Genomic DNA, 144,179 nt, shown 5'->3' with positions numbered 1-144,179 from the left:
AGTTGCCCCGTTCAAGATTCATAGTGCAGTACCGGAAGCTGTCGACCGGCATTTCCCATCTTCGAACTGAAACTTAAGTTCGGACAAAATATGACGAAGGCCAAATTTTGGACCAAATCGGGTGATCAGTACGAGAGTTATCGTGCTCTCCAGCCACTACATATGGTGCCATAGGGGTTTTTACAACTTTCGGGTTGTTTTCTCAAGAAGTATGGACTTGCCCATAAAAACTTTTACTGTCGGCAAGTTGCTTCAACAAAAATCAAAGTGATTCGAGCAGGTCTTAAAGTAAATTTATCCAAGGTTTTGTAAGGGAGGTACCCGAAGGAGTGGACAAATATAGTCCATATTCGAACCTGATATATATCTGGTAGATATATTATGATGTGTATGGTACGGACCAAATCGGTCACTCCCATCAAGAGTTATCGTGCGTACACATTTTCCGACATTTCCGAACTTTTGTGGGGGAGGTACTGGAAGGAGTGGACCATATAACCCATCTTCGAACTTAAACTTAGTTTGCACAAAATATTACGAAAGTCAAATTTTGGACCGAATCGATTAATCCGTTAGAGATTCATCGTGCGCTCCAGCCAGCCAGACAGACAGTAGAGTTTTCGTGAAAAACTTAAAACTCGATTTCCGGTTAGTCGATTATTTGAGAGTGTACTAAAAGTCGAGTTTCGATTATTCGTTAACCGCGGAAAACCGATCATAATCGAATATAATCGACCATTTTCGTTGATGCAATCTGTTATGTACATATGTACAAAAAAGTACCGCCCATTACGCGGTTTTAGCACACCCAATAGTCAACTACGACTAATAGCCGTCCACGATTATTAGTCGACTACGAATAATAATAGACTACGACAATGGTCGACTACGAATAATAGTTGACTCCGAAAGTCGATTAAGAATAATCGGTTAAACGGGTTTCGCAAATTCAATAGTCGACTACGATTTTTAGAGATTTTACGGCTAATAACCGATTAATCGATTAACCGAAATCGGTTTTACGTATCCCTAACAGGCAGAGGGACGGACACGTATAAGTCAACTCCAAATTGTCTGAAACACATTTCGTCCAAACATACTTGGGGTCTAAAACCATTATTTCGATGAGGCACATGTTGCCCTTATGAAACTGTATATGAGTGAACATCAATAAAATTTAGTTTCAATGAAGCCAAGGTTTGCACTATTATAATACGCGAACTATTGCAATTTACCAATAACTATGACCATGGCTAGATCAATTCAAGTGTTTTTGAACAAAGCTCAAAAATTTGGCAAAATAATTTATTTTGCGTGGAAGTTATGACCGCGTAAATGAATAAAAAAGGAAAAAAACGTTGAAGCTAACGAGGGTTTTTACGTTACTATTGGATTGCTGATTAAACCGTTCAAATGATGGACATATGTCCAAAGTAAAAGTAGAAGAATACAAAATGAAGATTACACTTCTAATGTATCACTTTTCGAAATTTCCACTGCTTCCACCTTTTATGGATGCTGACATTTTGAAGCCGGATTTTAGGTGTTTTTCGTATTTTTAATATAACTGGAACGCGCATTCGAGTATTTCATAAAACAATTAACAGGATTAAAGTACTCGCAATTACGCATAATTTGATATGTATATTGGCTATGTAGCCCACACAGCAGCAGAGTAATCTACTGCCAAAGGCCAAAATTTAGTGCGATATTTTTCCTAAAAAACATATTTTTTGGGTACAGTATTTACAATATCCTTTTGAGTGTGCTGGTACCGCGCGATATTTTAGTTTTTCGGCGGTCCGGATCATATAAATCATAGATCGTGAAAATCCACCCCCTAGAACGGCTAAAACAGCAACTGCAAAAACCGAAAAATGTGCGAAAAATGTTTTTGAAAATATCGCGGATTTAGTCGCATTTTCTGTGGATCGCTTTCTTGTCAATGAAAAAACTGACACATCACTCGCGGTTTTGCGAAAACAGCGGTTTAAAAAAAATAGTGGCATGGGAGCTGTATCCGATTTATCCCAAAAATAGTGTGTGATGCTACATCCACGGTTCTTGATGGATTTGATCGAAATAGGATTAGATCGATGGATTTTTCCACGGTTGGCAGTGATATCGGATGCGCAAAAAAAGTGTATGCACTTTGTGCAAATTATAAGCGTTATACAGATTGTTGCACACTAAACTGCAGACGACGCTACATATTAGCGGCCATAGTAAAACCTGGCAAATGTGTACAAATTAAAAGAGAAGAATTCGCCGTATTGATAAACCGCATGCGCATCAAGCGATTTTGACGATTTCGCGATTTACACACATTTCAAATGATACAGTTTTATTTGAAGATTATACCGCATTCAAAGGAACCCAACATTTATTTGAACGTTACCTATACAGTCTGTCGCAAAAGTTAGTATACACCGTTGAAACCAAAATGTATTAGGGATAAATATCACTATAACTTATTGAAAACAACAAACCATTAGTTTTATTTGATAGACAAGAAGGTTGTCTTCCGTAATAAGAATTAAAAGTGCGCAATATTTGCATACATTAGCAAATGTGCGGTTCGAATCCCAAAAAGACCAAAATTTATGTCGCAAAAGTTAGTATACAACGGAGAATCCCCGTGGAACTGTTTAAAAAATTCTTGATATTTTTGAACAAAATGAAACTAAATCTGTACTTAAGATCATAAAGAGTATATTAATTGGTTTTAATGGCAGGTATAGTACTTATAGTGACAAGTCCAAAGTACACTGGATCGTAAAATCCACAAAAATTGGTCATCTACAAATACAACAACTGTAGCGACAAAATTCCGGGTGTTATGTCCTGTTTATGAATTTTAAAGCCATCAAATGCTCAGAAACGCTCTAAAGTTTCAATATGGGGTGATCTTGATCGAGTTTCGACTTGTCCTTTTTGAAAAAACGGGAATTTCTTGAAGGAAACCCATACTTTTGATGCCGTTGTCATTTTGAAACATGTAATAATTCTTATTCCCTACACATAATGACTTTACTTTTCGGTTCATTTTCTCACAAATTATGTCCCTTTTCACATTCCTACCAAAAATAAAGAGTAGGAGAACCTCAAGTTCTGGTGTAAGCCCTACAGTGATACTCCACCACTACAGAAGGATATGATAGCTAATTTAAAATTTTAATACAGAGGTTTCTCCGCTGTTATAACGCATGGATTGTGCAAAAACGTTCTGAAAAGCTTTGTTCGCTTCACTTAGGGCCAAAATACAACTAAATGGATCAGTTAGAAGTAGTTCATTAGACATTAGTAGTGCATTAGGCACTAGGGACACGAGAAGAATGTCCGATACTGCTAAAATGCCGGTAGGACAGTATAACTGTAGGGCTTACAACGGACCTTGAGGTTCTCCTACTATTTACTTTTGGTGGGAATATGAAAAGGGGCATTTGTGAGAAAGTTAACTCAAAAGGAAAGTCCTTATGTGTAAGGATTAAGGATTATTACATGTTTCAAAAGGACAATAGCCTCAAAAGTATGGGTTTCCTTCAAGATATTCCCGTTTTTTTTTAAACAGGACAAGTCGAAACTCGATTAAGATCACCCCATATTGAAACTTTAGAGCTTTTTTGAGCATTTCATGGCTTTAGGATTCATAAACAGGACATAACACTCGGAACAGTTGTTGTATTTGTAGATGACCAATTTTTGTGGATTTTACGATCCAGTGTACGTTGGACATGTCACTATAAGTACTATTACTGCCAATAAAACCAATTAATATACTCTTTATGATCTTAAGTACAGATTTAGTTTCATTTTGTTCAAAAATATCAAGCATTTTTTACACAGTTCCACGAGGATTCTCCGTTGTATACTAACTTTTGCGACATAAATTTTGGTCTTTTTGGGATTCGAACCGCACATTTGCTAATGTATGCAAATATTGCGCACTTTTAATTGTTATTACGGAAGACAACCTTCTTATCAATCAAATAAAACTAATTGCTTGTTGTTTTCAATAAGTTATAGTGATATTTATCCCTAATACATTTTGGTTTCAACGGTGTATACTAACTTTTGCGACAGACTGTATCTTCCGCTAGATGTTAGCGTGTACTCGAGAAGTGATTAGAATAAAAACGTTATTTTTTGCGTGAAATTTAACTGAAATAGAAGAATAACTCCGACCTAATTTTCTTAAATTTTTTTCAACTAACTCACAAAAAAATTTGAAATATATTTTCTCTTACAAAATTTTATAACTTCCCTCAATATATTTTTTTTTTTTTTTGTTTTTGCTAAAATGTGCAAACCGCTAAACAGATTTCTATATTTTTGGTTCCATTTGAATCGTCGCGATGTTTACATTGCGTACCTATTTTTAAAACATTTTTCCGATGCATAAACAGCTTAAATTTTAATAAAACAAGTTGCAAGCAAGCATTTTTTTAATTCTTTCTTAATGTAAACTAAATCTGACAGCAAAATTAAATGGAAGTGATTCCATGTGAAATCATGATTTCACTGGTTCTTTTCCATGAGTGCGAAAGGAGTCGTGAAAGATCCGATGTTTTTCATCGAATTTTTATGAGTGCAATTGAAGTCATGAAAGATCCGATCATTTTCATCGAATTTTCATGAGTAAAATTGAAATGGTGAAAAATCCGATCTTTGTCATAATATTGTCATGAATTTAAATAAATTGATAAGTACCCGCACAATAAATTATCAAATACTCATGTACCCGAATAATTGTGTACTTGCAAAAGTAATTGTTAAAATGAAAATAAAAGTCAAAAGAAAGTGTTCGATAGTGGCAAAATGTATATATTTTAATTAAAAATACAATGTAAATTGATATAAAACAAAAGAAAAATATATTTTGTGTTTGGAAACCTCTTTCGTTTTGTGGATATTAAAAAGAAGTATGAAAAAGACCCGAGCTCCACCAGCCGACCAACACCGTTATAGTAAAACATATCGAGCTGCAATTATTGGGTTGGTTGGGCCATATTAACAGGATGGATAAAGATGCCACCGGTATATGAATACGAGCCATTTGACGTTATGCGACCCGAGGGAAGAACAAAACTCCAATGGAAATGCCAAATTGAATGTGATACCACAAAACATGGCATCCGAAATAAGAGAAGTAAAGTAGAAGATCGGTGCGTTTGGAAATATATTCTTAGTTCGGCTCATGGAACAATATGATCTGTTTCGTTTTGTGTATATAACAAGAAGTATGAAAGAGACCCGGTCTATAAACCACGAGCTCCACCAGCCGAACAACACCGATTTATTAAAACATATCGAGCTGCAATTATTGGGTTGGCTGGACCATATCAACACGATGGATAAAGATGCCACCGATATATTAGTACGATCCATTTGACGTTACGCCACCCGAGGGAAGAACAAAACTCCAATGGAAAGATCAAGTTCAATATGATATCACAAAGCATGGCATCCAAAGTTAGAGAAGCAAAGTAGAAGATCGGTAAAATAAGTATAAAAGAGACCAAAACATGGTAACTATTACAGGATAAGTTTTTTCTTTTGAAATAACATAACAGAATTCAAATTTATACTAGATTTTCCAAATGATGAGCTTGGTTCATAGATTGACACATAATTTGTCGAATATTGGAAAAACGGAACCCACCAAGTTGAAAGAAATATCTTGCAGCCATCGGAAGAGATAAATATGATATTGCAGATGAATATAATATATAATTTTGAAAATTACATAAAAAAATAAAGAAAAATAACATCTGGCGATACAAATTATCTGTGCATTGTATTCTTATTAATTCAACAAATTACATAATTGTATTGCAAATTTTATTTTATTGGCGAAAATCCGGATCCAGAACTGGTGCAAGAAGCCATGACAATGAACTGGTGCAAGATGCTATGATGATGAACTGGTGCAAGATGCTATGATGATGAACTGGTGCAAGATGCTATGATGATGAACTGGTGCAAAATGCTATGACAATGAATTTGTGAAAGTGTGTTACTCCCTTGTAAATGTCATTGGTGATTCACCTAAATTTTCACCTATGACATGTCACTTGCACCCATGATTAAACTCATGATTTGTCATCGAACATTTTGCTGATTATTTAGTACTATATATTTATAAATTATTAACAATTATCTCAAAAGTGTCTCTATTTCTTGCCGCATTTAGAAGGTTTGCCGAATTATTATAATTTGTCCATTCTTCTATGTTCTTTAGCCAGGTCATATCTTTTCGGCCTCTGGTACGCCGACCTTCAACTGTTGATTTCAGGATTTTTTGCAATAACCTATATTTTACATTTCTCATGATGTGTGTAGTGAACGTTTTCCATTACAACCAAATTTTGTCTTATCAAGACAACAACAAATTACCAACGGAAACACTGAATTCATAATTCGGCGAATAAAATTGTATTCATGGTAAAAATATAATTCATAGTCTTTAAAGATATTTACCAAATACATTGCTTGAAGTCTGCATACAATTCCACAAATAATTTTGTTTGTTGGTATATCCGCATTGGCTATGTTTTGCCCTCATTCCTTGTAACTAGCCTCAATTTTTTTTGGAGAACGCTCACAATTACCCACAACGCTTGAAATAGATTCTAATACTCTGGTCATTCAAATTCCATTCAGCGTGTATCTTCTTACAGTTCATCAATATATTTATATTTTTTTCTACTAAATTTATTCCTGTTCTGCTCACATTTTACAACTTTTCTAATTTTATTAGCTTCACTTAAATTTCTTGTTTTTAACTGTGCTTTAATTGTTTACGAATGAACTAATAACATATCAATTAAAATTGACAGATAGTAAATGAGATTAACAGCTATCCCATTTTTATAAGTTTTGTTTTGATCGGATATCCTATTTATGTGGTGACTATAGCTACATCTCCAGATCGTAAGCGGTTTGTTACTTGACTAACAAATACAAGTTGTTTGACAGACATATCTGATTATTGTTTTTGGATTTCTTTTTAAGCTTAAATTGCAATTAAACGATCAGAAAAAATAATTTTCTATAATAAATTGAATATTAACTCTTATAACAAACAATAAATCTGATTAATATTCAATCGAATTCTTGTCATTGAATCGTACAATTCCATACTAATTGTTGCAACTTTGAGACAAGTTAATGAATGTGGCAACATTGAAGACTGATTTTTAAGCCCTTGTCAAAATGACAACAAATCTAAGGTATCAAGTTGCACAGGTTGTGATTTCAACTTCCTTTACAAATCTACATTGCAAGTGTTAACATCAATTTTGATTCTGCCAATAATCAGTGTTTTTAGTCAGCATCATTAGCTGCAAAGCTATATAATTTTAATATTTGAAAAGATCAAACTCTGTTTTTGAAAACTTTTGCCTAATTTATAAAAGCAATAGAAGATTACAACCAGAAAAATACTGGAGAAATTCACTTCACCTTTGTCAGAATCCGTGCTACAAAAAGTGGTCTATACCATAAAGATTCCCGCTACCCACAGGGTAGCGTGTTGACCCTTTTGTGGATTCTTCAAAAATCGCATGGAGTGTGCTACCTCTACCTTAAACATAATTTCTGTGAGTTACTTCAACTAAAGCAAAAATTGCCACCCAATCATTATTGTGAAGGGAGTGTTCAACATATGATGGGGATCTGTGTATAACTATATTGCAAATCATCATCCTCAATCAAGTGCTTGCCCGTTCGTTAATTAATCCAGATAAGTGAACATATCGATTATCATCAATATTAGCCTGTAATAGGATACATTCCAAAAATGCAAATCTTCCCATCATATTGCTTCCATACCGACAATACCCAACAAGTGATTCTATCTCCTCAATACACCGGAGATACATCATCCTAAACAACACGCAACTTCAGATACATTTTTACGTATTTGCAACAAGTGGTCAGAAGACGTAACCCCTTGCTGATAATCATTTATGAGCCGCTATGACTCAACTAACTCTGGATTCCCGATGAACTTTATTTAAGTATACGTATGGATATCAATATCACCACATAATATTTAATAATTTTTTTTGAGTAATTTAATTTTTGAGTCAAGAGCATTTAGAGTATTCTAATCAACGTAAGAGACAGCACTCGCCCCGTTTCCATCTACTTTCCTTTTTGCAGCAACAGCAACCATCAATTCGATGCAGGAGGCCTTCTTCATTCAATAGTTGGTGGTAAGTTTGGTAACAGCTGATTTTTATTTGTCCCTTATTGATATTTCATTGCGCTCTTACATTGATTTATTAAAAGAAACAAGTAATGAGAATTTATAATAAAAAATGAGCACCGTTCATAATGATTTCTCCCAATTGAGGTGAATATTGCCATAGTATAACAGTTCCAGATTAAGTACTCACTCCCATTATCGATTCTCATTACGTACGGCATAACAAAGAAATAAAAAAAAACACATATCTATACTTACATACATAGTATGTAAATTTGTAATTTGAATAATTTTTTTTTGTATCTTTGTTTTGCTAAGCGTTTTGCCTACCGTTTTTATACAGAATAGATATTTAGAATTTTAACCCCTTAAGGGCTGAACATTTTTTTGTGTTCTCATAAAACTAAATGATCAAAATGAATTGTATTATATATTTCAATTCTAAATTCCTTTTTGATTAAGCCATAAGCTGATCATTTCATTTTCTTAGTAATATATTATCTAAATTATGCATTATGTTTTGAATAAAATAGAGATTGTATGCCAAAGGATGGCCTGGTAAATTAATATCTGATGTTTTCTGCCATGTGAAGTGAAGAAGTGTAAGTATGGATGCTGGGGGTCCTGGATATACATTTTTTAGCGCCTTCAGGACGATGGATGGTGTGGGTAAAGAAGCGCAGCATTCTCACAACAACATTCGTGAGAACCGATAAACGAAAAAGACGTAGGTATTTATAATAGGTTTGTCATTATTAATGTTGCAGTGGCTAATATGGGGATTTTTAATATTTATTTAGTCTACTCCAGTCCATTTAGTTTATGCAATAGTTTAGTTTAAAATAAAAAGGGAGTCTACATTAATTCAATGTAGTGGATACAGATTTTTGTGGAAAAAGGACCGAACCACCCCACCCGACTGATCGCTGGCAAAGCAAAGGCTCCCGCAGTCCTTCCTTCACAGAAATTCTACGGTGTTAAAATTTATGTTTTTTTTTAAGAAAGGGACATCATATCCTCCTGGACACTACATGTGTCCCAGATATGAGGTTTTTCGTTTTTTGATTGTAGCTATGAGTTCTCTTCTTTGATTCATTATTGTCAATACTTCGGCATTTGTCACGTGCGCAGTCCATGGTATTTTTAAAACTCTGCGGTAGACCCAAATTTCGAAGACATGTACTAGAACGTATGAACTTTCTAGGAATGATTTAGTTATAAAGGCATGAGTACATACTCTGCCACGACGGCCTGTCTTGCTTTCCTGCTTCATTTCTGACCAGTGTTTGAATTTGCTACCAGCACAGCACTGAAATCACTAAAAATATGCTATTGCTATGCTGTGCTGTTTTCAAAAACAAAATCGAAAACTGTTGCTGTGCTATGCTGCGAACATAAAAGTAGCACAGCACATGGTCTATGCTGTGCTTCTGAAATCTTCACAGCACATAGCATAGCATAGTCATCTAAAATAAAAACGAAAACTGTTGCTGTGCTATGCTGCGAACATAAAAGTAGCATAGCACATGATCTATGCTATGCTTCTGAAATCTGCGAAGCACATAGCATAGTCATCAAAATCAAAAACGAATGCTACTGTTATGCTGTGCTGCAGACATTTTAACAGCATAGTAAACAGCTGCAGTCAAGAAAACAAAAACGAACACTATTGCTGTACTGTGCTATGAACAAAATCAACAACATTGCATCAAACATAACCCAGAAAAATGTTTGATGGCAAAGAAGTATGTATTTGAAATATAACAGAATTTGGTATTGAGCTGTGAAACCATGACTAATTGCACATTTCGATATTTTTAACACACTACTATTATTTCGACCGCAACTATTGCTCTGTTCCAGAACCTGCAACAGTCTACTATTTTTGAAATGTTGACACTTTTCCTTTATAAAGCGAATTTCGAGTTTCTAAATGCATGTTATTGCCACTTGTACCTTTTTGTACCCTACACCACCATGTGGTAAGGGGTATTATGTCTGTGTGCATTAGTTTGTAACATGCAAAAGGAAACGAGATATACCCATAGTTCCTATTAGGGATATTCTGAGTCGATTTACGCATGTCCGTCTGTCTGTCCGTCTGTACATGTATTTTTGTAAACAAAGTACATTGTCAGATTCGCATGAAAATTGGGGAAGATAGTTTTTTTGGCCAAAGGACGAACGCTATTTATTTTGGTAAAAATCGGTTCAGATTTGGATATAGCCCCCGTATATATCTTCGCCCGATTTAAGGCATTTGGTGCAAGAAACACGCTATATATGTCCAATTTCAATGACATTTGGAATATGCTACGGAATTTAGTCTAGAAATAAGTGTTCCAAATTATATAGAAATCGGTTCAGATTTGGATATAGCCCCCATATATATTTTCGCCCGATTTAAGGAATTTGGTACACGAAACATGCTATATATGTCCGATTTCAATGAAATTTGTAAGACGGTGTTTAGTCTAGAAATACTTACTTACTTAGCTGGCCTTTTACAGAACATTTGTTCCATAAGCCGAACTAAGAAAAAATCTCCAATCCTCTCTGTTTGCTGCTGTATTTTCCCAATCTGGGATATGTAGCTTTGTGATATCTCGTTTCACTTGTTCGCTCCAACGAAGCTTTGGCCTTCCAGATCTGCGAGAACCTCCATGCGGCCCGTATTTATACGCCTTTTTAGCGGGTTCATCATCACTCATTCTTATAACATGGCCTAGCCATCGCAATCGTTGTATCTCGATTCGTTCAACTATATTGATGTCATTGTATAGTTGATACAGCTCGATGTTCATACGACGCCGATATTCGCCGTCAACACAGATTGGCCCGTAGATCTTTCGAAGAATTTTTCTCTCAAACACACAAAGCACTGCCTTATCTGCTTGAGCAAGTACCCATGCTTCGGAACCATACATTAGCACGGGTAGTATCAGTGTTTTGTACAGTGTTATTTTTGTTCGACGAGAGGTGGCTTTATTCCTAAACTGCTTACTCAGCCCAAAGTAGCATCTGTTAGCCAACACTATTCTTCTTCGTATTTCACAACTGATGTTATTTGTTATGTTTATGGCGGTGCCGAGGTAGACGAAGTCCTTTACTACCTCAAAATTATAGGTACCAACATTCACAGATGGTGCGGTGTTTATGGACATATTACGCGTCGATACCATCAACTTAGAAATAAGTGTGCCAAATTATATAGAAATCGGACCTTGTGCTGTGCTGTGAAAAACTAGTAGCAAATTCAAACACTGTTTCTGACATAACAAAAATAAAAGAATAAAGAAGGCCAATTTCGAACTAGTATGCCCATTTATTTTTTATTCTTTTATCAGAAGGATGCAAGGCACGCAGGCGAGGCAGCTTATGTACCCAGGTATTAAGTAATTTTATTACTTATAAAAACAGAGTACTTTGAATACAAATTAAACTAGTTGATGGGAATTGATAAAAAAACATATCAATCCTATATAAGGGGTGCCACGGTGTTGCAATGGTATTCACACCCGCCTTGCACGTTAAATATCGTCGGTTTGATTCCCCGGCCAGTCAACATCAAACATTTTAACGGTGTCAAAATACTCCTCAGTACTGTTGGTGACATTTCCTGAGTGTTTCAGCCATGTAAAAGTTCTCAGACACGCCGTTCGGACTCAGCGATAAACAGTAGGTCCCATATGAGCTAATGTGAATTGGAGTGCATTGATATGAGAGAAGTCTCCCTTGCCCATCTAGGATGTTTGTGGAACAACTATATATGTATAAGGGTTCAAACCCGATAATTGTTGACAATCTGTATTTGTCTCCTTACTTTCAAATATTTATTCAGTAATCACTTCATAAAGATGTTCCCTCATTTTTCAAAACAGTGTTTTGCGCTGTCCACTAAAGCTCGAAAACGAATGGACCGATCATCATATATTTTTGAGGGCTTACCTATTCAAGTACCTAGTAATCTGGACTTTAAATGAGAGAAGTTAAAAAAATGGTGAACGGTCAAATTTAAATTTTCAAAAATTTAAAAAAGGGAGCTATATCAATACGCGGACCAATACCAACAATTCTCTGAAGAAATTTGTTCCAACCCTGGCGAATACATATATCTCGGTTGGATAATGTAACTAGAACCTTAGAAATATCAAAAATCAGACATTACAGTTTTTTGTCCTCGATATTTAAACTAACAATAAGTTCTTGCAAAAACAATTATCCGCCTACGAAAAGGCGGATAATTACATTTTTTTGTCCTCGATATTTAAATTAACAATAAGTTCTTGCGAAAACAATTATCCGCCTACGACAAGTCCTTCTAATTTTGGCCACCGTTAATATGAACTCGCGACAAGTGGGCTGCGAGACAGATTTCCAGTAGCTTTGTATATGCTTAACATAATCGTAACCGATTTGGTCCAAACTGTATACCCCCTTATATTTCTTTCAGACATAGATTCGGCCCAAATATGGAGTATAACGGTCCTACAGTTCCCTTCATTTTAATGCTGAGTCCGAATAGCGTGTTTATGAAACCATTTGCAGAGAAGTTCTACAAAACACAATTTTTTTTCGTAAAAGTATGGCTTAAGACCAAATATAGGATCTTTTTAATTTTTTAGCAACAGCTTGATCTTGTGGCTTCTATTACGACGGCACAAAGCTTTATATTTTATCTCAGGAAGCTCCAAAAACCTTGCATCCCGATAACTTACGAATTGATTGTCAGATTTCCGCCACAAAAGTGTAAAGTTTTTCCAGTTCAAAGTTCGACCATGCTTCCTTTCGTGCATAATGGTCCTAAGGCTTTAAAAAACCTGCAGTGACCAACTTAAATGGCTGGTGGTGATGACAGTCTAAAGGAGCGACTGCCATTGGAGGCAATACGACAGAGACTGAGGAATGAATGATTGCACAACAAGTGAAGTTGAAGGGACAATTGTTCCTGTATCAATAGTATATTCAATATACGCAGTCCGAGGTAAAGTTGCCAAGGTGCTTCTTGTTATACATAGGCCCAGACTTAGACCGCTTTTGGAAGGTCGGTCTTTGGTAATAACCAGAGGGGATAGAGCTAGCTGAGAAGATTGCTAGATCTGGCAACCCGTTATTTGACTTGGAAAATACCATCTCCCTATAGTTGTGTCCCTTCATATTTTTACTAACAAATCTATTCTACCAAAAATAAAACAGTTTTTCTCAGAGAAATAAAAGCTATAAATCATTCGCATAATGTGACGATTTTTTATTATATTTTAGTTAGTTTTTTCGTAAAAAGACTGATTTTGATATTCTTTACATAATAATAATATCATTGATATAGCATTTGTACAGTTAAAAGTTAACAAACACCTTCGATTGAATTGTTATGCAAAATTTAGAAGAAACAAATTCTAAAAACATTTTTGGAACCAATTAACAAATTCTTCACGAAAACACGTGGAAACTTATGTTTCGATTTGCGTTGTTTCGCATTGCGTTGAAGTTTGTCGGAACCAATTATTAACGCAAATCGAGGTATTAGTACTTGCCAAAAATATTTTAATTTTTTTAAAAGTTAACACCATCTATTGAATGTGTCTAACAATTGACAAAGACATATAATTGGTCTGTTCCTTTACTTTTGAAAGTGGTAAAACCGGTAAAAGTAGCAAAAGTTGTAAACTGCTCCCATATAAATTGTATGGTGTCTGAAGTAAAGGAACGCTTTTCGAGTAAAAAGTGGTAAAACTTGAAGATTCTTGCACGTAAAGGAACAGAGCTAATATTATAAGATGCGACATTTACATTGCCAAAGACGTACAATGGTAAAGATTGGACATCATGCACAATAGAGTTTAATTTGAATATAAAAGCGTAGAGGGCGTTAATGTATAATGGACAAATAACAGAATACAACAGAAACACCAATGTGAACTATGTTTAATATAACATAACACCAATGTAAACTATGTTAAATATACATAATTCCATGTCACAATATTGTAGCATCACATTATGTTAGACCACTAGCGCCATCTGCCGATATATATTAGCAATGTAAATGTCCCATCTTATAATAATTTATATCTTTGACATTGCTAATATAAATCGGCAATTGGCGCTAGTGGTCTAACACAAGCTGTGTCTTTTTACGTGATAATTTGTAATAATTATTACTAATGTTGCAAATTTTGACAGTTGTATAATGGAAAAGTTGCTGAAAAAATGTTTCAGCAACATTTAGTAAGTAAAAAGACACCCCTATAATGTGATGTTACAATATTGTGGCATGGAATTATGTTATATTTAACATCCCAGCGAAAAGTTTGCCTCCAAAGAGGCAGTTAAATGATATGTACAAGTGATTTGGAAGTGCATCAAATTATGCATTTTCACTCATGATTTTTACAAGGGAGTGACCCCGGAAAGAGGCACTCCATTGCACCGCATTTTAACTGACCCTTTGGCATTGCATTTTAACTGAACCTTTGGCACTGCATTTTAACTGACCCTTTGGCATTGCATTTTAACTGACCCTTTGGGGTAGAATAGGAGGCAGTCCAGAGCACGTGTTTTGAATAACAAAATAAAATGCATTTATTATTTGTGTAAAACAAAAATATTAATAACTTTATTAAATTAACATTATGAAAATTCTCTATTGAATTCAATAGCAAACATGTGTGTTCCTTCGCTCTTTATTTTATCCAAGCTTAAGTGCTTTTGCTTCTTCTGCTAAATGGGTTTGATATTGTCTTCCCATCACCAGTTAAGATTTCGACATGTACTCCAACAGCACCCCATTGGGAAATTTTCTTCTCGTGAGTTACCGGAAAATATTATTTAGTTTGTATTAACAAATGTTTGGAAATGTTAACGCGATTATCTCTTTTATTCCGCTGCCTGTAGAGATGTATAAACTGATTTATGTACATGTAGGGATCTCTAACAACTGCTAATAAAATGTAGTGAACGGAGTGCCTTTTTCACGACTCCGTTTGCACTGCATCCGGATGCTGTTAAATTGTGAGGAATTGGAGTGCCTTTTTCACGACTCCGTTGAACTGCCTCTGGATGTTGTTAAAATGTGACGAATGGATGTGATTCTTTGGATTGCATCCAAATGCGGTTAAAATGTGAGGAATGGAGTGCCTTTTTCACGACTCCGTTTGAACTGCATAAAAACATGCCGTGAAAGAACTAGTCTACATTGCACTACTTCCAATTTATTTTGCTGCGATAGTTCACATTGGTGTTATGTTATATTTAACATAGTTCACATTGGTGTTTCTGTTGTATTCTGTTATTTGTATGTTATACATTAGCGCCCTCTACGCTTTTATATTCAAATTAAACTCTATTGTTCATGATGTCCAATCTTTACCATCGTACGTCTTTGCAATTGATTTGTCCCATCGTTTTAGGTCTTTAATTGACAGTGTCTTGTGTATGAAGAAGTACAAGTCACAATATATAGTAAAGGTGTAATTCACAATATAGCTAGGAAAAGGTATGGTTCACAATATACATTCTAAAATTTAAAGTCTAGACACACTCGTAGCAGCGGGCTGCAGTAAAGTCACCAACCTAATACACAGGGTGGTTGCACATATCAAAGACGATTTTATTTTTTCCCTAGATGGCGGTTTTGTAAAATATTCGTTTTAAATTAATTGTAAATTTTTGTAAAGATAGTGAAAATTTAATATTTTTAAGTTTGCTTTTTTAAGACGATATTTTTAAGAGGTATTTGAAGTTTTTTGTGGAAGACGCTTCTCTGATACAGATAATCATCGCGCCGTGGTACAGAATAAAACTTTAAGGGCCTGTTTCACTATGTCGAAAGAAAATGATTGCGAACGAAAAACACCTAAACTTTGGTTTTCATTGCAACATTGACTTATCGTGCGCTGCAGCCACTACACATGGTGCCATAGGGTTTTTTACACCTTCCTAGCTATTTTACCAGGAAGTATGGACTTGCCCTTGAAAAAACATGTACCGTCGTAGTGGGGACAGCGAATACAAGTTGTTACAACAAAAATTAAAGCGATTCGAGAGTAGATGTTAAACTTTACTTTTCCGAAATTGTGTGCGGGAGGTGCATGAAGAAGTGGATCGATAGAGTAGTAGAAATTTAACTATGTGCGAAGTATGGACCATCAGACTGTTTGAGAGTTATTGTGCGCTCAGCCAGCTAGACATACGGACGGACATTGCTAAATCGACTCTAAAGGCCGCGCGATTTTTTAATTTTCTCTAGGGGCTTCTTCAATTTATTAATCATACAGGTTTTGCCCCGCTTAATTATTTCACATTAAACCAGATTTTATAAATTGTTTGAAATCGATTTTTATTTGTAATACTTGTGAAGGAGCATTGGTGAAATTGTTTTAAAAATCTCGCGAATCTCACCAATGCTCTTTCACAAGTTTGACATCAGCTGTGTTCCAGAACTAAAAAGTTTTTACAATTTTTACGACTTTTACACATTTTACTCGAAAAAGCGTACACAAAAAAGTTGTAAAATGTTCACTTCTCTTTAAACAAAAATGGCGCTGAATGACGCTCTCTTTAAAAACTTTTTACACGACAAATTTTGGCGAGTAAAAAAATAGTAACATGGTTGCCGGCGTCTGATTGGCTGATACGCCGACTATGACATTTGTTCCAGTTTTTTTGACGTATTTTCCATTTTTCTGTTCCCGAACTATTTCAAAAAACTTGTGTGTGAGAACAATTTTTTTGCAGATCTCTCTTTTACGAGTTTTACCATTAAAAAGTACGGGAACGAAGCTATCGATTTTTATTTGTAATACTTGTGAATGAGCATTGGTGAGACTGTTTTAAAAATGGCGCGATTTTTAACACTATCTCACCAATGCTCCTTCACAAGTTTGAAAAATCTCACAATTTTTAAAACAATCTTACCAATGCTCCTTCGCAAACATCGACAGAAAATAATTTTCGGACTTTTTTGCATTTTTAATGTTTGGGGTCATATTTAATTTTTATTGAAATGCAATTATAGTAAGTTTACATTTACGAAATCCACTCGATTCCAACTGCCAATTCCTTTGCTTAAACGTCAAATGAAATCCAGTCGATTTCAGACGAGTTTTCATTTAACGAATAATAATAATAATAATAATTGTTCCACAAACATCCCAGGCGGGACAGGGGAGACTTCTCTCATATCAATGTGTGCACCCCGATTCATATTAGCTCAATGATATGGGACCTACTGTTTATCGCCGAGTCCGAACGGCGTGTCTAAGACACCACTTGTAGAGAAGTTGTACAAGGCCGAAATACTCAGAAAATGTCGCCAACATTAGTCCCAATTTACATTAGGCGAGTTTACTTGCGGCAATTGTCAGTTTGTGGGTGAGAGAGGGCGTTGAGAGGCAAAGGGTTACCATATACCTCACCTCTCTCTCCATCAAACTGACAATTTCCGCAAGTAAACTCGCCTAATGTAAATTGGGACTTACTGAGGGGTATTTTGCCACCGTTGAAAAGTGTTTGATGTTGACTGGCCGGGGAATCGAACCCACGACCTTTAGCGTGCAAGGCGGGTGTGCATACCATTGCACCACGGTGGCTGAAGTATACACAAAGGAATTGACAGTTGAAATCGAGTGGATTTCGTAATGTAAACCAAGCATTACACCCCAATTTTTTGGTGCAAAAATACCCCAAACATTTGTGAAAAATTGCCCAAAATTGCGTGCTGTTGTAATGTACACAAAATTTTTGGGGTCATTTGACGGCCATTTGATGATTACCACATGGTATAATAAGGTATGGCAGAGCTCACAGCTGACTACAATTTCTTTCCGTTAGTGACAGACTTGTGTCAAACCCATTTTGATATGTTTTGATTGTTCACATTACGACATATTTCACACATACATACATAACAGAATTTTCATTTGAAACAAAAAGAATTGTAATCGAAATAAAAATAAATTTAACAGAAAAGATGATGTTAACGCACGAGAAATAATTTCAAATTATGGTCAATAATATAATTCTAATCACTCCAAGAATTCCATATAATAGCGCAAAAGGAATATATTAAAAGTGAAATGGAACATTTCATGAAATAAAGGACGAAAAGGCCACTAAGTCCTGTGTGACTGAAGCGCGCGATAAATCCCGAACAGATCAACCGATTCGGTAAAAAACTGGACCCTCGTAATATTTGTCCAAATTTAGATCAAGTTTAAAAATATTGGTGCACTCCCTCGGGTATCTGTCCCACAATATTTCAAAAATGTTCGCAAAAATGGTGCACATCCCTGTCACGATCTCTCAAAGAATATAACCAATTTGGTCCATCCTTTTTCTATTGTAACATTTCTACTAGAGGTAGATCAGTTTCGAATATGTGCTATATCGGTCCACCTCCCACACAAAAATTCGGAAAAGTGCAGTTTAAGATCTGCTCTCGAATCGTTTTGATTATTGTTTGAACTGATTTTTGACTGTAAAAACCTCTATGGTCATCATGTGTAGTGGCTGGTGCGCACGACAACTTTGGAACAAGATATTGCGCTGATCCAAAATTTTGTATATCATAATGTTTCTGTCAATCTTTGATGAAGTTGGAAGATGGTGCTTATCGGTCCTCTCCTTCCGGTAACTCCCCAACAAAAGTTAGATATTTTTCAAGGATCCTTGAAGAATCCAAGATTGTTCAAGGATCCTTTGCAATTTTCTTCGAAGCTACTCATTGTGCTTCTTATTATTTTATTCATGGGTAAACCCATGCTTCGGATTTACGTAGTCCTTACCGCGGTGCAATGTTAAGCACGACTGTAAGCCACATTTTTGTGTATTTTATTAGATTCAGATTCGGTGACAAGAAGGATGTGTTTTGATACTTCCGCTGATAGTATCGATACTTTTCTTGACATTGTTGACCTTTTATAAAACAATAAACCGGCCTGTGGTAAGCTATGCGCCGCCAGCGTGGTATGCAAATGTTAGTGCTACGCCGTGGAAGAATATTAAAACCTGCCAGAAGATTTTCCAGTGCATCAGCAGAACAGGATGTTGTTGTTGTATCTTTTTGGTTGCTTCCGCCGTGATCTAGTGAACAGTCTACAAGTACCCGGGCACGTCAGGAGAGATATTCATGAGGTCCGAAGGTATAAGCATTTTATACATTTTGAAAATTGAATATTATATAAAACAAACGTAAGCAAAAACAAGTTTGAAGTGTGTTACCACTGACAATTTTACAAGAAAGCGGGCATAAGTGTAGGGTTGATTTTCTGTGGTTTTTTCGAACCTGTTCTACCTTCCATATTCTACCATGGGTTACCACAACGCCATTGAATGATATTTTTGTAAATATTGGAAATGTTTAGGAAATTGGGAGAAATTGCCAGTGGTATAAATTCGAAAACGGGAAATTTGTGAACGATAGTCGTTCAGTTACCGCCTTGGCGAAATAGGCTAATTTCACTATTTTCCATTAATTAATTGGATTAATCGAGCTAACATGGCCTAAGGAGTTTTGTATTGAAAAATAAATTCTAGCGAAATACCACACACTCAACCATTACGCTACGATCGTTTCGCCTGGTGGTTTAAGGCAGGCTCATCAGGCGTATTTAAATGCTAATGGCTAGAAGACAAAGGCTGATTTTGATAACTTCTTTTTATACAAACATTTTTACAAATTTGTAATTATGAAGTATTTATTGAAGTCTTTTTCTTTATCAAGTCACCCTAGTGTCTTGTCTAGGAATCATTTTCCTTTATACCATGGTACAAATACACAGGTAGCCGCATCGGCAATTGTTGGTAACATAAGGTGTCAAAATTTGACATCAATTCAATGCAGTTGACACATTATGTTACCATCAGCTGGCATGATAATGCTACCTGTATTATTATACCATGCTTTATACCAAAATACTGTCGAAATAAAATAACAGGTGTAACGTATTTTTGTTTGTTTGCTTTATTTGAGGAACCATAAACAATTGCTCTGTTCCAGAACCTGCAAGAAGCTACTATTTTTACTACGATAACATTTTTTCCTTTATGTTGTCGAAAATACCCGACCTGTAGTGGAATTCTGTAACAAATTTTTTGAGTTACCGACAATAATCGGTAAAATAAAAATGCAAAATTATGAGTTAAAAGTCTCAATAAATCTTGACAACACTGTTGCAATCATCGACAAATTTTGGTAATTGCCGAAATTATAAGCATTTTAATTTTACGGATTTTTGTCGGTAACAGAATTCCACTACTGGCATCCAGATTCCTTCCTGTTGTGAGCAGTTATTTGTTTGTGCCCATCAGCTGTGTCACATTTTGTTTCCGTTGGGGACGCGTAGACTATTCCGTGACACCGCCAAAACTTTTGTAAGTGCAGAGAGCCTCAAGATTGTTGATTACGCCAGGCAGCGTGACTGCTGGAATATTTCAAAAAGTGTCACAAAAAGTATCATTTCTGGAAAAGTGGCACACTTATTTTATTATTAAAAACAATATAAAAACTTAACAGAAACATTTCGTATATATATGATAATAATTGTTCCACAAACATCCCAGGCGGGACAAGGGAGATCAATGAGTGCACCCCGATTCATATTAGCTCAATAATATGGGACCTACTGTTTATTGCTGAGTCCGAACGGCTTGTATTAAGACGACACTTGTAGAGAAGTTTTACATTGCTGGAATACTCAGGAAAAGTCGCCAACATTACCGAGGGGTATTTTTCCACCGTTGAAATTTTTATGTTGCCTGGCCGAAGAGTAGAACTCACGACCTTCTGCGTGCAAGGCACCACGGTGCACCACGGTAATGTACAAACAAAGATGTAAATATACTAATGGTCTGTTCCAGTACTGCAAGAATCTACTAATTTTTACTATTTTTTCGATAACATAAAGGAAAAAATGTTATCGTAGTAAAAAATAGTAGTTTCTTGCAGGTTCTGGAACAGAGCATAAGATTAGAAAAGTCAATTGTTAAAAGTTAACTGTAGGCGGAGTTAACCTCTGTTTTACGATATCATAACAACATTCTGTTAAACGAAAACTGTTACTCATTGGAATATTGACAAGAAAACCATTTAAACTCAAGTTTGACGGCATTCGATTTTGATTTTTTATTAAATAAACAATAAAAAAGTAAAGAAATTAATTTCAGCCACAAAACACGACGTTTATGTTTTCTGTCGCGAGAAATGGGAATCAAAAACGATTGGCATTGCTGTTATCAATTCCAGTAAGTTGTTTTGCCATATGTAACCAAAATCTAGTACTATTATCATATGTTTTTGAAAAATGCATTTCTTCTAGTCTTTACACCTATACGTTTTTGGTACAAAAAAATTAAAAATGCATTAAATCACATTTTCTTTGAATTTGTAAAGGCCTGCGTACATAAGCTGCCTTGCCTGATATCCTTGCTTTCCTGCTTCATTTCTGACATAATAAAAATAAAAGAATAAAGAAGGCCGAGCAAATTTCGAACTGGGTTGCCCTTTTCTTTTTTATTCTTTTACTCTTATGTTACACGCTAAAACTTTCATACGAAATTTTCCCATTATTTTGGTGTTCATAGATCGAGTTCCATACAAACATAATTTTATGAAATTACTGTAATGGGGAACTCGACCTAAGAACGCCAAAATAATGAGAAAGTTTCGTATGAAAGTTTCAGCGTGTAACATAAGAGTTATCAGAAGCATGGTACAATAATACAGGTAGCATTATCAAGCCAGCTGATGGTAACATAATGTGTCAATTGCATTGAAATGGTGTCAAATTTTGACATCTTATGTTACCAACAATTGCTGATGCGGCTACCTGTATATTTGTACCATGATCAGAAGCAAGCAGCATGGTACAAATACACAGGTAGCCGCATCAGCAATTGTTGGTAACATAAGATGTCAAAATTTGACATCAATTCAATGCAATTGACACATTATGTTACCATCAGCTGGCTTGATAATGATACCTGTATTATTGTACCATGGCAAGCAGGCAAGACAGCTTATCATGGTACAAATACACAGGTAGCCGCATCGGCAATTGTTGGTAACATAAGGTGTCAAAATTTGACATCAATTCAATGCAGTTGACACATTATGTTACCATCAGCTGGCATGATAATGCTACCTGTATTATTGTACCATGCAGCTTATGTACTCACTAGAGCTGGCAAACCATCGATATTCCCAACATTAGATATTTTCGATATAATAGTTTAAAATATCGATTACTATCGATATTATCGGTAAGCTGTCAACACCATTAATTTGAAGATGAAAATGGCGGAAATGTCAATGATTTTCTTGATATTTTGCATAAGTAGTTCACAGAAATGCAAAGGAGAATAACAAATTGCTTTTATCTTATAAAAATATTAAAAAAATACATTTTACCTTTCCGAAAAATATTGGTCTGTTCCAGAACTGCAAGTATCTACTAATTTTTACTATTTTTTCCGATAACATAAAGGGAAAAATGCTATCGTAGTAAAAAATAGTAGCTTCTTGCAGGTTCTGGAACAGAGCATATGTATGTACGTGTGACTATGGACTTATTTTCTCACACCAAACCGAAAAGCAGCGAAATTTCTATTTATTTTAATGAGTTTTGGGTTGAGGGTTTTTGTTCCGATAATATCGATAGGCAAAACTATCTATCGATATTTAATTTTTAAAAAACAATCGATTTTATCGATAGTGCCATCGATTTTTTGCCAGCTCTAGTACTCACCCCTCATGGTAGAATTATAAAAGGTAACCCCGTGCTAACAGCTGATTAAAATTGTTTTCAAAATATTTATTTTGAATACGTTCATTGTCAAATTGAATTTGACACGCAATGTTTCTGTATGTGTATACATGCAAATGTATTTATTCAAAAATTTCAATTTAATATAAAAATTTTAACTATTTTGTTTTTCAAAATAGTCAGGCTTAATCCCATAGTCGTTGTTTTAATATTTTATTAAAATGTTATGTGCTTTTTCGTCGAGAATCGACGAACGCATAGCAGTGGGAAAAATTTGGTTTTGTTTGCAAGTGAAGTTGCTAGAGTTTAGGTAGGCCAAAGAAATTCTCGATCATAGTGTTTCTTTGCGCACGTATCTATTTGAGCTAGCAATTGACACTTGGGTATAAAAAGTTTCTTGTTGAAAAACAAGAAATAAGGGAACTGATGAAGATCTGTGGCGAGATCTGAAACTATAGTATTCCCTGCCTTACCCCTTGGTAAACATCGCCAATTTTTTCCCACTTAATAAATTAAAGTTGTTTTAATAAAATATTAAAACAACGACTGTGGGATTAAGCCTGACTATTTTGAAAAACAAAATAGAAGTCGTCATCCCAAACAAAAAACGCCAACCCTCCTAAAAATTTTAACAATATTTTTGAATTTCCTTTCTTCCTAGTTCTCAAAAAGCGAAAGGAACAAATAATATATCAATAAATGACTGACAATTATGCAGATTACCCTCCGCGATGTTGATGGACCTGTAAACATTAGTCGGGGTATTCATGAAGGAACTTTCGGGAAAACGTTAAACTGTTTTACTACAAGAAGCTTATAACTGCCTTTCGTCGCGAACCATTAATCCGTGTCGATTAAATGGTGCGGTTAGTGTAAAATCAATAAAGAGAAGTTCCGTACGGTTTGCGGTTTTTCTGTTGTTCTAATCAAGGACTTACGTCATTCTGCTTACACAAAGAATAATTTTTGAAAGGACTGGATGAACTGATTTCGCAAAACAAAGAAAGTGGCTTTATGTTTTGAAACATTTTTATTAATTAATAAAATTAAAACAAAACAACTAAAAATAAAATTTTTGTATCTTTCCAAAGGCGTGGTGAGAATTTGTGTATCCTCCACAAGACAGTAAACGTTGACGGTGAGGTGATGGTAAGGACTTCGGAAACCATACAACCTTCAAAGCTTGTTATTGCCTCTGCAGTCGTTGTTGCGGCATATTTTGTTGTTGAGAGATTGAGTAGTTGGCACTTGATATGGTGGTTTATATTCAGAAATGAAATTCATCTGTGATTCTGCTTATCGTCTATCGTGGCCTCGTTGAAAAATTTTAATCCTAAGCGCATCATATTGGTTACCGTGAAGTTTTCGATTTCTTCCCTAGTTTGATTTCCGGACCAATGGTAGCTTTTGCCAACAAGCAAATTATTCTGAGCCACAAAGAATCATCATCATCATCTATCATTTTATGTCCCTTCACCCTATTACATCGGCGTCCGCGGAAATATTTAGAGGTTTTCTTTGGTTAGAAATGTTGATTAATCGACTAAAAGATTAGGCGTTAATATATCTGGCAGCAAAAATAAAAAATTTTTCACAGAAAATATCTATGCATTGCTCACAGAAAATATCTATGCATTCCAAAAAATAATCAAACTTGTTTTGTTTTTGTTATGAAATGTCATGCCGTATTATTGTTGTTCTGTATTTGACACGCTCCCGTACAGACATACAGGGTTGTATTTACCCAAAATTGACAGATGCGACTACCTTTTATCATTCTACCATGGAACAGAGGAACAGACCAAAAAATAATGTACATAATGGACAAACAAGAATAGAAAAAATAAGTAGATTCTTGCAGCTCTGGAACAGACCAAATAATCTGCAAGTATCTACAAATTTTTACTATTTTTTCCGATAACATAAAGGAAAAAATATTATCGTAGTAAAAAATAGTAGCTTCTTGCAGGTTCTGGAACAGAGCAAATTGAAATGTGTTGAAAACAAAAGAACATAAATGGTCTGTTCCAGTACTGGAACAATCTACTAAAAATAGTAGCAGTTTATGGAACAGAGCAAGAAAATAGACGATTTTCATTCAGTTGTTGGGAAGTCAACTGTCCTGGCATGTGTAAACTCAGGGTTAAGGCAAAACTTTACTCCACCTTTTAGTGCCACCATGGTGGAATAATAACATCTTTGTTCCTTTACTTTTTTAATGGTAAGAGTGGTAAAAGAGAAAAGTGTCAAAATTGCTCTCTCATTAACATTTTTACAAGAAAAGTAAAGGAACGGAAATGGTAGATCTGGCAGCAATGTCAAAAAGAAACATAAACAAGTAAAAAAGTATCAGTCGGATTTGCCGACAGAGATATACCCGCAGCCTGTGTGTGTTGTTGCGCGCAAAAGTTATGGCGGTTTCAATTCTGATAAAAAGAAAAAAATCTTTAAAAGACTGTAATCATTATATGGTTACTGAGGTCCCATAACTTTAGTGAAAAAGTTGTAAATTTTCGCGGAAATAAGGAAGCATTCAAAACAATTGGTAGTTTACAACTTGTTCTAATAAAATTCAAGCTGTTTATGCATCTGAAAAATATATAAAAAATATGTACATAATCTAAACATCGCGAAGATTCAAATGAAATCAAAACTATACAAATCCGTTTAGCGGTTTGCATATTATAGCAAAAAACAAAAAAATATATTGAGGAAATTTATAAAATTTTTGTAAGAGAAAATATTTATTAAAATTCATTTTGTGAGTTAGTTGAACAAAATGTAAGAAAAATAGGTCGGAGTTTTTCTTCTATTTTAGTTAAACTCCACGCAATAAATCACATTTTTTATTCTAATCACTTCTCGAAAACACGCTAACATCTAGCAGAAGATATGGATATCTTTCAAATAAATGTTGGGTTAATTTAAATGGGGTATAATCTTGAGATAAAATTGTATCGGGTAATGTTCATTTTGAAATGCGTGTAAATCGCGAAATCCTCAAAATCACTTGATGCGCATGCTGTTTACCAATACAGCGAATTCTTCTCTTTTAATTTGTACACATTTGCCAGGATTTACTTTGGCCCCTAAGATGTAGCATCGTCTGCAGTTTAGTGTGCAACAAACTGTATTACGCTTATATATTGCACAAAGTGCATACACTTTTTATGCGCATCCGATTTCACTATCAACCGTGAAAAAATACATCGATCTAAACATATTTCAATAAAATCCATCAAGAACCGTGGATGTAGCATCACACAGTATTTTTTGGATAAATCGGATACAGCTCCCATGCCACTAAATTTTTCAAACCGCTGTTTTCGCACAAACGCGAGTGATGATTCACTTTCTTCATTGATATGGAAACGATCCACATAAAACGCGAATTAGTCAGCGATATTTTGAAAAACATTTTTCGCAAATTTTTCAATTTTTGCAGTAGCCATTTCCGCCGTTCTAGTAGATAGATTTTTACGATCTGTGATTCATATGATCCGGATCGTCGAAAAACTAAAATATCGCGGGGTACCAGCACACTCAAAACGAAATTGTAAATACTGTACCCAAAAAATGGGTTTTTTTAGAAAAAATATCGCACTAAATGTTTGCCTTTGGCATTAGATTACTCTGCTGCTGTGTGGGCTACATACTTAATATACATATCAGATTATGCGAAATCGCGAGTTCTTTAGTCCTATAATACAAAAAACACCTCAAATCCGGCTTCAAAATGTCAGCATCCATAAAAGGTGGATGCAGTGGAAATTTTGGAAAGTGATACATTAGAAGTGTAATCTTCATTTTGTATTCTCCAACTTTTACTTTGGACAGATGTCCGTCATTTGAATGGTTTAATCAGAAATCGAATAGCAATGTAAAAAACCTGTTTAGATTCAACGTGTTTTTACCTATGGTTTTTCCTTTACGCGGTCGTAACTACCACGTAAATTAAATTTTTTTGCTAAATTTTTGAGCTTTGTACAAAAACATCTAAATTAATCCAGCAATAGTCATAGTTACTGGCAAACTACAATAGTTCGCGTATTATAATAGTGCAAACCTTGGCTTCATGGAAACTAAAAAAATTGACTTTTCCTCATATATATATATATATATATATATATATATATATATATATATATATATATATATATATATATTTCAGCGAATTTTTTAGAACTTCTATGGGGGAGGTACCGGAAGGAGTGGACTTATAAGCACCATCTTTGAATTTCATCTAATATTCGAAGATATATTACGATGGTTCGAGCAGTACTTGGTTCGAGCTCTCAAGCCGCTACATGTAGTGCTATAGGGGTTTTTTTACAACTTTCGGACGGTTTTCTCAAGAAGTATGGACTTGCCCCTGATGAAACTTGTACCGTCGTATGGGGGGCAAGTTGGCACAACAAAAATCAAAGCGATTCGAGAGCAGTCCCTAAACTTAACTTTTGCGAAATTTTGTGTGGGAGGTACCCGAAGGAGTGGAGCGATTGAGTCCATATTGAAACCTTATCTAAGTCTAGTACACATTTCAGGATGTGCAAAGTATGGATCGGTTACTCCCTTCAAGAGTTATCGTTCGCACAAATTTTCCGAACATTTTCGAACTTTTGTGTGGGAGGTACCGGAAGGAGTGGACCGATATAGCCCATCTTCGAACTTAAACCAAGTTCGGGCAAAATATTACGAAAGCCAAAATTTGAACCGTTCGAGAGTTATTGTGCGCTCCAGCCAGACAGACGGACGGACATTGATCAATCGACTCCAAATTGTCTGGAACACATTTCGTCCTAACATACTTGGGGTCTAAAACCATTATTTCGATGAAGCACATTTTGCCCGTATGAAAGTGTATATACCCTCGTTAGCATAAATGCTGAGGGTATAAAAAATAAATGTTCGTCTTTTATTTCACAGTTTTTAATTTAGTTTTGTCAGCGTTCGACTATTTCTACTGTTTTTCGTCCATTTTCTTCTTTATTGTGAAATAATCGTCAAACAAAAGTCGAAAAATCAGTTCTGCCATTTTTTACCTGCAGAAATTTGTCTGGTAGCCTCCTCTCTCACTCTCTTAAAAATTGCTTCCAGTTTTGCCACTTTTCGGGGTTAAGGAACGCTTTGCAGGTTAAAAATGGTAACCTCAGGTAAGTAAAGGAACACAGCTAAGGTGTTACATCGATAACAATAATCGGTGTGGTAAATGGCTCGATAATTGTTATCGATGTAACACCTTATTCCGCCATGAGTGTCACTTTTTAAATTTTCCTAAATCACATTGACTGAGACAGACCTAATGTATCAATTCCTCTTTGAGCTCGCTCTTTTCCGATTAATCGATAAAAATAATCGAACCAACTATGAGCTCATTTACACGAGGAAACAATGTTTCCTCTAAAACGTGTGTTCCGTTTTCATTCTCATTCGTAAATGCATTTTCAGGGTTGCGCTGTTTAACAAGCGTACCTTTTGAACGGTAGACGTACGTTTTTACATAAAGTTACCAAAAATGAGTATCTACCTATTGTACATAAATATTCAAAAAACAATTCTTTGGAAAATAATATAAATAACCATGAACATGTACAATCACTTCTACGTTTGTTCCCAACACTGACCAATTTTGCGAATGAGAATCAAAACGGAACACACGTTTTAGAGGAAACAAGCGAACAATGTTTCCTCGTGTAAATGAGCTCTAAGAAAGAGAGAGAAACTCAAGGAATACGCAATAAAAGTGAGGAAATCTTGAGGAATCATCACTAAAAGAGAGGAAACCTTAAGTCAATGTGTTAGTCGCTGACTTACGTTCAAACGAAAATCGTGAAAAAACAAAATGTGTTTGACCCGTGTATTATGTATGTATTAAGAAAATCAAATACACAAAAAGAAACAGAGCTGTTGCGAACGGGCGGATCGACTAAACTTGGCAAGAATTATTTTTATAGAAAATATAAATCACACAAATATCTATCGGGAGTCTCTTGTCTGTCCGGCCCTCGCGTATGGATGAAGACAGAATAGTGAAACATCTGAATGAAGATATCCACGAACGAAGTGAACGGGCGCGTCACGGATGCAAAAATCTTAAGTGATAATTTTCAAATTCACTGAAATCGTAAAAAGGTTCCATGTATTGAAATTGAATGAAGAAAGAATGAAAACAAAAGTGAGTGAGTGCGAAAAATATTAAATCCCTTCCCAACTACGAGTAACAGAAGTACAAAAAGGTTAAAAATTATTCGCTGTTTTTGCGTGTGTGTGTGTAAAAGTGTAAAATGTACTAGAAGTGAAGGCAAACACGAGATAAATAATCTCCTTTTCCCAGTGCAACTCTAACTTTTTGCTTGCTGGACATTGTTGTGCGTGTAAAAAGATACAATTACCCGAATCAACCGCCCCGCCTCCCCAGTTCACTTTCGACGAGTAATAAACATTCTCATACATATACTGGTGTGTATCTATGTAAATACGTCATGCAGGGCCATTCTTCTATCTGTATCTGTACTCAATAAGCAAAAAGTGTGCAACAATCAAACATAAATAACAAACAACCAAATAACAAACAGCAGCTATCGAGAACCGATGAAAAGCATAAATTATTCCTAAAACTACATACAATTTGCTCACGTTCGTGTCTACACTTAAACTGAGCAGCAAGCAATTGGAAGAAGGTAAAGTTTATCCATTTTTATTTTTGGTTTGTTGTTTGTGGTTGCTTTACCAAAAATAAAAGCAAGCAAACAAAACAGACAATGACGGCGAGAGCATCTCAGACGAACGGCTGGACTAAGAGGATGGAATCTTTAAAATCTTGTGCCAGAACTATGAAAATTTTCAAGAAAGTGTTTTGAGCTTATGGGAAAGGAAGCTCCTTCACCTCCGCTCTCTCCTAAAAGCTAAAATATTTTCATATGTTATTTTCAGAGTCTGGCACAAGAGAAACTTACACTATGATCAGCTGATGTACGTTCGAGTTAGAACTGAAAATACAAAACCAACAACAACAACACATTTGGCAGATACGAATTATATTATGTCATATCGTTTGTTAACAGTTCTTTCATATTGAGCTGGAAGAAAATGTTGGGGATGATTGTACATGCACAACAATACATACCCAGCAAACCAATCGTAGCGGAACCCATTTTTTGAGTTATCCACAAAAATCGCTTAAATTAAAACGAAAAATTATAAAACGCAACATTGTTGGTATCGGTATAAAACGCAACAATGTTGGTATCGGTAGGACTTAGCGACGACTATATTTGGGTTGTTAACTTACCGAAAAATTTCGTTAACTACCGAATTATAAGCATATTAATTATACCGATTTTTGTAGGTAACTGGAAAAATGAGTTACAGAATTCTACTACTGAAGAAAATCCTTGGGTAATTCGGAAAGGAAATTTCTTTCCGACATTCGCAACGAAATCGGTACAAAATCTGATTAACAGAACGATGTTGCTTCCGAAATTGTTCAGACGTGTCGGACATCCGACATTTGGTTTGCTGGGTACATACATCTTTTTATGTACATATGGTGGTGGTCGTGCTGTTGTGTGCATGTTTACCTGGGAAATTTATAGGACCGTTAAGATAAGTTTTTGGCGGGGGTGATATATAATATTTTTCCTCCATTGAGATTACTCAGAAACAGATGCTTGCATGTTTATCTGGTTATTGAGATGTGTTGTTTTCTTATTGTATTTGGGATTTTGTTGAAATGTAGTTCTTTACAAGAAGTTACTGGATTTGTAGAAATTATTGAGTAAACAACGAACAGGTGTATCTTTCATACTTGTTGGCAATTAATTTAGTGTAGTCGATAATCTATATAAGTAACAAGTAAGAAAGAATCAGTCAGCTATGCTGACGGAGATATACCCTCAGCCTCAGAAAAACAAAGCCAAACAAAATAATTATGCCGTATATAAATCGATTTTGAATCAAGAGTTTGCCAAATCACTGACATATATCAAACATTTTTAGTAACCAAACTTCTTCATAAAGGACTAGAAATATTTAATTAGTTTTAGAGTTATTTTGCACAATAGCCATTTCAGTATGTGCCGGCAGGGTTTTGGAGCTTTTGGTCCATTATCTCAGGAAGTATTGACTTCAGAAAAAATTATACTGTTGCAAATGAGGCCGCTAGAAAAACCTATTGTAACGATGCGAGAGGATCTCTTAAACTTCATTTTTCCCAAATTTTGTGTTGGAGGTACCCGGAGGAGTGGACCGATATAGCCCATGTTCCAACCTGATACTTGACTGGACGAAATAATACGATGTGCGAAGTTTATACCAAATCAATTGCTCCCTTCGAGAGCTATCGTTCACACCATTTTACGGGAAAATATTGAACTTTTGTGGAGGAGGTACCGGAAGGAGTGGACCGATATGGCCTATCTTCGAACTTAAACTAAGTTTGGAAAAAATATTACCATACCTTTGGTTCGAATCTGCTGATCCGATCGAGAGTTATCGTGCGCACCAATCAGCCAGCTAGACAGACGTACGGACATGGCTAAATCGACTCCAAATTGTCTGAAACGGATTTCGAAATTTCAAAATTCTTCCCTATGATGTAGCAAAGCAGATTCAATAGAATATGTAAATAGTATCATCCGTGGTTGTTTGAGAGGACATTTAATTAGCACACCCTTATAGCTCATTTAGACTAGCCATAAATCCTCGACTGGATTTAATAAATCCAGTACAAATCTTATTGCATTTAGATATACATTTTGAAGGATTTAAATGGCGGTCAGCTGATTTTTGTTCATAGCACAATTACCAAGGTAGATGCATCAGCCCATCTGAACGAATGTAAAACGTCAAGAGAATTTTTTGTAAATTGAATTCGTCTCAAAAAACATACGTCAAATTACAAATGTATTGTTTAATACTCAAAATGTTACCACATTATGCTACTAATGCTAACTAAAGAGCAAATAAAGAATTATTTTATCGCAGTTTGCCCATCTAAAATAAATAAACGAATTATTTTATCGTTTAGACATCATAAATCTTGGTTGATTAAAATCAACTTTGTACATCAAAACAAATTTAATTTTTCCTTGTTTACATATTTTTACATTTTAAATTATTTTTAGCGTAGCAATTCACCGATGCATCTACCTTGTTTCCTGTGCCAGCTTGCAACTTTTTGTATTTTCTAGCAACATGTTGCAAAAAACAGAGTTGTATACGAGGATTTATGCCAGATTTAAAACAAATCCACTCAATAGGAGGATTTATTATTGTATGGGAAATCTGGTAGATTTTGGCTGGATTTATAAAATAAAACCTGATAATGCGCTAAATCCGGCTAATGGTGTCATATCTAAATGGCATATTAGATTTTTTCATTTAAATCAATTAACATACATAAATGAATTTATATAGAAGTTAATTCTTATTGATGATGATTGAAAAAATCATTTTTAGAAAAAAAAAAATAATTTATCAAACTAAAATTTCAAAATATTTCTCCATAATGAGCAATAATTGGTATTGTACACTTAAACGTCAGAATGTTGACAAAACCATGGACAAAACTTTAAAAATAAAGGTACAATTGGATCTGAAATTATTGGAATTGTTAACCGATTACCGAAAATTTAATATGAAGTGCAAAAACTTTTCAAAAATGTTTAAATGTCGTTTATTTCTTTAACGAAATTCTCAACCTGGATGGTATTAATAAATACAAAATCACCCGAAATACATCCTACGAGAAGAAGGATCAATTATTAACACAGTTTGTAATTCAGAATTACACGTCTGCACAAGACCAAGACTTAACATTACATAACTACCAACAAAGCACTAGATGAACACGTAATATATGGGCGCATTTAACAGTAGAAATTTATTCTATCAATAGGGTATATTGAGGTTTTCTGAATATGGTTAGAATGTGTGAAAATAGGCATGTACTATTTAAGATAAATTATTTCTAGAGTAATGAGCTCAGCTCCGGGAAAAATTTTATCTTGCGGTCTCACTAAAATATTTCCCTTTCGCGTTATGTTTAGAAATTTATTAAAATCTGCGTAGGTCCCATAGAGATGGACATAGACTTACCGTGGCATACACCACGACATATCGGTAAAATTCAGTCCAGATGGATCAGAACTTATAAAGTCAACAGTTTAATGCATCATATTACAGTTTTTCTAATGACAATTTTTGGGTCAAACGGGCTTTACAGATGCACACAGCTGTTGGGTACACCTCACTACACGTAAATCTAATAAGATGAACAAGATTATGATGTTTTACATGGTTTTTATATGAACTGTTTGCCTCGATCAGTTTGGTTACGTGTGAAGAGATCGATAAAAATAATTAAACAAACTAAAATTTCCATCAGTCCTTGGGACCCAATGTATACCCCATATAATTCCCTTTTGACACTGAAATTTCGGTGACTGGAGGAGAGTATAACATACAGACTGGAACTTATTCCAAAACGAAAGGGATTTACCCCCTGTTTTTGTAAAAATTTTTATTGTTCTCACACGAATTGTTAAAATTTGTAGATCGATTTATTCGCCTTAGCGCAAATGCGGAACTCTGATTTTTGAATGAGGAATTCTTACCTATATATAGAGCGTGTCTACGAAGAATTAGGTCTTTACGTCATCTAGGGGCTGAGCTATGGATGGCCAAATTATTACGAATATAGACGAACGAACAGAAAATAGTTACAAAAACAGGGGGTTAAAACTGAATGTGGACGAAAATATTGAAATTGTTCACAAAATTAGTGATTTCTTTGAAGGTGTGCTAATTATGTGTCCTGCCAATCTAGGACTTTCTTCTTATTTTTGGGGGTTATTCAAAGTAACAGTTATGTTTCAGTTTCTATATTGCGTTGTGTTTCTGAGGCATACTACAGCGAATATATTAGTACAAATATTTTATTAAATACAGCTAATTTTGAATGCCTTTTCAGGTAACATAAATTATGCTAGTGAGGTGTGCTAATTATGTGACCAACACTGTATGTATGTATTTGTTTACAATTTGAATATTATCTGAAACCACCTAAAATTTTTCCGATTTCGATTGGAATTCGGTTAGAATCTCCGAACAAATTTCCGATACTGATGCAGAATTCGGTACGAAAGTTGTATGTATGTGGTCACCGAATTCGGAAAGTTTTTTAAAGAAATTCTAAAAAAATGAGTTTCGCGACGTATTCGGAGGAAAATTCGGAGAAAAATTTAAATTTGTGAAAGAAATCGGTTCGAATTCAGAAAAAATCTGGAAAATTTGGTGGAAAATTTAGATATTTTAAGAAAATCTACAAATGTAAATTATAAACTGTGCCAGCTTCTTCAGGGATAATAATTTATTGAATATTTAATGTTTCGTCAAGTTTTACATTTAATTGTATAAATTTGAAGGTTTCATTATTTTGATTATTTTTACCTTGCACGAAGAAGGTTGAGGAGCCGTCAGACATATCGGATGTGGGACGGCTTCGCTATCATCTAACTTTTACTCTTTCAAATGCATTTTTGTTTTTTACAACAACAATGGGGATTTTCCCATTTAGTTGTGCTTTCATGACAAACGCTTAGCGATGCTCTGAACGCTAACGCGCCTTGACAACACTTTTTTCCTGTGTTTTTCAAGGACGTGGGTGCAAACCCCAGCCTGGCCCAGCTGATTTTATTTTTTATTTGAAAATTAAACTTACATCTAAGGCATTCTTTTTTGTATTTTATTAAATAAAAAATACAAACAAAAGTAAAGAAAATTTTTTACGACGTTTATGTTTTTTTTTTATGTGGACAAATGGGAAACAGAAACGATTAACATTGCTGTTGTCTATACTGCTGTATTTCCAGTAAATTGGTTAGCCATCTATAACCAACATTTGGAACTCTGTTTTTGGAAAAGACATACACATTTTTCCTGTCTTTGCTACGTATTTGATTACAATTAAAATGTTTCGAAGTGTAACTGAGCAAAACATACAAATTCCTAGTTAGGGCACTCTAATGCAGATGTTAAACATAAATACCACTTCATAGAAAATTTACGTACATAAGTGGTCATAATTAGGTTGTCATTTTAGTTGTAATTTTTGAAGGTATTGATTTATATTTTTCCGTTTTACACTCATAAATTCATCTTTTTTGAATAATTTCGCCTTAAAAAGCTTGTTTACTTTGCAATAATTTGGCGCATATGCAAATGTTATTAAAAAAATAAATCGCTCTGTCTGCGTGTCAGTCTGTATGCATGTCAGAAATTCACTGAAATCCATCCCAAAATCAACAATAACCATTTTGTAGAAGAAAATTAATGTGAACGTCTGGATGCGGTGATTTCAGTAAAACAACAAAAATGCACTGCACATTCTTTGTCCAAAATAAAAAAATAATAAATAAATAAATAAAATATCCAAAAAAAAACCATTAGCCCACATGAAGACATTCGTTCAAATTATTTTCGTGTGGCTGTTGTGGGCTTTTCGAAAAATGGATTATCTACATTTTCTTCTAACATATAGGCAAGGGGGGTAAATTCGGACGAATTGTATAGTTTTTCACACATTGACTTACTATGAATTTAGCATAATTTTGATAATGTTTGGGATGTTAAGATTTTGCACGCAGTGTATAAATTGAAACTAAACCAAAGACTGAGACAGAATGGGTCATCAAGGTAATTTATTCTTTCGTCTTTGTGGATCTTTTTGTTTTCCTTTGAGTCACAGTTATCGAAATCTAATCGACACACATCATCCATATTAATTATAGTTTAATTAATTAATGGCCAGTATGTATGTGTGTATATGTTTCTAGGTAGATATTGTAAACAGCTCAGTGTTCACAAATGTATGTTTTTTATAGGTGGCATAAAGAAACGAAGAGAAGATGGGTGGGCGGTTTCTATGTATAGGTAACTATACAAACAAAAGGTAAATAGAACACATAGTACTAATGGGAGTACAATAGAAAGCACTGTGCATTCTCTTTATGTGAAATATATTCGAAAAAGCGACTCTTTTTTTGCTATCTGTTAATGGTTTATCCCAGTCGTGATACCCAAACTTGGTCGAGGGGATATTTTTTCTGGAAAGGGCATCAAAAGTTCATCTATCCTATGTATTTCATTAAGCTCTAAATTAGTGTCGACCAAAAAGAGGACATAAAAAAATGTGAATATAAGGGCGACAAAACAAAAACAAGTTTTTGTTTGTTTGGAACACCTACACACAGGAAAAATGGCCTCTCTAACATATGTCCCAAACATATAATGTAGCAAACATATATTTGTTTGCAAGCAGTCCCAAACATAACATATGTTTGGGTCCTGCAAACAAATATATGTTTGGGTGCAAACAAAAACAAAAACCCAAAAAAAAACACACACATGCACCAGCGGGCGCTTACTGAGAGCAAGGGAGCGTAAATTTCAATGTAAAACACATTGAAATGTATGCTTACTTGCTCTCAGTAAGGGCTCTATCATATACACACATTTAACAATGGTGGTTGTTTATTGAAAGGCAAAGCAACAACAGACACATAGGTACATTAAAAATTCCAAAGAAATACACAACACACTTTAATAAAAGAAAAACTGAATAAAATAATTTGTAAATAGTCACACTTTTAAAAAGAAAAAAATATATCTAGAAACATCGCTTCTCCTTAGTTGTTAAATAAAACACATTTTCTTCAAAGTTCAAAACATCAACGGGAAATCGGCATCGGGAATCAAATGATTATATAATGTGATAAATAGGTACATACATGAAAAATGTATGTATGTAATTACCAATATTAAATGCGATTTCTTCCTTGTCCAATAAAATATTTCCATTCACCTTTTTGATTCAATTATAAAATTTCCAAAAGCACCATTTCTTTAAGAAAACACAAAACACTGATTTATTAACTCTCCTTTTAAATGTGATATTCTACGAAATTGTTTGTCATAAAATGTTTCTATAGGTCTCAGAATACATAAAAAATACTATATCCTTACATCCGAATCAACAGAAATCTGTGTATATCTGCAAGACCAAATATCAAAGCTGATGAAACTAACGGGACTCACACCTATGTTTTTAACTTACGGTAATATTTGACTAGGAAAAAATCATCAATTAAAAAAATATTACCAAATAATGGGTTTTAAGAGTATTTTTTAGTAGTAATAACTGCTTACAAAACCCCCTACTAATCCATTATTTACAACTAGTTATTCTATAAGCAATAGAATAACTAGTTATTCTATGGTCACTTGAAGTTGAAAATAAGCTATAAAACATATCGCTCATTTACTCAAAGAGTGATACGAGTACATCTCAAAAAATCCAGTTTCGAGGAAAACGCTTTTTAAGTTGGCGATTGAAATTTGACTTCCCAGCTTAAAAGTATTATTACACAAGAAATAAAATAATTACTTGCACCATGTTTTGCAAACAACTAGCCAGATATCAGTGCTAAATTTCTGAGCAAGATCAAGCATGATTTCAAGTGTTTTAGTGCCTCATAAACGCACCAAAAAACTTTTTTGTTAAATTATACCAAACCCGTAGTAAATGACCTGTAACTCGATGAGTTTTAGAGATATTAGAATACAAATTTTGAACAAAAGTAATTAAATAGAACCTGCTAACTCAGAAAACGCATTTTTTGAGTTGTGCCACTCTTTGAGTAAATGAGCGATATGTTATATATGTTATAGAACATTTGAGGTAGAATTTGTTTTTAATTTCAACACACTTCATATTTTTATTTTATTTTGCATTCTGCTGCATTTGATTATACGAACTTCTGATTGGTAGCAGCGCACACTACGCACTGTGCTAGGCGTATAAACATTAAGGGTTGTTTAAACGCTTACATGTGCACCAAAAACTGTTTTTTATATTCTTAACAAAAAGTCGTCTTGGATTTGTAGTCGGACACACACGCTCTGTCCCACCGTACTCATTACTTAGTAAGTAGTGAAGTAAGTAATTTTACCTTGTTACATTATTTTGTAATGGGTTACATTATGTCTAACTGAACCGAATTTTTGCTGGATACATTTAATAACAATTATTAAAAAACCCACACTTCATTGGTGGTACTGAAAATTTTAAGCACGTTTTTATATACCTCTTATTACAATTACAGTTTTTCTTCATTCGTCTTCTTTTCAGGGCTTTGACTTTCACCCAGAGAAAAATGACACCGTTGTCGATAGTGTATCAACACCATTTGTGGTCGAAATGAGCACGCTGTTGTCAATTTGACAACGAGATGGGGTCAACGGTTTCGGGAATTAACAACGAACCGTCGTCCAAGTGAGCACGTTTGTGGTCGAAATATTCAAAATTGGGCACGCATGTGTTCATATTGACACCAATAGTGGTCAGATTCACAAAATGTCAATATCCGTGGTCAAAAAAAATGAACACGTCAGTGTTCATGTTGACACCATACGGTGTTGATTTTGATTCGACTTTTTCCCCTCTTTTCGACCAAGAGATGCCCAAAATATGACCATTCATACATTCAAATTTCGTTATCTCTTAATACCAACAATTCTATTATAAAAGTGTGGTAATTAGCTAAACAATTAAACATTTTTAGTTCATTCGAATGTTGTTATAAAAAATACAGTGCCCGGCATAATTATTTTGACAAAATTTACATTTGTCTTAAAAGGCATATAATTATTGTCAGCATTCATATAACGGGATATTAACAGCTTAGGGGTTTTCTTTGTCCTCTCAGCTAAATAAAAATTAGTGGTTCAAAAATATTCCAGCTTTATTTGTGATTAGGTAGGCGAATGTTTAAAAAGGGAGGCAAACGCAAAACGGCATAAGTATTTTTACATGCTTTAATTATGTTACTTTTGGTACTTAATCGAACTTTTTGGTAACAAAATTAATTGATTTAGCTAAATTATTAACATTTAAGAAAAAATGTTCTTGACAGTCATAGATTTTTAATTCAAATAGGGAATGTTGGTGTCAAACATTGTAGTGAAATTTAAAATTACAGTTTCGGTGATAGATGTAGCTATTGTTTAGACATTGCTGCAGTTATCTATCTATTTTGAAACGAATAAATCTCAAAATACTGAAAACGTTGTAAATATGGTCGATCTAGGCAGAAAATGTGAAATTACAGAAGTTGCTCTCCGGTAAATAGAGCAGAATTGCAAATCTAATCTTACTTAAGCACACAAATCCTCATATTCTGAATAATTTCGATGTCATAGCAAACTCTCTATTAAGACTAGAACCTCTAAACATTAGAAAAAAATCAATTTGAAGTCATTTTTTGCTATTCCACTCGATTTATAAATCATAGCCACAACAATTTTCAATTAGATTTTCAATAAAAATCACTTGCACCCCACCAATCATTGTGGTAGAGCATATTGTGGACTGATAAAAATAAATTTGGACATAATTCATCTTAAAATAACCTTTTTAGTATGCTTGAGTCAAAAAACCGCCAAAAAGTTTGATATCTTTGTGAAATAAATGTCCTTCTGATGTTATTGCCATGCCCAAATATTTCCAGGCATCAGAATATGTTGATCGACCATTTAAAATACTGTGATATTTAATTTTTATCGATAATGCTGTGGACTATAATGAATATTTTGGCATTTTAAACAATATTTCATAATAACATGGTATTAAACCGATCGAAATGTTATGTATTCATTTGCAGGACACTGCTACTATGGTAAGCCTGAATTTTGTGGAGCAAGTTTGGAGCGTATTTCGGGTTCAAACTTAAAGTAGTCTCCTTCAAATATCACATTTGTAAGAGAAAAATGTTTTTACTCTCATTAAAAAGTGGAAATGTGGAAAATAATGGGAGAAAATGATCGAAAATGTTGTTTAGTGATAAATCCATAAATCCTTGAAACATCGATCCGTAAATGGGTCCATAGCGGTACAGATGTGTGTGAAGTATATTATTTTTACCGTAACTAATAATAATCATAAGTATAAATAAAACATTTTTTATTGTTGAGGTCTAAAAATCAATAAAACAATTTTGTCAAAATACTTATGCCACGCAGTGAAATTTTATTTACATCACAAAAGTGGAAGCGTAAATTTAAATTGATAAAATTTATTACTAATTATAAGTACTCTAGTAAAGGATTAGCCAGAATATTTTTTCATATTTTTGTAGAAGACTAATCCGGTAAAAAACCAAACACATAATTTTTTCAAACTTGTCAAAATAATTATGCCGGGCACTGTAGTATCCTTAGTTTTCTGCTCACCACTGTATATGAAAGTTAATATATTATGTATGTCATATATCATTTGGATATGATATATTTCTTGTTGTTGCTTTTGTAAGTATTTTTGTTATTTCAACCTTGTCAATCAACGCGAACGAATGAAAGCGCCGAGCTATGAATTGTTCATGTTTAACTGTGCCATAAACTGTCGCATTGACTTTATACGTAATCCATCCATCCATTAGAATTACCACAAGCATTTGATAATATTTTTATTTTTTGGTTGCCATTGGCGATATAAAACTGACCCCCCTCCTCCAGCCGTTGGTTTGAAATTCTGCGAAAAATATGAAAAGTTCTCCTTCGGAATTGCTAGAGGCAGTTTAAATTTTCGTAGAAATCAGTCCGTTGGAGATTCACATCAAAACAATTTTTTTGCCAAATATTGCAAAGAGTTTATAATACAAAAATGAATTTATTTAATAATGTGTTTTAGTTTTAATTTTTTGTTTTGAAATGTGTATCTAAGTATTTGCAAATACATACAGCTATTCTAATAAAAAAAAATTTAAGAATCTTTAAAATAGATGTGTTGTCGAAACAAGGGCAATTTATAGAAAAATCTCTACAAGTATTTTACATTATTTAGCTAAACCTTTGTTTCGTGGTTTGGTGTCTTCCTGTTCAATAACATGACATGCCAAGGGGTTAGTGAAATACTTTTCTATGGTATTGGTTATGATGCCATGACAAACAAATTGTAAAGGTACCATTCTGCGGGATTAGTTAAGATGCCGCGCTAAGGATCTGAAAATTATTTGATTGTGCGGGGCATGCTTTTTTTACTAGATTTTTGGGTGAGGATGCACCCATTCTTGAATATCACCGAACATTTTGCTGGGCAATGATGAATATCCCTTCTGAACTTTAATTTTATTGGTGTTAATGATCAAATATCAATGTTATTGCAAAAGGTGCTATGGTATCCCAGCTAATCGTGAAGCCCAGCATGGCTTTAAATCAATACGAAGTATGTTTTCGACGGTGGTCAAATATCACACATTTAGCCGAAGCCATAATCTTTGCATAGTCACTTTTAAAACTGTCGCGATTGTGATCATTACATGGTCAAAGAAAATCGTTAAGTGCCAAACAATTAGAAATTAATTTTCGGGCAACTTTGCTTTCTTTACACGTTGTTTTCAGAGCATTTTCATCTTAATGCAAAAGCAAATGCTGATACGCGAACAGCTATTCACAGGCCTAATGGTGAAGGATATCACATAGTTGGCCCGAATGTAGCCATTGCCCACTTACTTGTTTTCTTTGTAAAAGGTATCCATGTAGTTACTCGTCCTTGTCCAAATTCGGCTGGGAGAAAAAATAGTTTTGCCTGTCCGTATTCATTCTATTTATTTTGTAATAACAGTGTTGCGTGATTTTCCCTCAAATTTCAAAATATTTTCCAAGGTTTGTGATGACTTAAAGTTTGTCATGTTCTATTCGATTAAAGAGTACATGCCATGCTACATATTGATGGGTATGTCGTCGTTGTCTTGTTCCGAGTTGGAATTATTTCTGCAAACGCGTCTAAGGTTTGGTATTACTAAGTCTGCGCATTTTATGTCATCTATGTAGTAAAAATGCACTTAAAAAACTCAATTGTTAACACAGAGTAGCCTACAATATTTAAGGAGTAAAACTATGTATATACATGTGTACATAATTTCGAAAACTATAAACTAAGTGTGGTTGCGTGATATCGAACGTTCTATCGATTTCCAAAATAAATATGTATCTCAGACAATACAAACCATCCTTTTAAAGTTTTTACTGCGCCTATGTTATTTTCCAAAGAATTGATCATTTGCTATAGATACATATTAGGGATAGTAATACTGCTGCCTCTTTCTTGTTCTCGAAATAATGAAATTATTTCATTGTTACATAGATCGAATATTAGATGATTATGCTAATATTTTATCAGCACCTATGTATGTATATATTACTACTACTACTAGTTAGAAGTAACAAAAATTGGCTAGTGTAAAAATACAAAACTCTAATTCCAATCATTCAAAATGGTAAAAAGCGCGCATTCTGATCTGGGCAAAATATTTCATGTATAAAATATACTTAACGAGAGAGTAGAGTTACAGAATACTTTATGACCACATGATTTGCCCCTATCCCTGCGAGTTGTGTTTTGTTTGAATATAAAAACAGATTGTTTTTTTACATAAACAAAATGAAGTTAGTATCTCCTCTGGAGTAAATATTATTTTTTTTATGTTATTGATTAAACAAATTGGAAGTAGTTAAACATTATTTGTTTATTTATTCACGTGACGAAAGATTAATGTGAATCGATACACATGCAGTTGCAATTTGTACAACATAAAAAGCATTGGTATTAATTTTAACGTGTAATCAGTTTATTTTTAAATATTAGAAAAAAGTTAAAGTGTTGTCTGTTCTCCAAAGCAAATCAAACTAAATCAACACCGAAATATTAAAGATAAAGGGGTAAATAGCTTTTTTATGAAGAAATGTATGTACATATGTATTACCCAAAAATATGACTTTATTGTTGCTCTTTGTTACAGCGAATGGGGGTGATGTTCGTTTGTTTATCTGGCTTAGCGCCAAATATTTTTCGTGTCTGGTTTTTTTTACTAAATTAAAAATAAGGTCTTACCAACTCCAAATGTTCTCGTTTACATTCAACGGCCAATCGACTGCGGTTCCTCGTATGTACGGCGAAGCAAATAGAGCGATGTAAATGTTGTCGTTAGAGCTTCAAAAATGATTTTTGTTTTTATTTATAGTTATGACTGGGTGCAGCAGCGTCCAATCTTCATGTCCTGTTTCTTTCATTGCCCTTGTATTGACTTTCACTCAGTGGTGGTTATTTGTACGGAAAAGTCTAGCAAAGGACAGACGTAAACAAGCCCGAATAGATTTGATAATGTTGCGAATAAGGGTGTGTTTTAATGTTCTTTGGCGTAATTAAGCTAAAATAGTATGTTATCTGGGTCAACTATCACTTGAAATGGGGGAACGACACGACAATATTAGCATGAATATATTTTCCAAAATATCTTGAAATATATTATATGTTTTCAAGAATAAATTTAAGTTTTTTCATGGTTGGGAGTGTTACATTTATTTACTGAAAACAAAACTCCAAGTGATATTTTGTACACAATTCAGAACACAACAAATTCACATGTGTCAATGTAGAAATCATTCTTTGACAAAAAATTGCAAAGTATTCTCTAATAAATGATTAACTTTACCTGGCTATAAAATAATCGGTCCATATTTATACACTGGGCATAGAACAACAATTACAATAAACAAATTTTGTTAGCTTTTAAGATTGCCAAAGTTTGAGCACAATCGGAATATGCTAACACGTGCCACTGGGGCCTCAAAGCTTCCATAGTAATTTGTATGGGGACAAAGGTGATTTTTCTCGAAATTGTTGTAAAGGCCACATTTATTGTCCAATCGAAGAGCCAATTGTAAAAACAATGACTTAAAATTTAAAAATATCATAAATCGGGGATGTCGTTGTATAATATATTATCTAGGTTGACAGTTTTTTCTACGAACATTTCCAACAGAATGGCGACGCAACCCAGTAAAAATTTGGGAGCCACATGAGCCGAATAACCCATTACAAAGTAATGTAAACAAGCTACTTTCTGCATTACGAGTGAGCTGAAAAATAATGGGTTATTTCTTAATTCTTTTACAAGACAAAACTACTTACTTTACCCCTTACTAAGTAATAAGTACGGAGTGTGTGTCCGACAACAAATCCAATTGTTGTGTGTTCAACGCTCCACGTATTTTTCAACTTCTAGTGGCCATAGAATAAATAGCCATTCAGTGCGACATGCACTTGTTAAAATAATGGGTTAGTAGGGTGTTTTTAAGTAGTTACTACTATATAAAAACTATTATTAGGTAACGATTTTATTTTTGCTGGGACACTGTATGTCTACATACTATCAATTCGTTTGGCAAAAGTGGCTCACACATTTAACAAATCTTACATCCACCTACTTCAATGTAGAGATGGGCGCGTGCCTAAAAAATTAGGCACGAACATGCACGAACACGGACCAAAATTTTTATGCACTTTCACGCACAAACACGGCGTTTTTCGAGAAGGCACGAACACGCACACTCACGCACGAAATTACAAGAACAAGGAGAAATATATATAGGTTTGTTTTTAAAAAATATTCATATGTACTTCTATTTTTTTATTCTTATTTAAAAGCATTACTTTGTCCAAGTTATAACTCAAAAGTCTAGTACGCCTTTCGTTGCTGTGCTATTTGTTTTAAATATTTTAGATTAGGCTGTTTTCAAAAGTTTAAAACATCAGTCTGGCTAGATACGGCACTCGATAATATGTATCAATTTCTGTATCAATTGGAGACTTTTTATACCCTCCACCATATGCAGGCTATAATTAAATTTGTCATTCCGTTTGTAACACATCGAAATATTCGTCGGAGACCCTATAAAGTATATATATTATTGATCAGCATAAAATTCTATGTCGATTTGACCATGTCCGTCTGTCCGTACGTCCGTCTGTCTGTCTGTTGAAATCAAGATACAGCTCGCAATTTTAAAGATAGAGAGTCAAAATTTGGTACAGAAGTTTTTATTACTTTCAGATTTTTTGGTCGGTTTTTCTCTATCTCTTATAGTTTCTGAGATATTCTGATACCACTATGTTCCATATCCGCTTTGTGACCCAAAAAATCTTGTCGTTTTGTTCCATATCCATAAAGCCTGGCGTATGGAACAAAACAACTTTGAACTTTTTAGTTCCATATCTAGGTCCTTTGGCGTATGGAACAAAAAGAGACAAAAATGAATTGTTCCGCACCAAAAATGATGGCGTTTGGAACAAAAAATTGCCCAAGTTATGAATAACAACAAATTGTTTTAAAGGACTTGGTATAAAAACTGATGAATAATAGTTTCTAAATCCAAATATTTTGAATATTTTATTGTTATATGAAAACGAAAATTTATCAATCGTTTAAACAAAAAATCCCTAGTTTAAACACAAAATTTTGATGTAAGTCCACAAAAATATACGCAAAAACGTCCATTCGACTTGAAGCTAGTGTGGAGATCGACTACAACAATGGTATTATAAGGAAAACGCGTTTAAATGTTTTATGTTACCTTAGAAATGCAAAATATCAATCCGTTTCGTCCGATCGAAAATTTTACCACAAAAAATAGTGATAAGTGGAGGCAAACCCTTAAATAAATGTTAATGAAGCCTATAATAATGTTCCTTATTGTATTTATATGAAAAAAAATAAATGTTTCATTTAAAGTCCTGATTTTTAAACTCCACAGTAGCACTTCATATAAGGGAGGAGGAACACGATTGATAAAAAGTGTTTTGGTTGAAATATGACAAAACGTGTTCCATGTGACACAAACTGCCAAAAATATGAAAAAAAGATTCCATGGAACAATTCAGCAACTTTTTGCAATTATAAAAATTGGCCATAACTTCTAGACTATCACAGATATCTGACTAAAATAAACTACTGATAATTCTATGAGTTTAGTTAAGTAGAACTGAGCTCTTATGGATTATTGCACAATTTGTATCCTGTATGGCCTTAATCATTAACTTGAGTTTTTCTCGAATAAGGCATATAACAGATGACAAACAAACATCATCTTTTTCACTCATACTTTGGCCTCTCCCTAACTAGAGATGGGTAAATACCGGGTAAATACCCATTTGTGGGTATTTATTTGGGTATTTACGATATTGAATCGTCAATACAACATCTTACACCCAATTCTTGGGTATAGGTTGTGAACTCAATGTACCAAATTACAGTAAGTATGATTGTAAAATGTGGCTAATAGCTAAAAAATTCCTTAAACCGGGAGGTACGGCTATATGGGGGCTATATCAAAACATGGACCCAGGGACTCAATTTTCAATACCTTTAATACTATTGATATAAGAAAGATTTGAGCCAAATTTTGTTATCCTACGTCAAGGACTCGCTGTGCCAAATTACAGCCAATTTGACTGTAAATTGTGGCTAATAGGTGAAAAATACCTTAAATCGGGAGGTACGGCTATATTGGGGCTAAATCAAAACATGGGCCCAGGGACTCAATTTTCAGTACCTTTAATACTATTGATATAAGAAAGTTTTGAGCCAATCTTTGTTAGTCTACGTCAAGTGGTTCGACAGTTAAAGAGTTTTTACCCAACATTTGGGTAAATACTCGGGTATTTACCCACTTGTTTAAAGTATTATAAAACTCTCCATTTTGAAACGATTTGACAACCTTTACCCAGGAATAGAGTGTAAGAAGTTGTATTCGCGATACAATATAATAAATACCCAAATAAATACCCACAAATGGGTATTTACCCGGTATTTACTCTATCCCTAACAACACGGCAATATGTACCAGACTACAAAAACGAAGCAAATAATTTTAGGAATATTTTGGTCGGTTTTATATTCTTGTTCGATGTTCGTGTTTAGTGCAGATCGTGTTTAGTCGTGTCGTGCAAAACCGTGTCGAACAAAAAAAAAACACGATCACGCACGGCCAAAAATGCAAATAATTTTAGGAATATTTTGGTCGGTTTTATATTCTTGTTCGATGTTCGTGTTTAGTGCAGATCGTGTTTAGTCGTGTCGTGCAAAACCGTGTCGAACAAAAAAAAAACACGATCACGCACGGCCAAAAATGCATTTCGGCACGACACGCACAAACACGGCGTTTTTCGAGAAGGCACGAACACGCACTACTCACGGCACGACACGCGCCCACCTCTACTTCAATGCCTTCGGCAAGTAGAGTGATCGTAAATTGCATGCTGATTAATATGTATGTAGTTTATTTGTTCTCTAATATTTATTTCGATGAGTTACATCAATGATATAAAACTAATGATTTTATGGAAGTTTTAATTATTTTAGATTAGATTAATTAGCCTTAGCGTATTATACATAATAGTAAATAAATAAATAAAATAATTATTTTATTTTATGTAGTTATCACCACTTTGTCATCACTCTTCTTGCCTTCAACACAATAGTGTATTATCGTATTTGTTAAACGGCGATAAACATTTGGAATTTATTAACTGTAGAAAAAAAAATAAGTTATGCAAATTGTTTTCATATCAAAGTAATCCCTTAAGCCATATTAGATGTAAACCCATATGGCAAATGTTTTTGCGGGGATCATAATAGCACATAGGAAATGTACTACATACAATTATATCTACTTTAATGGTAGTCATTGCTCATTGTTATCGTCAGACGCCCCAATGACACGTTGTACACTGAAATACCCAGCCAGATAGAGCGATAAAGGTAATCGCACTTCCTATTATACTTAAAATTAACCGACTTAACCACACAAACACTATCAGTTATATCACCAACACAAGATGTGTAACTACTTAGGTTCTTGGCGCTACAATATGCCCATTATAGATTTATCAGTGGAATGGAAGCTCTTGATTTAAACACATTAACGTTCAACCAGCTGGTAGTTTTCTCAATGAACAGTAGTAATAGTAGGTACTTAAAAGCTTATCAGTCAAAGTGTAGATAATGACGGTGAGTTTTGTCGATGATATAAATGGTATGATGGACGAGGTTTTGTTTATATATATTTTTTGTTTATTGTTTTAATAAAATATTTCAATTTTATTTTTATATAATGTATACGAATTACATGGAATTAAGTCAAACATGATCCGAATTCTCTAATGTGAGGAATTCTCTAATGTGAGGGAGGGGTGTATGGCATGATCCATTAATGGACTTACTGTACCAATAACTCACTTGAAAAAACACTATCCACTTTGCGCCTGAAACAACTTTAAATGGAAGGTGCTCACACCTGGGAATTCTGAAACTATAATGTTCATAGATGAGAAAAATCAAGAAACGAAAAAATAAATCGCGGTCAAAGATCACATTTTTAGTTTTTTGTAGGTTTTTACGATTTTGCTTGGAAACCGCAAGACCAATCGAAATAGGACTAAAGAAAATGTTGTAGCAATGAAAATTCTCTGCTTCTTTAGATTTTATTAATTAGCTGGGCAAGCAATTTAGGTTCAATTTTTCTTCGCCCATATGACGTTATTGATGAATTAAGTCGGTAGTGCCTTCACCTATATCCTATACCTATCTAAATCTAGCAAATATTACAAAGATTTTAGTGTCGCTAATTAACTGGCCACCACTGTATGTATGAGTGTAATAATTTTTGTCAACCCAAATATAAACGTTTTAAAATGTTTGCATTTTTAATGTGGTACCAATCTTTGCAGTTGAAACTAATTATTTCCAGGTATCCAATTACTTCCCTCTTTTTTGTGGGAACAATAGTTCATAGGTTTAAAAAAACAATTCCAAGGACAATTCTTAGCAAGTAATCTGAACATCTGTGCGGGTTCATAACCAATTTCCATGTGGCTCATACGCACCAATGTTTTGCTTATCTTAGTAGATGCACTTATTTGTAGTAGTTTGTTTGTCTGAACAAAAATAACAGATAACGAGGTAGCAATTTAAACGCCTGCAAATATGCTATAAATACATTCGATTTAGTACGTGAACATGTTTTCTTGCAAATGGTTGAGAAATATGGGGTTTGGGAGTTGTTTTGAATTTGATGCCATGTCATGTATGAAAATCTGGAGCCAAATAGTCACGCTTACATTAGGAAACACAAGACAGACATGTTTTAAATTTAGCATTTTCGAATTACTACCATGATGTCGAGAACATGTCGATGAACACAAAAGACTTGACAAGGACAGCGCTATGCAGATCGCTGCTGTTGAGATAACTTTGAAAACCCTTTTGTTGTTAATTTCAGTGTTTGCTGCTTCAGCTGTTCTCTTTGTTTTTGTCTTAACTGCGGCAATGTGTATGAAATACAAAAACACATACACACTTGATACAAGCAGCTGCGCGTTTACACGTCATAGATTTATTGATTATAATTTATGATAATGAACAATTTTCTGCTGTAAAAAAAACGGATGTTTGCTGTAGCATATGAGTGTGAGTGGATATATATACATACATATTTACCTACATATATATGAGTGCCTGTATATATCTACAGCCAATAGCATATTGAATTTTGCGACGTGGTATAAAAGGAAACGTTTCCAGGGTTACTTGTAATGTTAAGCAGAATAACCTGAGATGTCATCCTACGAATGTATGGAAGAAGGAACCGAAAGAGGTTAAATGGGTTAATTTATGTTAGAAATTTTGTTGATTTTATTTCACTTCCTTAGCTTTCAAATGTTCACCGAAATACAAAACATTGTGTACTGTTTATATGTGTTTTCGGTTTTGAGAGCAAATTTGCAATTAACGGGAATAGGAAAAAAATTATCGGTAACAATGCATATGCCCTGCAATGGCAAATGTAAAAAAGTCATGTGGTGGAATATTTAAATTTTTCTGCATATGTTATGCGTCTGTTTCAGCTAAAGTCCATATTTCATCATATTCCAAGACCCTAATACACATTATTTGTTGGCAATGGACAGTCGCGACCATTATTTTATACCTATTTTTTTTTTTTTTTTTTTTTTGTAAAAGTTTACTACATCTGGCAAATGATTTGTGTAAATACTGAGGGTGGTTCTATCGTGGTGAACCATTAAAAAACATGCTAATATTTTGATATTTTTCATAAAGCGAGTAAAAAGTAACCTTATAACGCTTAATTTTTTGTTTGTATTTGACATGTTGCCAGATCTACCATTTTTTGTTTCTTTACTTTTCTCTTTTGCCACTTTAAAAAGTAAAGAAACAGACCTTAAATGAACACTTATTCAAATATAACGATTTTTTTAAATACGTTTCCTATAACCCGTAAACGTGATTATCACTTTGGGACAAGATAAGTTAAAGTGTCATTTGAATGTGTTCATGTCATGCAAAAATCACGTCTAGTATTAGTACTATAATGGTATGCGTTCAGCAAGTTAAATAATTTTAAAATTTTTATTTTCATATTCTCAAAACAAGACGTTTCATTGTATTAAACAAAAATTAAAAATAAGAATAAGTATTAACTAAAGTGTCGTAAAATAGTTCATTGATTTCCAACTAAAAACTTAACTCGGTAGTTACACGAATAAATATTTCTCCGCTCTTTCCTAAAAACTCAATGATTGATTGGTTAATTTTGCTGACTAGAACCGTCCGTAATGTATGAAATTAAATAGTATATGTTAAAAAATTAAAGCAACACATTAGATAAGCCAAATGATTCGACAGATAAGAGACTATAAGAAAACGTAAAAAAACCCAAAAAAATATACTCGAAAGTAGCCATCTGTCTGCCTGGGGCTGGGGCGCACGATAACTCTCGAACGGATCAACCGTACTGGTCCAAATTTTGGGTTTCGTAATATTGTGTCCCAACTGAGTTTAATTTCGAAGATGGGTAATATCGGTCCACTCCTTCCGGTACATCCCCTACAAAAGTTCGAAAATATTCGGAGATTTGTACGCATGATAACTCTTGAAGGGAGTAACCGATTTGTTCCATACTTTGCACATCGTGAAATTTCTACCAGACTTAGATGAAGTTTCAATATGGACTCAATCGGTCCACGCCTTCGGGTACCTTACACAAAAAATTTCGGAAAAGAACAGTTTAGGACCTTCTCTCGAATCACTTTGATTTTTGTTGTAACAACTTGCATTCACTGCCCCCCATACGACGGTACAAGTTTCATCACGGGCAAGTCCATACTTCCTGAGAAGGTAGCCTAAAAGTTGAAAAAAAACCCTATGACACCGTGTGCAGTGTTTAGAGACAAAATAACTCTCGAACGGATCTGCCGATTCGGTCCAAAATTTGGCCTTCGTCATATTTTGTCCAAACTTAGTTTAAATTCAGAAATGTTCGGAAGAATTGTGCGCACAATAACTCTTTAAGGGAGTGATTGATTTGGTATATACTTTACACATATACCAGATATAGATCAGGTTCGAATATGGACTATATTTGTTCACTCCTACGGGTACCTGCCACACAACATTTCGGATAAGTTCATCTAAGACCTGCTCTCGAATCAGCAAAATGTTTGATGGCAGATCATGAGTTGAATCATGGGTTCAAGTGATCCGGCACATCATCTTTTAGTCATTTTCTCTTATGAATTTTATATGAGCATGAACCCCAAAAGATGGCGTTCTTTTTTGGATCCTAAGCATGTCATTCTAACCAATGCGTGGACATGTCATTTTCACCAATGCTTTGACATGTCATTTTCACCAATGCTTTGGTACGAATTTTTAAAATTAAAAATGCTGTATTTAAATATGATTTTCATGACAAACAAAACTCTTTATTAATTTAAACGCAATACAAACAAATTGCAATTTATCACCGTCGCTATAAAGCAACAGAGTACCAAAGTGTGCTGTTCGATTCTATTTTTAGCTCGATGATTGGGACTTCCTTTTTACATCAGTGACTGAACGACGTTTCGAGCTATGTACAACACCAATTGTTTAGAAGTCGTTCTTTTATGATATGCAGAAAATGTAAGACAACATTACGACGACAGTTTTAACAACTTTGGTCGTGATTTCGAGTATCCAACAACATGAAGCCTATTGTAAATAATAAACCATATATAGCTTTAAACATATTTAGATAAATAAAATAAAATATAAAGGTGTGTACATAAAAACACAAACATCATCTTTATTTGATCGATGGAATGGGTTAAAATGCTAATGAAAAGATCGGATCGTTCACGACTTACTTTGCATGGGTGCAAATGCTAATGAAAAGATCGGATCTTTCACGACTTCGTTTGAACCAATGCAATAGATGACATGAAATCACATCATCGCAAAGAACCCCTTCCTTCAACATTTTCTGGGTCCATACTTCTTGAGAAAATAGCCTGAAATGTGAAAAAACCCCTATGACACCGTGTGTAATGGTTGGAGCGCAAGATAACTTTCGGACGGATCTGCCGCTTCGGACCAAAATTACGCCCTCGTAACATGTTGTCCAATCTTAGTTTAAGTTCGAAGATAAGCTATATCGGTTCACTCCTTCAGGTACCTCCCCCAAAAAGTTCAAAAATATTCAATAATATTCGGAAACATCGTGCGCACGATAACTTTTGAAGGGAGTGACCGATTTTGAAGGGAGTGACCAGATATAGAACGGGTTCGAATATGGACTATATTTGTCCACTCCTTTGGGTACCTCCCACATAAAATTTTGGATATATCCACTTTAAGACCTGCTCTCGAATCACTTTGATTTTTGTTGAAGCAACTTGCATTCGCTGTATCAATTACATCGGTTAAAGTTGTTTTCTTGAGCAAATCCATACTTCTTGAGAAAACAGCCCGAAAGGTGTAAAAATCCCTCTGGCACCGTATGTAGTGGCTGGAGAGCACGATAACTCTCGAACTGATCAACCAATTTGGTCCAAAATTTGGCCTTGGTCGGCAATGCCGACTGATACTTTTTCACTTGCAATACCAGTCCACAACTTCCGGTAGTTCCCCCAATATTTTAAAAAATGTCACTAAAATGGTATACACGATATCTCTTTAACGGGGCAACCAATTTGGTCCAAACTTTGGATATCCTAATATTTTGTCCAAATGTAGTTTAACACCACAAAAGTTCAACATTTGCGACTAAGTGCTGCTTAGTGTCTGTTCGAAGATCCTTTGAAAATGTGTACCGATGATGTTCCTTGTGGTTCTGTTTACAGCGATATTATGTTTTCCGTGGACAAGTCAATGCTTACTGGCATACTGTTCCAAAAGTTATTCGATGACCCACTGAAATGACTAGTGGCCGCGATATCTGTCGAAAAGATATGACTCCCAAAATAAGATCCGCTTCAATTATGGACTATGTTGGTCCATTCCTTTAAGTATCGCCTTCGCAACACTTTTTTGTCGGCAAGTTTAAATGTCCAAAAAGGGCCACAAAATTCTGATGATGATGTCCTTAGATGAATGTTTCAATGCACACAGGCTAAGGGTATATCTCTGTCGGCAAAGCCGACTGATACTTTTTCACTTGTTTTTATACCCTCCACCATAATATGGAGGGTACATTAAGTTTGCCATTCCGTTTGTAACTCATTGAAATAATAAAATAATCATCATAAAGTATATACTTGATCAGCGTAAAATACTAAGTCGATTTAACGATGTCCGTCCGTTCATCCGTCTGTCCGTCCGTCTGTTGTAATCACGCTATCTTCCGAACGAGTCGAGCTACAAGGCTGAAATTTTGTACACATGTGTTTTATGGATATAGATCCACGTTTTCTTATAGCTCCCATATTACGGTACCGCCCGATTTCCAGTATTTTGACGTTTTTAGCTACATGTACTGGCCGAATTAGTTACAATATGGCATTTAGTGTTCTTAGTGCTCAAGGTTTGGTACAGTCCCCATATAGCGGTACCGCCCGATTTCAGCAATTCTGACGGTTTTAGTCACATTTTCTGACCGAATTAGCTATAATTTGGCATTTAGGGTTTCTAGTGGTCAAGCAACTTCCCCACCTAAAATTGTGGGTATAGTTACTTTAGCAACAGAAAGAAAACTAATAATTCCGTATTAGCTCAGAGTGTTTCATGGTGGAGGGTATAAAACGCTTGTTAACAAGTTTTAATTTAAATGTCAATATTTTAATAGTATAAATTTAAAGTATAAAAAATAAGAAAAAGCTCATTACATTTCAACCTCGTTTGGTGTCATAGCAATGAATCAACATATTTATATCCTCAGCCTTTAGGCTAAGGATATAACCAAAAATTTGCCTCATCGAAATTATGATTTTAGACCCCAAGTATGTTTGGACGAAATTCGTTTCAGACAATTTGGAGTCGGTTTAGCCATGTCCGTCTGTCTTGCTGGTGCGCACGATAACTCTCGAACGTATCAACCGGTTCGAAACAAATTTTGCACTTTTTAATATTTTGCCCAGACTTGGTTTAATTTCAAAGATGGGCCATATCGGCGCACCCCTTCGGGTACCTCCCCCACAAAAGTTCAAAATGTTCTGTAAAATGGTGTAAACGATAACTCTCGAAGGGAGCAATCGATTTGGTCCAAACTTTGCATATCATATTATTTATTCATTCCAGATATAGAACCGGTTCGAGTATGGAGTATATCGGTCCACTCATTCGGGTACCTTCCACACAAAATTCTGAAAAAAAGTGAAGTTTAAGGGTTCCTCTCGGATCGTTTTGAAATTTTTTCAGCAGATTGTCCTTGCAGCCCCCTTTACAATGGTACAATTGTTTTCGGGCGCAAGTCCATACTTGCTGAGGTAATGGCCTAAAAGTTCTAAGAAACCCGGACGACACCAACTAAAATGGAAAATCCGCAAATTAAATCTCCAGGGAGTTTCTGATTGGTCCAATCAGATCGTATTACTTCATCGCATCGTATTACTTCATCCATTCATGTACCAGGTTGGAATATGGACTATATCGGTTAGAGTTGGGCGATCTCGTTCCTTTTGCGGTTCAATCTTTTCCGTTCCGTTCCGCAAAAGGAACTAGGTTGTTCAGTTAGTTCCTTTTAGTACCAACCTTTGTATGTATACTCACACTCATAATCGTTCACTCAGTTCATATCGTTCGTGCTTCTTCTTCATCAAAACAAAAGAAAAATAATTTAAACATTTTTGCAGAAGGTTGTTGGTACAATTTAGTTAGTCCATACTTCCTGAGATAATGAGCAAAAAGCTCCAAAAAATCTTTCTGTACATATTAAAATAGATAGAGCGCAAGATAACTCTCAATATTTTTAAAAATTTCTTCTAGACTTAGTTTAACGTAATTTAATATTTCAAGTTCTCTCTGAATCAGAAGTTTGCTTACTAAGAATTGTTGGTATATGTCAATGCTTTTTTGTATAGCCTTACGTTACCATACCTACAGATTCCACGTATTTTGAAGAAAACTCGTGATACAAAATTAATATATTTTATATACGGCATAATTATTGTGTTTGCTTCTTTTTTGTCATAGGCTGAGGGTATATTTCCGTCAGCACAGCTGACTGATACTTTCTTACTTCATTGTATTTTTATTCATATTATTCACTACATTTGCGAATGATGTGAATACCTCCCACGGCAACGACAAGTACGAAGAATCCTAGTTTTTTCGAAAAAGCACGTAAATACCTTTTTGGTCCTTCATGCAGAACTTCGACAAACACATACTGCTTACCGAATGAGTAATTTAATATTATATACCTTAATTTGCGTTTTATATATTTTTTCAATAAACTTTTAAATATATTTATTAAAATTGTGTAAGGAAAAATTCTCATAAAAAGAATATTCTAGCAGATTTTTTTTGGAGTTAATATGCCACTCTGTTCGACCCAAAATCTAATCTTGTTGTGTTCTCCTTTTTCGTCGTCTGTTGAAATGTTAATTAACTCGTTTTGTTGTTATTCTTCCTTTTTCAGATTCCATTATCCGAGAGTAACAACACACAGTAGTCGGACATAGAATGTAATTTATACAGCACCGGACACAGATATTACCGTAGCTGCGTGCCTGCCACAAGTGATCGATTTGTGCATCCAGCCAACAATTGGACAGTACAAGACATTTGCGCAATTGTTTCGCAACCTCAAACGTATTTCAATATAGATGGTGGCGGCGGATGTTTCGTAATGGTGCTGTATGAAAACAGAACACCGAACAAAATCAACAGAGTATAACGAGAGTCCGTTTTAAGCTAACTGTAAAAATTGTTGTTTTTGTGTAGTTTTGAGCAATTTGTCCGATTGGCTACGGTGATACATAAGGTAAACGTGAAAGTGGAAAACGTGCAGGAAAATGTTGAACACTGGCACATACGTATCAACAGGACCGGTCGAAGTGTCACAGGCTTTACAAGATGGAGAAAAATTCATTAAATGGGATGATGTAAGTAAAGTTTGTGTTTGTAAAATTTCTATTATATCGTTTAATAATATACAAAGCTTATTTTTCTAAATATGTAGATACATACATATGTATGTATATTAGGCCGGGGCCACGTTTTTTAATATCTTTTGTCATATAATCGCCAAACCATTGAGATTTTCGACCCAACACTACATTTCACTACTTTTAGCGTTATAAAACAATAAAGCGAAGTGACCAAACGACCCAAAGTATTTTCGTTGTCCATGGACCCCGACATAATAGAATTATTGCATGAGACCGCTTGAATATTTTTCTGCTCAACTTTTGTAGCACAATGTCATTTATCGATATTTTCCGAAAAATGTGCAGCTTCTCAAGGCCAAAACTGCCTAAAGGAGCGTTTCAATGCCTCTGCGTTGCTCTAGACAGTTCTTAATTATTGTCTTGGCTACAATTTGTGTCTCAGTGTTGCGTCGAACATTTCAATGGTTTGGCGGTTATATGCCAAAATATTCAGATGGCTGTACCATGCGTTGACTGTGGGTGACATTGAATCTTGGTTTAGATAGTGGTATTTAATTTAACTCTTAATGTCGCATCGCATTCTTCTCTTCTGCATGGCTTTAATAAGTTCCGTGGTGAGCCATTTAGTACACAAGTATGGATTTTGCGACAATTTCCGTTGCGTGGGCAATACTTTGCCATATCTCTGATATGATATCGAAACGAGCAGTGCAATTTGGCAATTTGAGTGCAATATTTCCGATATTCAACTTTGCGGTAGTGAATGTTCGTATTTTATTCGCTATGTTTAAGTGCGATGTCTGCTTCTTGGATCGATGGTAGGCGAAATACAACTATGCAGCTCCATTTATTGTCAAAAGTTTTTATTGCTGTGAAAAAAATTATTCTCCTTGATTTTTTTATCCATATTTATATTAATTTTTTCCGCGTAACACAACAAAAAAGTCTACAATACAAATATATTTGCAAGCAAATTATTTTTTGCTACTTTTTTATCAATGTATTTTGACAAAAAATGAAGACATCAACTAGTCTTTTATGATGACCTTCTATTTGGATCATGGTTCCAACGTTATAATAAAATTACAAAAAGTTAAAATCAGAAATACTCCAAAAACACCGTTAGTTCTGAATGGCAAGGTTTAGCAAATTGAAGTATGTATATCGTTAAAAACACTGGCATATTTATAGGCGTTATCGAAACTCACAATACTCACCACAAAGAGAACGCCATAGACAAGTCTACGTCTTCATTAGTCTATGCCTTAGTGAACGTGTCGAATTACTTTAAATGGTGCCAATTGGATTAAATAAATGAAATCCGTTAAGTATATTCAAAAGTTGTGTTATCAAACTGCAATAAGACATGACACGAACTATAATGTATGAGCTTATACAGGAAACGATATTTTAGGTATTTTTAAAAAGGTTATTGGATTTGAAATAAAGCAAAAAAAAAGTTGTTTGATTTGGAATTTTGTAAAATGGACAAGAGTCTGTTTCGCCATAGACAAAATTTTTAGTATACACTGTTTTAATTTAAAAACTCAAAAACACTAATTTATATACTACAATCGAACTTCTCTATATCGAATTTCCCTATAACGATGAGCAATAACACATTGAATTATTATTGACCTCCTATCATAACTAATTTGCATGAATATTGAGCAATTGAGAGCTGATGAGTAAACATAAGATACATTGGCATTAAGTTTTATGGTAGGTGAGAACTTTTAACTTCTTCTTTAAGTGTATGAAGAATCATAAAATATGTTATCATGTTACAGAGGATGTAAACGAACAACAAGTTTAACATTTACCTCCTGTTTTTGTAACTCTTTTTGTTCGTTCGTCTATTTTCGTAATAAATTGGGCATCCATAGCTCAGCCCCTAGATGATATACCGACCTAATTCTTCGTAGTTAAGAATTCCTCATTCAAAATTAGCTTTCCACATTTGCGCTAAGGCGAGTAAATCGATCTACAAAATTTGACAATTCTGTTCTCACACGACATTTTTTTTACAAAAACAGGGGGTTAAATGTGACAAATATAATGAAGTTAATGATATTTAATGTTGATATTGATAATGCCATATAATAATGATGATGAAAATAATTACCTCGAATAAAACAGCATTTGGCAACTATTTGCCACTCCAGTGCAAAACTGTTTGATTTGTAAAATTTCGATTTTGTATTTAATTTTTTAGAAGATTGGAAGTGATTTGTGTGTATTGTTAATATAACCTCCTGTATTGCTTGGTCAAACGTAAAACCTCGCCGCACTATGTTATAGGCTCTCTCGGACTTGAGTGGTGTAAACATGACGCACCAGTTCAACAAAAGGGAAGTAACTCAAAATTTTTTAAATTTCCACTTTTTATTAAAAAATTAAACACAGTGATCAACACCATCCACAATGTCCTCACAGTTACTAGTAATGTATCAACAGTTTTTTGTCTGTACTGAAAAATAAGAAATTTTGAGTTACTACCCTTTTGTTGTTGTTGTTGTTGTTGAAAACGCTTTAAAAAAACATCTTGCATTGCTTGTGGGGAATAATTTGTGGTGTTAAGTAAGTATTTTGTTTATTTTACGTGTACACTTTATTAAATTCACAACTCAAAAAAATTAATTGAAATTATTTTTTATTATTGCATCAATCCACGAGAGGTATGAAGACACTTGGGTATAGACAGATGGGTACCATGTCCAATCACAAGGAGTGTAACCCCACGATACGATACCAACCAATTCACTGCCTTCGGATGTGTTTATAGTCAGAGGTCCGCCAGAATCACCATTACATGCGCCATCTGTTAAACCTTCGGTATAAGTACAAATATTCGCAGGATCTATTTTCGATGAGCTGGGCAGTGCAGCTTTGCACTCAGAATAGCCAATGATATCTACATCCAATGTCTGCAAAATATTAGGCAATGTTCCACTATTATCTCTGCCCCAGCCATAAAGTTTTCCTCTCCCGGTTTGTTCATATTTACCGGATGGCAAACTTATGATAGAAACTGGTGCAGACGCCGGATTTCGTGTCACGGCATTTAAGTCAAAAGGTTGTGAAATATAGATAAGACCAATATCATGTGGACCAACGTTTCCGTCATAAAGTTCGTGGGGAAACAAATAATGTTCTCCAAAAACATAACGGATTTGCGTATTAGATTCATCGTCGCGAGCATATAAACCGGCTATCGCTTGGAAATAATGGTAAACTAAGCAATGTGCAGCTGTCAACACCCAATGTGGACTAATAATGGAGCCGGCACAGAAATGCTCACCCATATATTTAAGGGAAACAATAAAAGGAGCTTCGCCTTTATTAGCTGGCTTACCATTGATAATGCGACCTTCTGGAAATCCAGGCCGAGTTGTACTTTGCAAACTGGCACCGTTAGCGTGGGCCAAGACCATGAAAACTAATGCAATTATTATTTTCATTTCGACTTCACAGTTGATTTAAATTTGCTTTCCTTATATACCCGAAAGGCAACCTTTATCAACAAACACAATTTTCGTTCAGTTGTCATTTCTAACTTATAACAGCCATATGTTTTGCAACAGATAATAAAACTACGTAATTCTTCAAAATATTTAATATGTATTATAAATATAATAAATTAACTTAGAATTATGTTTAATTTAATTCAAATCCAATTTACCAATTTCAAACGATAACGGTCATGTACACACATACAACAATGTACGAAATTTTGTTACAATTGGTTTGCCCTTTTACTTGATAATTTTTACTAAACGTTGCACATAGGTTTCAATCAGGAAATTTTTGGCCAAAACCCTATTTTTGAAGTTTCGAAATTTTAATTTTTTTTTGCACAGAATAAAAAAAAACACATCAAGTCATCTGAAAATAATTAGTTTTTGTAAATAACGTTAGTATTCGTTGATTGGCGCAGTACCAAAGTTGACACTTTTTTATGTAAAAATAAAACAGACTTTGTGCTGTAAAATATACAATTTTTGTTGTATTGCGTCGCTGCATAAATATACAGAAGTGAGACCAAAGTTATTATGAATCGGGAAGCTGTTAATGAGTACTTTCATAATATTTACAAAAAGAACGATGAAATTTGTAAAATTAGCGTAAAATCAATGTTTTTATATATATTAAAAATTATTTTTAACAAATACTTTTTAAATATTCTTAAACTTTTAAAAAAATGTCCAAGTTTGTCCACCTCCAAATTGATTTCGGAAGATAGCTGGGGGACTGAACTAATAAATTGAGAAATAAATTCTTGCTCAAATTTGCCACAGTAAAATAAAGTGGATTTTTCTATTTCAAGATGGTAGAATTTTTTGAAAATACCTGTTGTGATTGTACGTAGTATCCAATTGAAATAGAACGTAATACCCGCATCTATCAACCGATTTTCCTTAAAATTCATATTTAAGGGTTTCAGAGTGTAGAAAACAAGTATGTATAATTTTTTTGAAAATAGGTCCATTTTTTGTCATAGCCCCCACATAAAAGTACCGTCCGATTTTAGATATTTTTTGGATTTTAGCGACACTTTATGACCGATTTGGCTGAAATTTGGTATTTTGACCTCTTGGAAGATATGAATCCTTCGTACCAAAAATTATTAACATAGGTCAATGTTTTGCTTTAGACCCCACACAACGGGACCACCCTGTTCAACAAATGTTGGCAGTTTTTGGTCATTTTGGTCTATAAAACGTAAGAATTGCTGTTTGTACACATTTATTATAAATAATAATTAATTTTAATACTAAATGGACGTTGAATTATTTTTGGCCAGAAAATTTGGATTTGGGACCATTGTGCGTTGGTGAAACACTTTTTTGGTAACATTTCCATTATACAAATTTCAAAATTCGAAACATTGGTAATAATTATTACAAATTTTCGAGTACACGGACAGGCATAATATAAAGAATTTATATATTTGTTTTGTATGTATGTACATATGTATGTATGGTGGTTGGTATGATGCAATACATAAGGTGAAACAGTAAGATCGTATAAAAACTTAAAAAAAACTGACAGCTTGAAGGACTTTCAATCGAAATAGTCTTGATGTTGTAGTTTTTGGTTCACCTTGTTAAATGCATCATGGTGGTTGGTATGAAGCCATTGTGGAATTATAAGGTGGCGTAAAATGCCAGCGTCGTGGTTTCAATATGTCAAATGTTTTGTTATTGTGAATAAATTATATGAACACCTAAAGAAACATTTTGACATCTTGAAGAATTTTCGGTCAAAATAGAGTTGTTGTTGGTATACAGCATAAAACCTAATGATTTGTGTTTACGTACACTGTGAGACAGAGAAGTAACTACTACAACAAAACAGTGGGTACCCGCAAAATTTGCAAAAAATTCTTGGCTCTAGTGTAAGTTGCTAAATTACTTCGCAACCTCAACAACTCCAAAGCACGACAATGACCTACCAAAACTACATTTCAAGTCCCGCTTTTAAAGTATATAGGTACGTTTATTTTCGAAATAGTATAAATAGTAAATATCGAAATTTATAGTATAAATTGGAATTTAACTTCTGGATTTTATGAAAAAGAAAACGAAACTTTCACAAAGTTTAATAAAGAAATCAGTACTAGTTTTTATGGGTCATATATAAAGTATAAATCTTTGTATACCATCACAAACTCTAAAGTAAACATTATTACAAAAATCCCATAACCGCATATGCAGCCCAGTATAAATTATAACACCAATCAATGTTAAACTACTGATAAAGTTTATGATCAATGGAAAATGGTTACCAGCTATAGCTATAACAATGAAGCCCTTATGGGCTGCAGTTTGCGTATATAAATGCAGTGTCTGGCAGTGAAGAGACACAGTAAAACTTACCACTCAATCGGAATGAAGATAGCTATCGTATTCGTTGCATTAACCATTGCCTGCACCAATGGTGCCAGCTTGGACTCAATACTTCGACCAGGATTTCCTGAAGGACGTATTATTAACGGCCAAGCTGCTGCCAAAGGCGAAGCTCCTTTTATAGTTTCATTGAAGACCTCATCTCATTTCTGTGGTGGCTCTATAATTCATCCAAACTGGGTTCTAACCGCCGCTCATTGTTTGATTTATAGCAAATTCGAAGTAGTTGCCGGTTTACATTTGCGCAGTGACGAATCCGATGTTCAAATTCGCCAAGTAAATGGAAAGCACAATTTGTTTGCTCATGAGCTATACGAAGGCAATGTCGGTCCCAATGACATTGGTCTTGTTTATATTGAGGAAGCCTTCGACTTAAACGCCTTGTCCCGTGATGGATCTGCACCTGTGTCTGCAATTAATCTGCCATCAGGCAAGTACTCACAAACCGGTAAAGGCAAACTTTATGGTTGGGGACGTGATAACTCTGGCTATTTGCCCAACACTTTGCAAACATTGGACGTCAACATCATTGGCTATTCCGAGTGCAAGGCTGCTTTGCCAGCATCATCCCCACTGGATCCTGTTAATATTTGTAGTTATACCCAAGATGCAACAGATGGTGCCTGTAATGGAGATTCGGGTGGTCCCCTAATTATCAACACAACAGAAGGTAGTGAACTGGTTGGTGTAGTATCATGGGGCTACACTCCATGTGCAAGTACCAAATATCCATCGGTATACACCCAAGTGTCTTCATACCTTTCATGGATCGAAACAACAATTCTAAATAATTCTCATTAAATGTGTTTTAATCTGAAAACAAATATACAAAATAAATGTAATATGCAATGATTAATCTTAATTGTTATTCTTGGCTTATAAATGACAATTAAAATTGCCGAAATTCCATGCTGGTTGGTAAGTCAGATTAGGATGGCCCCATAACAATATCTTACCTACAAACTAAAGAATCGTCTCAATAGAGAATAAATACCCAGGAACTTTCGGCATTTTCGGTATATTTTACTCATAAATGTTTTGTAGTTTGAGTCGTTGAACATTGGATTGGTTATTACACTGTGAAACAGCATTTTTGGGGGGTGGAACATTTCTTTTGGAGATGAATGCCCTTGATGAGTATACTAAGAACCCAAAAGAAAATTTTCGCCATAGGTGAAGTTTCTGAGATATCGCGCGATGAAATTTTTGATTTTTTTCCTATAATAATTGGGAAAATAGCTCCATATCTCTGTTTGGCGTTGTTGTAGCTTCGTTTTGAGGTGACATGTCTTCAGTGAAATCGATTGGCGAATCTTTTTGTAGAACATTTCATTCTTCTAACTCAATGCCTTTCATGTCCTTTTCGACCTTTATTTCTTGAACCGTAGTGAAAGTACCACAAGATGAGATTTTTCAGCATCCAAATATTCTACACAAATGTTACTGATGGAGTGTGGGTTTGAGATATGGCGGTAGTTTTAGAAATTCATACTTAAGGGGTGTTTACACTATCTATGAATGTGATATGAGATGTCAAATTTGCTACCTGTAAATGTTGTACGCATAGTGTGACCACTATGAAAATTTTCATCTATCAAAATGATGTGGCAACTCATATATACATTTTTCATTTAGGGAGCGCTCTACTCGGCCATGTATTTTCGAATGCAGTTGAGAAATTAATTGTTAGAAGAAAACAATTTTACCAAAAAAAGAAGGAAATAGGTAAAGAAAACGACAATGTGAGTGCATTAAAGTTTTTAACAATATAAATTGTGTTATTTCCGTGATTTATATTTTGTGGTCATATGAAATTGTATGCTAGTGTGAACGCAAAAACTAAAAGTGGTATGGACTTTGACAAACATAAAGGATGTCGAATGGATAAAAGAAGTGACAGCTCATATGACATTGATAGATAGTGTAAACACACCTTTATGTGTACGAAAAATACTAAATGGTACTAAATTTAGTACAACTTAGATTTGGGTGAACGGATAGAGCTAGAAACCTGAAATTTGAAATTAAGATTACTGACGGAGTATGGGATTGAGGGGGTTAGTTTTCGAAATTCGTACTTATGTGTACGACAAGTTCTAAATGGTACTAAATTTTGTACAACTTGGATTTGGGTGAACCGATAGAGCTGGAAACATGAAATTTGGAATTAAGATAACTGTTGACGTGTACGATTGATATATGGGGTAGTTTTAGTACTTATGTTTACGAAAATTACTAAATTTGGTACAATTTGGATTTGGGTTAACGCATAGAGCTGGAACCCAGCAATTTCGTACTTATGGGTACGGAAAGTACTAAATGGTGCTAAATTTGGTACAATTTTGTTTTGGGTGAACGAATAAAGCTGAAATCCTGAAATATGGAAAGTACTAAACTTGGTACAATTTGCCATTGAGCGAACAGATAGAGCTGGAAACCTAAAATTTGGAATTACGATTGCTGATGGACTGTAGAATTGATGAAGATTTGAAAATTTTTACTTATGAGTACGAAAAGAACTAAATATGTAGTACTACCCTTGGATTTGGGTGAATGGATAGAACTGGAACCCTGAAATTTGGAAATAAGTCTACTGTTGGAATATAGGATTGATTTAGTTTTGCATGTTCGTAATTTTGGATACGGAAAGTACTAAGTGGTACTAAATTTGGTACATAAAATATAAAATAAAAATTATAGAAAATATAACATATAATATATAAAATATAGAAATATAAAACATTCGTACTTATATATACGAAAAGTACTAAATACTGCTATAATTTGTTTTGTGAGAACAAATAGAGCTGTAAATGAGTAGGGACATGGTTTTGGATATAGGGATGTGATTTTTTAAACTTTTACCTATTATAAGTACTAAATTTGGTTTTGATGTTGGATAAAGGATATAGCTGTTGGTGTTTAGATAAGTAGTTTTTGAAATGCATACATATTCTAAAATTAGGTATGGGGGTCGTTAAAGACAAAATGGTACTAAATTTGGTGTTGGGTGAAGCTGAATTATACAATTAGTGTGCGAAGAGTACGAAAGTGCAATGTATATGGTATGGGGCTAAGGAGTAGAAGTGGAATTCCGATTTATTATTTATTTGTCAGATTCATTGTTAGAGGTGGTACTGCAAAAATATACTAGAATTATTAAATAATAATAATAAAAATTGAAGCACAAATTCCTAAATTACAGCTACTTCTTCAAAAATACCCTGTAGATGTGTAGGGGTGCGATAAGGTCCTTTTTTGAAATTCGAACTAAAGGTATACGAACAGTATTAAAATGAAATTAAAATAGGCATTAGTACATCAAAAATTTCAGTGTACACAATTTTCATATTACATATTGTTTATTTGTACGTTATTCCCTTTCCTCATACGAAGTAGCGGGTATTTTGCTAGTATAGTTATAATATAATAACCTCAAAGCGGGCGGTACCGTTATATGGGACTATATCAAAAATGGACATATGTGGATAACTTTTTGTGGAAATGCTTCTTACTCGCTGAGAACCCTAAACCAGGGATCCTCAAAATTTTGTGCACCGTGGAGTAGCGGTACCCCGTGAGACTTTTAATTTATAGTCTGTTGAAAAAGCGCAGTAAGTGAATATTTCAACAAGTCAGTTGTCAGTGCCTCCATACTCCTCCGACTTATTAAAAATATTCACCTTGAACAGATTCCACAACAATTCCGGTAAACTAAAAAGCAAATATAAAATCGTTGTAGGTATGATTATTTTTAAAGTAAAGAAACAACAAAGCAATTTTTATTTTTCTATTACTTTAAATACACGTTTGAGGCAGTACAAATGACCTGTTTAAATTTTGTCAAAATAAAACTAAACATTTTCCCCAAAGTTATTATTTTTCACGATACTACAACAATATTCTCAGACATAGTGAAATATCGTTTCTTGTAAAAGGTTTTAGGATATAAAGTTTGAAAATGCATTACACGGTGTGCCTTAACCAAATTTAAATGGAAGGTGCTTACACCTGGGAAGTTTTTGCAGATTCTGAAACTACAATGCTCATAGATGAGAAATCTCAAGAAACAAAAAAAATCGGCGGAGGGATTTTCAAATAAATCGCGATTTAAGTTCACATTTTTAGGGGTACTTTAGGTTTTCACGATTTTGTTTGGAAACCGCGAATCCTATGTAAATGGGCCTACGGAAAATGTTGAAGCTGTGAAAACTCTCCACAAGATTGACCTTTATGATATTTTCGTAGGTTTTACCGTTTTTGAGATATAGAAGTTCAAATTGAGACAATGCACTGACTGTATCCCCCCCTTATAAAACAATATCATGCCCAGTGCGCCTTAACTAACTTTTGATGAAAACCGCTTACACATGGGAAGATTTCGCTGATTCTGAAACAGCAATGTTCATGATATTGCACTGGGCATGATATTGTTTTATAAGGAGGCGATACAGTCAGTGCATTGTCTCAATTTGAACTTCTATATCTCAAAAACGGTAAAACCTACGAAAATATTATAAAGGTCAATCTTGTGGAGAATTTTCACAGCTACAAAAGGCCCATTAGGCCCATTCATATAGGGCTCGCGGTTTCCAAGCAAAATCGTGAAGACCTAAAGAGCCCCTAAAAATGTGAACTTAAATCGCGATTTATTTGAAAATCCCTCCGGCGATTTTTTTGTTTCTTAATATTTCTCATCTATGCGCATTCTAGTTTCAGAATCTGCAAAAACTTCCCAGGTGTAAGCACCTTCCATTTAAAATTAGTTAAGGCGCACCGTGATTAATTTTATTTGTATCAAATAAGTATAGTAATTTAACGAAAATGGTTGGGCATTATTATTTTTTTGCCCATTTCAGACAAAGAAAGTTGTATTCCAAAATCCCCATGGTTTATGTATGTAGCAATCGGCCATCGGCTCTATTTATTTATGATGATATATTTTGATTTACAAGTTGTTGTGCTTGCAATTTAATTCATCCTGATTAAGTCTAATCCAGGAATTTTTGGTCATCAATTTATAGCATTTGTTTTATTGCAATGGAATATACCATATACTTTATCTTCAATGGTCTATTCTTACCGAATGGCATTGCAATATGGGCCAGCCATCATAATACAATATAGATAACGGCCGGCAACATTAAGTGGCACTCACCTGCATTTTGGGTATATAAGGCTGTGAAATGAAATTGAAAGTCACAGTTAAACGTACAACTCAATCGAAATGAAGATATTTATTGCATTCACTGCCTTGGCCATTGCCTGCGCCAGTGCAGCCAGTTTAGACTCAATTGTCCAACCAGGATTTCCCGAAGGACGCATCATTAACGGCCAACCTGCTGGCAAGGGTGAAGCACCTTATATTGTATCATTGAAGACCTCTTCACATTTCTGTGCTGGTTCCATTATTGATCCTAACTGGGTTCTGACTGCTGCACATTGTTTGGTTTACAGCGATTTCCAAGTTGTTGCTGGCTTGCATTTGCGCAGCGATGAATCCGACGTCCAAATTCGCCGTGTTGTTGGAAAGGAGAATTTGTTTGGACACGAACTTTACAATGGCAATGTTGGTCCCAACGACATTGGTCTCATCTATGTTGCCGAGGCTTTTGATTTGAATGCTTTGTCCCGTGATGGTTCTGCTCCAGTCGCTAAGATTAACTTGCCCTCTGGCAAATTCGAACAAACCGGCAAGGGTAAACTTTATGGTTGGGGACGTGACAATTCCGGTGCTTTGCCCAACAACTTGCAGACTTTGGATGTAAACATCATTGGCTATGCCGAATGCAAAGCTGCTTTGCCCAGTTCAGCTCCTGTAGATCCCGTCAATGTTTGTACTTACACTCAAGGTGCCACTGATGGTGCTTGCAATGGCGATTCAGGTGGTCCCTTGATTATTAACACAACTGAAGGCAGTGAAATTGTTGGTATCGTTTCATGGGGTTATACTCCTTGTGCCACCACCAAATACCCATCGGTCTATACCCAAGTATCTTCATACCTTACATGGATCGCTACAACAATTGAAAAGAATTCTAAATAAAATTTTGTATTTTCATTAAATAATTTCAAAATAAAGTTAGCAAGCAATTAAAAACAAATGTATTAAATTTATGCATATATATAGTTTGGAACATGTCCACGTTTTTTATAGGAACCGCAGGTATTGAAGAAAATAATATTACTATAACAGAAATGTGGTATCAATACAAGAATATAATATTGAAGATGTTACGATTGAAGACTATTTTAATGTTGATTTCGTCACTTTAACTATGGTTTATCACTCGGATGAAGACATTCTAAAAGACATTGCGTCAAATCGGTATTATACATGAAATATTAAAAATAAAAGTGTATGCAAAAGTAATAGAGAACAATTGCTTTTAATTAAGATTTGGAGGATGGTAAAACGTTCACAGATGGAAATGTTTCTGAATTACCCCCATTTTCCCATTTAGAGATATCGTTTAAAGTGATAAGTCTAGAAAAAATGTCTCAGATCTTACTCTTTTCCTTCATTGCTCGCTCCTTGGGAAGACTTTGCTGATAAAGAAGAAGTGGGCAAATAAAAAACATATGAAAATCAAAATAAAAATGCAGTTTTTATTTGTAGATATACACTAGGGTTATGAATTTTTTACAACATTGTATCCCTGTATCATATGTTGATAAGTTTTTACCTAAGATTAGATACAATTTAAATTATAAGGTGATTCGACAAAAAAGCTCACGCACAAAGTCGTTTGAATTAGCTTTATAAGCTTATTTGACAAACATTTGAAGTCACTATAAGCAGATACATATATAACTGAAAATAAGCTTTGAAGCCACACCACATAACCAAAATGAAATAACCTTTTGTTTCTCACTAAATTTATCATTATATTATTACATATACATTAGACTGGTTTTAACTCAAAGGTAAAAAATCGATGTCGTATTTTATTTGTTAGATTTTAAGAATGCCAAAGTTTGGGTACAATCGGAATATCGTCGGTGTCATGCTCAAGTCTTCCATACGCCATTTTTGACTTTTTGAGATAGATGTGGTTTTAGGGTTTTCCGGTATGCTCTTTCTGAATTTCTAGGCGGCTTTCTCCTATCTGCTCTAGTTTCCGAGATATCCACGCATCGACGCGAAAGCTTAAATTTGTTTCAGTTTTGAAATTAATATTTAAAAAACGTACAAGTTTAAAAACACATTTCAAAAATCAGAACTTTAATTTTCGATTTAGAATTATTAAATTTATTGAGGCAAAGATGGAAAATTTGTTTGTCACTTTGTTCCATGTAGTTTACAATATTTCACATTTGTGTCATAAGTGTGGATATGGAACAAATCGACAAAAATTCTTTTTTTAGAAAAATCTCTATAACTTTTATATTCCAATACATATTCCTCTATACTTTTGTAAATATGTTCTATGTATATACTATTATTAATATTCCAAGTCAAAAGAATAAATATTTTCTTTAGTCAGGTCCACGCAGTTGTAACTCAAAACATTAAAATGCGATTATCTCAAAACGGGCAAATGGAGTATGGAACACTTAAGCATGACACCGACGATATGATAACATGTGCCACTGGGGCCTGCAAGTTTCTATAGTAATTTATATGGAGCCAAAGGCGAATTTTAACGAAATCGCTCTACATGTCCAATCGCTGACAATCATTTGTGTGGCTAAAAAAGTAATCCTACAAAAATTTGGAAAATCGGGTCGGATTTTAATATTAGCTATATATAGGGCCACCGTGGTGCAATTGTATGCACACCCGCTTTGCACGCTGAAGGTCGTGGGTTCGATTCCCCAGCCAAGCAACATCAAATTTTCAACAGTGGCAAAATACCCCTCAGTAATCTAGGCGACATTTCCTGAGTATTTCAGCCATGTAAAACTTCCCTACAAGTGGTGCCTTAAGACACGCCGTTCGGACTCGACCATAAGCAGTAGGTCCCATATCATTGAGCTAATTTGAATTGATATGAGAGAAGTCTTCCTTGTCCCGTCTGGGATGTTTGTAGAACATTTATTATATATAGGGCCCATGGAAACATTGAGGCCCCAGTGGCACGTGTTAACATATTCCGATTGTACTCAAACTTTGGCAATCTTAAAATCTAACAAAATTTGACACTTAGGCGGGTACCGCATAAAAAAATCTAACATCGATTTTTTTAAAACCACCCTAATATACATAACCACGTAACATTCATTATTCCATATATAATATATCATATGAAGTAAAAGTGGTTTGTGCGGGACCTTTTGCAATATTTGAATGGAATAAAAGTTATTTTCGTCGATAATAGGCAAAAGGAACAACAGGGAATAATTTGTTCAAAAATTTTTTTTCAAAGTGGTTTATGCGTGACTTTTTTAATACTTAAATAGAAATAACGTTATTTTAGTCATCAATAGGCAGAAGTTCATTCATTCCCGCTACATGAAATAATTTTTGAGAAAAAATTCATAAACTTAATATACAAATGTTTGTTTGTTTGCCTTTCATTTATGTATTTGAAATTAATTGTCTCGGTCTCTCTATAACGAATTTTCTCTAAAACATAGTAATTCGTCGGTCCCCAACTTCTACATTATGGAGAAGTTTGACTTACTAGCATTTATATGACAGTGATTTAGAAAATGTATATGTTCATTCATGTTCATTATTTATACTTTAGTACAACTAAATCAAATGCTTATTTGTTTTCAAATTGAGCAAATTTTTCAAATTCACCATTCGGACTCGATGTATATTTTTATACCCTACAGCACCTTGTACGTTTGGCAATTGGATGACTTTACAACAGCTATGGGCAACGTATGTATGTATGTACATACTTTGCTATGCTCGTGAGCATAGGGAAGACGAACAGAGACAAACAGGCGCACATGTACACTGTAAGCAACATTGTGTACCTTCGTTCAACATAGGCATTTGTTGTTGTTTAATCCAATACAAGCACGCTTTTATTCTTTACATGGGAGGGTGCCCGTAGCTGATTTACAATATGTATGTATGTATTTACTTTCAGCATTTAAGTACGCTTTGACATATTTTGTCACTTTAATATTTTATCCTACATATTTGTCACATAATTTCCCATTTACCAAAGGGATTTTTGCTAGAGAAAGGGAACAAGTTGGAATGTAAGGTACTACACAGTCGGATTTGGTGACTTTAACGTTATTCGATATTGCAATCAGCCATCGATATTATTAATTTATAGAAGTTTATTTTGATTTACAATTTGTTTTGCTTAGCTTTTCTATGGAATCTGATTAGACGTCAGTCCGTATTTATGAGCGCAGTCAAGCTATCATGTGGAGTATTTGGACATTAACATAACAATTCCGATGTAAAAATGTCATTCTTTAGATATTGGTATTGTGATAGTTCAATAAGTCGAGATTAGCTGATTTAAGAGACAATAAGGGCAATCATGAATAAAAATTAGTTGTGTTTAGAAAACAGGAAAAAAGCAGGGTCTCGTCAATACTTTTCACCATTTTGCACATTTTCCACACATTAAGTTCATTTTTCTTATGCTTTGTGATACATATTTGAATTTACTACAATTTTTTTTTAATTCAAATAAAAACTGATTTATGACTCTGAAACAACTAATAATTCGGTCAGAAAAATAGATACGACGTTCAGTTTTTCAAGGTGACATTATTTGCAATGTATTTATTTACATGAACATAGATTGTTAAAAACTGTTTTATGTATGTATGTTTCATAATTGCAATTTATCACTTCAAGTCTTCGTTATCAAAATAATCTAATTCAGAGAATTACTCAACCACAAGATACTGCAAGTACACGTTTGTTTACTTTGTTTACTATTCTGTTTAAGCGGTGGATTACAAACAGTTGTAAAGATTATTTTAGAGAATTTTGTTTTAAGGAAAACTATCAAACGTTTTTACTAGATTTTTTCATTTCATTAAAAATGACCGTCTAAGACACACTATTGTTATTAAAGCCGTGTGTGGTGTGCTCACTCTAGTTCCAAAACGAATGAACCGATCATCTTACGTCATAAGGGATTAAGATTCACACACAATTTTGTTCCGATCGACTTAAATTTTGTACCACCTATTCTATGCTACTCATACTTCAAAATGATCAAATAAAGAAATTTTCGATTTTTAAAAGTTGTTATTGGGGGTAACCCCTAATACAAAAAGTGACGTTTATGATAGCTTTGCAAATATGTATGTAGTATAATACGACGTTTATATATAACCAGATTTAACAAACCCTCAAACGAATAACCCTCGAACGGATCTGCTGATCCGGCACAAAATTTGGCCTTGGTAATATTTTGTCCAAACATAGTTTAATTTCGAAGATAGTTTTATTTCGAAAATGTACAGAATAAAACTGTATTGGTTCTAAGGCCTTGTCTTAACCCAAAATAGGCCCTTTTAGTGAATAAACATTATTGTTATTTATACCATTTTTCCATACATCTTCAGTGATTATTTAATCACAACTTACAAGACTAACATGCAACTAGGGTGATGACCTTTGACCTTTTACTCAAAAATTATTTCCTGTTGTACGAATGAATGAACTTTTGAACGTTTATTCCATTTAAATATTGAAAAAGGTCGCGCCCTTTGAAGTCATTTTTATTTATTTATTTTTTTTTAATCATTTGTTGGGTGAGTTTTTCTAATTATATGTGTTTGTAAGATATTAAGCGATTTTTTGATTTAGCGTTTTTACATAACTACACAAAGACGTTATGGCCACTTATTGAGCACGAAAAAAACATTTTTCATGAGTTTTTTACATTTTTTTATTTTGTAAAATTTGAAAGTGACTGTAACCCCTAATAAACACATTTAACATTAATTAATAACTTTTTATACCCTCCACCATAGTATGGAGGGTATATTAAGTTTGTCATTCCGTTTGTAACACATCGACCCTATAAAGTATATATATTCCTGATCAGGATAAAATTCTAAGACGATCTAGCCATGTCCGTCTGTCCGTCTGTTGTAATCACTCTAGCGTCCGCAATAATTGAGATGAGTGCACCAGAGAGTCTTTTTGCCATAAGTAGGTCAAGTTCGAAGATGGGCTATATCGGTCCACTCTTTGGTATAGCCCCCATATAACGGTACCTCCGGATTTGAGGTATTTTGACGTACTTCGTCACATTTGCAGACCGAATTAGCTATAACTTGGCACTTAGGGTTCCTAGTGATCAACAAACTTATATCCCAAAGGATATGGGTATAGGTCCATGTTTTGGTATAGTCCCCATATAACGGTACCTCCCGATTTTCGGTATTTTGAGAATTTTAGCCACAATTTTTAACCGAACTATCTGCAATTTGACATTTCAGGTTCTCAGTGGTCATGAAACATCTCCACGAAACATCGTCAACATAGGTCCATGTTTTGGAATAGCCCCCATATATCGGTACCTCCCGATTTTGGGTATTTTGAGAATTTTAGCTACAATTTTTAACCGAACTAGCTGTAATTTGCCATTTGAGGTTCTCAGTGGTCATGAAATATCTCCACCAAACATCGTCAACATAGGTCCATGTTTTGGTATAGCCCCCATATAACGGTACCTCCCGATTTTCGGTATTTTGAGAATTTTAGCCACAATTTGTAACCGAACTATCTGCAATTTGACATTTGAGGTTCTCAGTGGTCATGAAACATCTCCACCAAACATCGTCAACATAGGTCCATGTTTTGGTATGGCCCCCTTAAACCGTACCTCCCGATTTTCGGTATTTTGAGCATTTTAGTTACAATTTTTAACCGAACTAGCTGTAATTTGGTATTTGAGGTTCTCAGTGGTCATGAAACATCTCCACCAAACATCGTCAACATAGGTCCATGTTTTGGTATAGCCCCCATATAACGGTACCTCCCAATTTTCGGTATTTTGAGAATTTTATCTATACTTTTTAACCGAAATAGCTGTACTTTGACATTTGAAGTTCTCAGTGGTCATAAAACATCTCCAACGAAACATCGTCAACATAGGTCCATGATATGGTATAGCCCCATACAACGGTATCTCCCTATTTTCCGTATTTTGAGAATTTTAGCTGCAATTTTTAACCGAACTAGCTGTAATGATCGGTATTTTGAGAATTTTAGCTACATTTTTGTCTATTCAAAAATAATCGTCAATATAGGTTCATGTTTTGGTATATCCCCCCATATAACTGAACCTCCCGATTTTCGGGAATTTTCAGTGGTCACGAAATTTCTTCACTAAAATTCGTCAACATGGGTCCATTTTTGAGGGTCTACATTGTTTTGATGAAACTACCCTCAATTTGACTCATGAAGTTCCCTGCAGCTATAAAACTTGTCCGCCAAAAAATTTAAAGATAGGTTGACTCTTTGATATAGCCCCGTAGGTGGTACCTTTCACCTAGCTGAACACATTTTATTAGATTAGATAACACTGTGCAACAAAATGAAGGTGAAAGTCTGGGGCACGGAAAATTCCTCTTGGAGAAGAAAGGCCTTGGTGAGTATATAATGAACCCCGAAGGACAGATCCGCCGTGAGTCGAACTTCCGCGTTATGGCGTGATGAAATTTTTGTTAGAGACCCTGTGGGCCACCAGGAATTAGCGTTATATCTTTGTTCACTGTTGCTTAAGTGCTCTACAAAAACAACAAATAAAGATATAATGCTAATTCATGATGGCTTACAGGGCTTCGGGGTTTTTAATATACACACACCAAGGGCTTTCATCTCCAAAAGGAATTATCTCTGCCCCAACATTTGTGTTTACAGTGTAATTTAAGCAATAGTGGGAGGCAGTAGGCTTCTATCCATAGTCGAAAAGTTGTTCCACCTAAAACTGTGAAAGGACCCTAATTATTCCATTTTAATTAAGACTATTTTATGGTGGAGGGTATAAAAAGTTCGGCCCGGCCGAACTTAACGAATTTTTACTTGTTATTTTTATTTTTGCAAGTCACCAAATTACGAACCCACACAGTCACCAAATTACATTACCTGATTTCGCTGTTGGTTAAGCAGCTCTTCGACGTATATAGCGTTTGTCATGAAGAAATACATTTCAACGGCCAAATATCCGTTAATGTATAAAAACACATTTGCATTTGAAAAACGAAAAGTTCTAAGACAGAGAAGCCATTCGACAGTCGATACGTCTGATGAGCTGCTTAACCAACAGCGAAACCAGGTAACGTAATTTGGTGACTGTGTGGGTTCGAGTCCCTGGCTTTCCTTTTTCACTTGCAAAAAATTTCATCAAGCTTAACTCTAAACGAGAAAATTAATAAAAAAAAACATTAAAAATGATCTTCGCCCTAACAGGCAAAATTTCTAAAAAATAATTAATAACGCTGTGATACAAAATGGAATTCAAAGGCGGTGGAAAATTCATTTTAAGGATGAAAGTCCCTGGTGCGTACATGAGGAACCCAAAAGAAATATTTTGCCATAGGTCATGTTTCTGAGTTATGGCGTGAGTAATTTTTTGGTCGTCCCTCTATAATGCTTGAAAACATAGCTTTTGAAATTACATGTCTTCAGTCAAATCAAATTAGGAATATTTCCGGAATTCGAATGAGGAATTCTTTCTAGAACCGTAGTAAGTTTTCAACCGTAGCTTTTGGTATAAAATAATGGCAAAGAGAAATATTAAAACTTGACATAATTTTGATATTTTCTTTTAACAATATGTTTTATCCATTGTCAGGTTAAAATTTTCAGAATGTAAGGGCGAAACCTATAGCTCTGCGAGTTGCGTGTGCGTTCAAAAATACAAAAACAAAATATATGTATTTCAAATTGAAAACAACAATAAATACATGTATTTTGTTTTTGTATTTTTGAACGCACACGCAACACGCAGAGCTATAGGTTTTGCCCTAAGAAGATCTGTTTGGAAAACTATGTCAAAATATTATGTCATATGGTGACATATTCAAAATTTTTTATACGATCTAAAAAAATCATTTATTTGAAAGAGAGAACACTTTTAGAATGCATTGAATTTCGATATCAAATTATTTATTTATTTTCTTTATTGATTTTATTTAATGGAGGACATAGTAGGCGTGTTGAATTTTGGCAACCCAATCAACGTAAGCGGAAACGCGGGTATAAATGGAAGGCATTTGAGCCAAACCGCAGGGAATGTATCCCCAAGAAACAATACCAATCAATTCGGAGGGAGCGTTTTCGTGTTCAACAACCAATGGGCCGCCAGAATCACCGTTACAGGCAGAGATGCTTTGTTGCATAGAGTCGGAGCACACGTTGGTTTCATGCAATGGGGCGTCATCGGGCAAAACTTCCTTGCAGGTGTTCCATTCAACAATTTGGGTTGTGACGGTTTGCAAAGTTTTGGCAGCAGTAAGGATGTAGGATTTAGGTTGGCCCCAACCGTACAAGTGGGTTTCGCCAGAGTGAATTTCTTCAACAGAGGGCAAAGCAGCAGGTTGGACCCAGGCATTGAATTCGAAAGGAACAGACACGTGCAAAATGGCAATATCGTAGGGACCAACACCGCCATCGTAGTTTTCATGTACCTTACCGAAGTCGACTTCACGGGATTGAGTCTTCTCGTTGACATCGGCACGTTTGTGCAAACCAGCAATAACACCCATACCGACGGGATTGCTAATACAGTGAGCAGCAGTCAAGATCCATTCCTTGGCGATGATGGTACCACCGCAGATGTGGGAGTGCTTAGTGGTTCTGCTCAAGGAGACAATGTAGGGGGCAGCGTGTTCCTGGGCATCTTCACCCTTAATGATGTAGCCAGTGGCGAAGCTGGGAATCAATTTTTGGGCAATGTCGGAAATGCTGCCAGCTTGGGCGCATGCCACCAAAAGAGCGACTACTACTAAAACCTTCATGTTGACAGTGTGTACTGGTTGTATGTCGAACTCACTGAACCTATTTATATTAGCAAGTCAATTTAATCAAAATTGCCAATTCAAATGATTTATTGGGACCGATACGTTAGAAAGTAACGAGCTTATCGTCATTGCCAAAGTTTAACCGAATCTACAAAGTAATCAGCATATTAATCCACGAGGTATACACTGTAGTTGTTGTATTTTTAACCGGAAAAAAATATCTATATGAAGATTTACCTGATAAAGTCTCCGAAATTAATCTCATTTGACGGAAGGCACGACGCGATTTAGTAGCCATTTTGCATTTGCTTTAAAATTCTACACCGAGGCATTCGGATTCCATTGCCCCTGGACTTTGACCAACACAAACCCCAACTATGATATTTGTAGTTTATGACTTATTCGCTATGGAAATTTGTTTAGGTAATGTATTTTATTTTTGGATTAGGATAAGTGTGCGTAAATTAGTCTAACTCCCAATACCCACTGTGGCGAGGTACATATAAATTCAAGTAATGCTTGGTTTACATTTACGAAATCCACTCGATTTCAACTGTCAAATCCATAGGTTAAACGTCAAATGAAATCCAGATGAGATTTCATTTGACGTTTGAGCTATGGAATTGACAGTTGAAATCAAGTGGATTTCGTAAATGTAAACCAAGCATAAAGGGACTTATGTCAGTTTTCGTTGTATCTGCATTGATTGACAAAACGAAGTGGAAGTTTTAATATCTACAGGATATACACATTCAAATCTAAAACCTTGTTTAATACAATTTTTTTACACGATCTAATTTAAGGAATTACGCACCTCTTCGGTAATTTTATATTTTCTATATATTATTATGTACAAATGTATGCTACGATTGTGTTTTAATTCTAATCAAATTATGATTGATAATAGATTCAAAGATTAGATGTCATTTAATGTAATTAATGGAATTATAATTTACTACGACCGCTTATATTATCGCATAGTTCAAGTTTTATCTTTGAACACGAATGGATTTGAGTAATACTTCCGTAATGACCATCAAATATGTGTGTGTGTCTTTATATGTAAAGTGAGTACAATCAAGAAAACGAGGGCAACTAGATAAGTTTTTGGCCTAGACGCCATTTGACAATTCAATTGGAAAGTTTGACATTTTTTGCCATAAACCTACTCAGTAACTTGAAAAAAATCATTTTGCCCAAAAATGAAATTTACTTGCGAACATTTTCGTCCGATCATTTTTCACGACTTTTGACATGGGTTATCACGGCAAGAGTCCATCGATTAAATTAACTCGTTATATGGCGATGAAACATCAATCGTGGCCGACGCTCGCTCATAAACGAAGGTCGTGAAGCTCGTCCAAAAACGGCCGTTGTGCCAGAACTGATAAAGCGTGAACTGATCGTCATGTGACATACCGTGAGATAGAGGCATCCTTGCACATTTGTGCCACAAGCATACATTCGTAAAAAAGTTTTTCTTTTTTCTTGGCGATTGGTGCAAAGACCCGAAACAAAACAGCAATCGACCAAGAGAGTCTTTGAATATGAGTCAAATGAAATTTGTTCGTGGAAGAAGCACTTCGAAGCAAATAAGAGAAGACGAAGCTACTTTTGACCGGACTGAACGTGGAATTGATGGGACATCCGCTGTTCAGTCCTGACTTGGCACCCAATGACTTATTTTATTCCCACACATCAAGAAAATGCTGTTGAAGCGTTGGGTGTCTCAATCGTAGTGGAAGAAGTGCTTGGCATGCAAAAGTGTATAAATCATGTAAAACTATTTTTTTTTTTTGATGATAAATATTCGCGTTTTCATTATTACCAGAAACTTTTCTAGTAGCCCTAGTATACATGTATACCATTCATTTGAGAGTTTTCCTCCTCTGGCTCTATATTTAAATATACATACAGTTTGTCAATAAAATCTTTGTATAATAGAAAATAGATTATGTCAACATATACTAAACGTACACAGGATGCAATACCAATAAGAAAGCAATCGCACGAATCAAATATAAATGTTCACTCGACATTGGCACAAAAAAACGTATCAATCTACAATGTGGTGTAATGATAATAATTTTCCTTGGATAGGAAAAATGTCTAATAATCGACAATACACATGTCTTATTTTGTTGTTGTTTTTTTTTGGCGTTGACATTATGTGTTTTCGTTTACTCAAAATTTGTACAAATTGTTACTGGATGTTGTTCGTTTACTCTACAGTACAATGCAAAAGACCTTAGTCGTTTACAAGAACCCAGCAAAAAGTTTGCCTCCAAGGAGGCAGTTAAATCATATGTACAAGTGATTTGGAAGTGCATGAAATTATGAATTTTCACTCATGATTTTTACAAGGGCGTGACTACTGAAAGATGCACTCCATTGCACTGCATTTTTACTGACCCTCTGGCACTGCATTTTAACTGACCCTCTGGCACTGCATTTTAACTGATCCTTTGGCATTGAATTTTAACTAACCCTTTGGGGGTAGAATGGGATGCAGTCCAAAGCACGTGTTTTGATACATTCGGCGGAATGTGAGCAAGCCATTACAAAATATCCCAGAACAAATAAAATGTATTTTTTATTTGTGTAAAACAAATATATTAAGAACTTTATTACATTAACACAAATTATGAAAATTATCCATTGAATTCAACCATGCGTGTTTCCTCCGCTCTCCATTTAATCCAAGCTGAACTGTTCTTGCTTCATCTGCAAATGGGTTTGATATTATCTTCCCATCATCAGTTAAGATTCCGACATGTACTCCAACAGCACTCCATTGGGAAATATTCTTACCGAAAAAATGTTCGCAATTTAAATATTTTTTATTTTATATTTGGAAAATGATAATTGACACGTTTATCTCTCCTTGGAAAATGTATGCCGCTGTCTGAAGAGATGTATAAACTGATTTATGTACTTGTAGGGATCTTTAACACGACTCCATTGAATGAATCCGGATGTTGTTAAAATGTGACAAGTAGATGTAATCCTTTGGATTGCATCCAAATGCAGTTAAAATGTGAGGAATGGAGTGCTTTTTCACGACTCAGTTTGAACTGCATCAAAACATGCCGTGAAAGAACTAGTCCACATTGCACTGCTTCCAATTTATTTTGCTGGGAAGTTACTGGACTTGTACAAATTATCGAGTAAACGAACACACCTATTACATGATGTATGTAACTGTACGAATGGTATACTTGCTTTTAATTTTTATATCTGCTTTGATGTAAATATTTTATGATAGCTTTTTCGCTGTGTAAATCTCAGTCCTTTGGCACATTATTCATGCTTACCATTCATGCTGTAAAGTAAAGTACTATGAATGAGCTACCCCGATGAACAACTTGTATGCCAAGGACAACAGAAGGTCAGCAAAGAATAAAACTCAACATGTGTATGGCCGTGTATTGATTCGAGCCAATAGTGGGAATTTCCATTGTTTGAAGTAGAGCTTATGATACGCATTGTTTTTAGCTGGTTTACTGGTTGGGGTTGATGGAATATCGAAAAGCCACTGAAGTGGACAAAAGCAATTTATTGGTTACTGAACAAGCCAAAGTACCCTTCAGGCGCGATAATAAAGGTAAAGTTGAATCGTGCTATTTAAAAACAATGACATTACTTGAATAGGGGTTAATAAATGTATACATACATTATTTTATGAAACGTAGAGGCATTGCCTTTTCAAGGCAATTCCTTTATATAACCGTTTCAATTAATTTAACAAGCTTAAGAACTTTGTAGTCAAGTTTACACTTGTAATTTAGTTATAAGTGTATTTATTAATATGAAATAAATAAACAAAGTCAGTAACTGTTTTCTACACTTCTGTAGAGCACAATTTTCTAAATGAGACTAATGTTCAATAATAAATAATAATTATTTTATCAATTTTAAGTTCTTAAAATTTATGTTGTTGGTTATTTAAATGAGTTAGATTTAGATTTACTTATCTTCATGGATTTTTAATGGACAAAATGCCATATTCTGCAGACATTAACATTATGGAAAATGGAAAAGGGCGTAGAATATACAAGTTCAAGTATTTGAATATTTGAAAATTGTCCATGTTGCTGATAAATAAACATTTTAAAAACATTTTGTGAACTTATTGGGCTCGTTGTTACAAATAAGTCTTGTTAATTCAACATTTTAAAATCATCTTCGATTCCATGTCAATCTACATAACTATTGGGTAAATATCGGGCAAAATATCAGTTTCAGTCGAAGTATTTCATTAATATACCACTTTGTACTATTTAAAATGGTCCACTTTAAGATTTGCATTTTTCTCAGTCTGAGGGTTTGATGGTGACATTAAACCAGCACAGGTGACCGTTTTTTTCTTCTACTCTTCGCTTGCTAGGTGGTTAACTGTGAGTTACAAAAAAATGGCTGCTTGTGGATGAATAAATCGCAACAACAACAAAGAACGAAACACGTGTTTGGTCGCATACCCACCACCAAAGCAAAAACAAAATTTTTCAACCTCCCGTCATCGCTTCTACGTCTTCTATTGCACCATACACACAGCTCTTTATTATGAAATAAGCAAGAGCCCTGTTGTTACGCTCTTTGACAAAAATCCTCTCTCCACCCATAAAAAATATGTTGGTACCCAAACAAATAAATTGAGATATTTGTTGCAAAATGTTTGCAAACATATGTTTGGTTGGACCTAAACATTGGATGCAACCATATATTTGTTTGCAACCAGTCCCAAACATACATGGGCCAGAAATAAGGAAAATACCTATAAGTAGCTCGAATATATCGTAAATATCGTAACAATATTTGTAATCGTGAAGCGAATTGGTTAAACTGCTAACAAAAAAATATTAAAAAAAAAACTGGATATATTTGTTTGGATCCAAACATATTTCTAACTTATATTTTTCTGCGTGTACATGGGCCAGAAATAAGGAAAATACCTATAAGGATCTCAAATATACCGTAAATATCGTAACAATATTTGTAATCGTAAATCGAATTGGTTAAACTCCTAGCAAAAAAATAGTTTAAAAAAGGTGGTCAAAAATAATTATTTTGAAGGTTCCAATCAAAAAATGGTGGGTCCTGTAAGGAATTCCACCCGTTTTAGGTCATCTACACAAAAAAAAACATAAAGTAAGACATGGTTGTAATCAACTCTAGTAGAACGCTGGTGTTATTTAAAAACAGTCAAAGTATTTTTGGTAGAAAAGAGGCTGTAAAATAAAGGATTAATAAAATTATACAAATTCTAAGAAGCTTTCTATGCCTTTTTAAAAGATTAAATTCTCACATGGTAATGGAGTGGTACCCCAATGTACATATACGCATACGATTTATAGTAACTGGAATACCTAGAATTTCCATTCGATACAATAAGTTTTTAGCTACGTCTATGCCAGCACCTTGTTGATAAGCCCTTTATTTGTTATATGAGTATGGCTATAAATTTACCATTTTCAATGTTCGATAATTTTACAATTTTAATCATTGACTACCGTTAGCCAAGCATTTATTGAAAAAGAGAGTCTAAATTGTTAAACATTTCAGTAAGAGTATTTTTTTTTCGAATGTATTAAATAGTACTCTTTGCTATGACAATGTTAAGGCAGGGCGTAGCTATAAAACGACCCCCTCTGATAACATTACCACCACAGTTTCTGTTTGAGGTTGCTAAGCGTGGGAGTTAAAATGAAAGTCTTTGCTTGTTTGGTTCTATTTGCTGCGGTGGCTTGTGCTACTCCTTCTATTGGCGATTTGGGAAAACGTTTGCATGATCGTCTGACCGGTCCCGCCGTCGGCGTCAATCCATTTATTATCGATGGTGAAAATGCCGTTGAGAAATCTGCACCTTATGTGGTTTCATTGAGTGCATCCAACTTGGTAGCAGCCCACAGTTGTGCTGGCACCATTATTGGCAAGGAATGGATTTTAACTGCTGCCCATTGCGTCGATGAATTGAATAAATTGACTGGTAATGTACTTGGTCTGACCGTGTATGCTGGTTTAACCAATCGCACCAATGATGAAGACGCTCAAGTTCGCTCAATTGATTTTGCCTTCAATCACAAACAATACACTGGCGTTGAAGGTTCCGACGACATTGCTTTGTTACACGTAACGCCTGCTTTCAAGTTTGGTGCTAACGTCAAAGCTGCTGCTTTGCCCTACAGAAAAGAACAATTCGATGGAGAAACGTCTGCCAACTACGGTTGGGGTTTGGAGGATGCTGAGAGTTCCATGTACGTTAAAGATTTGAAGGTTGCCAAGTCCGATGTCTTGACTGCTGAAGAGTGCAAGGAAGCCCTTCCAACTGATGCCCCAGTCAGCTCGAAACAAATTTGCGTTAAGGTAGCTGCCTGCTATGGTGATGGCGGTTCTCCCTTGGTCGTCGAACGCGAAGGTGACGTTGCTGAATTAATCGGCATCACATCCTGGGGTTACATGCCATGTGGTTACAACAACCGTCCCACTGTTTACACAGCCGTATCCCAATATGTTGATTGGATAAACGAAGTTCAATGGGCATACTACATCCTATATTAAACTCTCACAAATAAAGCAACGATTGCGACAAATCCGCAAAACAAATCAAATTAAATCTTATCAGTTGTAGTTTTCTTTCCGTTCCACCTCCAGATTTATTGCGTGTCACTAATTAATTTATCGCCTATATTGAGTGGCGATTTGTATCGGGCGGAGGTGAAGCTATCTGAATTTACTCTGCACTGATAAGCTGCTTATTATTTATTAGATTCAGTATTTATTGGCCATATACATATCTTGAGGTTTTTATGAAGTGCCAAAAACGTTATTTGTTAAAGTTAGGTCATAAAATTACTTCTTTTTTCGGTTGCGTGAAGAGAGTCATAACTCAGGAATATTGATGGTAAATGACGTTTTTACGTGTAATAAATATTTTTAAACTAAATACATAATGGTGTATACAAATGTATGCATATGTAGAGATTATAGTACATCTATTTATTTAAAACCAATAATGAAAATGATGAAATCACAATGCATAGTGTTTTTTGGGAATGTTTTTTTTTTCAGTGAAAATATGCTAAATGGATGAATTCCCATTAGGATAATTCAGATAAACAGTGTATCTTAATATATTAAAATTATGTTTTGTGAAACAGTTGTATTTTTTCATTTCGAAATTTAGTAAATTGCACCATCAAGGGATGTACAAAACATACTTAACATAAAGAAATCAATGTATATGCATATTGTTATTTATTAATTTTAGGAAGTTGACTTATTAACGATTTGGGAGAATAGGTGCTGTTTTACTAATTTCTCTTAAATGGTATCTTCTTCTCTGTGAGCAGGACGTTAATCTTTTGTTGTAATCACTCTCAGTTTGGAGTATCTTGTTTACAATCTTCTGCAAGATCCCTTGTTTTTGTACTGCATACAACTGTTATACTGAAATTTAAAGCGTTAAAAAGCAAAAAGTCTTATGTATAGTGTTTATTATATTATTCAAACTCAAATTTCAAATATCTCATTTGTGTAAAATACGCCAACAAAAGAATTGGTGAATGTCCATTACATTATTATTCAAAGGCACAAAAAATGAGGGAATCAAGTAAACGATTCGTTCGTTTTTTGGCAAACAAAAACATACATATTTTAGTTTTTGTATCAAATGTTCTCTGTATGTGTGTAAAAAATAAACCATACTTTAAATTTTTCTCAAGAAAACGTCTGTAAAACCGTTGAAAGAGAGCCAATGTTTTGAGCTGAAAGTTTGTTGTTTGTTACAGAATTTGGTTTGTCATACAGGACAAATATGATTAGCTTCCCATGCATACAAAACGTTCTGTCACAGTTGAATTTGTTCAACTTACAAAAAGTATACGCTAGACGTATTTCGGTAGTTCTCATAAGAATACATGTGTTCTACTTTTTCCCCACACACGCCCTGGGTATACGGACGTATATAGGTATGGGCCTTTCATTATTTTATAAAAACCAAATTTTAAACGGAATCGTTTTAGTTCTAACGAGTCGTCTGAAAAACATTTTTTTTACAAAAACAGGCTCTTAGTCCTAATTAGATTTTATCTCTTTCCAACGATATCTTATGAGACAATGACATACACATCGCTTATTTACTCAAAAAGTGACACATCAAAAAAATCGAGTTTCGAAAAAACGGGTTTAAAGTTGGCGATTGAAATTTGACTTCCCAACTTAAAAAGATTATTACACAAAAAATAAAATTACTACTTCTACCATATTTTGCAAACAGCTAGCCAGATAACAGTGCTAAATTTCTGTGCAAGATCAAGCATGATTTGAAGTGTTTAGTGATTCATAAACTCAAAAAACTTTTTTTGTTGAATTATGCCAAACCCGTAGTAAATGAGCTGTAACTCGATGAGTTTTAAAGATATGAGCATGCAAATTTGACATAAGATAAATTGCGAACTCAGAAAACGCATTTTTGAGTTATGTCACTCTTTGAGTAAATGAGCGATATGTACATAAATGTTAATTTGCGATGCGAAAACTTGAATGAATTGTTTTATTGTAGAGAATATGTTCTTTTGATATTGCTTAACAAATCCGCCCTACTTTGGAAATATTGAATAAGTCAATAACTTTGCGTGTGCATTAGGGCGGCAAAAACCGAGTAGTATTGTTTGGCCTTGAATGGCAACAAATGGTGTCGAAATTTTTCTTTTTATAAAAGCAAAAATGGTCAAAACGTTGTTAACAATATTTCTGAAAACTATTTTCAAAGAAAACTGCAAAAAAATTGTGCTATGCCCAGATTTTTACCTCTATCAGGGCAACGCCGTTAAAGACTAGTATAATATAGGGCAAGCGTGGCTTACATTAAATTGTTTGTACGTACTCTAGACATAATCGTTAATGATTTTTCATAGTATTTTTAATATACAAAATATACAAATTAATTACAGTGTTTTATTTAATATTGTCACAATTTTTAATTCAAATGCAAGCGCTTTATTTTAGAGATTCTATCATGAAAAAAAATTATTTTCTAGTTTTAAGTGCAGTTATAAGTAAAACACTGTAACTTAATTTTTTTAATTATTTTTCTATTTTTAACTTTTCAGTAATTAAATTTGTTGACCACTGAAAACCACCTCATAACAATATTATAGCCAATTTTGGCTGAAAATGTAAATAAAAACTTTAAAATGCCTGAAATTGTTTGGTGCCGTTATATAAGGCCTATACCAAAACCTGGACATATGTCCATAATTTTTGGTGGGGAACTTGGGAACCTTGGGAACTCCAAATGTCAAGTTTCAGCCAATTCGGGTTGAAAATGAAGATAAAACTCTTAAAATACGTGAAATAGGATGGTATCGCTATATGGAGGTTATAACAAAACCTTGACCTATGTCCTAACCCAAATGTCAATTATGGCTAAAATGAAGATAGAATCCTTAAAATACTTTAAATCGGGTGGTACCGCTATATGGGGCTTTAAGAAAAAATGAATCCATATTGGTTTTTGTTTCATATTCATGTATTGATGATGAAGAAATATAGAAAATAGGCTTATATTTTGAATAACAACGTCCATTTTATAAATCGTCATATATATTTGATTTCACTTCTTTTATTAATTTATTTATAAAACACTTTTTTGCATTTGTAACGCACTTTTTTTAATAATGAACACATGTTTTTACGATGCTCTCATCGGAAAATACCGTTACAAATTTTCAAAACATTGTTAGTACGGTGAATTTTGATATGTTTATAACATTTTTATTGTTCATTTTTGTCCTCTGGGCGCATCCACTATGCTCTGGTGGCACGGGTTAACGTTAAACGATCGGCATAAAATGTCATATTATAATGCTTTAATATTCTCACGCTCCTATGTTCCAATTTGTAATATTGAATTACTCGCTGAGTCAAAGTGCGAACATATAAATGTTGTTATGAATATTGTAATAACCGAATAACCATTTAGCCATTTGTGAGATAACTAACAGATGTTTATGTGATGTATTAAAAGTAGTATGTAATTTAGTACAGCTCATAAGCAACCGTCAAACCTTTTGGCCTCTATACAATAAAATTAAAAAAAAACTTTTTCTTCTTCGTATCAAAATCGAAAAAATAGCTTATACAAATCTATTTTGTCTCGAGTTAATCAAAATTCCGTACAGTTTGCAAGATACACTTATTGGGTTATATTTTTTTGGATTTATAAGTTCCAACGTATGATGGTAATTTAAAAAAAAAATAATGAAACATTGACTTGAAGTTCCCTTTAAAGCCCTTCTTCTTTAAAAAAAAATTGGAAAATAAACTCAAAAGGAAAAAAATACATTTTTAATTAGAAACAAATTTGAGAGAATTAAAGATTTATCTCATTAGGTGATTCTTGAAATTTCTTAATAAAAACTTGTTAGGTGTTGATTTACTAAATTTTGAAATTTATTAACTTTTACCACATTTTTTCAACTGTTTATTTTTAGGATTCGTGTCAAGGAACACCCGTTACAATGCGGGTCGATCCAGGGGGATTTTTCCTGTACTGGGTGGATCAAAATAACGAAATGGATATGCTGGACATTGCCACAATAAGAGATGTTAGAACAGGGCAATATGCGAAGAAACCAAAGGTAAGTGGTATTTAGTGCTGCAATAATAAATTAATAAATAATAAATTAATAAATAAATAAATTAATAAATTAATAAATAAATAATTTCAAATTAGTATATATTACTGAGTCATGCTTTAAAAAATAAGCAGATAAATATACAGTTAGACAACAAATATATTGCAAAGACCAAAATTGTAAAAAATCTCATAATAATTGTTCGTTTATGGCAACAAATTATGTAAAAACTATACGGGTTTTTTTTCACAACTCTTGCTGTTGGTCTTCAAAACAATATTCCGTCGAAATATACAAAGTTTATTTATAACAAATACGGACTAAAATAAGAATTACATACTACTTTGAGGTGACAATAAATGTATTGCAAAGGGAAAATCAGTACTATAGAACTAATCATTTTTGAAATCTACTAAAACCCATCAAATATGGAAATTATACATCTTCTAGAAAAGCTGCAATACCGAATTTTTGGTTACTATATTTTTTACAAAGCAAACAAGTATGCAAAATCGGGTTCACGGACATAAAAATGATTGGGAAGACATCCCCACTGACATCATTAAGAAATATTTAATAGTACATTTATACATTTTTTGGGTTCAGTTTAAGACGTAGGGGATGAATGATACCAAGCAACGGTCTTGACCGGCTTTAACATTGCAAAGCCCAGGATTTATCTTGGTCACTCTTTCATATCAAATGGACACTGACCTCCCCGTGGTGTCACCTGGGTAGCTGCCTTTAACATCCGTCAAAGATAGTGAGCTAACATGTGCCGCGCGTTCACCCAAAAGAACGTTAAGAACACCGCCTACTATGAAAAAAACAAAAAAAGAAGAAAAAACCCTAAAGTTGACGAACCCCGCAAACGTTTTACGGACCATGATCTGCGAATCTGCACCTGGAATGTCAGGACTCTCTACAGAGCAGGTGCAGTTTGCGCACTGGCGAATTACAGGAAGTGCGATGGAACTGGGCAGACGTACAAATAACAATCGATTACGCATTGTATTATAGCTGCCATGAAACGAAACATGAGCTAGGTGTTGGATTAATGGTAAATAGGTGGCTTAAAAATCTTGTATCCAGCTTCACTCCTGTTGATGAGAGAATTGCCACAATCCGTATAAAAGCAAAGTTTTTTAACATCAGTCTTATATGCGCCCATGCCCCGACCGAAGAGAAAGATGAACAGACCAAGGATATATTCTACGAGCGCCTCGAGAGAGCATATGACCGCTGCCCTGGCCATGACATTAACATTGTTCTAGGAGATTTTATTGCTAAAATTGGGAGAGAAAATATCTTTGGTCCCACGATTGGAAAGTTCAGCCTTCATGGGGTAACATCCGACAACGGAATGAGCCTGATCGATTTTGCAGCGGCAGAAAACATGGTAGTGAGCAGTACCAGATTCCAACATCTCGACATACACAAGGCGACATGGATATCCCCAGATGGGAAAACAAGAAACCAGATTGATCATCTTGTGATAGACGGAAGACACTCGTTCAGTGTGTTAGATGTCCGATCGATTCGAGGAGTGAACATTGATTCGGACCATTTCCTTGTAGCAGCAAAGGTAGGCACTCGCCTTAATGTTGCGGCAAAAGTGCGACCTAACACAGGACGGAAGCTGGATGTCGAGAAGCTGCAAACACAACAGACAGCACAAACCTATTCCGCTCAACTGACTCACATGCTGAAAGACGGCACTGCTTGTCCCGATAATGTGGAAGCGCAGTGGCAAAGAATAGCCCACTCACTTCAAACTGCCGCAAAATCTGTGCTTGGGTACCAAAAACCACCACCTAAAAATCTATGGTACGATCAGCAGTGCCGAAAGGCTACTGAAGAAAGAAACGCGGCATACAGAGCAATCCCCATTCAGTAGCAACCCGAAACGCGAAAGAAAAACATCGGGAGAAGAGGAGAGAGGAGAAGCGTATTTTCAGAAGAAAAAAGAAAGTGCAAGAAAAACGTAAGCGTAAGAAACTCGAGATGTTCAGGAGTCAGAATGAAGTCCGCAAATTTTACCAGAGTGTAAAACACCAGACTGAAGGGTATGGTGCAGGCACATTCTCCTGCAAAGATCATGAAGGGAATCTGGTAACTGATACAGATAGCGTACTGAGGATCTGGAAGGAGCATTTCATGAAGCTCTTAGTATCGAATATGGGCGGCGATGAAGATACACCAGAACCAATCGCAAACGACGACGTTGAATGTCTTCCACCTAGCCAAAGCGAGGTCATAACAGAAATTAATCGGCAGAAAAACAATAAAGCAGCAGGAGCTGATGGGCTGACCGCAGAACTGTTCAAGACCGGTGGCGAAATGTTGATAAGGAGTATGTATCAGTTAATTACCGAAATTTGGCAGGAAGAGAGCATTCCCAAGATTGGAACCTCAGGCTCCTATGTCCCGTACACAAGAAAGGAGACAAGACGGTGTGTACAAACTACAGAGTCATAAGTCTGCTCCAAATCACATACAAAGTGCTGTCGAATATACTGTGTGAACGTTTAAAACCCATGGTCAATAACATAATCGGGTCATACAAATGCGGTTTTAGACCTGCTAAATCGACAATTGACCAAATCTGCACACTGCGCCAAATACTGGAGAAGACCCACGAAAAACAGATCGACACATACCACCTGTTCGTCGACTATAAGGCCGCCTTCGACAGCCCAATTCGATCAAAGGTGTTTCAAGCCATGTCTGAGTTTGGTATCCCTGCAAAACTTATAAGATTATGCAGAATGACATAGGCTAATACAAGAACAGCTGTTAAAGTAGGAAAGAACCTCTCGGAACCTTTTGAAACAAAACGAGGTTTCAGGCAAGGTGACAGCCTATCGTGTGACATATTTAACATTCTATTGGAAAAGGTCATACGAGAAGCGAATGTATATACCGATAGAGATAAAAATAGCACTATATACAATAAGGATATAATGTTACTGGCCTAAGCAGACGATATTGATATAATAGGTCGATCAACTCGATCCGTAACAGCCACCTTTGCGAAAATTGAAAAAGCGTCAGCAAAAGTGGGTCTGGCAGTCAACGACGATAAGACAAAGTTTATGGTATCAACACGCAAGACGTCCAGTAGACTCGGACCAACTGTTGATGTTCAGAACTACAATGAGGTAGTAAATGAACAACATCAGTTTTGAAATCAAAAGAAGAATAATATTGGCCAACAGATGCTACTTTGGTCCGAGTAAGAAGTTTAAAAGTCATCTAAGTAAGTAGGTAGTTTAAGAACAAGTAAAAAAGTATCAATCGGCTTTTCCGACAGAGATATACCCTCAGCCTTTGTAAATTGAAAGACTTTTTCCCCAAAAAACGTATGTATTAAGGGGGTTTCAAAATTTTTGGCGTATGAAAAGACAAAAATGTTGATTAGAATTAAAGTTCGAAAGTTTTGCGGAGAAGGTACTTAAAGGAATGGACCGACATAGACCATGGGGGTGCCATAGGTGGTTTTTACACCCTTCGGGACGTATTCTCAAGAATTATGGACGTGCCCCTGAAAACAATTTTACCATCGTAATTGAGGCAGCGAATGTAAGTTGCTTCAACAAAAATCAAAGTGATTCGATAACAGGTCTTAAAGTGAACTTATCCGAAATTTTGTGTGGGAGGTTCCGGATGGAGTGGACAAATATAGTTCATATTCGAACCTGATCTATATCTGGTAGATATTTTAGGATGTGTAAAGTATGGACCAAATCGGCCACTCCCTTCAAGAGTTATCGTGCGCACAATTTTTCCGAAAACTTTTGAACTTTTGTGGGGGAGGTACCTGAAGGAGTGGACCGATATGGCTTATCTTCCAAATTAAACTAAGTTTGTACACAATATTACGAAGTCCAAATTCTGGACCGAATCGGCAGATCCGTTCGAGAATTATCTTGCGCTCCAACCACTACACATGGTGTCATAGGGGTTTTTCAACTTTCAGGCTATTTTCTCAGGAAGTATGGACTTGCCTCTGATGAAACTTGTACCTTCGTATGGGGGACAGTGAATCCAAGTTGTTGCAACAAAAACCTAAACACAACTTTTCCGAAATTTTGTGTCGGAGGTACCCGAAGGAGTTTACCGATTGAGTCCATATTGGAACCTCATTTAAGTTTGGAAGAAATTTCACGATATGCAAAGTATGGACGAAATCGGTTGCTCCCTTCAAGAGTTATCGTGAGCACAAATTTTTCCGAACATTTTCGAACTTTTTCGGGAGGTACCGGAAGGAGTGGGCCGATATAATCCATCTTCGAACTTGAACCAAGTTTGGACAAAATATTACGAAGGCCAAATTTTGGACCGAATCGGCAGATCCGTTCGAAAGTTATCTTGCGCTCCAACCACTACACACGATGTCATAGGGGTTTTTTGTACTTTTCAGGCTATTTTCTCAGGAAGTATGGACTTGCCCCTGATGAAACTTATAGCGTTGTATGGGAGGCAGTGAATAAAAGTTGCTACAACAAACGAACAATCAATATCAATTTTTTTACAATGTTGGCCTTTGCAATACTTTTGTTGTCTAACTGTATGTACATTGATATGTATGTACATTGTCTGTGAAAGGACAACAGTAAAACACTTCCTTCTGTCAGTAGTACCACAAATTCATGTGTATGAATTTTATATGAAATCATACTTTAACATTTTAACTAAACATCCTTGAATGTTCACATATTTTTTCGGGTTTCACAAACTTTGAACATCCTGTGCATTTTTAAATCCATTTAAGGAAACGTAAACAACATCCCTTTATGATGATAATGTCTTACAACGCAATTAAGTTATTTCATTAAACGCAAGTCCCTCGGTATGAAAGCACAAATTGTTTTACAAATCACTCTTCCTGCATATGCCATTTCCTGCAAATGTGACAAAAATTACGAGAGTGTGGTTCGGGTATTTAGGGATGTTACAAGTAAATTTATTAAATGAGACAAGCTGGGATGCCATCTCCTGAGCATCTCAATTAAAAATTAAAAGTCTGCGAAATTAAAAACACGTTGCTACAAAATACTGATGACAAAGCAAACACCTAGATTAGTACGTTAGGTTTCGGCTTTAATCGTTTGTTCATTGCTGGTGTATATTGCGCTTGCTAGTATTATTCGAAAAATTAATGAGCTCATTATCATTCTCAGAAAATATTCAGTGACAAATACATGGGTTGAATCATTGGTTTAAGGGATTTGTTACTGGATTTTAGGTGAATCACAATTCTTTTTATGGAACCAATTCATCAATTCCTTGTCATGGTATTTTGTATTTTGCAAATTTCTAGTTTAATGCGTATCTATTCAAGGAAAGTAGCCTCATTTGGGTTAAGAGCAACCTAGAGTCATTCAAGAGGTGTCATTTTGCAAATTTCTAGTTTAATGCGTATCTAATCAAGGAAAGTAGCCTCATTTGGGTTAAGAGCAACCTAGAGTGATTCAAGAGGTGTCACGTCATCCAGAAAAAACAACGGTGATTTGTCAACTGGAAGAATCATTAGTCCATATTTCTTCAAAAATTATGTCGGTGAGGACGTAACCTTCAATGGCGACCATAATAGCCGACTATTTGATGCCTGAAAATGAAGATCGTGATCTCGACGACATTTTGGTTTCAACACGAAGATGCTACTTCGCCACATGGCATCAATCAATGGATTTATTAAGGGAATACTTCGATAAACAGACAATTTCACGTTTTGGACCGATCGATAATCCACTATGATCGTGTAATATCACACCGTTTGACTTTTTCCTTGGGGATATGTAAAGTCTAAAGTATATACGGACAACCCCGCTTCGATTCAGGGCTTGATGCAAAACATCTCACATGTCATTCGTCAGTTACCAGTCGAAATGTTAGAACCCTTCGTCGAAAATTCGACTCTACGAACAGACCGTCTAAGACTTAGACGTGACCAAGATTTGACAGACATAAACTTAAAATAATAAAGGCCAAAGAATGTTCTTTCAAATGGCAATAAAGATTTCCCATTCAATTAGAATTTTCTGTGATTTTTTCTTTAAAAAGTCTTCTGTCTTGAATTTTAAAATGTTTGAATAAATAATTCTTCAAGATTATTTTATCATTTATTATACAGATTTTTTCTCGACTTAATTTGTTGGATGGTGTAGGATGTTATGTGAACTCATGCAAAATAATTACCAATTATACCTCAATTTGTAGTCGAACCTCGATTATTCGGGAATCGATTATCCGATACACCGATTAAACGCGAACATTTTTATTACCCGGGATTATAATTCATTCGACCAAATTTCAATGGATAGAAACATTACAAATATGAATTACTTTAAAAGAGTTTCAATATTTTAAACTCCACATTATTCTTCAGGAGTTTTTTTGTTTAGCTCGAGGTCATGTAATAAAACAATGAAAATATTTTCAGTTGTATTATATATAAATAAAATAATAAAACTGAAAAGATTTTCATTGTTTTATTACATGACCTCGAGCCAAACAAAAAAAATACTGAAGAATTATCAAATCAAAGGTTAACTAACAATTTAAAAAGTCTCCACATTGTTTTCATAATTGCTCTTATATGTAATTATTAGCAAGAAGGCATATTTTGATGAAAAATATGAATTTTTATGTTTCTTTTTGACATTGCTACCAGATCTACCATTTTTTTCGTTCCTTTACTTTTCTGGTAAAAATGTTCATGAGAGAGAAATTTTGACAGTTTTCTCTTTTACCACTATTACCATTAAAAAAGTAAAGGAACAAAGCTAATTTGACATTTGGGGAAGCAAGCAAAGCAAGCGACGATTGATTCAGTTGTGGCCTTAATGATATGATATGATGAAATTAGTTAGTAACACACGGTTATGTCGTGTGGCCCTAAAGCATGTTTTCAGTTACAGTGAGTGTCAAAAATATTCGGTTTTCAATTTTATCAACAAGAAAACCTCAGTATTTTTGAAGCCCATACTCAATAACCAAAACACCAAATACTTAAAAAAATGGTCCTGTGGTAATTAAAAAATGGATATAACATGGATATACGGCAACCCTATAAGCGAGAATAACGAATAAAAGTGTGTTAACCCTGTTTCCTATGCTTCAAAAATCTTATAGTACGTTTATATATAACCGGATTTAACAAACCCACTGGGTTTTAAATGTCAATTCCATTACATATACGTCAAACAAATCCTGAGAATGAAGGTTAACCCCCCAAAAAGCTCTAATATAAACAGCATATTAGGTTTTTTAACTTTTGTTAAATATTTTGCCAAATAACAGATCATTATCGATTTTTTGGGCAATATTAGTATGTATTTTAACAAATGCCAATAGAAACATTGGTCTTGTATATTTTATAGAAGATATAATTTGGCACCAAGGAAAAGGGAAAACTGGCTATATCTCATTATAAAACGCAGAAATAAAAGGAAAATTAGTTTGCTTAGCATATTTAGTCCAATATAATCCTAAACATGTGCAAAAGTCTCCATAATATAGGAATAATTGATTTCGTGAAACACATAAACCAGCCAAAACCAAGGACTGGGAGGATAGGTAGAGGATTCTTCTGAAAAATTACGGCAAAGCCGCCCTTAATTTTTGTCATGCAAATGCATTACTAACACGGATCGGCTCACACGTTTTCTTCAAAAACTTCATATTATTTTTTATTTACTAGAGACGGAGGTAGAAATAAAATCATTAACTACCTTAAGAATAGCAGTTTTCAATGGTTAGTCTGTTCTACAAATTATTGTGGACGTTTTTATTCTATATCTAATAAAATTAATAGAAAAATGACTCCTTTCAACGCAAAGTATAATAGAATAGTTTATTAAATTTGCTATTACATTCGGTTTTCACTAATACTTTCAGGGCAATCATGAATAAAAATCCCGTGAGAAGTTTGTTCCCTTTCCCCAATTTCAAAATTTTTTATTTCCATATTTATGCCCAAAAAGGGAATATTTTTGTCATTCGAGAATATTCCATAATTAGATTTTAGTAGTTTTAAAATATTGATTTTAAAAGAATTTCACTTTTTAAAATTATTTTCCGTGCGGAAAATTCCGAGTGAAATATTCGTGTTCGAAACTATTCTAGGAGAATAATTGTTAAAAACTCTCCATTTTATTAAAATTATCCGAAGTGTCTTTATGGTATCATACTGCACGAATTAGGTATATTGCTAACAACAAGAAACGTATTTAAATAAGAAAACATTTTTTTATTTCTTTGGGACCGTTAATTTTATTCCATTTTAACCATTGCTATTTTTCTATAGGTTTGAGATAAAGTTACTTTATGTAATAATTGTTGTATATTTACAGGACCCTAAGTTGACCCAAATTGTAACACTCGGCTCACAGGACACTCTGGAGGAAAAAACCGTGACCGTGTGCCATGGTTCAGATTTTGTAAATATCTCCTTCATAAACTTCTGTTGTACCAAAAAGGAAATTGCCCAGGTATGTATCTAAATTGCTGGTAGCACATTGTGTCCGTTTAAAAGTTAGAAGTGTCCATTTCGGTCGCCGTATGTTTTGCCATGTGTATTTTTTAAGCAGAAAATAAAAGAATCTACTTGGAACTCAATTTGTCAATGGCGTCATGCCACTTAACACGAATATCATCAATACTACCTTTTAAGTATAGAGAGATTTGTCCTCTATAGTCCGTTCGTTTTCCATTCAAGTTTTTCTCATGAAACTTTAATGAATAAAAACATCTGCATTTGTTCATGATTATGTTCCATTGGAATGCCTTTCATTTTTATTTGGCACAAATGTTTCTTTTCGAAAGAGCACACATACTGCATTTTTGCATTCAAGCTTTGCGCGTAGCAATAATGCAATGTGTCAGACAAATACTTGAATTCTTATTATGAAATATTAATTAGGTGAGAATTGTTGCAAGTACAGCCTTCTTGAGTGCAAAGCACAACTGTAAAATTCATTGTTGAATAAACAAATGCTAAAAATACATTGTCGTATGAGTTGCAAAAATATGTATTTATAGCCGAATTAACTAATATTAAAGGCTATATTCCGACAATTGGAGAATATCCTATTTTATTCACTATACAACTGAAATAGATTAGAAGAGTTTAAAATTATAAGTTGGCCGAACGAAACGAAAAACAATTCGTTAACATCATAGTAAAGTTTCATTATTTCTTGGTGGCAGTCTTTTTTAAATTTTTTGTTCGATTGATCTTCTGTAGAACAAAAAATGTATTTATACGCCATGAAATGAAAATTTAATTTTTACCTGTAAAGTTGTATTGCATATTCCGAACACTAAATATTAAAAAGGATAGGCTGAATTTGTTTTCATTCGATCACAAGATATCTTCCGAATGTTGTTTGGTTGGGAATATTTCAAAATTTTGTGACAATATGACTATAAGCGCGTCACATTATCATTGTTTTTATTTCGTAGATAATATTATTTATTTATTCTTGCAGCACTGGTGCGATGGTTTAATGCGTTTGGCTTACAGCTTGGCCCATTTGAATGGATCAGTGAATATGTTTTTAAAGAAAGCCCACACAAAGCTGTGCTTGCAAATTGATAAAAGTGGAAACATTCCAGTAAAGAAGTATGTTTGTTTGCAGGAGAGTAAATACGGTTTCCATATAAATTAAATTGTTTTTTTTTTTTCTTCTTTTTATAGTATTGTGAAAATGTTTGCCCAAAATAAGGATGATCGTAAACGAGTGGAAAAGGCTTTGGAAAATACCGGTTTACCTTCAGGAAAGGCTGAAACGGTTGCTGCTTCAAAATTTACCTTTGAAGAGTTTTACAACTTATATAAGAATCTCACACAACGCAATGAGGTGGAAAAGGTTTTCGATAATTTGTGAGTAAAAAAGTGACATTGTGTACTGCGAATATTATATTTTTGAGACACTATTTTATTTTCAGTGTTGGCAACACAAAACGGAAATATATGACAACAAATCAATTTATGGATTTCTTAAATAATACTCAACGTGATCCTCGTCTCAATGAAATCCTGTATCCTTATGCAGACACGGAAAGGGCGAAGGAAGTGATAACGCAATATGAACCGAATAAATTCAATGCACAAAAAGGATTACTAAGTTTAGATGGATTCTTAAGGTAAATTCAATGTGAATAATTTTATGAAAGCTCTGGATGAGCATTAAATGTTCCATACAAGACAATAATTAGTTCATTCTGCGGTATTTGTTTTCTTTTTTAAGGTTATGAACAGTTAAGATTTAGTTTCTTTGTCGCTTTGATGTTTGAAAGGATAGATTCACAGTATATTTATATGAAACTTTTAAACTGGAGAGGTTGTGCTAAATTTGTGGTCGACACAACACATACTTTATCGAAGTTTAATGATTATAGGCTTTATTAAATTACATAAAATTTTTCTGTACCTTTTCGAAATTATTTTCACTTACTTTTTAACATTTTAATTTCCAAGTGAAGTCAAATTAACTTGAATAACAAATTCTTCAATGATATGCCTGTCCGTGTACTCAATAATTTGTAATAATTATTACAAATGTTTCAAATTTTGACAATTGTGCCACCGTGGTGCAATGGTATGCACACTCGCCTTGCACGTTACGGTCGTGGGTTCGATTGCCCGGCCAGACAACATCAAACACTTTTCAACGGTGGCAAAATACCCATCAAATAAACAGTGGGAGATATCAATTTCAGGCGTTTTTATTATTATTATTTTTAATGTAAAACACCTCTAAAATTATATCGTAAGTTTAAGGCTGTTTATTATTGTGAATTGATTTGATTGACAAAAATAAATTTATCTTATTTAAATAGACGAATTCCCCAGAAGAAGTCGCCAAAAAAGCGACGAAACGTCGGGAAGAAAAAAGCAATAAAATCTTTGTTTTATTTGCTTAAAATATCTGAGGTCTTAAAGCTTAATCAAAAAATACAACAACCCCTCAGTAATGTTGGCGACATTTCCTGAGTATTTCAGCCATGTAAAACTTCTCTACGAAAGTGGTGTCTTAGACACGCCGTTCGGACTCGGCTGTAGTTTCCATATCAATGAACTAATATGAATCGGGGTGCACTCGTTGATATGAGAGAAGTCTCCCCTGTCCTGCCTGGAATGTTTGTGGACTAATTATTATTATATAACTGATAAGTTGATAAAAAAAGTGTTTCAGCAACATTTATTAACACTTTTTATTTGTAGAATTCTTTATTTTTTACGTATTTAAATGCTTTGTTATGTAAGTTTTATTGTCATTAAAAAGGAAGCTAACATGTATATTGACATTGACATAGGGACACCCTTTCTATTTTCATTTTAAAAAGGACATTCAATTCTCATGTTATGGTTTTAGAAATAGCACAGAGGTGTAAACAGTTCACATTTCGGAAACGTGTGTCATTAAAACATAAAGGATGTTCACATTTCTGAACTGCTGTCAAAAGAATGAGGGCATATCATGTTAGTGTTCATTATTATGAAATGAACAAATGCTCTGGTCATTACAATACTGCTAATATACAGCAGTTCGAAATGAAAACAGTACATCTTGTACTGCACATCCATTTCTTACAAACTTATCAAGCATACATATAAACGAAGAATATCATCAGTCGGGCATCGGGGAGTATAGTGTATTTATAATAGAATATGTAAGCACTAATTAGCTACATGACTTACAGTGCTGAATCCAAATTCATTCTAACTATTGCAAAAAATTTACATTTTGATATATGAAATAAAAATATATATGATATTAAACGATAATGATATAATGATAAAATATATAATCAATCATATATGTTTACTAATCTTAGGTAAAATCCCATCAAAATATATTATCCGAATTGACATATACAACTGGTCATGTTTTTTACTTGTTTGCAATTATAATTTTTATGGAAATATTTTCAGATACCTAATGTCAGAAGACAATCCAATAATGGCTTCAAATAAATGGGACCTAAGCGATGATATGAATCAACCGTTGTCTCATTATTTTATAAATTCATCGCACAATACGTATTTGACAGGACACCAGTTGACGGGAAAATCATCTGTGGAAATATATCGACAATGTCTTCTAGCTGGATGCAGGTAATTATAATACCATTTTTGGTATTATCCGGTAATACGAACAATTCGATAATTCGGACACCATCGAAACACAGTAACCGGATTATCGAAATTATAATGGATAAATATAAAATAACCAGCAGCGGGTTAGTAGAAATTTTCTTTAAAAAAATCATATTCCTTTTGTAGGTGTGTAGAGCTTGACTTTTGGAACGGACGAACTGATGAGCCTGTAATCGTCCATGGTTACACATTTGTGCCTGAAATCTTCGCCAAAGATGTTTTGGAAGCTATTGCAGAGAGTGCATTTAAAACTTCCGAGCTTCCTGTGGTACTTAGTTTTGAAAATCACTGCAATCCAAGACAACAGGTAAACATCATCTATAGATATGTTAATTTATTCGCTTCATAGTTATATAGATCAATGCTTTTGCCAAATTATTCTTTTATTTTGATATTTTATAAAAAAAAAACGATTTTATACGAGACTCCAAAATCTGTTTTGAAAAGGCAAAGACGAGAAAGCTTTCATAATTCCACTTTGATTCTCCAGAGTTTGTAGAAAAATAATATTTTCTTTCTTTTTATTATTACTGCTTATGTAGGCTAAAATCGCTAATTATTGTCGAGAAATATTTGGAGAAATGTTGCTAGATAAACCTTTAGATTCCCACCCCCTTGAACCTAATGTCGAATTACCACCGCCATCATCGCTCAAGCGTAAAATTATCATTAAAAATAAGAAGAAACATCATCATCACCACCATCACAAGAAGAATACGTCGGCTAATAATAAACAATTAGTGTCGGCAAATTCTGGTAAGTTCTACAAGGCATTTTCTTTGGAAAATGTGTTGCTTAGTTAACGGAAGAACATACGAAAACGTAACCCCTTCAAATGTCAAATATAATTAATGTTTAATTCTTCATTTATACAGTCGATACGTCTCATAAGTCTGGGGGCGGTGCGTCCTCATTGGCGAGTGCATCGCAACATGACGATGGAAATACTGGTGGGCCGAATGGTGATATCGGAAATGGAAGCAATCACGCCCCTCCCCTACATGTAAATATTTTAACACCCTTAATTGGGCAAATTCAAGAACATATTTCAATTACAATTTTAGCAGCTACGACAAAGTTCCAAAGATAGCACTGGCTCCTCCGACACCGATAGCTCCAGTGACGATGAATCTCTTCCAAATACTACTCCAATATTGCCAAGTGGCAATGAACCTCCACCGGAAAAGGCGCAAAAAGAAACGGAAGCTGGTGCTGAAATATCCGCCTTGGTGAACTACGTGCAGCCTATACATTTCAGTTCTTTTGAAAACTCGGAAAGTTCGTATATGTTTTTTCCTTCTTTTTGCTTTTGAATGTTCACCAACACTGTCTCTATAATTTTTAATTTTATATAGAGAAAAATCGGTGCTATGAAATGTCTTCTTTTGATGAGAAACAAGCCACAACACTGCTAAAGGAACGACCTATAGAGTTTGTCAACTATAACAAGCATCAATTATCTCGAGTGTATCCGGCTGGTACACGTTTTGACAGTTCCAACTTCATGCCGCAACTATTTTGGAATGCTGGTTGCCAGTTGGTGGCTCTAAATTTCCAAACACTGGACTTGGCTATGCAGCTTAATTTAGGTATTTTTGAGTACAATGGTAGATCAGGGTATTTGCTAAAGCCAGAATTTATGAGACGTACTGACAGACGTTTAGATCCATTTGCTGAAAGCACCGTGAGTAGTTATACTATCCTTACAGTCTGAAATATAAATAATCACCCCGTTATTCTACTCACAGGTGGATGGTATTATAGCAGGTTCTGTGTCTATAACGGTCCTGTCTGGTCAGTTCCTATCCGATAAAAGAATCGGTACATACGTGGAAGTGGATATGTTCGGGTTGCCTGCCGACACAGTACGAAAAAGGTTTCGTACAAAAATAGTAAGAGATAACGGTCTGAATCCTGTATACGACGAAGAACCTTTTGTTTTTAAGAAAGTATGTATATCGCGTACAGTGTGGTCTTTTTTCAAGCGGCTAACTAAAAAACACATTCTAGGTTGTACTTCCAGCTTTGGCTAGTATACGCATTGCAGCGTACGAAGAAGGTGGGAAATTTATTGGTCATCGTGTATTACCTGTCATTGGATTGCGGCCAGGTTATAGACACCTTAGCTTGCGAAACGAGGTTGGCCAGCCACTACCCCTAACATCATTGTTTCTGTGTATTGTTGTAAAGGACTACGTTCCCGACGATATTGCCATATTTGCTGAAGCATTGGCGAATCCAATTAAATACCAAAATGAATTGGAAAAACGTGATAAGCAGCTGGCAGTTTTACAGGAGGACACTGAACCGATTCTAAGCGATGATGATGTTACTAACTCGTGTAAGTAAATATTTGCCATAGTCTACCATTAATAATTCCTACCCACCCGTCCATTAGTTTTGATTAGAAAATTATGTATTTGTCGCTTGTGAATTTTCATTCAAATGAATTTACCAGTTTAGTCTTGAGCCCGGTTAAAATTGTGAAAAAGTTTTAGTTTCATTACAAAAAAAAAAAACTAATGGTCATTTACTCTAAGACGACTCGCATTCACATTGTTCGAATTACTACGACCACACTCTTGTGTGTTGTAGAAATTTTTGTCGGATTGAAAACAAAAATGAATATTTTTCAAAAAACAGAAGTTTGTTAGTAATACAAACGATTGTTTTTTCGAAATGTCTTAGAGAGTCTGGCCATAAGAAAACAAAGGAAGATATGTCATTCTTTAAAAACTTACTTTTTAAAAACAACAAACCAGGGATTAACCAGAATTGCTTTACAAACAATGACTAATTTTTCATAAATGCAAAATTTGCAAATTTGCCCACTCTAGCGCCTCATTGCGTAATAATCTGTCGTCCCATTTCATATACATTTAAGTTCTTACTTAAAACTATACTGTTTTTAATATAATTTTTTTAATTTCAACCTTATTCCCAACATACCACACACCACACGCGAAACCTCCAATTACAACAACACTGGAAATTTATTAAACTACCCCCTTTACAACTCAAAACAAACTACACCCAACATTGCTTTGATGGTACCAATTTAACAACCAAAGTCGTTTTTGTTCAAATAGGTGGCCAAAAGAAGGAATTGCGACCCGTAGAATCGAACACAATCAGTCCAAAGCATAGATCTAGTCTTTCAACAGGAGCTGCAACAAACGCAGAAGCATCTAATAGTCGCGATACTGGCGACGCAGTAGTAAACAACACGGTGCAAAGTATACAACATCAGCACTCATTGGATTCTACGGCCCAGACTTCCACCTCTATAAAACAGATAGAATCGTCGCAGTTCGATGTTGAATCATTGACAGCTGAACCATTGGAAAAAATCTTGGATCACAAGAGCGTCAAGGAGAAACGTATAGAACTAGAAAAGAAACTGGAGTCGCTACGCAAGAAACACGATAAAGAAAAGGTAAAAATCAGTGGCTCCAAGTCCAATCCGTTGGAGAGTAGCAAAAAAGCTAAGTTCGCCAGCAAATTGGTAAAACGTATTAGCAATAAAAATCTGTAAGTACAAATCTTTTGTCGCCTAGACTATTCTAATGTGCACTCTTATTTCACATACTCAGATCTTGTTTGTCTTCTTCAAACAGTGAGTCCTCAGTAGAAGTACCACCCTGTGTCAGGGATGTGGGCGATAAAAGCGAAATGGTCGAAACTAGTGGGGAGGCTGTAACAGCCTTGGATTCTAGCATTGAGGAAAGATTGCTCCTGGCTTGCCGCCAGAATTTCCAACAGTATCAAGAATTGCAAAGAAAATATCATGAAATTATTTACACTGCCGCCGAAAAGGTGCTGCAAAATTCTCAAGAATCTCAGAACAAACAGTTAAAGGCTTCATTAGAGAGGGTTAACAATGAAATAATGCATCAGCTGAAAGTCGCCCGAAAGAAGGAGGTGGAAAACTTGGCATTAGTTCACAAAGATAAAGATGAATTTGTGCGGTAAGTTAAATAGGTCGTCTTCAAATGATATTGACAACTAATGTTGAAATTTAATATATGCAGCATGAAAAGGGAAGTGCGCAGCTCTGTGGTAGAACGTGGTGTAGCAGAACGTTCGCGTTTGATGAATGTGTATGAGCAACGTTCCGAGGAGTTGCGTAAGCAACATGACACAGTACGCAATAGCTTTATGGAACACAAGACCATGGTAATTAAAATTGCTCACGTGGTCGCCCTCAATTTCATATTTTTTTTCTTCTCAATTTCAGGCCTTGCAGTTAATGGAAAAAGAATTTGAATCTCGAACTTGTGTAGCAAATAACGGTTTCCTACGAATCTTTCAAAATGCCAACGCCTCGTCTAGTGGAACAACAACGTGCAACGAGATGAACCTACAAGTCGGATCAACGAATCGCTTGTCTGCAATTTCTCCTGCACGTTCAAATACCAGTATTTCCAATAGCGCCGCCGCTAGTGTTACCACATAAATGGCCAATCACAGCAGTTTTGGTACGGATATTTGCTATTTATTGATGCATATTCATTCATATTCCGTATGACATGAAGAATCCGTGGTCCGCGACTATGTGTGAAGTGTAGAGTTGCATCGGAATTTTACCTTGCTCTTGTTATTACACCTAAACCCTTAACATTCGTATTATGATAGTTGAACGAAATCTCAACCCTCTTTGAGTGCTATTTACTAACAACCTATGATAAATCATATTCATTTCAGACTGAAATCTTCACACTGAGATTCCGAAAAGATATTTTACAAAAATATCCATCCTCCACGTTAGGTAGTCCTTCGAAAGTTATCATTGTGCTCGACTTTGTACTTATTTTTGTATATCTACATTTTATTAATATTTTAAAGAGCAAAGTTAAAATCTCTGCAACATAGTTTTAATAGACGTTAAGTAATCATAGTTGGTTAGGTTGACAAGTTGTTTGTTGTAGGCATACACACATGCTCTGTTCCAGAACCTGCAAGAATCTACTATTTTTTACGGCGATAAATTTTTTCCCTTTATGTTATCGGAAAAAATAGTAAAAATTAGCAGATTCTTCCAGTTCTGGACCAGGCCAACAGTTATGCAATTTGACAGTTATTTCATTCAAGTAGAAGTAATTAGAGAATTTAATTGATAAACGAACGGTATTAGAAAAACACACACTTATAGATGGAATCTTATAATCCTAATATCATGAGTAAACAAACAAAAGAAAGATACAGCAAATTTAGTTACAATTGTTAAATTAAGATTCCCCGTTGTTGAAACCCTTCAAACATTAGTATATGAATGGCATGTAGAATGTAGAGCGGCATATTGTGAAATACAGTGGCTCAATGTATTGATGGGAATGAATATTTAAGGGATTGTCTTTTATACTTAACACTAGAGAAAGCGGAAAATATTATATTCTGAGCAAAGTGTTTTATTATCCTCTGCGAGAATCTTTGTAAATTTAAGTTAATTTATTGCCCCTATTCATTATCCATTCATCAGTTATTGGTTACTTTAATTTAATGTAAATCGTAGACAAGACGTAGCTGTAGATCATTACTAACTGAAAACCTGTTATTTGAATGGTTTTCTCATTCATTTTGTGGACTCTATCTTGAACTTAGATTAAATGTATATATAGCGTAGTATTAATACCTACACTGATTTAGTCCTAATCTGTGAGAATCTAAAAAAAGACAATCCCTGATATTGAACTTTGAATAGGTACGTATAAAGATGAATTTTAACACTATAATACTTTTTAAAAAAAAATTGCATGCCGTACATACAAATACCATTATGATTGTCGAATCCAAATTAAATTTGTATTTATCTTAACGCAATATGTTCCCCTCAGCAGTTTAAAAAGGTTTGATTTTCCATTATTACTAGAATCCACTGTATATTATTATAAGTAATAAACAAATTGGCATAATTGTCAATAAATCAATATTGAACGCAACACACCAAATATACATCCGTATGTATATGAAGGAGTATCTTGTACTCTGATTATAATTCAGCTATGAAATGTAAGAGAAAAAAGAACAAAGCACATTTGGTTGTAATTTTAAACTCTTAACGAAATACTATTTAAGTTAACTGTCGTTATTTTCTAGTTTAAGTCAAACATAACAAGCTAAACCAAACGCCTAGTCTTATATCAAAAAAAAAAATAATAAACCGAATCTCAAGGTTTTTGATGATGCTTCCTTTTCCTATCCTTTGTTTATCAATTTATTTATATAAATATTTAACAAAACGTTATGAAATATTTATGTGGATAGATTTTATTCTGTTTTCCATCAATCGAAAACAAATTAATAAAAATGTCTTTGCGATGTATATATCAAAAACCAATTTAATTAATTTGTGCTATTAAAGTTCTAAGAAATAATTGTTACATTTGAATGTTGGTATACCTCGATAGAAAATACGCTTCCACCTATTACAAAGTAACAAACAAAAAACTCTGTTACATGTGTAACCTGTGCTAAAAGTTCCTCATTGTATGTTGTAAAATTCGAGGTATGTCCCATTCACTATAGACATTATTTACCCACTTAAAAGGCAGCATTATCATAATTCATCTCCAAAACTATTCAATATAGTCAACAGAACACATAGTTTTATTGCTTAAAATATTTATTGTTAAGAACAAGTTTGGTCGACTCTTTAATAAATGTCCCAAAAATTCCACACGAAAAAACTGATTTTGTTTGGTTCAGAATTTGAAAGTTCTTTTAATTTTAAATAGATTTTCAATTGAGTGTACCGCGACTGTATGTTATGTGGACATTTTTGTGATTATGTTATATTTTTAATTTTGTGTTATTAATTGTTAAGGTTTAACTTATTAATTTGTCTGTTTTTGCTTTTTTGTAATGATTTAATAAATGTTTTAACAAATTACTATTTGTGTATATTTTTTTCTTCCTAAGACTATTAGTTTAGCCTATTTAAATGTTCTAACAAATTTGGTGGCTCTGAAAATACAATCATATTAGTGGTCAAAGGTGATGATCCATAGGCCCTTTAAACTACACTGCTATTAGCAACGTCTATAAAATTTCTTTGTCCGCATTTTCCAGTTCAAAAACTAAAATTGTTCATAGTAATGACAAAAAAGTCGCATAGGAAACTCCATATAATCGAAAAATCCTATGGTGCAAGATTATTAGGTTCGTCGTGTACACAGTAATGTCTAATTTATTGGTCTGTTCCTTTACTTTTGAAAATAGTAAAACCGGCAGAAGTAGTAAAAGTTGTAAACTGCTCCCATATGAATTGTACGGTATCCAAAGTAAAGGAACGCTTTTCGAGTAAAAAGTGGTAAAACTTGAAGATTCTTGCACGTAAAGGAACAGAGCTTATTTAAGCAGGTGTTTAATTTCAATGTTATATACATTTCCTTCTTATTTCGTCTTCCCCATTTCCCCGTAAGTAATGCACTATATTCGACAGTAATTAGATATTCCGGAAAAATAATAGAACATTTTCTTAATAGTGGAAATTTCCGTTAAGGAAAGTGGTGAACTGAGATAATTTTAAGTTCATTTTAGGAAAAAGTATTAGGAATTTATTAAGCGGAAAGTTAAGCGGGCCATAGACTATCAAATTGGCCTGTCCATCCGATGAGCTCCTTCTGTGCGTGTGTGCTTGATAAGTGTGTAGCAAAGCATTCAATCAGCCTTCAATCTGCAACCGAAATCTTCAAATTGTCCCCTACAAACCGAATGAACTTAAATTTTTTTATTTCTTTCCAAACACAATATGCCTGTCTGCGTACTCGATAATTTGTAATAATTATTACTAATGTTTCTGATTTTGACAGTTATATAAAGGAAAAGTTGCTGAAAAATGTGTTTCAGCAACATTTAGTAAGTACGAAGACAAACCTAATATGTGTGTCTTTTTACTTACTAAATGTTGCTGAAACATTTTTTTCAGCAACTTTTCCTTTATACAACTGTCAAAATCTGCAACATTAGTAATAATTATTACAAATTATCACGTATCTTTTTTCAAAATTTCTTTTTGACAAATTTGAAAATAAACGCTATTCATCGGATTGATTGGGTTTCATTTGGAAAATCAAAACTATTTTCATTTTCCTCAATCCATAAAATACACACACACATTCTCATATCCCACATACCAAGTGCGGATATTATTCGAATGTCCGGCACAACTTTCGAAAACGATATCACTGTCGAAGGATTGGCAAATGTTTTTCGGGTGTACACAAGCACGTTGTTCTTTTGTTCGTCAAAAGTTTAAAAACGATATCATTTTCGAACATTTTGCGAATGTTTTTTCTTCACAAGAAAAATTGTTTCGAGAAACATTTTTTACTTCGGAAATTTTTTACGTTTTAAAAAATAATTTTATGTAGTTCGTGAAAAATTCCCATTTGCTTTTTTCAAATATTTTCGATATAAATGCTACTTATAATATTAACAAGAAGTGATGATAAACACAACATATAGCTTGGTTACAAATACAAGTCAACAATGTTTATAAACTGTTACACGCATTGAATCGCAAACATTACAAAGAAGAAAAGGTACATAACAGAAAAATCAAGAGACGTCAGATAAAGTTAAAACATGTCATAAAATCGAAACTCCGCCAAAAATGCTTTTTCGGCACTATCGTAAAAACTATCATCTTTCATTCGCTAATAATATTATTAACGATATTCGAATTCGAGGGTTTTCCTGCCACAAACTGAGCGACGAATGAATCGTTTTCAATTCGTTCTCGTGTGTCGTTTTCGAACAAAATATCCGCAAAACTATCGAAAAACATTCGAAAACGGATCGTTTGCGATAACAATGGTATGGGGGGATTTTAAAAAATGTACACATACTACTACAAATGTTGACATCAAAATTTGATAGTGTATGGGGCGCTTTAGGCATGGATGTACAGTGGAGTAGGTAAATCCTCAAAAATTTAATAATTTTAGAAACCACATGCATCATACATATATTCATCATCAGCATACTAGCCCAGTCCAGCTTCCGTATGAATTAAAGTGAGTGAACAACATTGTAGTGAAACTTTGATTTATGGCTCAACGGTATCAAGTAGACCGACACAGGTTTAAATTGTTATCAACTATGTTGGAGTTGATGGCCAAATACACTGTGCAACACGAAAATTATTAACCATATTCTGACACCGCAGTTTGAAAGAACACCAAAAATGAGAAGACACGTGTCTCGCCGTTTTTCCCTATCTCATCAACTTTTGCGGTTATAGGTCTCCAAAGGTTTGAGGCTTTGATGTAAAAAGGGTAATTTAGTCAGGACTATATCTTCCAAACCGTTAGGAAATTTTAATTTGTCTCAGAGGCTAAGTTGTAGCTCTTGTCTTAAAGAACAAAAATTGTGAACACATATAACCCACCAAACTTCATCTGCAAGGTAAAAATCACCGTGGTCAAATTTCTTTTAAAATTTTTCTCAAGTTTTGTTATACAGCTATCAAACCGATCAAATTTGAAGCAAACAACCAACTACAAAAATGTACCTCAGGTCTCAATAAACATCTTTCTAGAATATACGATCTCTGTAGAAACGGATCTTAATGGTCAAAATAGCAAAACAATTGCAATTTTTATCCTTTTTTCTAGGATTCTGCTTCATAGATATTAAACCGTTCAAAATTCAAGAAAACAATCAACCACAATAGTGTAGCAAAGGCATCAGTAAACAACTTTCTGGAACATGCGAAATGTATATGAACAGTTCTTAATTGTAAAAATAGCAAAAATCTTTTGAAAATATCCAATTTTTTACTTTTTCTCCGACTCTGGTCAAAAGATACGCAACCGCCCAAAAATTAATGATACCGTCAACCACGAAAATGTACCTAATTTTCAATAAACAACTTTTTAGAACATATCGTCACCATAAATGCCGGAAGACGTAACCGACATGGAAATCGAAATTCGTTTTTTTGATGGAATCTGATATATTAAGCTAAAATACATGCTCTGGCAAAATTTAAAGCTTTTACGTTTAAAAATAACGATCCTATTCAAGAAATGCCAATAGACGTAACAGCATACTGTAATTTTCATAGAACACAAAAGGCGTAACCCACATTATTTCAAAACTAAACAGCAGTACAAACAATGTATTCATAGATTTTGCAGCAATTCTAATGCCAGAGGGAGGGCTTCTTGAGTTAATGTATAATTTCCAAGGGGGCGGATTCGGTTAACCGGTTATTTGACCCAAAAGTGCAAGTTCAAAACCGGGTTCTATTGAACCGATTACTACAAAATGGGTAACGTATGAAAGCTTATGGAAATACCTATCACATGGAAATACCTCGGCTTATTTCTCCATATGTGTAATTTGACTCTTAGGTGACGATATCTCAAGAATGGTAGCTTTTTTCAAAAATCACAAAGACCATTCTTTTAGTTTATTTTTAAAGCAATAACTTTGACTTTAGACGGTTTTTACTGGTCTTACGGAAAAAATCCATAATTGAAATAATCGAAGATGATGACAGAAGACCTATGTCCTGATTTAAAAAAAAAAAAAAAACATCTAAAACGCACATATGGAAAACAGTATGTTAACCGGACAAAAGGAAGTGGTTATTAGGAAGGCAATGCTCGTCTCGATATTGTTCATTTTTCCAAGAGAAAGAACGAACGGAGATATTCAAAATTTGAGGCATTGATACGAAAACGTGTAAATGCTCAAAATTCACGTGTTCTAGTAAAAAGATGTATTCTTTAAAGACGGATACGATTAGGCTGTAAGTTTGCAAAAGATGGTCTTGTCAACCAGCCCATGGTTTAATAGAGATCAACTGATTGTAGTTATCAAATAGGCCCAGAGAAAAACGCAAATTTTCTGTATTGGTTTACTTATACAGAAAGACAGGAGATCCTACAGTCACTGCGAGCATTGGCGTTTGATCCTAGCAGTATAATCTTTTTTAAAACTGATATCAAAGACGACTGCTAGATTCTACCATAGAGAAGTTCCGGAAATTTTGAGGTAGTGGATCCTCCTCAGATGTACACACACAGGCTAAAAGATTCATAAAAGAAATTTCAACACCTGCAAGACTTAAAATGCTTAATTCCAAGTGATTGTCAGTACTTTTATGACAACATTCCTTATGACAATTAAAAGTTACATTTAAACTGTTACAGATCACTTAATTTATATGAACTATATTGTTAGAATTATACTTTACTTTGTTTAAAATTATTTCAATCAAGTTTTCATTGAAATATTATTTCTGTACTTTTCAATTTGTATAACATATTTTTTTCATTCTATAAAATAAATTCGTTGAAGATAGTTTTCTAAATTGTGCTTCTTTAGCGTACTCTAATAGGTTTTGGGCCATCATGGATTTAGTCAAGACGTCGTTCACGAAGCTTAACGAGAATAATTATCATCTTTGGAAGTATAAGATGGAATTGATTTTGCGAAGAGAAGGAGCTTGGAAATGTATAATCGAGCCTGTCCCTAAGGAAGCAAATAATGAATGGGCGAAAAATGACGAAAATGCCAGAATATTGATTGGATTATCTGTGGAGGACAATCAGCTTTTGCTTATCACAAAGGCTACTACGGCCAAAGAATCATGGAACATTTTAAAATCGCACCATGAAAAGGACACCCTTGGCAGCAGCGTAAGAATTATGCGGAAGATATGTGCAATGAAATTCAATATGGAGAATACCATGGCTGACCACATATCGGAGATGAAAATTTTATTTGAGAAACTTGAGGCAATTGGTGAAAAATTTTCTGAACGTTGGGTCGTTGCAATGCTGCTCAGCAGTTTACCATCTTCGTATGACACATTGGTAACTGCATTGGAGGCGCGTAAACTAGAGGAGTTGACTGTGAGTGTGGTAGAAAGCAGCTTGTTGGAGGAATACCATCGTCAAGAAAAATGTGCAACGTCAAATACAGTTTTAAAGGCATCAAAGGTTTCTCAAAGTCGGCAAGATGATATCAGTGGAAAACGCTGTCATTATTGCAAGTTAAAAGGTCATCTCAAGAAAAACTGCTGGAAATTCAAGAAAGACAGGAACAACGGTGAATCCAAGCAACAAGCGAATAGAGTGGAAAGTGAAACACACTATATATTTTCAACAACACCACAGGTTCAAACATCAGGATGGATCATTGATTCAGGCGCAACTTGTCATATTAGCACAAACCGTGAACATTTCATTACATTTGATAGCAAAAGTCGTGAAACTGTTTCAGTTGCTAATGGTGAAACTGTCACATCAAGCGGCAAAGGAAGTTGTCAACTGGTAATGTATAACACCAAAGGTGAAAAGACAAAAGTGACAATGGAAGATGTTCTATATATACCATCGTTTCATGGTAATTTAATGTCAGTCTCGAAAGTGCTGAAGAAAGGTTTTCATATAGCTTTTGGTGATACAGTTTGCAAAATACGTACTAATAGCGGTGAAGAAATTGGGGTTGGAGACGTTAGTAACGGATTGATTTTTCTCAGAGAACAACCGAATCACCAAGCAATGGCTGTAAAGTGCAATTTTCAGAATTGTCAACATTATTGGCATAAGATTTTTGGACATCGTGATGTAGATGCGGTCAAGTCTATGCAGAAAAACAAAACAGCTGGTGAGTTTAAAATTGTTGATTGCGGAGAAAGGAGAATCTGTGATGTCTGTGTTAATTGCAAAATGACAAGAACTCCATTTAACAAAGTGTCTGATTCAAAATCAACTGCAATGATGGATTTAGTACACTCGGATGTTTGCGGTCCGATGCAAACGGAAACTCCAGGAAGGAAGAAGTATTTTCTCACACTGATCGACGACTACAGTCGCTATACCACGGTATATTTGCTAAACAGTAAGGCGGAAGTGTTCGAGAAGATTAAATCTTATATGGAAATGGTTAAAAATAAGTTCGGCAAGTATCCCAATGTTCTCAGATCTGATAATGGAGGAGAATATACAGCAAAAAGTGTGCAAAACTACCTTGAGAGCATAGGTGTCCAGTATCAGTACACCGTTCCATATTCACCACAACAAAACGGAGTAGCGGAAAGAAAAAACCGAAGTTTGGTTGAAATGACTAGGTGTCTGTTAGCGGAAGCAGGATTACCAAACACGTATTGGGGTGAAGCTATCATGACTGCCAATTATTTGCAGAACCGTTTGGTAAGTAAAGCTGTGAGTACAACACCATTTGAGTTATGGGAAAAGAAAAAGCCAGCCATAGAACATCTACGTATTTTTGGATCAAAGGCATATGTTCGCGTACCGGATGTTAGGAGGAAGAAGCTAGATACAAAAGCACAAATATTAACATTTATGGGTTATGATGAACACTCGAAGGGGTACAGACTGGTAGATCTTGAAACGAAGAAAATTACGATAAGCCGAGATGTTAAATTTATTGAAAATGCAACAAATATGCAAATGGATAAAACACAGAATAACCAATGTGAAGACATTTTTATAGAAGGGGGAACCAAGCGAACGGATTCAAGCATATCGAACATACCTTCGCATGAACCATCGTGTGATGAGGACTCATTTTGTAGTATAGATCCAGAAGCAGATGCAAATATTCAAGAAAATGTGAACACTGAAATAGAAGTAATTTCATCTGAGGAACTGCCACGCGGAAATACTAATGAGGAAACGGTTTCATCAAACTTGCATACAAACTCTAAAGTTCGAACATCAAATAGGTCCACAAAGGGAAAAGCTCCAGAGAAGTTAACCTATATGAGTTCTACGATTTCCAATAATAGTGAGCCTAGAACGTACAATGAAGCAATTAAGTCGAAAGAGCGCGACAAGTGGATAAAAGCAATGTCTGAAGAAATGTCATCACTGAAAGATAACAAGACATGGGAGATTGTTCCGAAACCAGACAACAAAAATATTATAAGCTGTAAATGGATATTCAAAATCAAGAGAGACGCACAGGAAGAAATTCAGCGTTATAAAGCAAGGCTAGTTGCTCGTGGCTTTAGTCAAAAGTACGGAGAAGACTACGACGAAATTTTTGCTCCCGTCGTCAGGCAACCGACTTTCCGTGCATTGTTGTCAGTTGCTGGTGTTAAGAAAATGCACGTTGTTCATATGGATGTGAAATCTGCTTTCCTTAATGGGGATCTGGAAGAGGAAATATACATGAAGCAGCCGCCGGGATTTGAGGAAATGAATGACAATTTTGTTTGTAAACTGCGGAAGAGCTTGTATGGTTTAAAACAAGCCGCGCATGTATGGAACAGAACTCTACATAACGTTTTAATTGCAGGAGGTTTTAAACAAAGCACTGCAGATAAATGCTTATTCACAAAATTCACCAACGAAGAGGGGCACGTATATATATTGGTCTACGTTGATGATATTTTGGTGGCAAGTAATTCGGCTGAGTGCATCAAACAAGTAGAAAGTTTGCTGAACACAAACTTTGAAATAACCAATCTTGGAAATATATATAACTACCTTGGATTAGAGGTCATCAAAGACAAAAGCTCTAACTATTCTCTTCGTCAAATGAAATTTATTGAAAACGTACTTAAAGAATTTGGAATGCAGGATTCAAAAATTTCAAAGTATCCACTTGATCCTGGCTACGGAAAGACAGAATCTGAACCATTGCTAGATAATTCAAGATACCGGGAACTTATTGGATCTCTTCTCTATATAAGTGTAAATTCTAGGCCAGATATTGCAGCCAGTGTTTCAATACTAGCACAAAAGGTGTGTTGCCCTACAAAAGCCGATTGGACTGAACTAAAAAGAGTTCTAAAATATCTGAAGGGTACGGCGCACTATATACTTCGGCTCAGTACTGAAAACACTCCCGAAAAGAATACACTTGTTGGCTATGCAGACGCAAATTGGGCGGAGAATCGAATAGATAGGAAATCCAATTCAGGATTCATTTTCCAAATCAATGGAGGTTCCATTAACTGGTCCTGCAAGAAGCAAACATGTGTATCGCTCTCTTCGACGGAAGCAGAATTTGTGGCTTTGTCAGAAGCTTGTAAAGAGGCATTGTGGTTACGAGAACTGTTAAATGACATGATGCTGAAACAATGTGAACCAACAATCATTTACGAAGATAATCAAAGTTGTATACGAATGATCAAGAACGAAAAATTCAGCAATCGAACAAAACACATTGATACTAAAGTCTACTTTGTAAAGGATCACATCAAGTCAAACCATATCAAGTGTATTTACTGTCCTACAGAAAATATGATAGCGGATATGATGACCAAGCCACTACCATCAGTTAAAATCGCAAAATTTAGAGAGCAATCCGGAGTACAAATTGAGGAAGGGTGTTAGAATTATACTTTACTTTGTTTAAAATTATTTCAATCAAGTTTTCATTGAAATATTATTTCTGTACTTTTCAATTTGTATAACATATTTTTTTCATTCTATAAAATAAATTCGTTGAAGATAGTTTTCTAAATTGTGCTTCTTTAGCGTACTCTAATATATATTTTGTCCATAAATTGACTTCAATACAACAACAATTGAAATTATAAGTAATTATAGTGATGGTTGGAATAGACAGTTCACCTAATTGTGGTCCATTGAAATATTAACGTCAAGACTGGGAATTGAACCCAACACCGTCAGATTGCTAGTTTAAAGTTCGCTTAGCCGCGTAGGCCAATAAACTAATTCTAATTTAATTATAATTTTTCATTTATACTACTTTCTTCAAATGTATACTCAATAAATTGTGGGTTACGTCGTTTGGAATTTCAGAAAAATACAATACCAAAAGACGTAACCCACACAGCTTCTAACATTCTGGAGAAAAATTTAATTTTTTTCCAAAAATATATTTCTTCCCTGTGTTAAAACACGATACTAAAAATTTTCGATATTTTATAAAACCTTTTTCATTTTATAACGTTTTTTGCTTCTCCTGTAAAGTTTTATTTTTGTGGGTTACGTCTTCCGGCATTTATGGTGACGATATGCCAATTCTAGGATTGATTCTTAGGGCTGAAATTCACGAACAAATAAATTTTTTTAACATTCCCCCTGCTCAGGTTTGGAAATGACAAACTGTTAAAAACTCAAGGAAATTTGAAAGGTTTGTTATTTACGGGCCTGAACAGGAAAGAATGATCTAAAATAATCGAATTTTGAGCTTGAAGAATCGTACCTAGAATCTTCATTTGTTCTAGAAACTTGTTTGTTGAAATCTAAAGTACATTTTTGTGCTTGACGGTATCCTTAATTTTTGGGCGGTTGCGTTTTTTTGGACCAGAGTCGGAGAAAAAAGTATAAAAATTGGATATTTTCAAAAGATTTTTGCTATTTTCACCATTAAGAAACGTTCATAGACATTTCGCATATTCCAGAAAGTTGTTTATTGAAGCCTTTGCTACACTATTGTGGTTGATTGTTTTCCTGAATTTTGAACGGTTTAATATCTATGGAGCAGAATCCTAGAAAAGAGGATAAAAATCGCATTTGTTTTGCTATTTTGACCATAAAGATACGTTTCTACAGAGTTCGTATATTATAGAATGATGTTTATTGAGATCTAAGGTACATTTTTGTTGTTGGTTGTTTGCTTCAAATTTGATCGGTTTGATAGCTGTATAACAAAACTTGAGAAAAATTTTAAAAGAAATTTGACCATGGCGATTTTGACCTTGCAGATGAAGTTTGATGGGTTATATGTGTTCACAATTTTTGTTTTTTAAGACAAGAGCTACAACTTTGCCTCTGAGATAAATTCAAATTTCATAACGGTTTGGAAGATATAGTCCTGACTAAATGACCCTTTTAACATCAAAGCCTCAAACTTTTGGAGGCCTATAACCGCGAAAGTTGATGAGATAGGGAAAAACGGCGAGACACGTGTCTTCTCATTTTTGGTGTTTTATCACACTGTGGAGTCAGAATATGGTTAATAAAACATGACTCAAAAATTACACACAGTGATATCAAAGTTATTGCAGAAGACGGTAAGCTATCCTATTTTTGATATTTTGACATTTTTATGTAATTTACAAATATTTCGGCTTCTGTGTGGTGCGTAGTAAACATGTAACCTGCTACCACAGAGCAGTAGTGGAATTCTGTAACTCATTTTTTGAGTTACCGACAAAAATCAGTAACATTAGAACGCAAAATTATTAATAAAAACTATCAACAAAAGTTGACAGCAGTGTTGCTATTGGTAGGATTTAGCAACAGCTTTATTTTGGTTAACTTACTAAAAATTTCGTTAATTACCGAAAATGTAGACATTTTAATTTTACCGATATTTGTCGGTAACTCGAAAAATGAGTTACAGAATTCTACTACAGAACTTTAAATCAGAATAAAACTGTTTTTTGTTAGGTACTTTTAATGAAGATTTTCAAAGATTAGATATTTTTGTTTACATGGCCTTATAATTGCATTTCGTGAAGTAGAAGAGATATGTTAAACTTTAAAGTTCGAGCAACTTTTCTGTCTTTACCCAGCAAAATTTATTTGAAGTTGTTCTATGTGAAGTAGTGATTGAATAGCTTTTTTTAGAAGCAGTCCACGCAGAGTCATGAAAAATGCATTCCATTTTTCACATTTTGAAAATGTCTGATTTCATTTCATAAAATTTTCACATTTTAGCAATGTTTACATTTATACATGTATTTCGAATTGAAAACAAATACGCACACGCAACACGCAGTTAATCGAGTAATATGGTGTAAAAGTCGTAAATATTGTAAAAACTTTTTAGTTCTGGAACAAAGCTTACATTTTCCTCCTAAATTGGCTATAATTTTGTTATGAGGTTCTCAGTGGTCAAAAAATTCAATTACTGAAAAGTTAAAAATAAAACATACGATGTTTTATTTTATTTACAAGTGCACTTAAAACTTGAAAATAATTTCTCATGAAAATAATTTATCTGCTTTGCCGACAGCAAATTTAGGGATCGATCGATTATGCATTGCCACTAAACTTGAGTTGCGTTGTGAATTGTAAAGGGTGCTTCTATATACCCATTCTGAAAGAAAGGGTGCTTCTATATACCCTTTCTGAAAGAATGAATTGTCAGCGAGACTGAGATGAAGTGTTGTATTATTGATGTCAACTCAACTGGGTGGTCAATAAACGTGTTATCGATCTATGTTATTTTAAACTTGTGATCTCTATATACAATCAAAAAACACAATTCACAAAAAAAAACTACTTTAAAATGATAAGTTCAGTGGAATCATGGTTAATTAGAAAGGTTAGCTAAAGCTATCTGTCATTTTAAATTTTTTCTTTCGAGTGTTCCTAAAACTTCAAAATTATATACACAATCTGTGTATGTGTGTGTGCTGTTTGAAAAATATGCCAAACAATTTTAAAAACAATCGAATTCAATGATTTTTTAAATTGTTTTTATCGCATTCTAAAAATTTCAGCAATTGGTATGGTGTGCTACTATATTTAAAAATTGTACGTGTATTATGGAAAACTGTTATTGAATATGTCTTCTTTTATAAGTATCCTCTTATTGTCTTCAACCATTTGAAGTTTCTTTAGTTTCGTATTAGACTGTGCCTTTATTTGATAATCTTATGTATTCAAAATACGTATTTAAGAATTAACAGAACTAAAAATACAATATTCATTCTGATTCAACACATATTTTTGGACAAAGCAAAATAATCGTATAGAGAATACCTCAATCTAATATTTACATAACCTATTTTAAATATGAATAAAGAACCTGTCAGTAATTTTATAAATAAAAATTCTAATAAACATATGTATGAGTGTTAAAAATTAATAATAGACTCTGTGTTTTTCTTCCCAGGGTCAATACTTTTTAATTGAATTAAAAAATGTTCGTGGCTTTCAAATTGCTCTTAGAACTTAGTCCATATTTACATTAGGCAATTTTCCTTGCGGCAATTGTCAGTTTGTAGGTGAGAGAGGGTGTTGAGAGGCAAAGGGTTACCATATGCCTCACCTCTCTCTCCTTCAAACTGACAATTGCGGCAAGGAAAATTGCCTAATATAAATATGGACTTATAACGCCTTAATATAAACTGTACAGAACACTGTACAGAACGCCGAGTCCGAACGGCGTGTCTTAAGACACCACTTGTAGAGAAGTTTTACATGGCTGAAATACTCAGGAAATGGCGCCAACATTACTGAGGGGTATTTTGCCACCGTTGAAAATGTTTTGATATTGCCTGGCTGGGAAATTAAACCCACGACCTTTTGCGTGAAAGGCGGGTGTGCATACCATTACCCCACAGTGGCACTGTACAGATAGAGGGCAAAACATGCTTTAGGTGATTTATAAATGGGCCGATTCCGTACAGCGAGGCGAGTCGTGTCGCGTTGCCTGTTGCAATTTTTCCATTACGTATGGCAAAAGTCGCACGACGACGTCAAATTTTGTCGCCGTAATGTTCATTTTCCGGCGACAACAAATTAGCTGTCGCCGTTCATTTTTACTAACGAATAAAAATAAAAAAAATAAAAATAACTTGTTATCGACGATTATTTTCTATCGCTGTACGTAGTGCATTTTTTAAATTTTGTCACAGAGACGATAGACGACGCGACATGACTCGCCTCGCTGTACGGAATCGGCCCAAAAATGTAGTTTCTTATATTTCCAAACAAAGCTTTCCAATGTATACAATTTCAAAATACCGAAATGATGTACAGATCGCGATGCATCGGTTTGATAATTTGATTCACTTCAATGAGGCAACATAGTCTATGTTAGTTTCAGAAACACTATTGGGCCGATTCCGTACAGCGAGGCGAGTCATGTCGCGTCGTCTATCGTCTCTGTGACAAAATTTAAAAAATGCACTACGTACAGCGATAGAAAATAATCGTCGATAACAAGTTATTTTTATTTTTTTTATTCGTTAGTAAAAATGTACGGCGACAGCTAATTTGTTGTCGCCGGAAAATGAACATTTCGGCGACAAAATTTGACGACGTCAGGCGATATTGCCATACGGAATCGAAAAATTGCATTTGGCAACGCGACACGACTCGCCTCGCTGTACGGAATCGGCCCATATAAAAGTAAACGAGTTTTCAGATATTCTTACTTCAACAAAGGGAAATAAAACAAATTATTAAAGTTAAATATATGTTTTAATCTCTTATTTTAGTAAAAGGTACAACATGTTAAAAAAGGTAAAATATTGATAATGAAATTAAAAATAAAAAATTGTACTAAACGTCTTAACGTTGATTTGTGGTACAATACTTACATTGAAAAGAACTTTAACAACATCAAGCCCTTCATATACACAGTTAATTGTCGTTGTTCGAGACACACAAAAAAAATATAAAAATGTTCTATTACTTGATACTTAAGACTATTTTGTGAACACTTTCATTTCAAAGTCATGAAAAAGTCTCCACATGATGTAAAAGGCACTCTGGATTTAGACGTAATGAGTTAATGTTATAAAAGTAAAATCAACGAATGTTTACAGCAACTGCACGAAAATCATTGTAATCATGGATCCCAAAGCTAAACCACAACTTAACGAAGCAGCCATTATTGATGAGGCCATTTCCTTTTCATGCTGCATAACACATCTTCAAATAGAAATAGAAATATATTACATACATATTTTTTCTACGAAAATAAAATTTCTGCATACCTTGGAACCATATTCAATAGAATATTCGTTATGTAACCATTGGATAAAGCGAATGTTATCATCATTAAAATAAAAGCCACATCTGAGGAAATTATGGTTGGCAGGAAGATATGTTGGGTGGAGTTGGAGCATAAAAACAATGGCACATAAATCATTCGTAGGACGACCATAAGTAGAACTGTATGTACATTTTTTCTGGGCTGGAATTTAATAGAACATTAGCTATCGCTTGAAAAATCCATGCCTATAAAAGCCTTACCCTCTCCCATAGACCGGATATGATACGTCCGAAATAATCTCCAGAATTGAAAAACAAATAATTAACCACGGGCATATAGTAAATGTCTAAAAATAGATAAAATATCAACTATGAACGATTAACGAATGGGCATGATGTTTGTACAAACCATTCCACGCTTGTCCCTGGCCATAATTTTCCGACTGCATAAGTATGGTTACCGATGGATACACCGAGAGCGTTGTGGCATAGAGTAATAGAATGGTTACAGCATGAACGTATATTTTACTGAATACTTCACGGACATTTGGTTCAAGGGAGACGCCCCGATCCACCGTGCGACTATGGGTAGGGTCATCGTAAACAATTTTAAAATTATCTCCTCCCTCGACATAGTACTTGAAGAAATCTTTCTTTTCCACAATCGCATAGCAGATTATATTAATGAAAATTAATGCAATACCAATGGAGAAAAATACAAATGCTGTCTCATTTGGAGCCGCTCCAAACGCCAGAACCATGAGGAAAGTTAATGCTGTGAAAATTCCACCAAGCGCCTGTCCACTCACAACTGCCGTCATATATTGTGATGGAAAAAGGCCAGCAATGCCAAACAAGCAACCACTCATGGTAGCGGAGCAGACTAACAAAAATACAATTAGAACGATTTTTCTGTTTAAAATATCATTTGAATACAAGAGTTACTTACTATTTATATTGACAACACACAGCAGGGTTATCAAAAAGAATTGTTTCTGCCATCGATCCGTATTGACTTCCACAAATGTTGTCGTAATGATAAATATAATCAATATTACACACAGAGAGCCAAGCATGCGCAGACGTAATGACAATTTTTGACCGTAAATAGCATTGAGTATTAAAAACGTGGTACCGGATATTGACGCAGTCAAAGTTAGATCGCAGGAAAAACTCTTTTGCATCGGTGTCAATTCTTCTCCTAAAGGATCTGTATCGTTGAAGGTAGCATTACGAAATTTATACATCCAATACTGTAAAATAAATATATGTACATTTGTGAAGTGATGAAATATGTATGCATTTCTTGGAAAAGAAGAATGAACTACCTAATGCTACTACTTTGCTTATTATATTTGAAAAATATCTAGTTAACATAGTTTTGTGTAGTTGTCATACAGAAAATTATAAAATAAATTTTCGTTCTTTGAGAAACCTTTTATACAATAACAACAGTGTTCCTTCTATTATCTATTAGCTTAATTGTTAACCCTTCGTTGGGCACCTATATTGTTTGTCGAGTTCGTTACAGGTGTGCCCGGTGAGCAAATTAATTAACATTTTCGTATGAAAATATGTGAAGTATGTTTAAAATATCATATCTTTATTTATAATAATCCTTATTTTTATTTATTTTTTTGGTTATTTATTTCAATTCACATATGGCCAGTCTTTCGACCTTAAGACTGTACACTACAGTATAATGCCATGATAACAAGTAAATTTTAAATTAAGTAACTTAAGGGAGGGATGACTATACTACTCCAAAACACAATTACTAGGTATAAAAATAGGGGTAGTAATTTTAAAATAAAAAAAAATATATTAAATATAAAATATTTTTATTGATTGAATTATTATACTTCAGGAAATGGAAGGGATGTTAAACTACTCCAAAAATAATTCGAACTGCACAACAAATGAAATAATGGAATTTCAAATGGAATAATTCGAATTACAAATAGAATAATTCAAATATTAAATGGAATAATTCGAATTACAAATGGAATATTTCGAATTACAAATAGAATTCTCGAATTACAATTTAAATTATGCGAATTACATCTGAAAATGGTGTAGTCTTCCCAGTCTAGTAGTCTGACGGAGATATAGCCGCTGACAAGAAAAACTAAACCAAACACAATAATTATGCCGTATATAAAATATATCGATTTTGAATCAAGAGTTTGCTTTAAAATCTGTAGGTAGTGTAATGTGGGGTATACCAAATCACTGAGATCTACTAAACATTTTTATTAACCAAACTTCTTCATAAAGGACTCGGAATATTAAATTAGAACCAACCAAGGAGCTCCTAAACTTCACTTTTTCCTATTCCAACCTGATACATGGCTGGGCGAAATACTATGATGTGCAAAGTCTGAACCATTCATACTTTTACGATTGCTCGTATGATATATCGTCTTCTCTTTGCTCATATTTGTATATTTTACACGCAGGGTTACATTTTTTGTAACTTGGTATCGAGCATTTTATTATTTTCAAAAAACTTAAGATTTAAAAAGGTAATAATGTCTTATACGACAATTGTAAAAGTGTAATAGGCCATTTATACAAAAATACAAAAAGTTCCAAGCTGGCTCAAGAAACAAGGTAGATGCATCGGTGAATTGCTAAAATAAAAATAATTTAGAATGTCAAAATTTGTAAACAAGGCGGAAAAATTCAATTTTCTTTTGGTCTGTTTCAGTACTGCAAGAATCTACTAATATTTACTATTTTTTCGATAGCATAACGGAAAAATTGTTATCGTAGTAAAAAGTAGTAGCTTCCTGCAGGTTCTGGAACACAGCATTTGATATGCAAAGTTGATTTTAATCATGGTGGAATAAGAAGGTGTTACATCAAATCACACCAAACGTCAAAATTGTTCACAATAACGCATTACTGTGAATTGCTTGTTTACCTTCTGTATGTGATTTTATTCATAATAATGTATTTTGGCAACTAGTGTGATAATCAGCTGTTTTTGCCGTTGTATCTGTATTATTGTGCCATGATTTTAATCAACCAAGACTAATATTTACGATGTCGAAGCGATAAAATACAAACAGTAAAACAGCAATAACAGTTGCAACTTTTACTTTTTGAGCAGAGTTGATTTTTTTTGGGAAAAATACCGAATACAGGGGCATGGTAGAACAAGAAAAGGTAGCAGCAATACCCAGCTGACTGAACTGGGTTGTAGTGTTAGTGTCAAATTCCATTCGACATTTTATGTATTTATTTCTATGTTCGATGTATATTAGGGATATATATTTTTGAAGAAAAAATTTATTCATCAGAAAAAAAAACTATTTCCCATAAAGACGGCTTCATATCATTGACATGTAACCTCCTCCAGGTCCGAACGACATGCCGCACACTAAAACACCGCTTATAGAGGCGGTGCAATATTTGTTAATATGTGTGGTATTTTCTTAAACTTGAAAAGAATGAAGCCCTAATAAACATGTGCTTTTTTGTTTTCAAAAGCAAATGATTGAAACATCTTCTCTTTTTTCAATGAATTACCAGCGACCCGAAACATTTTTGCAAGTATTCTACTTTCTGCGAGAAATTATGCATTTAGTGGAATGATATGGAAACATTCAAATTGAAAATCTAACGAGTTTTCATTCATGTTTTCCAAAATATTCAATCAAATGTGAAAAATTATTAGTTTTTTAAATTCCAATAATTTATAGACATTTCCTTGTTTTGTTTACATTTACGTTGACACTAAGGTTTACAAACAAAAACAAATTCCTTTGTGGTTGTTGTTCGAGTTGTATTTGTTGTAGTATTAACTTTACCTTGTATTTGTTCTACCATGATACAGGGGCTGGATTCTTGTTCTGTGAAAATTTGAAATGGAAAATATTTCCTTTATAATTTTTTTCATTTGACAGTTTTCTCCTATATAGAAGTTTTCATTTCACATTTTCAAAGAAACAGAATTGAGCCCCAGCACTATATTTTTGGTGGATTTGTGCCGGATTTAAAATAAACCCACTCGTGAGAGGATTTAATTTTTTTACGGCAAATGTGGTCAGATTTGACCGGATTAAGCAAATAAATCCTCAAAGTAGGTTAACCCTGGTTGTAATGTAACCGTTCTATTACCCCTTGGTAAACATCGCAAATTTTTCCCACCAATAAATTAATGCTGTTTTAATAATACCTATATGGAAACGACTATGGGATTAAGCCATGGTGTAAGAAAGAAGGTGATACAATAATACCAACTGATGTCTTCATTTGCTGTCAAAACATATTTTAAATCAAAAATAAATACCAAATATTTCGCTTCTATAAAAAATATCTGTGTACAACATCTTTGTTTAACCTTCGCAAATAATATTTTAACGTTTTCTTCTAAATTTTGTGGATATTTCGCGCAAAAAAAATTGACAGCAAATGAAGACTACAAACTAACGTCAACCTTGTTAAATTCGCCTTGGGATTAAGCCTGACTATTTTGAAAATCAAAATATGAATTAATTTAATTATTGAAGAGTTATATCTAAAGATGGCCCATACATCAACCTCTTTGCGACGGTCGTCGTTTCGTTAACGTAACAACGACCAACGGGCTGAATGTATTTGGTCCCTAACGGATTAACATCATCGGCCATATTGGTTGTGGCTAGACAAATTTTTTTTTATTTTTCTGATTTTCGCTATATATTGGGCATATATCGGTCAATTTATAACATTTTAAACTCCATAACTTGCATTTTTAGAGTTCTCAATTTTGTGCAGAAATTTACTTCTCTTTTTAATGACATCGGTGTCGGTGCATTTTTCTGGAGTAGTTAAATATTTGTGAGAATTCCATTTAAAAATTATAAACAACAAGTAATACAAAATGGGAAAGGGGTGCTTCACTAACGCAAGGTTTATTACTCACTGTGACTGTAGTATGTTCTTTGAACAGAATTAAAACAATAGCTAAGTAAACAAACAAGTGTGATAAGAAGTATTTAGCATTTAGGCATAGCAAGGGAGGTTGTAAATGGAACTCATTTAACGATATCCACAACAAAGAACAAATCTCTCGTATAAAGTTCATTTTACAAATGGATTCTTTGTGAGGATTGTAATATTCGATACAAATTCGATAATATTAGCCATTATAAATAAGCACATCTTATGTAGGTAGGGAAGGACTATTGAATTTTGCGTAATCTTTGATTTTTTAACGCTGCCAGTCTCAACAAGTAATAGATAGTTGTATAAGTGACCCAAATTTTTCAAAGCAATATGTATGAGTTTACATTATATGAAATAAAACGTATGTATGTAAGGAAAAGTTTTCCATTCAGTGATAGTAATGATAATGTAACTATCTGACCTCGATTGAAGAGTTTACTTACATCTTCGGCTGTTATGAAAAAATTCCAAGGAGTCATCGTTGCAGTTCCGAGTAAGTAAAAAACTAAATAGGTAAAATTCCATTTATCGGCAGGTGCATTGTCCATTTGTATATGGCTTTGAAGCTCCACATTATGGAAATCATTTGGTGCAGGTATAGACGCAGGGACGATTTCAACGCCTCCTCCATTATCAACAAACCCGCCCGCATATATCTCATCATCATTATCAGCTACATGTTCATTATCCACCAAAGATTGTTCGTCGTCATTATCATAGTTTAACATTTTCCCACCGTCCTCATTCGTCGATTTTTTTTATTTGGTTTGTTTTCCACCACAGCACCGATACTTCGCTCTTTTTGCTCCACTTCACACTTAACAAACTTTCCTTATCTAAAGTTATAAATTTGCGCGTTTGTAATTAACTATCAATCTCGTCCCGCTATTCTTTATATGTAATTTGGCGTTAAATTACTTGCTGCATTCTTGCATTATCAATCGCTATTTATTAATAAACAAAGCACAGCTGTTTAAGGAATATACATGGCAACAGTGTTGCCATATCAAGATAAACACCATGTACATATGTATATATGGTAACATGGGACGCCATCGTCGATTTTCTCACTAACTACAAATGATAGAAAAAATCCGTTAAAGGAAAAATTGTGAGTTTAATGTAGATCTATAATCTTCCAAAAGTTGGCAGTTGTGTCATAGTTATGATAGCGGACGCATGCGGTTTTGTGTTTTCAGGGTATTGGGGAAAATAATTATGGTAGGTATTTTTGGAGCAAGTTGAGTTTAAGCATTAAGCTCGGATAAAATTATAATTTTGTCTATATAGCCGGCCTTCGGCCGGGGATTTAAGACTTTCTGCTATGGACAGGAGCCAATCTAGGGAACGGAAACAACATTTTCTTTTAAATTAAAAATTTTCTCTAAGTAGCCGACATTTAACACGGGAATTTTCGGAACTTCGGAGGCCCATATCTCGGGAAGTATGGACTTCCGCAATAAATGTTATATATATTTGTGATCAGGGTGACGAGACCTACCTGTGACAAAAATTGGTCCCGATCCGAGCTTAATGAAAACATTCAACTTATGCCGAATATAAAGCCGAATAATTCGCATGCGAAAAGCAATTGCAAATCTCAATATATTTGGTCTGTTCCTTTACTTCTGAAAATGGTAAAACCGGCAAAAGTAGTAAAAGTTGAAAACTGCTCCGATATGAATTGTATTGTGTCTGAAGTAAAGGAACGCTTTTCGAGTAAAAAGTTGTAAAATTTGAAGATTCTTGAACGTAAAGGAACAGGGCTATTAATATTATGAAATATGTAAGGGGTGGGGCGCCTACGCCATGATAGGGACATGGTGGGCTAATGTTAGAAATTTGTCATATTTAACTTAAATTCTTTATACCATAGTGTGATGTTAAAATCAAATATTATCCTAAACGTATCTTATTTTAGTTATATTATGATTTTTGTACCTAAATTCAAGGTACCTACTTCAATTAACCGCTAGAATCGGTTACTTTTTGTGAATTTTAAAATAATTTTTGATTATTCAATATAAAACACGTTCTTTTTTTGCATAATGTTAATACTTAAGGAAGATGTGTGGTAAATTACAGTTTAGAGTCCGTTGGAGAATGTTTAATATCGATGGCGAAGCTGCCCCATGGGTGGGGAGGCTTTGCCACTTTTAGACATTTTGTAAATTCTCAAAAATAATATTTTAAAACCAAAATTATAACTATTTATATATCAATACTTATAGTCAAGATATGCTAATATTTGTACCGAAAATAATATTTAAAAAAACTTTAACGATGTTGGTATGAGAACATTTTGAACAAAAACGTGGCGAAGGCGCCCCATGTTACCATATTTACCCAGCAAAAGAATTTGGAAGTGGTGCAATGTAAAGTTATGATTTGACTACATCTTTCGATGCAAATACACATAAAATACACTCCGCCCCATGGCACAATTACCAGGTAGATGCATCAGCCAACAACTACAACAAAAACCAGTTCAGTACTGTGAAATGTCAAAAATGTTTTCCACAAATAAAGATATTAATAAACGCATTATTACAAAAATCCATCAAAAATGTACATTTTTTCTTTAAAGTTTTGTTTTTTACCTTTATGTTTTCAATTACAATTTTTTTTTTTGACGACAGCTCTCTACGCGGCTGAATGTGTGCTGAAACACAATTTTCGTATGCTTTGACTTTTGGCTTAAAGCCGGAAGAACATGCAACTTATGGGTACTTTACACGATATGTTATTTTACATATGTGCTGTCACTTTGCATATACATTTTGTATATAAAATGTGACAACCCATATGCAAAAAACATATCGTGTAAAGTACCCATTAATGAATTGAATTATGCCAGAAATCCTCTTATGTGACGAGGACTTTATTGTTTCAGTATTTTTGGTTTTCTCCATCATACAACCAACAACATAAAACAGTTGCATTTTTCGTAGTTTATAACAAAAAAGCAGGGTTGCTTGTCATAGTATGGTGTTTTCTTGCGTTGTTTACAATATATGCATGGTACAATAAGAAAGGTAGATGCCTCAGCCCAGCTGATCGAATCTAAAACGTCAAAAAACTAGGAATTCGCCATGAAAAATCAAAACAAAAAACCATATGATTCGGTAAGAAAGAGATAGCATGTCTACACTTTATAGACAAACACAAGCGATAAAAAGAGACAACAAGAGACCATTTGGCGAAAATTTTGACAGTTTACATTACAAAAAAAGTTGCCTTTCTTATTGTACCATGGTTTAGACACACAAATTTCTCGGGAAAGTAAATTGAGTTTTTTGGGAGAGAGCGGAGAGGAAAGAGCTCCTCAATACTCTTTCCTACCCCCTATTGCCTAAAAACTGAATTTACTTTCCCGAGGAATTTGTGTGTCTAAACACTGACTAAGTATAGTACACATCATGGCACAATAATAAAGGTACAACGGCAAAAACAGCTGATTATCGCATTAGTTGTCAAAATTCATTATTGCGAATAAAATTACATACAAAAGGTAAACAAGCAATTCACAGTAATGCGTTATTTTGACGTTTGGTGTGGTAAATAGACCGATTATTGATATCGATGTAACACCTTCTTATTCCGCCATGGTACACATTTGCTCTGTTCCAGAACCTGCAAGAAGCTACTATTTTTTACTACGATAACATTTTTTCCTTTATGTTATCGGAAAAAATAGTAAAAATTAGTTGATTCTTGCAGTACTGGAACAGACCAATTGACTAACAAAACTGTCTGTCATCGAAGTGCTAAAGAGCAGTACACATTGTCAGTTTTGAATGTCGATATTTCGCAGTTATCGTCAACTGTCCAACCGTCCAGCAAGCACAAAACATTTTCCGCTTGCAACCATGTTGCTATTTTTTTACTCGCCCAAATTTGCCGTGTGAATAGTTTTTAAAGAGAGCGTAATTCAGCGCCATTTTTGTTTAAAGAGAAGTGAACATTTTACGACTTTTTTGTGTACGAGAATGCTTTTTCGGGTAAAATGTGTAAAAGTGGTAAAACTTGTAAAAACTTTTTTGTTCTGGAACAAAGCTTTAAAGTATACAACAAGAGGTTTTTTGTTGTTGCTATTTGTCGAATCTGCTACCTTATTTAATGTGCCTTGCTTATTATGATTTATGTACGCCTCGTACGAAGGGGTTAATTCGTGTAAGTAATTGTAGCTGTTTTCCTTTACTTAGTCTTGTGCCAGACTATGAAAATTTTCATGAAACTGTTTTGAGGTTATGGGTAAGAAGAGAGAAAGGGGGCCCCTTCACCGCCGCTCTCTCCTAAAAGGTAAAATATTTTCATGTGTTATTTTCAGTGTCCGGCACAAGAGTTACCTGAGGTTACCATTTTTAACATTTGTTACCATTTTTAACCTGCAAAGCGTTCCTTAACCCCGAAAAGTGGCAAAACTGAAAGCAATTTTTAAGAGAGTGAGAGTGAAGAGAGTGCAAAATTTCTGCAGGTAAAAAATGGCAGAACTGATCTTTCGTCTTTTGTTTGACGATTATTTCACAATGAAAAAGAAAATGGACGAAAAAGAGAAGAAAAAGTCGAACGCTGACAAATCTAAATTAAAAACTGTGAAATAAAAGACGAAAATTATTTTTTTATGTTTCTTTTTGACTTTGCTGCCAGATCTTCCATTTTTCCGTTCCTTTACTTTTCTGGTAAAAATGTTCATGAGAGGGCAATTTTGAGCAATTTTCTCTTTTACCACCCTTACCATTAAAAAAGTAAAGGAACAAAGCTTGTGTGAACGAACAACGAAATTCAAATACTGGTACGAACAAGGCGTTACAAATATTGGTCTGTTCCAGAACTGCAAGAATCTACTAATTTTTACTATTTTTTCCGGAAAAATGCTATCGTAGTAAAAAATAATAGCTTCTTGCAGGTTCTGGAACAGAGCATATGTCTATGTCCATCTGTTTGAATCGCATAGTTTAAAGGAGATGTGATTTTAGAGATGGTTGCTGTGTAATCGATTTATTATCGATAAAAGGTTCCAATATTGGGTAAGCCGACAAAATAATTTGTACTACAGGTGTCGCTATTATATTGTAGACTGGAATGTTTCGAATTCAAGAACCGTCATATTTCGTTAAATTTATTGATGTAATGTATATTTATCTTTAGATAATCCCATAATCAAAATGTACAAAAAATTAGATACATTATTCATTCTAGTTAGTCATGCCAAAACTGTATACCAAATACAACAAATAATAAGGCAAAACAAAAAAAAAACAAATACATTAAGTTTGAAGTATTAAATACAGTGATTCTCAAACCATAGACTAATGAAGGTGTAGACGAAGAATTGTTCTCAGCATGTTACTTAGTATGCTCTGTAATAGTTAGATGGCGTTAGTGGTAATTTTTTTTAACATTGAGCTACTACACGACGTATTTGACTGAAAACCACAGCATATCGAGAGCATATTGAGTGGAAGGGCAACATCTATAAAAAATAAACACATTAAAATTCTCTATCTATAGATTATTTTGTCTATGGAGCTACTAAACGACATATTTGAGTGACAACTTCAGGATATCGAGAGCATATTGAATGGAAGGGCGCCATCTACAACAAACAAGCACACTACAATTTTCTCTGTCTATACGATTAATTAGTCTATGTCTCAAACTGCAAAATTAGCAGATTCTAAAATCTGAAACAAATGAAATGTGTATGGCTTTGTTAGCTATGGTTATATTTTTTCAATAGATGGCTTTCTGAAATGTAGAAATTTTGGTCGAGTCATAACTCGGCTCCGGGCAAAATGTTTTTCTATATTAAATATTATAGAGAAACGAACATTACTTAAATTTAGTGGCCCGCAAATGAAAAGTTCCATGACAATAGGAAATAATTGTAATCGGATTTTGTAGTTGCCTTAAACGCCGTACACACTTTAGCTTTTTGCCGGGTTAACCTTCATTATGAGGATTTGTTTGACATGTATGGAATTGACATTTAAAACCCAGTGGGTTTGTTAAATCCGGTTAGATGAAAACGTACTATTAGACCACAATAATAGTCAGATAGGTGAAATGTTAAATAAGGCTCTAGCCAAGCCACTATAGGTAATTTGCCCTGTTTTTGAGGCAAAAAGTCGATTTTGCAACTTTTAATAATAATAATTTTTTAGTTGGCATTGAAAAAAGAACATGTCAACATTTATTAATATTTATGACATTTTTCAAAATAGCGTCATTATCGCGGTTTAAATTGCAGTCAAAGTGAGAATTTCAATGTATTTAAAACCGCGGAAAAATAAATCAAATATAAATATATGTAAAATGGAATAGATTGGCAATTGCGGGAGGAATTTATTTAATATATAATATAGCATGAACATTTTGGGTAGCGACCAAAAAACAAAAAAGTCAGAAATAAATATTTTATTTTTCTTAAACTCACATCATATAGACTAATACTAAATTGGCCGTGATTTTGCCACCTAGAACACATTACTGAAAGTCTTCTGTATTGGTATTACTAGGTTTTAAAACCCGATTTTGCCCGTTTTTTTATATATATGAGATTCTATTAGGTTACTTCTCAATAAAAAGTATTAAAATTGTGTAAGTTTGGTTTGAGGAAATAAATAATGAATATAAAAAATACTGTTGTTTACAATTTCATTGCAAGTAAAATAAGTAATGGCGACAAATTTTTGTTATATCCGTGGTTTTCTATAAACAGTGCGGCAGTAGTCATTGATACGGTTTAAAGGAGTACTAAACTCGTCTTTATTAACGTATATTCAAAAAATATACAAAACTGTAGTAACAATTCTTTGGAAAATCTACTCGCGGGGACAAAATTTGTGTTACTTACTACCGTGATCGTTTTCATCAGTTTGTTGTGTATAAGAAAACTAATGAAAATGGCATTGTAAAAAATATGTTCGTTATATACGTAGTTGCTTATAACCGCTGTTCGTTATATCCGAATTTATCTGTAGAAATCTTTGTTTTATCTCACTTTTACACACATATAATTTAAAAAGTTAAAAAATCCTTTAATTCCGCTGTTATTAATTTTTTATCTCAAAAACAGGGCAATGCCATGTTCTGAAGAGTTGTGTACTACATTCCAACGAATATTTTTTCAAAAGAAAAAGTTAGGAAAAATTTAACAGTTTTGGAGATATGGTGCGAAACATAGACTAATGAAGGTGTAGACGAAGAATTGTTCTCAGCATGTTACTTAGTACGCTCTGTAATAGTTAGATGGCGTTAGTGGTAATTTTTTTTAACATTGAGCTACTACACGACGTATTTGACTGAAAACCACAGCATATCGAGAGCATATTGAGTGGAAGGGCAACATCTATAAAAAATAAACACATTAAAATTCTCTATCTATAGATTATTTTGTCTATGGAGCTACTAAACGACATATTTGAGTGACAACTTCAGGATATCGAGAGCATATTGAATGGAAGGGCGCCATCTACAACAAACAAGCACACTACAATTTTCTCTGTCTATACGATTAATTAGTCTATGACTCTGAGTTCATTTTATTTTCTCTTCATTCAAAAATTCAAAATATAACAATAGGATCTCTTAATACTAAGCGAAAAGTATTACTTAGTTCTGTCAATCTAGCTAGTATCATTATACAGGATTTCAAAAATCAAAATATGGAAAAATCAAATAATGGAAACAATGAAAAAAATTGGAAGATAATTTCATATAATTTTCCTTATCCTCAGAATGGGGTATTTTAAATAATTTTTAATAGTAGGAAAATTTAGGAAATTATTTTTAAAATCATAATCAACGTTATAATAACGAAAATATAATAAACAAGTAAGAAAATCGTTAATTTCGGTCGGGCCGAACTTTTTATACCCTCCACCACAAATTTCAGCCATTTCGGTGGATTAATGTGGCCACAACCTTCAAAATACCGAAATTCGGAAGGTACCGTTCTATGGGGGCAATATGATGGCGTGGACCTATACCTACAAATTTCTAGGGGAAAGTTTTATACGCCTAAAGAAGACTAAATACCAAATTTCCGCCATATCGGTGTGATAATGAGGCTAAAACGTTCAAAATATCGAAAATGGGGAGATATTGTATTATGGGGGCTATATCAACACGTAGACCTATATAAACATTTTATGGTAGAAATGTTTCTTAGCCTCTGGAAACACAAAATACAAAGTTACAACCGATTCTTTGGTCAAATGGGTCTAATACATTCAAAATATATTATAATGACGCGTACTTTATAAGGGGTCTTATGTGGGGACTATACCAAAACGTGGACCTATATAACCCAACTTTGGTAGGAATGTTTTCTGGCCTCTGAAGACACAAAATACCAAATTACAACCAATTCTGTGGTTAAATGGGTCTAATACATTCAAAATATATTAAAATGACGCGTACTTTATATGGGGCCTTATATGGGGGCTATACCAAAACGTGGACCTATATAACCCAACTTTGGTAGGAATATTTTTTGGCCTCTGGATACACAAAGTACCAAATTACAACCAATTCGGTTGTAAAATGGGCCAAATATCTTAAAAATTCCTTAAAACGACGACGCGTCACGCGTCATTTTGTATGGGGGCTATACGAAAGCGTGGACCTACATAGCCCGCTTTTAATACCAAAAATAAATATAACATATTTTCCCAAAATTTCATCAACCTACGTCAATCCGTTCGGACGCTAGAGTGATTTCCACAGACGGACAGACAGACAGACGGACGGACATGGCTATATCGATGTAGAATTGCACGCTGATAAAGAATATATATACTTTGTGGGGTCTACAATGATTATTTCGAGTAGTTACAAACGTAGCGACAAACTTAATATACCCCCATCCTATGGTGGAGGGTATAAAAATATTAATGTAACCAATATTCCAACGATGAACTTATAATAAAGAATGTATTAAGGTTAAGGAAAAAAATTAATTAAATAAATTACACGAAGAAAATGTTTCAACTAAGTTTTCATAAGCAAAGTATTCGAATATTGAAAGAAACTAAAATCAAAATAAAATATAACAATTTTCCATCACTGTGATTCGAGTGTTAAAAAATCGTAATACATTTTTTTTTATATCAGGTTTAAATAACTTCTCTCAAAAACGGAAAAAAGAACCAAAAAATCATTTCAAAAATAAGCAATATTCTGATCATTTGTTCATGTTGTGTATCAAAACGTTTTAACTTCCCATAAGGCAACCAACAGACAAAGAAAAGGTGACTATATAACTAATCAGGAATCAATAACAACTTTTAAACTAATATACAATTGAAAGTTATTGAAAAAAAAAAATCGATATATTCTAGCACCTGGAATATAATTATTTTTTATCATATTCCAATTATTTATTGTATTCATTATTGAAAATTCAAACCAAAAATTAGCAGATAAATAATATCACAAATCATCTGTTGTGATCATGTACACTCTTTCTTACTCTCTTTTTACCTTATTCAAAAACAAATGTAAATAAAAGAGGTTAATTACTTACTTTGATTCTCGTTGTGTTTTCTCCTTCGTAGAAAGCGCTTTCGACGTCGGCAGAGCAGTGTTGATGATAACAGCAAGAGAACAAAGAGACTGCTGGCAATGGTTTCTCTGTTAGTAATTTTCTCAGAGAATATTGTTCTGTGGTGAGAGAGTGTGGTGAGATATATCACTGTTGTTTAACAGTGAGAGATATTCAAAACTGGAGATTTATAATATTTTGCACACACATATTGTTAATGTGGTTCATGTTGGTTAGCATTTACAGAAGGAACATCACTTAACAGCAGTAAGTTTTAAACTAGCTTTAATGATCATTAAAGGCCATAATTTGTATGTGCGAAAAGATGTATATTAAGTGATGTTTCTTTCGCAAAAGCCAACGGGAACAATAAAAATGATCACTTCACTTCAAAGCAAATTTTTTTGTATGCTTTCTTTCCACTATTTTTCAATATTTTCTTATGCAAATTTTCGTGATTTCTATTTTTTTTGTTGTGATTTCTATTTCTTTTTTTTTTCTTAAGAGAGCAATTCATGCAGAAATTGTTTTTAAATAAATAACACTCGAACACACTCGGAAAAATCGAAATATTATTTATAAATTAATTATATAAAAGAAAAAGGATAAACTGATTAAGGATAAATTTGATTTTTATGTACTTTTTTTTAAAAACTCTCGATTTCTACGGCGATTTTTATATTGACAAATTACTTTTATATCTTCTCTCTCCTTTTCTTACACTTTTCCCATATATAGGATGCACACTTCTTTCTTGATAGCTAGTTAGCGAATTTTCTTTCTAAATTGGGCATATTTTTAAATCAAATGACACAAATTCTGAGATTTTCACAAATTCTTTCACTTCGGAATCCGGATTTTGAGGGTATTTGAGGAGGCCTATTGGAGGAAATTTTCCGTATTTTCTTAATATTTCGGGGACAATTCACTTTAATGAGAAAAACCGATGCGGCAGCCAAACACGACGGTACAATCATTTAGTGATGCGTTCGTTGAGACGGCGAAGAGGAACTGAATTTGCATAGTCGATCACCACGAAATGAGTGTGTTCGGGATAGCAATAGAAGAAAAAAACAATTGGTATGCGATCGCACATAACCTCTATTCAGCAGCTGGTACAAACATGGAGAGAAATTCAGCCAACAAATCTATAGAACCGAACAGCAAAAAAAATAAATGAGAAAAAATATAAATCTGCAGGGCAAAAGAAGAAGCAATTACCAATTTGAATTGATGAAGAATAAAATGGGAACAAAGAAACAAGAAAGCAATTTTATCTGCTCCAAATGATGATTTCTCCAGAATATCCTGGCCAAAGAAAATCCAAAAATAGTAACTAAAAATGAAAGGAAATTTTTTTTTCCCTTTAAGTTACCCAATAAGGTTATAAAAATGTGTCTGGCATACTTACAACCAAGAGAACATTATGGAGCTTAATTGGGGATTAGCAATTGAAAACAAATTTAATTTTGTTTCCTGCACAAACTACTGTTCTCTTAGGCGGCCATCAGACCATCTGCTTTTTCACATGTATTTTGTCACTTTGGGTACACTAATATACAGAACAGCTGATGTCATACATGTTGAAAAGCAGATGGTCTGATGACGGCCTTAGATCAAACTTATGACTGATTTTTTGTGTAGTGTACTGTAGGAGTTTCAGTTAACCAAATGGACGAGTTGCTGGCAAAAATTTTTGATGAAACCTTGGTAATAGTTTCAGCTAACGTTTCTATTCCAAAAAGTTGGTAGAAGTATAAAAAATAAATTATTGTAGAACGTCAACTGGCTGATAGTCCATTTGTATACAGTTAAATATATGGAAAGCAGAGGTCGCTTTATTGAGCCGTTAAAATTCAAAAAATGAGAAAAAAAATAATAAGCAAAAAGATATACTATTTAAGAAAAATTCATCGGTAATGCAAGCGCCACTACACAACAAATAACCAAATTTTGGTGAAGGCAGCGAAACAAATTTCTAATTGGCTTTCAATATATGTATAGTCCACGAAGAACCCTTCATACATTTTGTCCAATAGGCATTTTTCGTGCACTCCCATTCCCACAATACTGAACTAGTATTTCTTTTGGATGCAGGATGAGTTTAAAGCCTCGAGACCTCAATATACCTTGAATATGACATAACAAATATGGAGTATATTCATTACAGAAAGATGTGACATGAAGAAGTAATTCAGATTGCATTTGAAGTTTTTTTTTCCCAAAATGAGTATACAAACAAAAAATTTGAAAAAAAAATTTACAAAAACTTGTTAATGATGTACATTTTCTTTTTTTCTTTTTCACTTGAAATCTCCTAACATAAAAATGTTTATCATAAAGAAAAATAATTAATAATTGGTTAAAATTTTCTGAAAAGTTTGTTGATAATATTAAAAGTTTTGGACTGGGATTGGATGGTCACATGGTCGGCCCCGTCTGGCCTTACTTATTTTTGGTTCGATTAGAAAAATTAGAAAAAATATTTGGGAGTTCTCCAACTTTTTTGCTAAAATCCCATACAATAATTAATGAAAACTGCAAACTATGATTTACAATCGTGAAAGCTTAACTGATAACTTATAAGGATAGGAAATTAAGAGTAACATTGAAATTTCAATCATTCAACAAATATGAAAATTAAAAAGCCTGTTATTCGTTCAATATCTATGCATATTTCGATGTTTCACTCAGCGGCCATTGTGCGCCGATCAAAATACGTCAATATACACGTATTTCAAATAGATTTTTCAAGAACCGCGGATGTGCCTCCACATTCTATTTTGCGTAAAAGACCCATATTACTCGCGTATCTCTGTAATTTATGACACGCGTTTTTGCAAATATTATAATCACTTATAAAGGATTCGATTTATGTAAAACGTTTAACGAAAATCCCGCTTTAGTGAGCGGGTTTGTCAAAATATATTCCGTTTTCAAAATTTCAGCATCAATTTTAGGTGGATACAGTGGATATATCGAAAAATTATACGCTAGTATAATGTTGCCCATAGAATATTCTGTTATTCTTTCTTTGGGCATAGGTCTTTAAAATGTAAGGTTAAGCCAGAAATCGGAAGGGAACATAAAAAAACTTGTTCACATAAATTAATTTTAATGGTCGACATTATGGGATCCCTCCTAAAGCACTTCATTTTAAAGAATTTCAGTCATACTATATTCTGAATGGGTGAAACTCCGATTCAACGATTGTAAAACATTTTTGGTTTTTACCATATATACGAAGAGGTTTGGTAAAGTTTTTCACAGAATATACATTTTCACTCATAACATAATTAAGTTATGTTTGATAGCTATCTCCAATAAAAGATCCTGATTTCTGAGTTAGAATTATTACGTTAAAATATTATATTGAATTTTTATTATACATGGTATAAGTGAAGAGGTAGATTTAACCCAGATATGCCCATTGCTTGATCGTGATCATTTTAAAAGTATTTTTATATTATTTTAGAAGCAAGTGTGAAATAATAACAGTATATTTATATGTTTTTTAAAAATTTTTTGAAAAAAGTGGTTTTTGAGACCACTTTTGGACACAGGGTTTTATCATATAACTGGGAGTTATGGGACACAAAACATTTGACATATAGTCCAAAGACACCTTTTCGGCATCTAGTTAACGTTTTTTCGTAGTAGGCTCCACTTCGTGTATGTTTTCGTTATAAAATTACCCAATAATTAATCGGTCATAACGCAAATCATTGTAAAAACTAAGCGATCGGTGGCAACTTCGATGAACTAAACCTCAAAACTCAAAAATAGTAGCTCAAAATAATGGAATCACATAATATGCCAAGGGCTACAGATGTGTACTGAGTATATCACCAACATAAACGGTACTTTGATAAACATAACATATCAAATTTTCAAGAATTTTGTGTGTCCTATATATAGGACGCTGGGCATATCTGGGTTAAATGGAAAAAATATATACATAGAAACCTTGTTTTTCCTGAATTCTTAAAACATCAAAATTAGTAAGCACAAAAGCAACAATTGGGTTTGTTTAAAATACCAAAGCATTTAAAAAAAACCACGAAAAATGAATGAAGGGCCATGGTTTCTCCACATAATCGAGTTGTGGATATGATAAAATGTTTGTTTCAATGAAAAGCTGACAAATTTCTTCCATAATGTTCTAAAAACTATTTTAAAAACCATTGAATTCGATTGCTTTTAAAATTGTTTGGCATATTATTCAAACAACACACATACATACAAAGATTGTGTATAATTCCAGCCAGCATTTTTGGAAAATTTTAATCAAATTCGAGTTTTTTTGATTCGACTGCACGATTAAAAAGCTGGAATATGAGCTCATTTTCTGATCATAAATGACTCCTTTGTCGGGAGGAAAACGTAACCTCAGGCGACTCTTCTAAACAAATCACAAATGAGTCTTCCTCTGCATTAGTTTTGAGTCATTTTTGCCTATTTTCTGATGGTATATATAGTCTTTTTCGAGTCGTATTTCAATACTTTATTGGTGATTTCTTGATTAATTTGGGACTCTTTTTTGAGTCATATTTATAATCGTTTATGAGTCTTTAGAGAGTCATTTATGAGTCTTTTTATTAGACGTAATAAATTAAAGGAATTTTTTATTCTTTTTTGTTTCTTACCTTTGTTTTATTGTCTTTTCTGCTTTGTTATATCGTCTTTTAATTTCCTTTATGTTGCGCGGTGGTTAGCTTTTTCATTTCACTTGGCAAAACCTGAACATGTGTTGTGTTTGTCTATACACTTAATATTATACGTTACATTTATATCAAAGTTTTATAGAAAGTGTATATGATAAATATTTACAACCAAACAAACATAAAACAAAACAATCAGTTTTTAATCACCTAACTGTTCAAAATATGATCAGACGATACATAATTATAAACACTTTTCAAACACCTGCATGACCCTTTTTTGATTAAGCATATTTCAATCTTCATGAAGATCAAAATGTGACAATAAATAACAAAAAAATAGTCACATTTTAAACTCCTCAATGATTTATTTGTGATTGCTACACATTTGTTGTTGTATTTTAAATTGAACTCTTTTGAATCATTTCAGGGAGTCACTTTCGAGTCCCTTTCTGATCATACAAGCGACTTAATCAATTTTTGATCACCAAAAGGACTCTAAAAAGACTCCTCAATGTGATTTTTGAAAAAACAGTGTTCCAAATGCTAGCTGGGAATGTGTTGGCATCTTAGGAACAGTCGAAAGAAAAAAATTAAATTGACAGGAAGCTTTAGCTAACCTTCCTTATTAAACCATGTTATTTTACTTTTATGAAATTCGATTCAAATCCAAAAAATTTATAATTTGTTTATTTCACAATTTCAAACTTCTTTGCTGCACTCCGTGCTATGCATCGGTGAAATTGCATTTGCGCTCGTACGTATTTGTAGTTCATATATTTGAAAACTCTGGAAAGTACATAGATCATGAGGTAGATAAACAATTTTCACAACACTTTGAAATTTCCATGCACTTTACTTGAATAATTTCCACTGCTATTGCTCGTCAACGGCTCTTATTACACTTTCCAAAATAACCTGTCTGGGAAAAATATGGAAAAATAAATATATACATACATCACAGTTTATACAGTTGGAAACTAAGCCCACCTGATTGTTATGTTTGTTGCCAAAAACATTATTGTGATTTAAAATACAAACAAACTCAAATCACAATAATATAAAATCTATTATGCTTGTTGTCAAAAGTTGTTAACAGAACTCTGAATGGCCGACCTTCTATAGGCCTTGGTATACATACATACATATGTATGTATTCAAAATAAATGAGCAACATTGAAATTGACGAAGGCAAAGCTTAGTACACATTGACCAACAAATGAACTGTCGTTAATATCGAAGTCTAGCTGAATAATAAATTTTCTAGTCTCTAAACAATACTTTTTTCTGTATTTATTTGAAATCTGTATTTTAATAAAAAATTACAATAAAATTATGTAAAAAATAGCACTAGCATATAAGGTATCGGCTAAAAATAATACTTTACATATTATATTCAAACATTTTTAGCTTACCTGGGCTTTATACAATGCAGTTTTGAGCAGACAATAGCAAAGATGCAAACTTTCTCACTCATACATTAGGTCTGTTCGATAAACCAATAACAAACTTGTTCAGTAAAATAGAACTGAGAACTACTTGCAAATACAAATACCACCGACATTGTTTTTGCCGAAGTTCGAAGTTCGTTTAGGACAATTTGGAGTCGAATTAGCCATATCCGTATGTCTTTCTGTCTGGCTGGTGCTCACGATAACTCTCGAAGCGAATATTGCGTTGGTGCATACTTTGCATATCGTAATATTTCTTCGAATAGTAGATAAAATTCCAAGGTGGTGCTTATAGGTGCACTTCTTCCGGTAGCTCTTCTACAAAAGTTCGAAAGTATTCCCGTTTATGAGATATAAACCGATTTGGTCCAAACTTTGGATCTGGAAATATTATGTCCAAACTTGGTTTATGCTCAAAAGTGGGCCCTGTCGGTCTACTTCTTCACACAGGCTGAGGGTATATCTCTGTCGGCAAAGCCGACTGATACTTTTTTACTTGTGTTTAGTTTTGCCTTATTAAGGCGAAGGCAATTTTATAGTGATATTTGAATAAACCTCTTTCGAGTTGTGCTGTTATGACCTAACTGGTACATTGAAAAATCAGGCTTCCACCAAAGTCCCACACATCGTTAACTTCGTTCATCAGGCATATTCGAATATTATTTTTAGTTGGTGGACAAAGATAAGCTTGGAAACTAGCATTTATACCACAAATCATTCGAAAATTGTATATTCGAATTATTTATTTAGTATTTTAATGTTAGTTATTTAATTCAAAACTTTTCCTATAGTCCGACTTGGCTGACAACCCTATTTTTCAATGCTTTATTACAACTACTATGACAACTTTTTTCCACCTTTATTTGTATTAGTCCTTCTGTATCGGAAGAATTGATCATTAATATTTGTCATCGGAAGCTTTGACAAGTTGATGGTGGCTTAGAACGCTAAGACGCCGGCAGGAATCGATGGCTCATGCTGAAATAATTTGTTTTTGTTTTGCCTTATTATACTTTTGGTCTCATTTGAATTCCCGTGAAGGTTTGCTTTAAAAAAGTCGGGTAACATATACAATTTTGGAAATTTTTTGTAAATTCCACGAATACTGAGTAACATTTTCCCTTTGTCATTACTTTTAAGTGACTTTTGCGCTCATTAAAATAATTAATTAATAAACATTTTTTATAAACATTTTTCTTAATTTTTTAAATTAAAAAAAAAAAACCTTTTTCATATTTTTGCTCTATTATGGTTTGTTCATGGCTTCCACAGAAGCCGAAATGAGATCTATCGGATTGATCTGGGATCAACATTGATATATACATAGCTCCAAACCGAGTGAGATGGAAAACGGTTATTGTTAGCGCCCTATACGCTCGTACTCCAGTGGGAGTTAAAGGAATAAAATAATAATAATAAATATTCATTTTTTCTTAACAGTTCTTAACGCTCTACCACATTTATATTAAAAATTTGTTTTGTACGAATTATACGATTTCTATACTCACCTTCTCTTTTGAAACAGACATTTGAAGATAACGTCTGCATTTAAAAAACTGCAAAGAATTCCAATAACTAATTTAAGGTTATGTCAAAAAGTAAACAAATGCATTGTTCGTTGAATTAAAACATTATTTATTATATCTCGGAATAGACGTTATTTATGTGAGTATCTACCAGAGAAATTCCAATTCTCTGAATTTAAAATCTAATTACAATAACATCAACGACAACAACAAAAACCTATGTACATATGTAAAATCGTATACGTTGACTATCGCTAGAATATACATAGTTTATGTTCTTTATTGGATATTCAATAGAATCGAAGAGAGAAATGACCACTTCTTTTGTATTATATATTCATGTGGTTAAATGGAACTACAGTTCTGGTTGCTGTAGTGACTTTTCTTTAAGGACGATTCAAATGTTATCTCTATTGGTGCTGTCCCCGTCCATCCTAGCATTTGTTTTCTTTTTTACATTTGGTCATTTTTATGTGGGCCTTTTTGCTGATTGTTTTGTTCTGTGTTGGTAATGTAGAGATAACAAACAAATGGAAAAGAAAAGTCAGGAAAACAAAACTACTGACAACGGAAACAAGTGTGTGCATTGATACCACATTTGTATGGAGCCTGTTTATCGTACGGGTATAACAGCTAAAATTATTGGTGTGTCTTATACATGTCGAAATTGTGCAGCATTTCTGGAATTGTGGCATAATTTGATCGGATTCTGTTCAACAGAAAAATCGCTATGGTTTATGGGATCTAATTCGATGTATATAGTGGTGTCTTTATATTTGAGCCCTGTATATAAAATAGAGTATATATACTACTATATAGATGGAACTCAGTCCTGCCTAACTAAAATGACATTTACCAAATTATTATACCCATCTATAAATTACTGCTTTATTATTTGTCTGCTTATCTTAGAACTTCCATTCCTATTGTATTTACGTAGCAAAAGCATAAATCACATAAAAACTTGAAAATTTTCTGCATATGTGCTGGCAAGATACATACATACATAAATATAAATTATTGTGTACTGAATTTCAATGTTCTCAGGTTCATATAAAAGTCATATAAGAGGAAAAGGTTTCACCAAACATTTTAAAATTGGCAAAAATCTATAAAAATTATGGCGACAAAATAAATAAAGCGGTATAGAATATCTTTAATTGCAAGCCTTTATTTTCTGCTGATATTGGAACGAATTTCGTACCAAGGATGACACAAGTTCTGACTGTAATAAAGACGATAAATCAAAATGTTGAATATACGAGGGCTGCACGAAATCTATCTGGCCTAGGCAACATCGCGTGTTGCCACGCGCCATTTGAAATTTCATTTGGACAGTTTGACGGTTTTTAGACTATACGTACTCAGGGAAGTTTGTCATACAACCCTCTGTTGTGTTGATTTCAGTGTCTTGAAAAAATCACTTTGCAAAAAATGTAATTTACTTGTGAACATTTTCGTCCGATCTTTTTCACAACTTTCGACGTCGATTATCACGGCAAGAGTGCATGGATCAAATTAAATATTTGTATGTTGATAAAGGG

The 144,179-nt window shown here is 34.1% G+C and overlaps 7 protein-coding genes and 1 long non-coding RNA gene across 18 annotated transcripts; 4 read left to right on the top strand and 4 right to left on the bottom strand.

The window, feature by feature from the left end:
* The first annotated feature begins 28,741 nt into the window (after positions 1-28,741).
* Positions 28,742-106,768, top strand: Plc21C (Phospholipase C at 21C). 11 transcript variants are annotated; one of them, XM_073964980.1, is made up of 19 exons: positions 28,742-29,654; positions 55,786-56,251; positions 87,567-87,713; positions 96,068-96,205; positions 97,205-97,338; positions 97,414-97,599; positions 97,665-97,862; positions 99,655-99,837; positions 100,006-100,186; positions 100,422-100,635; positions 100,755-100,882; positions 100,947-101,157; positions 101,235-101,563; positions 101,628-101,828; positions 101,890-102,220; positions 102,969-103,410; positions 103,497-103,847; positions 103,911-104,055; positions 104,117-106,768. In XM_073964980.1, exons 2-19 carry the CDS (start codon positions 56,162-56,164, stop codon positions 104,333-104,335), a joined length of 3,828 nt encoding a protein of 1,275 aa, XP_073821081.1. In that variant the 5' UTR covers positions 28,742-29,654; positions 55,786-56,161; the 3' UTR covers positions 104,336-106,768. The 11 variants fall into 11 exon arrangements, with proteins under 11 accessions (XP_073821081.1, XP_073821073.1, XP_073821076.1 ...); XM_073964972.1 differs by having other exon boundaries at positions 103,473-103,847; XM_073964975.1 differs by having other exon boundaries at positions 102,951-103,410.
* LOC141395232 (lectizyme-like) lies at positions 58,894-59,718 on the bottom strand. Its single transcript, XM_073970784.1, has one exon. The coding sequence runs from the start codon at positions 59,716-59,718 to the stop codon at positions 58,894-58,896; it is 825 nt and encodes a 274-aa protein (XP_073826885.1).
* Positions 62,113-63,022, top strand: LOC141393470 (lectizyme-like). The gene has a single exon (XM_073966453.1). It carries the CDS (start codon positions 62,149-62,151, stop codon positions 62,965-62,967), a length of 819 nt encoding a protein of 272 aa, XP_073822554.1. The 5' UTR covers positions 62,113-62,148; the 3' UTR covers positions 62,968-63,022.
* Positions 67,358-68,270, top strand: LOC141393469 (lectizyme-like). The gene has a single exon (XM_073966452.1). It carries the CDS (start codon positions 67,394-67,396, stop codon positions 68,210-68,212), a length of 819 nt encoding a protein of 272 aa, XP_073822553.1. The 5' UTR covers positions 67,358-67,393; the 3' UTR covers positions 68,213-68,270.
* Positions 76,203-77,150, bottom strand: LOC141393468 (lectizyme). The gene has a single exon (XM_073966451.1). The coding sequence runs from the start codon at positions 77,068-77,070 to the stop codon at positions 76,246-76,248; it is 825 nt and encodes a 274-aa protein (XP_073822552.1). The 5' UTR covers positions 77,071-77,150; the 3' UTR covers positions 76,203-76,245.
* LOC141392046 (lectizyme) lies at positions 82,739-83,691 on the top strand. The gene has a single exon (XM_073964981.1). It carries the CDS (start codon positions 82,777-82,779, stop codon positions 83,629-83,631), a length of 855 nt encoding a protein of 284 aa, XP_073821082.1. The 5' UTR covers positions 82,739-82,776; the 3' UTR covers positions 83,632-83,691.
* Positions 87,504-92,494, bottom strand: LOC141392047 (uncharacterized). The gene is made up of 2 exons (XR_012409772.1): positions 92,392-92,494; positions 87,504-87,730 (listed from the first exon to the last, which is right to left on the bottom strand). It is a non-coding gene; the product is annotated as an uncharacterized lncRNA (long non-coding RNA).
* A 13,211-nt stretch (positions 106,769-119,979) lies between the features above and the next one.
* Positions 119,980-126,444, bottom strand: Ent1 (Equilibrative nucleoside transporter 1). The gene is made up of 6 exons (XM_073964968.1): positions 125,891-126,444; positions 121,462-121,765; positions 120,922-121,395; positions 120,774-120,859; positions 120,515-120,714; positions 119,980-120,449 (listed from the first exon to the last, which is right to left on the bottom strand). The coding sequence occupies exons 1-6, from the start codon at positions 126,173-126,175 to the stop codon at positions 120,338-120,340; spliced, it is 1,461 nt and encodes a 486-aa protein (XP_073821069.1). The 5' UTR covers positions 126,176-126,444; the 3' UTR covers positions 119,980-120,337.
* Between the last annotated feature and the right edge of the window lie 17,735 nt (positions 126,445-144,179).

Source organism: Musca autumnalis, unplaced genomic scaffold (assembly GCF_047663935.1).
Source record: "Musca autumnalis isolate F117 unplaced genomic scaffold, ASM4766393v1 scaffold_2, whole genome shotgun sequence".
Lineage (NCBI taxonomy): Eukaryota > Metazoa > Arthropoda > Insecta > Diptera > Muscidae > Musca > Musca autumnalis.
Note: the sequence above shows the minus strand (reverse complement) of the source record. Positions and strands in the feature narration are given on the sequence as shown.

Bases quoted from the DNA above. Each gene is read 5' to 3' on its own strand.
- Plc21C (XM_073964969.1), top strand. From the start codon at position 56,162: ATGTTGAACACTGGCACATACGTATCAACAGGACCGGTCGAAGTGTCA. The intron at 97,339-97,413 runs GTATGTTTGTTT...TTCTTTTTATAG, and splicing joins GGAAACATTCCAGTAAAGAA to TATTGTGAAAATGTTTGCCC. The intron at 101,564-101,627 runs GTGAGTAGTTAT...TTCTACTCACAG, and splicing joins ATCCATTTGCTGAAAGCACC to GTGGATGGTATTATAGCAGG.
- LOC141395232 (XM_073970784.1), bottom strand. From the start codon at position 59,718: ATGAAAATAATAATTGCATTAGTTTTCATGGTCTTGGCCCACGCTAAC.
- LOC141393470 (XM_073966453.1), top strand. From the start codon at position 62,149: ATGAAGATAGCTATCGTATTCGTTGCATTAACCATTGCCTGCACCAAT.
- LOC141393469 (XM_073966452.1), top strand. From the start codon at position 67,394: ATGAAGATATTTATTGCATTCACTGCCTTGGCCATTGCCTGCGCCAGT.
- LOC141393468 (XM_073966451.1), bottom strand. From the start codon at position 77,070: ATGAAGGTTTTAGTAGTAGTCGCTCTTTTGGTGGCATGCGCCCAAGCT.
- LOC141392046 (XM_073964981.1), top strand. From the start codon at position 82,777: ATGAAAGTCTTTGCTTGTTTGGTTCTATTTGCTGCGGTGGCTTGTGCT.
- Ent1 (XM_073964968.1), bottom strand. From the start codon at position 126,175: ATGTTAAACTATGATAATGACGACGAACAATCTTTGGTGGATAATGAA. The intron at 121,396-121,461 runs GTAAGTAACTCT...TATTTTTGTTAG, and splicing joins GTGTGTTGTCAATATAAATA to TCTGCTCCGCTACCATGAGT. The intron at 120,715-120,773 runs GTAAGGCTTTTA...ATTAAATTCCAG, and splicing joins TATCCGGTCTATGGGAGAGG to CCCAGAAAAAATGTACATAC.